We start from the raw sequence: 106,144 nt of genomic DNA, 5'->3' as shown, positions 1-106,144 counted from the left end.
GGCCCAGAGCCACACTGTAGCAAGGTTGTTTAAGCACAAAGGGCAGTGGGCAGGCAGCTGAGGGACCCTTCGCTCTGTGGAGACATTCATAGGATGTATGGAACGTTGAGGAAGCTGGGTTTGGGAGAAGCCATTCTAGATACAGAGAGAAGCCCTGGCAGTTCTCAAGATGGAAAGATGCCCTGCTTCTTTAAGGAGCAGAGAAAACACCGTCCAGGGCGTATCTGTCCAGCACCCAGAGGTTTGTGGGATTTTTCCTTATAGACAATAAATTAGGAAAGCACATGTGCAAAATAAAAAACTGTAGCTAGACATGGTAGCACATGCATGTAATGCAAGCAGTGGGGGTGGGGTATTTGGGGGGTGTGGGCTAAGACCAGGTCTGTCTGAGCTACATAAGATTGTCTGGTGGGAGAGGGAGGGGCACTGGAGAGACAGCTCAGCAGAAAGTTTGCCGCTCTTCTGGAGGGACCCAGATTTGGTTCCCAGCACCCATACTGTTGCTGCCTGTATGTCCAGCTCCAGGGAATCTGATGCCCTCTTCTGACATCTGGTCATCTGCAGACACATGACATATATTCAGACACACACACACACACACACACACACACACACACACACACACACACAAATGAAGAGACTGGAGACTGGCTTATTGTTTAGGGGCATTTGTGGGTTCTTGCAGAGAACCTGGGCTCTGTTCCCAGCACCCACATGCTTTAGAACTGGTGTTGACTCAAGTTCCAGGGGATCTGGTACCCTCTTCTGGCCTCTGTGAGCACCACACATGCACATGGTGCACAAACAGGCAGGCAGACACACATAGACATAAAATAAAAATAGTCTTTTTTTGCTGGAGGCTGGTCTTGTGCAGTGTGTGTTCAGATGCTGATTTCTGTGCCCTGAGATCTGGTTACAGTCCGGATGTGGGCACTGTCATTTCTATGAAGAATTCCCTTTACCAATGCAGTGTAAACATTGCTTCCCAGTGATCTCTGGATTGGTTAATAAAGAAGCTGAGAGCCAATGACTGGGCAGAGGACAAGGAGGCTGGACTTCTGTTTTCAGTCTGGGGTAGACAGAGAAGAAGAGAGAGAAAGGCCGTGGCTCTGAGGACTGACCTGATGGGGCAGAAGCAGCCCAGGCAGGACCAATGTGACAAGTAATCAAGGCGCGTGGCTGGGAAGTAGCCAGATTAGCATAGAGGGTTAGAATAGATCAATATCTGCCCAGCTCTGGTACTTTAAAAGATTGTTGAAAAAATCTAAGAGGTCTCTGTCTCATTATTTGGGAGCTAGAGTGGGTGACTAGAAAAGGCCCCCCCAAATTATAAAATGATATAAAATATCATTATACTTTTTAAAGATAAAAAAAAATTTATATTTTTGTATCCCTGACTGGCCTTGAACTCACAGAGATCCATCTGCCCCCTCCGAGTGCTGCGATTAAGGGTTTGTGCCACCACGCCTGGCCTATGCTGGATGTTTTTGCAAACTATATTCAGTCCTCATTGAAGGGGGTGTCATTAGATAGATCTGGGCTCTTCAAGTCTATTTAGAAAAACAGGACCTGAGGAAAAGGTACAGGCAAGACATGGACTTCAAGGAAAAGGACAGAGTAGACATGCTCTGTCATATTCAGGAGAGTGGGCATCAAGGGAGAGCGTGCAGAAGACAGAGATGGGTAGCACTTAGCGGCTCTGTAGTTTATCCTTCAATGTGAGGACCCTGGACACGAGGACAAAGTGGCTAGCCCGAGGACACAAGGCAAAGCAACAATAGTCAGAATACAGGTGTGTGGACCCTCTTTTCCTTCACCTAGCCACAGGTCAACCTGACTGCCCAGCCCGTGTCGTTTGGGGCAGTGGAGGTGAGTCAGGCCCTAGAGAGTGAAGGGTTATGGTTAGGTAGGTAGGTAGGTATAGGTAGGCTGGGTAGGTATAGACTTTGTCCTGTAGGAAACTCATTTCTGACGTAGGAATTATGGTCCGATTAGGTCTCAAGATCAGTAATGCACAAGCCCTCAGGCAACCAACCCATCAATGGCCAGGCAGGAGGTTGCTGCTGGTATCCTGGCAGGTAGTGATAAAGACTAACCTAGGCTAAGCTGTGAGTTAAAGCCAATGGGACGCTGCGATGAAGCAGAAAGGACCGGAGAGTGCCCACGCTGGCTGGTGTTTGTTGACTGTAAACACAAGCACCAGTTAGAGAAGAACCGGTTGGCAGAGCCAGGCCACCGAGAGGACACAGGCATGGAATGCTGAAACTAAAGTGAAACGTCCACAAAGCTAATGGGCCTTGCTGTTTTGGACTGTTTAAACGTCATGGGCATTGTTCTCCTGTGACCCTTGTTCACTAGGGGCAGGTCACAGAGATGACTGCGGTGTCAAGAGGAGCTGCTTGCTGTTACATTGAGTATCTGGTTGGGAAAGGAGAGCGAGACACGTCCGGGTCAGCATCTCCCTCTACCTGGGCTCCGCATCTCACTTTACGGCAGCATTTCACTTTACTCTTTACATGTTGGCCTGAGTTTCTTCCAGATCGTTCTTATTAACAATAAACCTCTCCCAAATCTATAAAAACTAATTCCCATAAGACAGGCTGGTGGCCTGGGCAGAGGCTGTTTCCCCTCCTGAGAGTGACAGAAAGACACACATACACCATAGCCTGAGAATTCTGCCTCATGTGCTGGGGACTGGCAGGTGTACAACCATGAGGAATACTGAAAAATAAGAAGCAAATGACAGGGGCTAGAAAGATGCCTCAGCAGTTAAGTGTGCTTGCTATTCTACAGGACCAGGGTTTGGTTCCCCACATCCACATACCACTGAAAACTGCCTGAAACTCCAGTTTCAGGAGATCTAACACTCTGTATGCTCTGTATATGTATGCATATGCATAGCATACACTCATATCTACACACATAAATAAAAATAAATATTTTTTAAAGATTTATTTATTAATATGTATACAGTGTTGTCTGTGTGTACACCTGCAGGCCAGAAGAGGGCATCAGGTTACATCATAGATGGCTGTGAGCCACCATGTGGTTGCTGGGAATTGAACTCAGGACCTTCGGAAGAGCAGGCAGTGCTCTTAACCACTGAGCCATCTCTCCAGCCCCCAAAATAAATATTTTTAAAGGTGTAAAAGGAGCTGTTTTAGCTAGGGTTTCTATTGCTGTGATGAAACACCATGACTAAATAACTTGGGGAAGAAAGGAAAGCATTTGGCTTACTTTTCCACACCACTGTTCGTCATCGAAAGGAGTCAGGGCAGGAGCTGATGCAGAGGCCATGGAGGAGCGCTGCTTACTGGCTTGCTTTCCTATAGAACTCAGAATCACCTGTCTGGGGGATAGCCCCACCCACAGTGGGCGGGGCCCTCACACATCAACCACTTATTAGCAAGCTGTATTGGGACCTGCTCTGTAGACCAGACTGGACTTGAACTCAGAGATCTGCCTGCCTTTTTCTCCAGAGTGCTAGAGTTAAAGTCGTGCGGCACCAAGAAGCCTGCTACGGTTCAATCTTACGAAGGCATTTCCTCACTGGAGGCTCCCTCCCCTCCAGCGACTCTAGCTTGTGTCAAGTTGACATAAAACTAGCCAGCACAGAAGCCAATGAGATTTAATCAATGGAGAAAACCACAGGCCCAAATGTGTGCCCTTCTAAATAGCTCGAGTCAGGGCACCTCATAGTGTAACCCTCAAGTCTTTTCCAAAATTAATACCGTGAGAATGTTGTGTGTGGAAGCCTAGGGATGCAGCCAACAGCTGGCAGAGGCATCATAGCTGCAAATACATGCTATTTTTAAAGAAAAGGTTAAAAGTGAACGAATTAAGTAGTCAATCTAAGAGGCTACTTTTAAAAATCCACAGAAAACAAATCAATAAATGTCTATTGCTTTAAGAGAAAAGAGCCTGATAGAACAAATTGTTAAAAGCCTATTACTACTAGGCTATTATTTATTTATTTATTATTATTGTTATTGTTATTATTGTTATTATTACTATTATTATTATTAAAGAGATAAATGGCTCGTGTTTGTAATCCCAGTACTCAGGGGGCTTAGGCAGGAGGATTGCGTCAAGTTCCAAGCTAGGGCTGAGCTACAGAATAAGAGCCTGTCTCAAAAATAAAAATAGTATGGCGGCATACACCTTAATTCCAGAACTTGGGAAGTGGAGGCAGAAGGATCTCTGAGTTCCAGGGCAGCCAGGGCTACATAGTTAGAACCTGTCTCAAAATAAATGTGTGTGTGTGTGTGTGTGTGTGTGTGTGTGTGTGTGTGTGTGTGTGTATAAAGCAGAAAACCTACAGCATCTAGGACATTAACAACATGACTTATCGATAAAATTTAAAGTCTAAATCAATGGTTCTCAAACTGTGGGTCACAACCCCCTTGGAGCGCGAACTACCTTTTCACAGGAGTTGCATATCAGACACCCTGCATATCCGATATTTACATTATGACTCATCACAGTAGCAAAATTAGTTATGAGGTAGCAACAAAAATAACTTTATGGCCGGGGTCACCACAGCATGAGGAACTGTATTAAAGGGTCTCATCGTTAGGCTGTGAACCACTGGTCTAAATGATGTTGGTGAGACGGCTGTGCAAGGCACCAGCCACCAAGCCTGACCACCTGGGCTTATCCCTGGAAACCAATGGTGGAAGAAGAGAACTAACTCCCGACTGTTGTTTTCTGATCCACACCTGCACAAACACGCACACACACACAGTAACATGAAAAAGTCTAAATGAATGCTTGTGTGCAAGTGTGTATAGGCCAGAAGACAACCTCAGTGTCACCCCTCAGGCACTGTCCACTGTTTTATTTGAGACAGTCTGGAGCTCACCAAGTAGGGTAGTCTGGCTGGCCACTGAGCCCCGGGGATCTGCCTGTCCCTGCCTCTCCAGTGCTGCTCAAACACACCATTTCTCCTGGCACCTTACATAGCTTCTGAGAACAAATAGAACGCCATGTCCTCGGTGTTTTAGAAACTGAGCATTTCCTTAGCCCCCAGATGAATGCTTTACCGTAAAATTATGTTTAGTGAAACTCATCCCAGGGGTAGAAAGTCTAGAGTCCAGAAACTACAGGGAAGCAAAGAGAAACCTTTCCTTCCTAAGACATTAAGGCCATTTGGAAGCCAAGTGCCCACAACACAGTGTCTCCAGAGTAAAGCCCACGATTGTCCCAGGACACCCTGTGGTAGTGAAGCCCTGACACCAAGGCAGAAAAGGGGAAGGCACAGCAGAAAGCCCCAGCCCTCTCACCCAGCAGTGACAGCCTCACAAGGTGCCTTGAACTCTTCAGCTGGAATTTTTACACTCCCCTCCCCCATCAATCTCACCTGTGTTCTTTACCTGGTACAGTGCAGGGGGCATGCATGTGGCTCGGTGCATGACATGCACAGGGCTCTGGCTTGTTTTGGCACTGCTTAAAAAGAAGAGACATTCAGGGGGGCAGGAGAGATGGCTCAGTGTTTAAGAGCACTGCCTGTTCTTCCAAAGGACCTGGGTTCAATCCCAGCACCCACATGGCAGCTCACAACTGTCTGTATCTCCAAAATCTGACACCCTCACACCAATGCACAGATTAAAATTTAAAAAAATATTAAAAAAAAAAAGACATTTGAGTTTCAACAGCACAATTAAAAGCCAGAAGAAAGCAAACCAGATGTGTAGAATCTAAATGCAGAAGGGTCTGCAGCTTCCTAGGAGGCAGGAACAGAACAATGGACAAAGATTTGTCTTGTTGGAACAAGAACCCATTAGTATAAAGACGTTAGTCCTGTGTGCTGTGACAGCCCTGCCTTGTGTTGTCACTCCTGTGTTGATGAAGGCTCTGAGATAAACAACTTATAAGGAGGTAAGGTTTGGGGATAAGTTCCAAAGTTTCCCCCTTGGCCTGTTGGCTTGAGTGTACTGAGAAAAGAGCTTCATAGTGGCAGACTTGCTGACCACAGAGTGGCCTGGAAACAAAGGATATGTTGGGGTCCAAAAACCTCACTTCCTCCCACAAGGCTCCACGCTGGTAAATTAGCAATGAGCAAGACTGGCAGTCTAGCATGCCTTTAATCCCAGCACTCGGGAGGCAGAGGCAGGTGGATCCCCGTGAGTTCGAGGCCAGCCTGGTCTACAGTGCAAGTCTAAGATAGCTGAGGCTACACAGAGAAGCCTTGTCTCAAAAAACCAAAAAAAAAAAAGAAAAAGAAAGAAAGAAAGAAAAGTGGTGGTCTCATTAGCAATGACCCTTAAGGGGGATATTTAAAACCCTAAGTACAGGACTCATGCTCAAAGCAGATCCAACCAGACCTATGCCATGTTGAAACTGAGAGCAGGACGAAAGGGCCTTCAGAGAAGCCCAGGGAAGTGTGGGTTACCACATTGAACCAGAACCAAAGACATGGTAAATTTAGGTTTTATTCAACTTTATTAAAAAGTAAACTACAGAGACAAGAAACTGTACAACAAGCGAATGAAGGCACTGGTTTGGTGGGAAGGAAACGGGTTCATACACAGAAATGGTGACCAGAGAGGTGCACATTACAAGGAGCACAGGCCCTCCACAGCCAGGGCCTTATACCCTTCCACCATAGGCTCTGAGAATGTTCTGGAAAAGTTTGCAAACACAAAGTCGCTCTTTGTCTAAAAGGGGAAGAAATAATCCAGAAACAAAACTCATGCCCAAACAGCAATAGTTCTGGTAAAGTCTGTCACGTGAACACCTCCCCCCACCCCGAGTCTCCTGAGCACCAGCTCTGGGGTACTCTGAGAGGCTGGTGAGCCTCAGGCAGAGGTCTGGCCAAGAAGAACGCTCTAGAGGCCAGCAGAAGAATAAACACAGCCACGGCACACCATAGCCTCGGCCCAGGGGCTCATGGGTAAAGGTCTGCATTAAGCTACCATCCTACCCCCACAGGGAGCCCCTGGCGGAAGTGGGCTGTGTCTATAGAGTGGTGACTGAGCCTTGGCTAGACACAGGGGTCCTGTGCTGGTCTCAGAACTGCTGCAGAATCATCTTGCGTTTCAGGTCGCGGCTGAATTTGTTGATCCTGAAGAGTTCGCTGTCGTAGAAGGCGGAGAGGTTGTGGATATTGATCTGCCTGGCCTGGAGGAGGAAGGGAGGGCATCAGAGCCATTAGCAGGGTTAGGGTTAGCCCTCGTCTCTGGAAGGACTGAGCTCCAAACCGGAGCTTCACCGGCCTCACAGGTACGCGGACTAGGCTGCTGGGATCCATGCCCCTGTGCTTATCTCTAGGTGAGTTAGCTATTACCCGATGCACACCAAAGATGGGCACAAGCTCCCCCGAGCAACAAGCCCCGCCCCGCCCCGCCCTGTTCTTGAATACCTTGTCCACCAGGTCCTTCTCAGGTATTTCAATGGTGTCATGCTGGGCCCCAAAGCGGTTTCGTTGATATGTCACCTGCTCAGCCACCAACTGCTTCAGTATGAAGAGCAGTAGCTCATTGTTATCTCGCCGGAAGGAGAGATACCGGGCAAAAGTCTGGGGGGAGAGGTCAGAGGTCAGAAGCCAGCTCATTTGCCAGTCATGTCAGGCCACCTTCATGGCTTGAGCCACCAGGGCAGGGGCCCCTTCCATATCTAGGCCCAGGCCAGAGTCTTCTAGTACCTCAAACAGGCCTCAGCCACACCCACCTTGCGCATGCTACGCATGACGCTGAACTTCTGGGTATCAATGAAGCTCTCCAGCATCACGCGGATGGCCATGTTGACATCATCTTCCATGACATAGTCCCGCAGGTGCATGCGCGCATGGGCCTCGGCCATGCGGATCATGGACTCGATGTGGCGCACTGTGATGGGGATGCTGCCCGTTGCCTGCAGAGAATAATGTGGGGCCTTCCTCAGGAGGAGAGGGACAGGAGGGACCAGAAGCAAACGGGCAGCTAGAGCCAAGGTGCCTAGTGGAGCAGCAAGTACAGCTGAACTCAGCTCCAGTGCCAGGTGCAAAAACAGGCTGGTGTGGCCGCCACTAGCACACTGCCTATTCTGACCTTATCTAGGTGTATCCCCCTGGTCTGTGACACCTGCATCTAGCTTACACGGATTACATGACCCAGAACAATGAGAGAGAAGCCAAGCTGAACACACTGAAGATGGGAGGTAGTGTTTACATGGAAAAGGCAAAAACAAAACCCTCGAACAAAAACTCCAGCTGGTTTCTTGGTTAGCTCTGGTGATAGCCAGTGGCCTTGGTACCAATACTGGGAACCCAAACCAGCTCAGACTCATGTTGATTTGGCCAAGGTTTATGTTAATACAGAGCTTCAGCAATCAGACTATGACCCTCTTGCACACAGCTAAAGTTCACTTGTAACCCAATGGTTAAGATACGGGAGGCCTCTTTCTTTTCCCAGTGCTGGGGATAGAACCGGTGTGCTGTCCACACAAAGCAGGCACTCGCCACCACAGAGCAGCGCCAAGCCCCAGGGGTTCCTCCTTAATACTGCCTGTTCTCACCCGACCCTGTGCCTGTGACCTCCTAGCTCACCATGGACTCCTTCCTCAGGTCGCTGTACATCCTGGCCACTTTGTCCTGGTCCATCTGGTTGAGCTTTGGGTGGACCCTCTCCTTGGCATAGATGACATACTTCTTCAGGACCTCCTGAGGCAGCGGCTCCACGCCGTATGTGTTGGGCAGGGCTGGCTCCGTGGTGCCACCGTTGGTCAGCCTTTCGTCCTTCTTGTTGCTGGGGTGGTGTCTGACGTGGCTGCCAACCACAAAACGGGCCAGCATCTCATCCTAAGACATTGAGACAGGGGGGGCGGGGTGCTATCAGGGTGGGGACAGGAAGACAGGAAAAGCTACACAGCATGGAATGAAATGACTGTCACAATTGACTGAGGCTAGGCCGTCTCATGGGCACGGAAGGCATCGATAGGCTTAGCGGGGGCAGGAAACACTTGTGCCCGGAGGAAAATCCCAGTCACCCAGGAGCTGAGACAGGACTTGAAAACTAAAGCAAAGCAAAAACAAAAAAGTAATGGAAACGTAACAAGCTAAGGGAAAAAAATAGGGTAATGGAACCAAGGAGAATCCAGTGGCCAAGAAGCCTCTCAGCACAGGGTTAAACTAAGAGGCATCTGGTGTGGGGGAGGGGCCTTCAGGGGAAGGAGCACATTTAAAGCTCTTTGAGGGACAGCAGGCACGTGGGTTCATTAATACGAAGGCAGCAGCTGCGGAGCTGGCTAGGGCAGTGTGGGGCAGCTACCCCCTGCTCAGCAGGTGCAGGGAGGATGTGGAACGCGTGCAGGGCACAAAGCAGAGCTTCTGCGGGGTCACCGTGGAGAACAGGTGGCCATGCAAATTACTCTTCTAACTGGCAGGCAAATAAGTGACCAGCCTAGACAACAGCAGCCCCTGGGGTCAGAGGGCAGAGCTAGAGGAAGGGATATAGGACAAGGTACAGTCTGTGACCAGATTAGGTAGGCAGCCAGGGAGGGGCCGGGGAAGCCAAAAGAGGTCAGGATGACACTTGGATATGAGGCCACGTCCACACAGTGCCAACTCCATGTCCACCCAGCACACTGCACAGCCCAAGCTTCAGGAAATGGCCCAGAACCTACAGGTGTCACAAGGGATACGGGGATGTACCTGAACTGGATCAACAGTGTCCCTCACCACACACAGGACGTCAAAGCGGGATATGATGGGCTCTGTGAGGTCTACATTCTCTGAGAAGGTCAGTGAAGGGTCGTAGCGGCCCCCTGAGAGATGAGGAGGCAAGGTCTCAGGTCACTCATCCACTGCCCCAAGCTCTAGAAGCTTCTCCAGAACCAGGGTGCCTCCCAGGGCAGAGGTGGGGAAAAGAGTAAGGGATTGGAGACACTGTGCCTGATTCCGTTAGAACCAGAGCTGCTCCAAAGCCAAGCCACATTCTGACCAGAGGAAGGTGAGTGGGCTCCTGGGTGCTAGTGTCCTATTGGCTGGGCCTGGGTGTAGCCTCAGACCCATTTGACAAAGGATCAAAGCACCTAAAGGTATAAGGAAGAGATGGTACCCCGAGTTCCCAAGCCCTCCTGCCCCCCTCTGGTAGAATATGAGGGATGGGGCTGTGTCTGCTGCTACCTCCCGCCTGTACTGTGCATCCTACAGCAGGCATACCTATGGGGTTGGCAGCGGCAATGACGGTGCAGCGGGCCTGCAGTGAGGTGACAATGCCGGCCTTGGAGATGGAGATGCTTTGCTGTTCCATGGCTTCATGGATGCTGGTCCTGTCCTGGTCGTTCATCTGTACAACACAGGGCATCACAGGAGGCCTCACCACTCTCTTATAAAGCTCCCCCACCATCAAGAGCTTAGCCCCAGAGCCTATTGGCCCAGAGCCCCACCTTGTCAAATTCATCAATGAGACACACGCCACGGTCGGCCAGAACCAGGGCTCCAGCCTCTAAGGTCCACTCTCTGCTGACAGGATGCCGCTGAACGTACGCGGTGAGACCCACAGCAGACGCGCCCTGGCCAGTGGTAAAGATGGCACGGCTAGACACTTTCTCGATATATTTGAGGAACTGCGACTTCGCTGTGCCAGGGTCCCCACACAGGAGCACATTGATGTCACCTCGAACCTTGTGTTTCCCACCTGCAGGAGCCAGAAATGGAGAGAGATTGAAGACATGTGTGCAGGCAGGAAGGAGGGTCAGAGGTCTGGACGGATCCCTCCATTTCAAACCTGCTCCTCAGCAAAGTAGGGGGCACCCAAGCCCCAGGACCCTAGTAAGCTGAGTCCAGAGGAATATGCTATGGAGCTTTGGGACACAAACCAAACACGAAACCCTGAGTGTGTCCTGTGCACCTGAGAGGGTGGTGAGGTCATAGCCCCTAGGCCAAGCAGGAGAGACCTCCCATCAGAGTGGGCCAGGGTGAGCAGAGTCCACGCTCACTACAGCCTGTAACTTAACTACAGGTCCATACAGCAAGTAAGTCTTATGTTTAAAACAAAGACTCTATAATCCCCTGAGGGAGAGCTGGCAAGAGGGGCTCACCTGGGTTCTTGGGCTCCCCTCCGAACAGGGCCAGAGCCAGGCCTCTCTTGATGTCTTCATGCCCGTAGATGGAGGGTGCGATGCTGGCAAAGATCTGAGGAATAGAGAGAACCATGAGACTGGAACCTAGCAGGCAGGTGAGCCATTTAAGTCCCTGCCCTGGTTTCTCTCAATGACAACCACCACAGCACGAAAAGCCAAACAGACCCTTTCCTCCCCAAGCTACTTTTGGTCATGGTCTTGGTATAGAAATATATATATATATATATCCACAAATAAAATTTGTCTGAGAGGCCCAAAGCAGCAAACCTGGCCATGACTGCCGGCTACAACACCAGGGCAGAGGGCAGTCCTGAGAGTGCATCCCCAGAAGCACGCACTGGAGACTGAGTTTCTAGTGCATCTGTATTAGAACCTTCAAGAGGTAATCAGGACAGCAGGGCTCAGTGCGTGCACAGTGGGCTCTAGTCAAAAGGAGCCGTGCCTCTGCCCTTCCGGTGCATGGAATCTTCTGTCATGTCATGAAGCCCCTTGCCTCAGGTGACCCTTCACCCTGGACTTCCAGACTCCAGACAGAGCTGGGGCTCCTGTCCAAGATACCAGCTTACGATCTCCCTGGAGGATGTAGAGCCTGCTGCCACTAAGGCCCACACGCTGAGAACCAGCCTAAAGATTCCCGGTGTAGCCCCGCCCGGCCACCTACCTTCTCTCCGATCTGCTGATCCTTCGACAGGCTGGTGATCATCTTCACGTCCTCATCGGTTAGCTCGCCCACAGCTACTTTGTTGTCCTTCTTGGCCACATGGTTGGCCAAGATGACAGTGGCAAAGACTGGAAAGCCGTTGGCGGTGTTGAGGGAGCCGTCATAGTTGTTGTGGTAAATGCCGGTGAGCTCCTGGGAGGTAGCGGTCACATGTCAGAGGGTGCAACCTGGGGTCCTGAGCCAAGGCGAGGCCCACATCCATACTGCTTTCTCCTGTCTCCACCCCAAGCTCCCTACGCTACAGACAAGATGAACAAACCAGCAAGCGCAAAAAAACACGAGCTTTGTCCCGCTGTGCTTTACATGCTGTGGGGGCCGTGGGGAGGGGAGGGAGAGCATATGCACTGAAGACCTGATCTAAATGCAAAGCGTTAATGAGGTCATTAAATTAAGGGTGTGCCCTTGGGAGGGGACATGCGACCCTGACACACCTCCCTGCTCCCAGCTCTCTGCTTTCTGGGCTCTGTGAGGAGAGCAGCCACACTCCCTGCCCAACTCACAGTCTTGCCATAATGCACTGTGCAGCTGCAGCCACAGCCACAGGCCCAAAGACCATGGACTAAACCTCTGACCCGGACCCAAGATAAACCTCTCCTTCTCTACCGTCCCAGCAAAAGCGGTTCACACCCGACACTCAACCAGCAGGAAGGAAAAAGCTCTCCTCCTGACAGGAGAGCTGGTGCCGGCTGAGCTCCCCCCGTGGGCATGGATCCCACGCCCACTGGCCACAGAAGATCTCACCAGGTCCTGGCATTCACTCACTATCTCGTCTCCTGGCTTGCAGCTGTCCACCAGGTCAGCAAGGAGAATGGCGTCCTTGGAGCGGGGCAGCCGGCCGGCCGCCACCTTGCCGGGACTCTCCTGGATGCGGATGCGCTGGTAGTTCTGATAGATAGTCTGCGCAGGACAAAGAGGATCGCGGTTCCTACCCGGCCGACTGTTCTCCTCAAAGCACAGCTTTCCTGCATGCTCTGACCTCACTGCAGTCCCCAAAGGGTAAGAGACCCACAGAGACCAGAGGGCGGGCCAACCGGGGCCCAGCAAGTCTCTTCACCTGCCACTATCCCTGGGCAGTGCCTTCCTCCTCCTGGGCCCCAGCCTCTATTCTACGCCCCTAGAGCCTGGATTCACCCATGTCCACGCCCTAGCCAATCGTAAGCAGTGTGATCCTTGGCAGAAGAGGATGTGGAACTTTAAGAATGACCTTATGAGGATCAAGCTGGGCCGTATGTATGAGGCAGCAACAGCAGCACCCACAAACAGCAAAGCAGGACCATGGGGTGGAGCTGGGCCATGTGCCGTAGCATCCTACTAAGTTTATTTACTGTTCAGAAAAGAGACACCATGTTACAGTCTGGGCTGCCATTGGCACCTATGGCCTATTCATAGAAGGTACTGTCTCTTCAGTCCACGTGTGAGCGACCATGGAGCCTTGTGGGAGGCCTTAGGTCACAGAGGTATGCCCCTGAAAGGATATTGGCCAGTCTCTTGTTCTCTTTTGTGTCTGATGTGATGTTAACAGCTTGCTCTACCACCCCCATCACTGCAACACACAGCCCCTAAACCATGGGGTCAACTGACCTCAAACTCGACTCTAAAACCAAACTCTGTCACCCTGTAACCAAACCAGGAGGTTTAGTTACAGGAACCCAGAGCTGACTGATCCACAAGACGCAACGGCTTTTAGCACAGTGTCAGATCATGATGCTATGTAGAGGCGACCTTCATTCACATTGTATTATGGTGTGTCTCTGTATATTTGACTGTTAATCACTCAACCAACCAGCAATGAACTAAATGTTAACAGATTCTGGCACTGCCAATGCTATTGAGGAATCTCCTGTCTCAGCGTTGTGTAAAAATTGCTCCCAAATTATCTCTAATTGGTTAATAAAGAAGCTGAAGAGTCTACGACTGGGCAAAGAAGACAGTAGGCGGGACTTCCGTTCCCTGTCTGGGAGCCCCAGGTAGATAGAGATTTGGGGGGAATGGATGGGAGAAGGTAGCCTGGCCATTAGGACAAAGATGGAGGCAGGAGTGGTCAGGAAACATGGCACACGGCTGAGAAGTAGGCCAGGCTAGCATAGTCAGGTTAGAATAGATGAAAATATGCCCAGACTTTAAAGCTTATCAATAAACTTAATAAGTTTTTGTTTCATTATTTGAGAGCTGGAGAGGGTGTAGAAAAAAATGTAATTCAACAGTGTTATTACCTTTAAGCCCAGAATTCTGGAGGCAAAGTTAGGTCGACGTCATAAATTTGGGGCCATGCAGGGCTACATAGTAAGGCCTTGTCTCAAAAACATACAATCACATCTATATGTTTCCCTGATCTTCAGGACACTGCTGCGTGGGTGACCACACAGCAAAACCTTCAGACACCCGTTTTTCCACGAGGAGAGAACTATAGAACCTGTCTCCCAGAATGTATTCAAGACTAAGATCCAAGTCACTCCGGGTAGCCAGCAAGGCCTGCATACACTTGACCCCACTTGCTAATCCCCCCGTAGTACAGCTCAGTGTCTGGGGGCAGAGTCCAAGCTTGTGACACAACTGTAGGGTTGGGGGGCTGTGAAGGATGGAGGGAGGCACAGCTAAGTGCAGCCTTGGAGCTGGGTCACCCAGGTAAAGCAGACCTGGGCGTGAACACTGTCACAGGCAACTTCCTGGCCAAGCAGCTCCAAACTAGACAGCTCAGAACTATCCACAGCTAAGAGTGCTAAGATTTCCTGGAGCCAGGCTGTAATAGACTTTGAACTTTTTCAAACCCACTTTATTTGGAGTTCTTGAATGCTTATACCTCCCTCCCAACCCAAACAAAAACATGTTTACATCCACTACACCGGGCAGTAAGGGGGAGCCAGCTGCAGGTGAAGACAAGAACAAAGATGCGCAATGCTGTACCCAGGACCTCAGAGTCCAGAGGTACAGGAGTCTCCCCAAGCAGGATCCAAGGTGGTTATAGCCCTGGAGACACCCACAAAAGGCACCAGGAGCTATTCAGGCCCTGTCAACAAGTCAACGAGTGGTCCAGATGACCACCTGATGGGCAAGTAGATGCCCTATTGTCTATTGGGCCCTGTTTATCCCTATCTTTAGAGACCACAAAGGTGCACTCAGCAAACAGGATCACCTAGTTTCAAATATACTAAACTCCTGAAGCCATGGGGCCAATCTGGTTCATTCGGCCACATCTAACCGCCTAAAGCCCTTGTGGCCCTGGACATGGATTAGGCTTTGCATACTAAGGACAGCGTAGACAGGTCTGGGTTACTCACCTCCTCCATGTTGATCTCAAAGGGCCCAGTTGACTGGCACTCAGGGCAGGAGCCAGGCTTCACTTCCTGGTTCTGAGATTGGCAGAAAGGCCCCAGTATAAAGTTGCACTTGCTGCAGTTATACTTGACCATGCTGAGCTGGGGCAGGACTCCGGTGCAGCTGGTCACCACGCCGCTGGTACGGATCAGCTGGTTCAGGTGCAGCTGCCTGGGTGTGGGAGGTAGCAAGCACATCAGAGGCCACAGGGTCCCTCCCGCCCCACTCTCTGCATGAGGCCCGCTCTCTCTCCCCTCATGCTCACCTCAGTGAACGCAGCTCCTCCACCAGAGGCAGGTGGGAGATCCGCACATGAATGTGGTTGGTGATGCGGTCGTATTTAGGGTACATGGCTAGCACCACCTCCAGGGCAGCTTCATCAAAGATCTGCAGCAGCTCAGCCGGTGCCTCAGGCAAGAAGTATGCCAACACATGTTCCCGGGCTGCCAGGTCTTCATAATTCACCACCAAGCTCTCACGGTTCTCTAAGGAGGATGGTGGGTGGGGCCAATGACATAGCCAGGTGCCACAGAGGTGGCTAACATCTTAGAACCCTGCTAGCCAAAGGTTCTCTACCCAAACCATACCTGAGTGGGCCAGAACCTCCAGCTTGCACCCGAGGCCCACTATCTGTGGCTGTGCAACAGAAGTCCAAGTGGTAATATTACCAGCATGCAACCAGCATGTCATTAGGAGGAACAGAGCCGGGGCTGGAGAGGTGGCTCAGAGGTTAAGAGCACTGACCGCTCTTCCAGAGGTCCTGAGTTCAATTCCTAGCAACCATATGGTGGCTCACAACCATCTGTAATGAGATCTGGTGCCCTCTTCTGGCATGCAGGTGCACATGCAGGCAAAACACTGTACACATAATAATAAATATAAAAAAAAAAAAGAGGAACAGAGCCCTCAGGCTACAAAGTGGAGTGCCATAGTGCCATAGGGAAAAAAGCCTACAAAAGAACTGCAGGCAGTGTTGGAAGGACTACCACAGCCCCAAGCTTTAAAGTCAATGTTGTCACATAGAAAGGCGACCACTTTTGGGTCAAAATTGTAACACACAGGTTGGGGAGAGACTCAGTGGCAGAGTACTTACTTCGAATGTATGTGCTAGGCCCTGGGGCTCAACCTAATTCTACAAAAACAAACAAACAAAAACAAAAACAAAACAAAAAACAAACAAAACACTACAGGGTAGTAATACATTTTTAAGCACATCCCCAAACAGTCCAACTCTGCTGTAGATGTAGGAGACCTTGGGTTCCTCTGAGAGGATGCCTCAGGTTCGGTCCGTGTCCCCAAATGCTCCCGTTCGTTATGTGTTTAGTGTGGCACAGCAAAGCCAGCAGGAGCAGCCTCCACGGCCCAGCGCTAAGACTGAACCAGGACCTGAGCCAAGACAAGTGCTGAACCTCTGTGCTCCACCCCGGCCTACCAGGAGCGTACCTTTGCACATATCACTGATGCGTTCCTTGAAGACGTTGTGGCCATGGCTGTCCACGTGGGTGCGCAGGAAGTTCTTGAAGCGGTGGTGGATCTCCAGCCTGGGCCCCGCCATGCTCACCCACTCCCGCACGGAGTGGCCCTTGAGGTCCTCCAGGTTCTCAATGCTCTCGATCATCTCCTCGTCTTCTTCGCCATCCTCTGTGGCACGCTCTACCTGGCGGCGCTTACGGGCAGGCCGCTCCTCATCTTCCTCGTCGCTGTCTTGGATAGCAAGGCACCCCCCCCCCGCTGTGAGGAAGCCTCTCCCGGTAGCCTCCGCACTACGCCTGCCTGCCAGCCATGCCTTCCCCAGCTCCCCAGGCTCTGGAGGTCCAAGTGGCCCCTTTGGGACGCCCACCACACATACCATACAGCAGCCCCCGGCGCATGCGGCCCAGGCCTCGGCCGGCCTCCCGGTCCCGCTGCCTCATGGCTCGCTCGGCTGCCTCCCTCTGACTGGCCGTCAGCTCCTCCACATCCTCATCATCCAGGGCCAGTCCCTCTGCCTCGTAGACGTCGAGCTCGGGAATGGGACGGTAGTCTCTGCAAGAGGCCAACAATCGACAAGGAGTCCCGAACTGCCCACCTAGAAATAAGATCTGCTCCTCAGGTTTACAAGGCCCTAGCTGGACAGCTGTAAACAGAAAGCTGAGAGTTTAAAGGACATTTTAGGAACTCAAGGAGACACAAACCCCCAGGATGGAAAGGGGGTCCATCTGTGTGCATGAGGTGCACAGCCATGTGAGTCTGGTCAGGAGAGCAAGTACCACACCACAGCGCCACCTGCTGGTGGTATATGATGGACAAGGCCATTGCTAAGCAGTCTCTTTGCAAAGGCACTATCCAACCTGGGAATGAGGTCATTTTACAATCATCAATTGGCACCACTTTCATCAGAAAACTAGAAAGCATGCAACTGTCACAGCCAGGGAGAAACTGGGGACTCAAGACACAGGACAGAAACTAGGAAAACATAATATGCAACAGAATATGCTCTTTGGACAACAAATGTGGGGAAATCTCTAGAGTTCTTACTACCTCAGTGGAAATGGAAGGTACTGCCTGGTTAGGCAAGCCTGCTCTCAACAGCTTGAACACATATGGGGCTAGCAATAGCTCAGTGGTTAAGAGCACATACTGTCCTCCTCCCCACCCCCCAGACAGGGTCTCCCTGTGTAGCCATGGAAGTCTTGGAATCACTCTGTAGACCAGGCCCTCCTACTGCCTCTCTCGAGCACGCTGGGATTAAAGGTGCGTGCCACTGTGCCTAGCTCAGAAACAGCTCTTGCAGAGGACAGAGGTGGATTCCCAGCATCCAAACTGGCACCCGTACTTTCATACGCACATCTTTGTCAGGTGTAGTAGTATACACCTCACTCCCAGGACCCAGGAGGCAGGTAGTCAGGCAGATCTGAGAGTCTGAGGCCAGTCAAGGCTACAGAGTGAGAACTAAACCTTAAAAATCAACACCAGTATGAGAACAGGGTAGGAGAAGACACATGGGTGAGAAGGATTAAGTTAAAATTAAAATGACTACTAAGGATATTCAGAAGAAAATCTACAATTACTTTTAAGAGTCAGAAAAAAATAGAATAAAATTCTAATAAAGGAGTTAGGGATAAAATCCCAGGTGACCACTGGATACACCTGCCCACACAGTAGGTCATCACTCAACCTAAAACAGACAGGAGCCGGGCACAGTGGCACACACCTATAATCTCAGCTCTCAAGGAGGCAGAAGCAAGCAGATCTCTGCAAGTTCAAAGCCAGCGTGGTCTACAAAGTGAGTTCAGGATAGCCAGAGCTACATAGAGAAACCCTGTCTTGAAAAACCAAACCAAACACGCAGCGAAACAAGCAAACAACACACAAAAAACAGACAGAGTCTCTGACAGGTGCCACAGCATGGATGAGTCTTGATATCACACCAACGGATTTGAGCTGTACCACATGAGCCACAGAGGTCAGACTCCAGAGAATGACAGCCAAATAATGGATGGGGAATCAGTGCTTATGCGAAAAAGAAATTCAGCTTTGAGACAATAAAAAGGTTCTGGGGATGGTCACTACACAATAATGCATATGAACACCACGGAGCCGCACACCATGGATGGTGAAGACATTTTGTTGTGTATTTACAACTGAGGGGGCTGGGCTGGAGAGAGGGCTCAGGAGGACCTGAGTTCCCAGCACTCATGTCAGGCAGCTCATAAACCAACCTGTAACTCCAGCTTCAGGCAGGGGATCTGGCAGCTTCTGGCCTCTGCAGCCAGCTATATACTCACGGGCAGAAATGCAGACACTCAACTATACACAATTATATTTAAAGGGAGAGGTTAGGGAACGGGGCTCTAAAGAGAGCTGCTAACTTCCAATAAGAAAACAAGGAATTAGGGGGCTGGAGAGATGGCTCAGTGGCTAAGAGCACTGGCTGCTCTTCCAGAGAGCCCGGGTTCAATTCCCAGCACCCACATGGCAGCTCACAACTACTTGTAACTGCAGTTCCAGGGGATATGACACCCTCACACAGACATACATGCACATAATGTGTATACATTATATTTACATACATACATATATGTGTACACCAATATACATCAAGTAAAAAAGAAGCACTTAAAAAAAAAGGAAAACAAAAATGGAATTAGAGGAATCCAAGACCTTGACACCAGAAAGGCATGCAGGGGCTACACCTTCCCCAAGAATGAGCCCCTGGAAAGCTCACAGCCAACGGCTCAACTGCTTGTTAGGTACTTGAAAGGAAACACTACCAGAGAGCCAGGCTTCCCTATGGTGCTGAGTCCCAGACAGAAGAATCCCAGCATCTCAGGGCCGCCTCCTCTTTGAGAGGGCGATGTGATTTTACAGGCGATCAGCAGCACCAAGAGGCAAATGCAGTCCAACAGGCTGAAGCTCTTTCCTCAGTGCGACCCAGGAGCTGGCACCTCCCAGGGAAAGTTCTCCTTTCTTCAGGGTGACTGATAAGGCTACTAATTTCTCTGGTCAAAACAAGTTCACAACACCAAAGGCAAATCAGGTAAATGCCCGGAATTTAGTGGTTTCTGAGAAAAATACATCCTGACCCTTAAAGGACTCCAGTCACCGGAAACACTGGGTGAGATTTTAATTAGTCTAGAGCAAAAAAAACAAAACAAAACAAAAAAATAAGCAATCTAGATCTCAGCAAATTAAAAAGTTCTGTGCCTGAAAAGACACGTCTGGACAGACAGGACGGCTCAATGGCTAAAGGTCTGACACCAAACCCAATCTGAATTCAACTCCAGACCCAATAGTGAAAGGAAAAAAAAGCCAACTCCGGCAACTTGTCCTTTGGCCTCCACACGCATGCCATAACAGGAGCAGCCATACACAAACACACAATGAACGATGTAATAAAATTAAAAAAAAAAAAAAAAGAGAAAGGCTGGAGAGATGGCTCAGTGTTTAAGAGTACTGGCTGCTCTTGCAGAGGACCTGGGTTCAGTTCTCAGCACCCAACGGCAGCTCACAACCATGTTAACTAGCTGGGCGGTGGTGGCACATGCCTTTAATCCCAGCACTCGGGAGGTAGATGCAGGTTCGAGGTCAGCCTAATCTACAAAGGGAGTCCAGGACAGTCAAGGCTATGCAGAGAAACTCTGTCTCAAAATACAAAACAAAAACACAACTATATTAACTCCAGTTTCAGGGAGTATGACGCCCTCTTCTGGTCTCTGCAGGAATAAGCATGCACGTGGTAAAACAAAACAAAACAATGAATACATTAAAAAACTGAACTTTGAAAACAATGTGCCGAGTGAAATGGTGGCACAAAAAGACAAAACACCGCACAATTCCAGTTCTGGTAAAAGATCAGGGCTGGGAGGGCTGAGGAGATACAGAGTAGATAGTTGGAAGCCGGTGGTGGGGTGGGGAGCTATGACCAACAGACAGGAGGGACTGCAGTGGGGTGACAGAAATGCTCAGAAAGCTTGCACTGAACGTCCCTGTGCTGTACTCTTTAAGGATAAGGCTTATAATACATAAATTATCCTTATCCCACACAAACCCTAAGTCGGAAAGTCCTCAGGCATCCCCAAGGCTCTTTCACTTTAAACAAGAGGCATAAAAGCCAGGCGGTGGTGGTGGTGCACACCCTTAATCCCAGCACTCAGGAGGAGGATCCCAGCAGGAGGATCTCTGGGAGTTTGAATCCAGCCTGATCTACAGAGTCAAGACAGAGAAGGAGCCAGGCAGTGGTGGCGCACGCCTGCAATCCCAGCACTGAAGAGGCGGAGGAAGGCTGATCTCTGTGAGTTCGAGGCCAGCCTGGTCTGCAAAGCAAGTCTAAGACAGCCATGGCTACAGAGAAAAACCCTGTCTGTTTCTCTGAGAGAAACACACACACACACACACACACACACACACACACACACACACACACACAGACAGAGAAGGAAGCAGCACAGGAGGGGCCCCAGGTGAGCAGCTCTCAGAAAAGCCCTTGACCCTGAGTCTAGGATGATCTGTACCAACTCCTCCCACACCTGGACTCACACTACATACCTAGCCCAGCAGTGTTTAAAGCGAAGAACAACTGAGTAGTGCACAAAGTCCTTGACAGCCCCTGCGATGGCTCACACCCCACAAATATCCCTTATGAACACAAGGAGGGTGCCACGAGGCTCCTAGGTGCTCGCGTAACTGGTACCAGACCCCAGCTGTAAGGCTGAAGTAGGGATCTTCCTACCAGCAAAGCCTGCCCCCCGCTCAGCCTCAGTTACCTTCTGTGTATCTGCTTTCAAATCCAGCACATTTCTGACCCCAAGCCTGATGCAGGCGGGGTGCAAGTTTGCTGACTGAACCCATCTTTCTGAGTTGGCACCTCCCCTCGCCCAGGGTTCTTCAGATCCGACTCTGGGGTCCCCCCTCTTCTGAGCAGGGATCTTCATAGTGGCTGGTGAACACCCGCCCTGCCCCCAACCAAGCCACAATTAAAGTCACCAGGTTCATACACTCATGGGTCCCCAAGGCTAGGCCACCAGACACAAGGGTCCTGCTAAGCACCTAACCACGGCCCAGACTGAAAATACCTCTCCATGCCATCACCGATGAGTTCCTCTCCATCCTCTTCTTCCTCGACGGGGCCCTCGGTGCCCAGCAGCCCCTCAGACTCATCCTCAAATGGGGGCAGGTCTCTGCCAGGGCTGGAGGTCAGGGCATCAACACGTCTGGAGCTGCGGCCTGGGCTGGAGGTGAGGGGGTCGCTGACTCGTCGCCGCTGCCGGGCAGGGCTAGACGCTGCAGAGAAAGACTCAGAAGATTCCTGCAAGAGAGGCTGCCATCAGACACCGGAGGGACACACAGGCTGACAGACTCTTTACCATGGGGCCTTTCGATCTACCAGGCATTGTTCGCAAAAACATGGAAGCCTTTCAGCCCTCTCCTCACATACCAGGTCACTCAGATCACCCCATGTCTCTCTTACGAAAAAACCACAAGGGGCTATGCAGTTTCCTTTAAGCCGTTTGTCATTTATTTACACATCCCACAGACCCCAGCCCTGACAATATGCTGGGTGCTGGAACAAGACGTGAGTATCAAGACTCATCAAGAAGCCAGGCGTGGTGGTGCACACCTTTAATCCCAGCAGGGGGATCGCGAACAGCCAAGGCTACACAGAGAAACCCTGTCTCGGAAAAAAAAAGACCGATCAAGGAACACTATTCTAGAACTGAATGGTGTAACAAACAGCTTTAACCTTTAATAAGAGTGATGAGAACGCTCAAACTAACAGTAAAGAAACCGGGCTTTGATGGCACAGGCATGTAATCCGGAATACACTGAGGTTGAGGCCTGAGGATCGCCAAGTTCAAGGTTAACTCACACAACAGAGTGAGTTCAAAACTAGCCTGGGTTACTTAGTGAACCTCTTTCTCTTTCTTTCCAATACACTGGCCGTCCTGGAACTCACTCTGTAGACCAGGCTGGCCTCGAACTCATAGATCCGCCTGCCTCTACGTCCCTAGTGCTGGAATTAAAGGCGTGTGCCACACCGCCCAGCTGTAAAACTTTCTCAGGAGGGTCTGGTGCATGCAGCTACGTGGTAGCGCGCTCTCCCTACGTGCACGAGGTTCTGGGTTCCATTTCCTGCCCCTCACTACAAAAAGTGCGTGTTGACCTGGGGCCTAGGATCACAGAGACGACCTGTCCCGGACTGGAGCAGGTAGCCCGGCGCTCAGGCCTGCCAGTGGAGGGAAAGACCCGGCAAAGCAGACCAAGATCGCTGAACACCGCCCGCCCGGGATCAGCCCGCGCCTCACCGCCATCTCTGCGACAGTTCCACCGCACCAGCAGCCACCGGTTTTCGCGCGAAAACTGGATCACGTGACCCGCTCCTTTCCCGGGAAGCGCCCGGAGAAAGCAGACGTCACGACGTACGCGTCAATCTCGGGCGGGGAGGAAGACTAGAGCGTTTGGCCACGCCCACACGATTCGAGGCCCCGCCCCGCTTCCAGGAAACCGGCCCACAGCATCCAAAAGGCTGCACCCACACCGCCTGTAACCAAGGCTGTAACCTTTTTGAGCCGGTGTCTCTGAGGATCAATCGGGCCTTCTGTGTGACCTTGGTGTCGGTATGGCCACTTGATGCAACTGAGTCTGTTTTCTGACTTCGTCCTGACTTGGTATCAACCTCTCCCAAAGCTCTGAGGTTCAATCCTTCAAGCACCCAGGCTTCTGTGCACTTTTATCAAAGTGGGAGTCGAACTTGGCTGGGGTGGCAAAGGGGGGCTTTACAGGAGGGAAGGACGGACGTGGCGCGTGAAGCAATAGCGTGCGGGCTGGAGGGTTCAGGAACTACTTTTATTTAATGCCCAGCAAGGGGTGGGAGACCTCAGATCACAGATCTGCCTTCTGTCTAGGAGTTGGAGCTCTATCCTGCCGTGAGGTCACCAGAGGGGTTTGTGAGAGCCGGGTGCGGGTGAACCAACCAGTTGCTGCCACCTGGCCAAGTGGCAGAGACAGGCCGGATGCTTCCAGTGAGACAGCTGCTGTGGATTTCTGCTGTATGCTCAGTCTGAATAGGAGGGTGGAGAAGAAATACGGAAGGAAGCTCAGAAGGTGGCGCCTGCAGGCCTTATAGCACAAGAGGTACCACTAGGTGCTAAAGGATCTGCCTTAGGGAGATGGGTTGATAGCGTGGCCTCTGAGACAGGAGGCCACAGCCCTTTTCCTGCTGGAGGTCTCCTTCAAAGCTGGAAGCCGCTGTGCCACCCAGATCTATGCCAGTGACAGCTGCGTTCTCCATCGTGGAAGATACTACATCTAAATGCCAGGGGCTCAAAAATAAATAAATAAAAGACGCATTTTTGTCACCATAATAGGATATGTTCTTTGAAAAGGGAACGGAGTCTACCCTAGGCCCCCAGACCCCTACAAGGTCCAGTGATGTGACAAGTTCCCAGCTCTTCCTCCCATTACAGCGTCTCATCGTTGGCCTGCTAGCAGGATGCCATGGGTAAGACAATCCAGAGCCAAATTCTGCAAAGAGTCCCAAGTGGCCTGGGCCCTGACAGACCCTGTGACAGCGGAGGTAGGTGTCACCACAGGCCTGGAAGGACCCTGCAGGTGGGCTATCCCCTTCCTGTAATGGGGTGGGAAGAGGTATTGGTTTGTAATTTTAAAGATCAGAACACTGAGTGGAACAGGCCAACGGAGGGTCCCGACCCCCCAACACACTTTATGTTCTCAAGACCGACACAGCTACCCCCACCCTGCACTGGTGCAAGCCAGGAACACCACCTGGCAGACCCTCACTCGTGTGACTCACTGGACGCTGCGCTGTCCTATGTGCAGAGGACACTGCAATGAAGGGGCCACGGCCTCAGCTGCCAGAGGGAAAGAGGCATTTGACGACCTCGGTTGGAAAAAAATCTCTCAGACACCTACACACCAAAATTCCAGAGTGTGAGATGCAGAGTAACATACTGTTTTTGTTTTTCTGAGACATTGTCTTGTTATGTAGGCCTGGTTGGCCTCAAACTTGAGGCAGTTTTCCTGTCTCAGCCTCTAGAATGCTAGGATTACAAGCACGTAATTCCATGAATTCCATCACACCTACCACACCCTGTTTGCCTAGTCACTCGGCCCTAGTGTGATTGATAGTGGGGATGGGACGGGGTGGGGGTGGGCGCCCAGAGTAGTCTTAGCAGTTAGGAACACATACTGCCTTTGTAGAAGTCCTCAGTTCAATTCCTGTGGCTTTTCTGACCTATGGAGGTCCTAGGACCTGTTTTTGCCATTGCTTCGAAACAGGATACTGTATCCTCTTGGCAGGAAGTTGGGATTTCTCAGCCCACTGTGGCCGTGACAACTGCTGACCTCGTCGGTAGACAGGCAGGCAGGCAAGCGTAGCCAGCTTCTTTGGTTAAGACCAAAATTGACCAGTGGGCCTAACCAGGAAGTCTCAGGGAAGCTAAGTCTCACATCAGTCACAAGGAGGTTTAGCCTCATTCCAGGCCCATTGTGCTGTCCTGGGTTATCCTGGCATCCTATAATAAGCAGGTGCCTACACCTTGTCGGCCAGGAAAAGTCACCCCTCAGGGTGTCTCTGGGACACACTATGGGGTGCATCCTGCCCCCCCCCCCAGATGCCTGAGAAGGGACACACATGTCAATACTGTCACTTGAGGAAGAGACCAGGAAGCTCTTTGTGAAGGGAGGATGTGCGAAGCCAGGTCTGAGTATGCACGCCGAGGCCCAGGGGCGGCCACAAACGTGGATATACAAGGCCTAATGTATACAAGGTAGGCAGGTGGTGGCCAGAGATGAGGCCAGGCCTCAGAGCCTGGGGGCGGGGGAGGAGACGCGTTTCTCTAGGAGGCATCTGCCTAAGCACAAGACCTGGTCTGACCACTCCCTAGCCCAATGACCTTGGACACATTCCCTAACCCCTTCAGGAAACGTCAGGTTCCTTCTGCAAAACGCGACTAATAGCACCCAGCGTGCAGCGTGATTGGGGCCGGGGCTGGAGCCCTGTAAATTCCAAGTCTCTTTGAAGTGGGCAAGCACACGGCGTCGGAGGAAGGGCCACCCTCCCTTCCCTCCTCCTTGGTTCAGGTGACCAGAGGTCACTATTATGGGACACCAGTCCCAGAAGCTTCACGCTGGGAGACAGGTGGCAACCCGGTCGGAGGACCGGAGCTGATCCCAGAAAGACGCGAAGCAAAGGCGGAGCCAGCTTGATGCCGCTGTCCCAAAACGCTCTAGGAATGGGTGAGCTGTGCAGAAATTCTTTTCCAGGTAGAAGTTTCTGCCCCACTACGCTTTGCTGCAACTGCAGTCCCTTTAAGAGCTCCTCGGGATGCCCCGCCCCCTGAGGAATTTTATTGGCCTGCTCCACTCCTGTGGGTGAGAACCCGTGACGATAGGTTGCTGGAGGCCGGGGGCGGGGCCGAGTGCCACAAACAGGGGTCAGGACTGTTTTCGCAGTTTTGCTTAGCCGAAAAACACCAGCGGTAAGCGCCTGCGAGCCGCCACTGCCGCGGAGGGTCGGCACAGTCCTCGGGTCCTGTGGGTCCTGCGCGCTGGCGGGGACTAGTAGAGCTACCTGCCACCGACCCGTGTAGAACCTCAGCCTCGTCTCTTGCGCGACGCTCCCCTGTTCTCGCCGCCTACCGGGAGTCGGAGTCCCGCGGCCTGCGCAGCTGGGCTCTCAGGTAAGCGCTGCCCAGTCCTGGTCTCCTGCCCCGCCAAGCTAGCAAGGCGGCCCTGCCGCGCTCCTTCCCCGGGCTCCGGCCTACCGTCCCCTCCTATCCCCATGCCGCTTCAAGTGCAGCCGCAGAACAGCCTTTGAGAAGTTTCTGGGGGGACCCTAGCAGTCAGGACCGGACCCTGTATGGATCTGGACACTGTCAGCGCCGCCGGATGCAGCCCGAGCTCAGCGGCAGCCGGAAAGGACAGCCCAGGCTCTGCCTCTGCCTCCCTGGCCTTACGGAAGGAAGGGGGCAACTCCTTTCAGCTCCGTAGGCAAGAGGGGCCTGTGGGGTATGGGACATTGTGCTGGGAAATTTGTGCCCGTCATCGATCTTACACTGTTCTAGGGGGTTGGGTTACGAGGCCTACGACAGACCGACAGACCGACAGACCGACAGAAAGCATATACATGCACCTACTGCCGATGGAGTCCTAGTGCTATACACAGCTGGGTGGGAGGATCAGAAGTTAAGACCTGCCTTGGCTACATGCTGAGTTGGAGGCTAGCCTGGGTCCTATGAGACCCTGTCTTAAGAACATCTAGGTGGGCTAGAGATGCTAAAGTCCACCTGGAAGGGATGAGATCAAGCTGGGGGAAGGTACGCAAAGCACAAAGGCCTCTCAAGTAGGTGAGATATAAGTTGGTCGCTAGAGAAGGGTCAAGGGTTGTCAGGAAGCAGAGGGCAGGTCACCCGGACCATCCCTTCTTCCTGGTGTCCAGGGTGGCCTTTTAGGACAATCTCTTCTCTTTCACCAAGGCTGACAGATTCAGAGAGGCAGTGAGCTTAGCCCCTGTCCTCGGGAGATTTCCCATGCTTCCCTGCAGCTAGATTTAGAGGCTCGGCAGCCTAGGAGGTAAGGGAGATAGAGAAATAAGTGTTTGGGGCTGCTGTTCTCCTACATAGAGATCCCCATATAAGAGCTCAGAAGGCTTAGGTAATTCCATCGCACAGGTGAGAAAGACAGCTCTCTCAACCTCTCCCAAGGGAGAGAAAGCCCTTGGGGGTGGCTGGGGGGGGCACCTGGGGGCGTGTCAGAGTAGGTTCCACCTAAGGTCTAGCAGACTATGCACAGGAGGTGGGAGGAAGGCGAGGCCTGAGCCAGCCGTGGGCAGGAGCTCTGAGGTCAGAGCTGCCCTTTCAGGTTCCTAGGTGGAAGAAACCTTGACTCAGTTCCCTGGTCACCCAGAGGCCTGGGTTCCCCCATGCTTCTCTGCTACTCCTTCAAGCTGTCGCAGCCCCTGCCCCCCCACCCTTTTTTTTTTTTCTCAGTCAGCCCTCTCTCCTTCCTCTTTTTTCTGGTGGGCCAGCTCCTTTCACTTCTCTATCACTACATGTGACCAAGGCCAGGTCTGAGGAAGGAGAAGCCCTGGGCCCGAGCATAGGAGGCTGAGTCTGTGGGTCCGCGGCGCCGTGCCTGCTCTTCCTTTGATGGGGACCCTGGTGGTGCTTGTCCCATGTTCCTAAGAGGGACACACAGGGTGCTGAGCCTGTGCACTGATGTGGTTGGTATCAGTTACTTCAGGAGAGCAGTCATCATGGCAAATGTGGTGTGGCGGCCTGCCTCCCAGCCCCAGGTGCTGCTGGAGAAGGAATATTCTGGGTCCAGAGTTCGGCCTGGCAGCTGATAGGGCTCCACCTGCTCAACAGTGTTCACTTGAGCTATTGCTAGGTGTAGGACTAGCCATGGTGTCGGGCTCTGGACGGGACAGCTGCACCATGGGCAGCAGGTGGCCACATGTCTGAGCGTTGTGACCCTCAGTGCTACAATGGTTCCCAATCCTATAGTGGAGTGTCACAGGTGACAGCTGACATCTCTGGTCCTCTTGCCCTGCATAGCCAATGGACCTTCTAAGGACACCTGGGTCCATAGGCAGGCCCCTCCCTATTTCCCACCCTCCACCTGTAGGAAACTCATCCATTGCCTGGCTTCTGTAGATGTTTTCACAGCTCACTTTTGTTGGCTGTCATAGCAACCTGTGATTGATTGTCCCTGTGACATTCAGAAGGGAAGTGACTCATCAGAGGTCACACAGCAAGCAGGAGGCAGGGCCAGGAATGCCATCTTTGTCTGGCTTGCCAGTTCCATAACCGACAGGAGATGGGAACCAGGCCTGGGGACACAAGCTTGTTGTCACCTTAGCTATTAGGAGGCTAAGGCAGGAGAATGACAGGTTCAAGGCTGGGCAACGTAGAGGGGCACTGTCTCAGAAGGAGGGTTAGGAATGTAGTTCAGTGGTCCAGTGCTTGCCTTGTAGAGGGCCAGTCTCCAGCAATGCAAAATAAAGAAGCAAACATCTGACGTGTTTGGGAAGTTGAGAGGTCAAACTCTGACACCCTGGTAGTGAGGAGGACTTGGGAGGCAGGTGTCTTATGATCAGAAAAGATGGGGTGTCATCTGTGACTGAATCCAGGGGTTACTGGGAGCTCAGAGTTTCTCTCTCCATCCACCATGTGGCTCTGCCCTGTGTGAGCTCTCTCTCCAGAGCCCCAGCCCCAGAATCACACTTGGCCTGCTGACCTAAGCAGGGTCGGTCCTCACTGGTCAGGGTGCCGGGACTTTCTGGTTGGCCAGGCTCGGATATGCTCACATTTCCTGACATTTGTACTCATGGAGCTAACCACACCTAAACCCCTGAACAGAGCAGGGATGCTGAGCTCCTTGGGGAAGTGGGGCCCTCTTGCTGCCTGACCTCTGTTCCACCCTCTCGGACCTGTTGCAGGACCTCCTCCCTGTCTCACCTTCCCCTGGGGCTGTGCGTTCTCTGCGGTAGCCTAAGGGACCCTACCCATATGAAACGGGGCCCTCTTACCTCTTTGGGAAGGCCCCTTTCAGTACTCTGAGAATGCAGTCACACTGCGTGTAGGCGTGCTACCCCATCTGACCCGGCCCTACCAACCCCACTGATCTTGACAGCCGCCCAGGCCTATTCCTCTTGGTTGTTGGCCAAGTCTGTTTCTACCTCAGGGCCTTTGTATTTGTTGTTCTCCCTGAGGAATGATCTTTATCCAGAGTTTTCCAAGGCTGACTCCTCAGTCACGTGTCATCTTGACTGAACACTGACCTTCATATGGTTCCCTAGAATCCAGCCTTAAACTGTGCGGTGAGGCCATGATAGCTAGATAGGACACCGTTCTGTCTTGCCTGTCATACTGTGCACGCAGCCGTGGGCATGCATGGAGGGGACATCTTTTCATGCCACTTTGTGAGTTCAACACGTGCCTTTGTCTGTCTGATGCTCTGACATGACCGCTCTTGTTCCCACCGTCACGTCCACATTCCAGCTAACAGGAAGGAGGAAGGGAAGGGGACGACCTGAAGCTGGCGAACCCCACTCTGCCGGTGTCCACGTGGCCACTTCCTCCCGCAAGGGAAGCTGGGGAAAGCAGACTGACATCCAGGCTTCTGCTGGTAAGAAGCGTGGACACTGGGGGGCCTCCCTGTCTGTGCTGTGTTTCTGTCATTGTGCCGCGCTCCACTGTCTTCTCAAGCGCCTGCGTGTAGCAGAAGTTTGCCCTTTTAAGTTCAGAGGGTTTGTGTCTGCTCTCCTTCAGTCCCTGGGAGGAAGACCTCAGGAGGCTAGGCCTTGCCTGCCCTGTCCCTGCCATACCTGAGCCACCTGGGTGGGTATGTTAACTACATGGCTGGTCAGATCTGCTGGGCAAGCAGATGAGCGCAGCACGAGGGAAGGACGGTTGCTCCGGTCCCCTTGGCCATTGTCAGGACTGGGAAGAAGCCAGCATCCGTGGGACTGTCCACTAGGGACCAGGCACACGCTTCCCTCCTTGCTCTTCCCCATCAGCAAGCTGGAGGTCTAACAAATCAGAGCCGGAGGCTGGGGACAGGGTCCTGGCTGCCTGCCTAGGGGTTTACTGTCCCTTTCAACAGAGGTAGCACTAGAGGGCAGAGGCCCTGAGAATGTTCCTGAGTCCCCCCAAAGCCCTGCCTCTTCCTGCTGCTGTTAGTGAACCCACCGGGCTCCTTTTGTACTACGGCTGACTCTGAATGGGGGATAGGTGTTGTAGGTGGGGGGTAGGTGGGTGGGGGGTGCAGCAAGCCTCCTGGCCACTCCTGCCACAGACAAGTCATCAGGCCGTGACCTTTTCCTGTGAAGAGCCTTCTGAAGCTTTCCTGCTAGTATACTCGATTGTGCGCCCACACATGGGTGGAGCACCCGGGGCGTTGTGTGCCACCCGAGTCTGCAAAGTCAATCCCAGCCGTGTTTCTATATTGGTCCCTTGTGCCACTATTGAGTCTAGATCCACCCACATCGCATTTTGGAGGCCCATTCATTTTGCCAGCAGTTCAGGCTCATTCTTTTTACTGCCATCTTGTGGTCAAGTGCGGACACTGCATCACCTGTGCACAGCCCCTGCCTGGATGCTGGCTGTGTTGGATAGAGCCATTCCCTTCAGATCACTGACCTTAATACTGCCAGCCACGAATGAGTCCTGGGGCTCAGCTTGTCCTGATGGAGGCCCTATTGCCATCCATCCCCATGCAATTCTCTCATCAAGAATCCTTGTCTAGGGTCCTGTGGCCACCATTAGTCCCCTCCCTCCAAGGCATTCCAGGGACCCAGATCTTCAGTCCCCTGGTGCTCCAGGCTGAGTGCCAGACTTTCTGCCCAGATGGCCAGAAAGACACTGGTCTTTGGGCTCCTCTGGCCTCCAGCTTCTCCTGGCAGCCTGTCCTTCTCAGATGACCCTGTTGCCCTCTTTGTACCACTGTTCTAGGCCCTGTACCTAGAGACCGCTGTGTGCTTCCAGGTCTCCCCTCCCCCTGCAGCTGCCTTTCTGGTGCAGCTGAGAGGGCTGCTCTGAGGACCTTAGCAGCTGGGTGGCCTCACTAATCAGATGGTGGGTGGGTTTTGCTAGGTGGGGTCGGGAGCCACAGCACTCAGCCTTACAATACAGTCTTGCTGGGGCATTCTACATCCGTGTGGCCTCACCAAGAGAATGCGGGTCTCAGTGCCATTCCAGAGGGGACACTGAAGCATCCGGAGGCCCAGGGGCAGGGGCAGGGGCAGGGCAGGACAGAGGCTGTGTTCTGAGCTCCTTTGTTTCTGGAGGCTAGAGGAACAATCTGGAAGGTGCCTGCATCCTTTCTCTCTGGCGCTCGATGCTCAGTAACTGGAGGTGGCTTGGGTGACCGTCAGGGGGCAGAGGCTTAAGGCAGAGCCTGAGAGGAGAGGCCAGGCCCTGTATGGAGCTAAGAGCCGCCTCAGTCTTCTCCCAGCATCCTACCTGTGGCCTGCGCTCTGCACCACTGCTTTGGTTTTCCCTGGGAGCCTTAGGGCGAAGGAGGAGGGCCAGGGCCCTGTGCCCTAACCATGAGGGCTTCTCTTCAGGGCCACTGCCAGTGGAATGGCCAGCCTGCAGCAGGCCAATGGAAGCACAGCGTGGCCGCCGCCCGCAGCATCCAATATCAGTCAGCCCCACCAATGCCTGCTGCTGCTGTATGAGGACATCGGCTCCTCCAGGTAGGGTTCCTGGCCCCACTGAGCAGGCTCTGTGAGTAGGGGTTGTGGGTAGGCTCGCAGGGTGTTATGGGCTGGGGAACTGTGCACCCACCTCAGCAGTGAGCCAGCCTCTGTGTCCCCTGCCAGGGTCCGGTACTGGGACCTCCTGCTGCTCATTCCCAATGTGCTCTTCTTCATCTTCCTGCTCTGGAAGCTTCCCTTAGCTCGAGCCAAGATCCGTGTCACCTCCAGCCCCATTTTTATCACCTTCTACATCTTGGTGAGTTTCCTCCAATTAGTGACAGAAAGCCCATCTCTGATGTAAGCACTATGGAAAATAAAGGAAAATGAATGAGTGGCTTCCATGATGAAAATGGCTCTGGTTATGGCTGGGTCCAGGGGCTCTTCCTCTTGCTCTCTGCTGCACTCGGTTCTCCCCATAGAGATGATGCCAGGGACAGCTGGGGACTCACCTGGCTTTTTGAGTGACATTAGGGAGTCGCTCTTTCCTGGCTGCTAAGGGAGACCTAGCCTGGCCTTGAATCGATCCAACTAGGATCCCACATTCATGCCTGAGCCAGTAACAGGCTAGCAAGGAAAAGGAAGGCTGAGGCAGGTCATGGACCATGCTGACTGAGGGAAGCAGGTGGCTCCTATGGAAAATGGGGAACTGGTTAGAGGGATGGGACAGATACTGGGTGAGAAAAAATGTCCACAGCAGCCCCTTTGAGTCGTCCATTCTTCCACTTATGTAATGTCCTTGCAGCAGGCCTACCTGACGGGAGGGCCTTGTAGTCTCAGCCTTTGGTGGGCTCTATGCATGCTGCTTTGGGGATAGCGAGCAAGGCTGTACATGGGGCAGAGGCTCTGGGGGTGACCCCCATTCCAGGATGTGGGACTCCTTTTTCCATATGGAGAGGAACCTAATTGACTGGAGTACCCCATGTTGAGACTCTCGATGTCACTCCAAGAGCTGAGTGGCTCCCTGGTCTCTTGTGTTGTCAGACTCTGAGCTTCCCACTAATGATGGATGGCGAGCACCTAGGGAGACATGACCTGGGGAGTACTGGGTGCTGTGGGTGCAGCCTCAAGGCACTAGTATGCTAGTGAGGCTAGCATCCTCTAACATGCTTGGGTATAGGGCACGGACGTTTGCCTTAAGTCGTAACGCACGGAAGCAGCATGGCTAGGAAAGCCCCCGCTGTCCGGTTCTTCATGCCTGAGCCCTGTGTTGGAATGTGCCGTCTTGTGTTCCACTTTAACCCACCCTGTCCCCTTCTTGTCTAGTTAAAGCCTCCCATTCCTGAGTGGATCCCGCAGAAGCGAGGCCTTGTTGGTCACTCTGTCCTTCTCTTGCCCTGCAGGTGTTTGTGGTAGCCCTGGTAGGCATTGCCCGGGCTGTGGTTTCTATGACGGTCAGCGCCTCCGATGCTGCAAGAGTTGCTGACAAGGTGCAGGGGGGGAAGGCCAGGCTGGTGGAGGTTACGATGTTCCCTCTGTATCCTGGTCCTGTTGAGAGACTCAGGGATGTCTGGCTGGGTGGAGCCCACCCTTAGTTGACCCTGTGTCTCTCTGTGCCCAGATTCTGTGGGAGATCACCCGCTTTTTCCTGCTGGCCATTGAGCTGAGTGTGGTCATCCTGGGCCTTGCCTTTGGTATGTGTGCTTCAGGGCCTTCCTCAAACCTGGGCCTGCTCTCCCTACCATTTCTGCAGTTACCCAGAGAGTTACCAGAGGAGGGGCTGACTCACCCCTGTACCTTACAGGCCACCTAGAGAGCAAGTCCAGCATCAAGCGAGTGCTGGCTATCACCACAGTACTGTCTCTGGCCTACTCAGTCACCCAGGTATGTTGTGGTGGTGGTGGGGTCAAGGGTCATGTTTCTAAACTATGAGTGTTCCCAGGGAGTCACGCACTAGGCAGGGCCAACTTCCACTGGATAGCCTTGGGAAGGCTGGGAAATGTGTGAGATCTAGTGCCTGGACAGGCACCCCGAGAGTATATGCTATGGGCCTTTTCTTAGGCTGGATAGAGCTGTTTATGAAGGCCTTGTCCACACGGGACTCGGCCAGGTTCTGTACTGCCCCTGAAGTTAGGTGGGTGGGTGTGGCTGGAGCACAGGCAGGGCTAGGTGGGTGGGTGTGGCTGGAGCACAGGCAGGGCTAGGGTCTGGCATGCTGGGGAGCCCTGGGCTCTGCAAGAGAAAGCCACGAGAGGACTGACCCACCCTCCTCACCCCCAGGGGACTCTGGAGATCCTGTACCCCGACTCCCATCTCTCGGCTGAGGATTTCAACATCTATGGCCACGGTGGCCGCCACTTCTGGCTAGTCAGCTCTTGCCTCTTCTTCCTGGTGAGGTCTAGCGTGCTCCCTGGGGGCAGGTGAAGTAGCCTGGCCCGGCCCGGCCTCCCTGTCACCCCTGTCTCTGCAGGTCTACTCACTGGTGGTAATTCTCCCCAAGACCCCACTAAAGGAGCGCATATCCCTGCCCTGTGAGTACCTGCTGGGGCTGGGGGGGGCGGGTCGTGAGGGCACTGGCATGCTCCCAACCCGCAGCTGGGGAGCTCTGGGCAGGGGCAAAACCCCAGACTTTATACCTGGGCCCAAAGGGTAGGGTGGTTGAGAAGCTCATGACCCTTGCCCCCCAGCGCGGAGGAGTTTCTACGTGTATGCAGGCATCCTGGCCACACTCAACTTGCTGCAGGGGTTGGGGAGTGCTCTGCTGTGCGCTGACATCACTGAGGGGCTCTGGTAAGAAGGTGCCTGCCATGGCAGGAGGGGTCCCCATTCCTTTGGGCATGACATGGGGCCAGGGCAGGACCACAGGCCCTGGCCACGCTGACTGGCTCCCTTCCACAGCTGTGTGGACGCCACCACCTTCCTGTACTTCAGCCTCTTTGCACCGCTCATCTATGTGGCCTTCCTCCGGGGCTTCTTTGGGTGAGTGATGAGCACACTTCTGCCCTCAAGTGTGGCTGCACCTGAAGCTACTGTGTGTGCATGGCCATGGAGGTGTGCGTACAGAGGGCGCCGAGCGGCAGCTGTATGCTCCCTCTGGGTACGTGTAGCAAGTACAGACAGGTGCGTTTCTCAGGAGACAGGGGCTGCAGTTCAGCAATGCTCTTCCATTGCCTAGTTTGTCAGCAAGCGCCTACTGTGAGCTAGACCCTGCTGTACAGACAGACACCAGCGGAGCAGAGCAGGCATGAGTGCACTCAGCCTGAGGGGGCACAGGGGCATGTGGGGAGCCTCAGAGGCCAGGATGCTAAGATGGAGACTGGCTCCCACCCGGGCCTGATCAGGAGTGGGTGGTCCTATGCTGTAGGCTTGGGAGTCACACTTGCCCAGGGTTGGGGAAGGCTATAATTTAGTTGGTTGTCCGCCATGAGGGGCTGACACACTCATGGGTGGGGAGGCATAGAAACTCCTGCCCCAGCTCTCAGGTGTGGATGGGACCAGCTTCAAAGCAAATCTTGGTGGGCTCAAGGGTTTCTGAGGGGCTCTGGTAAGAAGGTGCCCACCATGGGAGTGGGTTGGGTCTGGGGTGGAGTGGAGTGGCCACCACCATGGCAGGAGAGGTCCCCATTCCTTTGGGCATGACACGGGGTCAGGGCAGGACCACAGGCCCTGGCCACGCTGACTTGCTCCCTACCACAGCTGTGTGGTTCCTTCACCAACCTCAGGTGAGCTAGGCTTCGGTCTGGCGCCTGTTGCTCCTGGGCTGCAATGGCTCCTCTGTACTCTCTCACCAGCTCAGAGCCCAAGATCCTTTTCTCCTACAAATGCCAAGTGGACGAGGCTGAAGAGCCAGACATGCACCTGCCACAACCCTACGCGGTGGCCCGGCGTGAGGGCATAGAGTCTGCAGGCCCTGCGGGGGCCTCAGCGGCCAGCTATTCCAGCACACAGTTTGACTCTGCTGGAGTGGCCTACTTAGATGACATTGCCTCCATGCCCTGCCACACGGGCAGCATCAACAGCACAGACAGCGAGCGCTGGAAAGCCATCAACGCCTGAGTGGGCACCTAGGCATAGGGAGGCCTGTGAGGACAGGTGGGCTCCCAGGTGGAGCAGAGTGCAGTTGAGGACCTCATGCGGATAGCCCCTGGACAGGTGTACCTGTGCCCCAGGCTACCGGCCTCCTCCTCTTCTCCATGCCCAATTCTCCTTTGCCCCCTGTGCTCCAGCTTGGGACCCCCGCCTTCCCAGCACTACACTCCTGCTGGGGTCCTGCCTGCCCATCCCCTTGTCCCTCCCTCACGGCTCTCAGCCTCTTGAGCCCCAGGGCTGCAGTGTGTATATTTTCTTGATCTATTTTTTAATAAAAGCAAAAAGAATAGTAGGTGTGTATTGGTGCCTTTCAGCAGCAGAGCCATATAAGTGGCAGGGAGACCCCCACCAAGGGATGTCCCCCAGAACCGGATGCCAGGGCAGGGTGAGGGGCAGGTCACTGCCGTGTGTTGGAAAGAAGGGAGTTCTGGGGAGCTACGGTTTCCCTGCCATGTTCAGTGCATATGGTGGAGCCTGTGGCCCCTCCCACCCTCAGCCCCTTAACCTCCCATCTAGGGCCACCCCTCTCCAGTTATGTCCAGTAAAATAGGGGTAAAGGACCCATCTGTCCCCGTGTGCTACCAATCACCTGCCGTGGAAACCATTCTAAGTCTCGGGAACAGTGCGGGACCTTGGAGAGACACTGGTTGAGAGCACAACAGTAACTGACAGAACAGGTGGGAGAAAGTGCTAAGAGTGGGCTGGACGGTGGCTCAGCGGAGAAGAGTACTGGCTGCTCCTGCAGAGACCTGAGTTTGATTCTCAGTACCTGTATGGTGACTCAAAGCCATCTATGACCCAATCCCAGGGCATCTGACATCTTCAGGCACATATGCGCGGTACAAATACAAACACCCGTGCACATAAAAATAAAGGGCTGGAACTGTATGTAGGGTGTTCTACAAGGCATGGCCTGGAAAAGGAGCTCAGTGTGGTTGGTGACCTCCAAGCAGGAGGTTTGTCAAGGTGATAGACAAGCCAAGTGGTCAGAGCCAAGAGGTGATGACAGCTCCCCCGAGGGTCTTACCTGGCCTAGTGGCTGGCTCTCAGGCCAGGCAAATGGCAAGAGCATAGCCACAAACATCTTGTTGTAACATGGTGAGGCCTTCATGGAAGCCCCCTTGGGACCCAGGCCCAGAAGGACATTGACAGGCCTGGACATTGCACTTGACCTGGTATGGTCAGTGAGCTTCAGTCCTTGTGGTGAAGGGACAGACCACAAAGCTGCTAGGATCTCTGGAAGCTTCTCGCAAGTGGCACACACAGGAGCCTGGTCTGCGGTTACAGATAGCTTGCTCTCACAGAAGTGACAGCAGCTGTGGGAACCACCAAGAAGGATTTGGCAGGCAACTCCAAAGCTGGGTTCATGCCTTTGCTGTGCATTCATACATGCATGTGCGTGTGTGTGTGTGTGTGTGTGTGTGTGTGTGTGTGTGTGTGTAGTGAATGGGGAGGAGTAGGTTGTGACATCACAGTAGTAAACTTTGTTTGCCAGAGCTGTCACTGAGCAAGCTGTTAGAGTGTGGGGATGGGAGCCACCACAGAGCTTGAGGCAGATGCCAACTTAAAAAAAAAAAAGATTTATTTTTATTTATGTGAATGTGTGTATGTCTGCGTGGGTGCATGCGATGTGTGTGAGTTGGGGGGCGGAGTGTCCATAGAGACCAGAAGAAGACATTGGATCGTTTGGAGCTGGAGTTGCAGAGTGTTACGGGCGAGCCAAACTACTACTGCACAGAGCTCAGGTGTGGTTGGTGGCTAGCTTTATGTCAACCGGACATAAGCTGAAGTCATCTGAGAGGAAGGAACCCCGAATGAGAAAATGCCTCCATACGATCAGGCTGTAGGCAGGCCTGCAGGGCAGTTGTTCTCAACATTCCTAATGCTGCGACCCTTTCATCCAGTTCTTCATACTGTGGTGATCCCCAACCATAAAGTTATTTTCATTACTGCTTCATAACTGTAGTTTTGCTGTTACGCATTATAATGCAAATATCTGTATTTTCTCATGGTCTCAGGGGACCCCTGTGAAAGGGTCATTTGACCCCCCCAAAGGGGTCACGACCCACAGGTTGAGAACCACTGATGGAGGGCATTTTTCTTAATTAGTGATTGCTGTGAGAGGAGACGCTCCTGACCTAGTGCTCCTGGGTTCTATTAAAAACAAGGCTGAGCAAGCCGCGAAGAACAAGCCAGCGAGCGAGCACTCCGTGGTGGCCTCTAGGTCAGCTCCTGCCTCCAGGCTCTTGACTTATTTCAGGTGCTGCCCTGACTGCCTTGGATAATAAACTGATAGGGACGCATAAGAAAAATAAACCGTTTCCTTCCCAAGCTGCTTTTGGTTGTGGTGTTTATCACAGCAGTAGAGAGTCTGACTAAGACATGAGCCCTCTCTCAGTGGTCTGCTCTAAACCACTGAGCCGGCTTGCCAGCTCTTTGTTTTTGTTTTTTAAATAAATACAGACACTATACGCACACGGAAAAGCAAAACAAAGCAAGGTGCAAACTCACAGGCTGAGATGTGTGGCGGACCTTCCCACTCTGATTTTATCTCTACACAGAGGGCAGGAGCCTGGGGACTTGCCTAAGGTGCTCACCGGGAGGCTGCCATTATGTCACCTTTGTACCTTTCTGGAGCTGTTCCTTTCTGGAGCTGTTCGTTCCCCATCACGGTGGGTCTTGGTGGTCTTTCCAGGCAGGTGGGAGAAGGGCTTCTCTGCAGGGGCCCGCATGTATGGGTGTTCACTCATGACCAGCAAGCAACCTGGTTAGATTTAATGTTGTCGCAATGAACAATTCAACTCGAAATCCTTATAAGTTGGCCTATGGGGACAGTTTCTGGAATTCATGGTTAAACTAGTTTTAACCAGTCTTCTACAGGAACTAAGAGTTACCCTCCCAGATATGGTCTTTATTTTTATTTTTATTTTTCTATACTGTAGAAGCCCTGGTTTCTTTTGTTGGGGGGGGGGCACCTGGATTCGTAACTGCTCCTAATTAAAGCCTATCGAAGCTTATGCTTTCTAGCCTCCCTTGAGTGATGTGAGACCCAGCAGCCAAATTCTGGTCAGTAGGATGGAGAGGGCAAGCAACATTCTGCCCAAAAAGAGAGGTGCTGGGTTCTTTCAAGCTCATAGAGAAGTTCTTGTAATGGCTGTAGTAACAGTAGCCATCTTGAACCATAGGTTAACTTGGCATCCAGAAGCCTCTCATGCAACAAGATAGAGGGGCTGATATCCCTGACACTGCGATGTGTCTGCCATGGCCTTGGAATTCAGCTTTCCAGTGGCTTTTGGAATGAGCAAGATAAATGGCTATCTTGTTTAACCACATTGGACTCTCCCCTCACACTTGAACCTAATCTTAGCCAACACACCAGGCTGCCAGTCACATGCTGGGTATGCCTTGTCTTTCTGAAGAGCCTGCCTTGGGCAGAGACTGTCGGCCAAGCAGCCAGCCTGGCTGCGGCTTATGCCAGCACCTACTGCTTTGAACTCTCCATGGATGAAATCTCCAGGCCAACTGAAGCTGCTCGCTGCCAAAGCACTCAGGCTCCTGAAGGCTTTGGCCACTGTTTGAAGCCCTGTGTGTAAGAGCTTTTTTTTACCACCACAAGCCCGAGGGGACTTCAGCAGTCATTTTCACCCAAAAAGCAGCAGAAGGCCTGTGATTGGTGCAAAGATGATTTCTCATTTGCGTGAGGGACTGTTATGATTGGGGACAAAGTGATCCCTCATTTGCATGTTGTGAATGAAGTTCTTTATGTACAGGAAGGGCTGGGCTGTGGATGGTGCAGATGCCCTACACACACACACACACACACACACACACACACACACACACACACACACACACACACACCTTTGAAAGCTGCAGGGTTCACCCTGCCAGTCTGCTGACCGTCCTGTGCTGCCCCCTGGTGTCATTACAAGAAACTTCAGCATTAGCTCTAACGATAGCAGAGGAGAAAAGGGATTGGCTGCAGAAGGGGTGGTGGCCGGTGACAGAGAGTGGGCAGCTGACACTGAAGGATAAGAGAAAACTGTGAGAAACCACAAGTCCAGGGCACTGGAAGAGTCTCCAGGCTTCGCAATTTTTTTTTTTTTTGAGACAGGGTTTCTTTGTGTGACAACCCTTGGCTGTCCTGGAACTCTCTTTGTAGACCAGGGTGGCCTTGAACTCACAGAGATCCGCTTGCCTCCGCCTTCCGAGTGCTGGGATTAAAGGTGTGCCCCACCACTACGCCTGGCTCAGCCAGTGCTCTTAACCACCGAATCATTTCTTCAGTCATTCATTTATTGGCAGGGCCTCATGGAGCCCAGGCTGGTCTGGAATTTGTTATATAGTGGAAGATGCCCTTGAACTTCTGATCTTCCTACCGCTACCTCTCCAAGTGCTGGCATTATAGACACGTAGCTGCCACAGCCAGTTTGTTCAATGCTGGGGATGCAAACCAGGACTCCATGCACACCAGACAGGCACTGTACCAACTGAACTGCATCCCCACGCCCAGGATGCGCACATAAGCCGACGGCAGGTGATTGGTTCTCAGTCCCCATCTGCTACTTCCTCCAGTGTTCTCAGTGTCTGAGGCTAATCATTCTGAGGAGTGGGGTGGGGTGGGATGGGGTGGGGTGGCTGCGGAGGGTAGCTTCTCTGTTCAGGCACTCTCCATGGGCCATTTCTTTTCTTTCTTTTTTTTTTTTTTTAAAGATTTATTTATTACATATGCAGTGTTCTGCTTGCATGTACATCAGAAGAGAGCACCAGATCTCATTATAGATGGTTGTGAGCCACCATGTGGTTGCTGGGAATTGAACTCGGGACCTCTGGAAGAGCAGACAGTGCTCTTAACCACTGAGCCATCTCTCCAGCCCCCCATGGGCCATTTCTAAGCAGCCTTCTAGGAGTCCCAGGTGATGAGGGGAGCTGCTGTGTAATTGGCCCCAGGCTAGAGCCTGAGCTGGCTGATAGAGCTTGCCTGCTGTTTGGTTTCTCATATCACTTGGCATGGAGGCCTCAGCTGCATACTGCAGCCTGCAGTCAGATCTCCTTGGAGGCCTCTCAACACAGAATCAGTTCTGTGGGATCTGACGGCATTTTGGAGATGGCAGCTTGAATAGAGCTGGGAGGAATGAAGTCCACCCCCAAGGAGACGGGTCTCCAACTACAGGGATGTGAGCCTCTCACTCCGTAGGTCCCACAGACTCCAGGCCAGTCCTGCAGCCCCTGTACATGTGTAAGCTTTAAATGCCACCGTGTAGCACTAGGGTGACACCTCACAGGTTGCTCAGACACTGCAGGCAGCTTCTGCCAAGCGCCATGTGCACAAGGTTGCTTGGTGACCCAGAGGACAACCACCTCTCCCCCCTGCCCACCCAGTCTTCAGTGACCTGGCCCTCAGCCTGTCCAGCCAAGGAGCATTCTCAGAAGGATGTCATGAGTATAAAGAAAGACGTTTCTGGGGTCTGGAAAGATGGCTCAGGGGTTAAGAGCACTGTCTGTTCCTTCAGAGGTCCTGAGTTCAACTTCCGGCAACCACATGGTGACATATAAGCATCTGTAATGTGATCTAATGCCCTCTTCTGGCGTGCAGGTGTACATGCAACTACAGCATCATATTCAATAAATAAATCAAATCTTAAAGAAAAGAAAAGAAAAGAAAGAAAGAAAGAAAGAAAGTTAGTTAGTTTCTGGTGTGTGGCAGACTTGAGGCTACGGAGCCGAATGCTCAGGAACAGGCCCATGGACCCCAGAGGTGACAAGTTCCAAGAACTTAGACGTACAGCTTCAGCACCAGCGGGCACAGGGTTGTGGCTCCCAGCGCTGAGGCTGGAGGTTCACTGCTCTGCTATGAAAGTGCAGCATTCACCCTCGTCTCTAAGCAGCATCTCACGGCGACAACCAGTGATACCTGCTGGAGCTACAGCTCCTGGGTGAGCCTCAGGGATTGGGACCCTGGGGGGGGTGGGGGCCATAGCTGCTACTGTGACAGCACTCAGGCACAGGGCATCCTAGCGGCCTTGGTTCTAAAGGCCTTTGGTTCTTAAGGCAGGGCAGTGCCTGGTGTCTCTGCTTCCACCAGCACTTGCTCCCGTGTTCTCATTGTGCGGACAATCATGGCTAATAGAAAATGCATAGACAGAGGAGGCTGTGGCAAGGGCTCCCTGCACCAATCAGGGTATAGTCCTGCGTGCTGGCCACTAGGGGAAGTGCTCCCTCTGGTCTGAGTGGAAGGGGCCATAGGTTCTTCTCAGTCCACCTGAGCCAGTGGTGCCCAGAGAGCCTGGTTCAAACTGTCTGAAGGGCTAACTTCGTGCTTATCAGTCAGTGGCTACGGTCACGGAATGGCTCCTTCAGGCCTCTGCATACGACTCAAAGCCCCAGGCAGCCCAAGAAGTGAGTGCAGCTGACTGACATTTACTGTGCTCAAGACAGAAGCCAAAGAGGGCTGGGCGGGCCTGTCTGATGTTGTTAGCCATTCCCAGAAAACACTCAATACACAGAGCCAGCAAAAGTTTAGGGAAGGCACAACCCAGCCAATCATCCCAGTAGCCATTAATAGCGTTTGTTCCTTACTCCTAAATCTTCACCCCAGCTCCTCTGCACCGCAGAGCTGGCTTCTATTATGGAAGACTGACCATAAAGCCTTGCCCTGACTTCCCCGAGGAATTCTGCGTGTGGGAGGTAGTGGTAACTTTGTGCATGCTCGGCAGACTCTCTACCAACGGAGCTACATTCCCAGCTCCGAGAAAGCCTTTATAGCGTCTGCTTATTACTTTCACCTCTCGCTGCTGATGTTCAGTTAGCAAGGTGAAGTCACTGCATGCTTGGGGAGACGTATGCAATTGATTCTGGGAAGCTGACAGTGCCACCAACTTAACTAGCTGCACGTCTCCCTAGGGAATGGGCCGGTGCATCCCTCAGCCCAGCCAATCGATGTCTCCAGCCAAGGTGCTTCTGGAATTCTTCAGAAGTAAAGAATTTTCTGAATAATTTTCCTTCTTGGAGGAGGAAGTCATCTAGGGCCAGAGCAGACGCAGGCCAGAGCTGGGCACAGGCAGGGCACAGGCAGGGCACAGGAGCCATTCAGTTTCCGAACACCTGGATGCACCTGTGCCTGAGCAGGGACCAGCTGGGATGTTCAAGGACAAAAACCAGGGCAGCTGCTTTTTAGCTCAAGCTGGTTTGAGTTGAGCTCTTAGCACTTGAACCTGGAAGAGCCCAGCTGACTTGAAAAGAGGGCGAAGCAAGCCGAGGGCTGCCCGGCTTTACCTGATGAGAAGTGGGTACTGGGCCAGGTTCGAAGGTGAGCAAGGGGTGGGAATGGGGGTGGGTGGGGGTGGGACAGAAGGGAGAACCCAGGTCAGTGCTGATTTAAATGAGGCAAGACCCCAGGGGCCTTGGCTCCCATAAGGCACTGAACAGTATCTCAGCGTTGGCTAATTATTTCCATCTATGCAAATGGCAGTGATCCTCGTAAGACTTGACAAAGAGATTTCAGAAAACAGCAGACGCCAAATTAGATGCTATTAGCAGGGCAAGAAATGATCATACGAGACGTCTCAACGATCACACGCTTCGGAGGATGCGGCCGAAGTCATCTTAACGGCTCTGTGCAAATCAGCCTTCCAGGAAGACGCAGCTACAGCAGCAGAAACTAGAACGGGTTTTAGGCTTCCACATTGTTCTCTACACTAAAGGAGAATGCGTGTGTGTGTGCGCGCGCGCGCGCGTGTGTGTGTGTTGTGTGTGTGTGCGCGCACGCGCCCCACTTGATCAGAACCTGTTTTTGTGATTCTGAGTGCTGGCTGCTTTTGCAGCCGTAGCAAAGCAAAGTGGGGACATTTTTTTTTCTTTCTTATCTTAGTGCAGATTCTTCAGGAGCAAGAAGAAAGGCTCAGGAGTTTCAAGGCTAAATGCTGAAATGTCATTATTTGTCACCAAGAGGAAGAAATTTTTTTTTAAAGTAAGAGCAAGAAGCTCCAAAGCAAGAGGATTGTGAACATGGATTGCAGCCCACCCCCCTCACCTTGCCCCACCCCACCCCACCCCACCCTACCCCACCCCCATCCCCTACCCCTCACCCCTACCCCCATCCCCCACTTCCCAACTGGCCTCACCCCCACACATCCCAACCCCCCTCACCCCACACCACCTCACCCACCCCATACCCCCACCCCTACCCCACCCTACCCTACCCCCATCCCCCACCCCTACCCCTACCCCCCACTCCCCAACTGGCCCCACCCTCACACCCCCCAACCCCCCTCACCCTACCCCACCCTCCCACTCCCCCACCCCCCTATTCTCCCACCTCCACCCCCTCCACACCCCCACTCCACACCCCACCCCACCTCACCCACCCCACCCCCCCACCCCCTCCCCACCCTACCCTACCCCCATCCCCCACCCTTACCCCCACCCCCCACTCTCCAACTGGCCCTACCCTCACACCCCCAACCCCCCTCACCCCACCCCACCCTCCCACTCTACCCCTGCCTCCCACCCCCTGTCCCTCACAACCCCCCTACCCCACCTCAGTCCCCCACTCCCCACTCCCCCACCCCCCTATTCTCCCACCCCCAACCCCCCACCCTCCCACTCCACCCCCCCACTCCACCCCCCACCCCACCTCACCTACCCCCACCCGGTGAGCGACACTGCTGCCCCAGGGCCCTCCCTCCCTATGCTCTCCTTTCACACAGAGTGGACTTAAACTAAAGGAAGGGACAAAGTCCTTTGCCAGGGCTGAAATTGGTAGAGAATCCTTCAAAACCCTAAAGTCCTTTTCTTTTCCCAGATGGGGGAATCCTCAAGACCTCTATTTTCCTCATCCTAGACTTGAATAAAAGAGTCTCTAACAGAGCAGGAGGCGATCTGTCTGCAGGTTCCCTCCCCCAGGAAAGAACCTGCCACCTCTGTCTGTCAGGTGAGTTGACACCTGCTCCAGTCCTGGTGTCATGACTTCTACAACTTTAACACAGCCACAGGTACAGGGGCTGGAATGTGGAAGAGCTTAGACTCTCCCCATTTGGCCAAGCTGTAAATAAATCTGTTTCCTTCACCAATTTGTGTTTCTTAATTTCTTTTAAAATACAGGAGAGCTCTTACCCTTTTCTTTCTTCCTCTTCCTCTATCTCTGTCTTTGTCTCTTTCTTTCTCTTTCTGGGGTGCACCCTCTTCCTTCTTTCCCCATGCTCAGATAATAAGCTTTTCCATATAAAAAAATAAAAAATAAAATACAGAACTGGGTGGCAGATTTCTGAGCCAAACTGCTCAAAGACAGTTTTATTCTAGAGCAGAGGACCCCCTCTGGGGGTCAAATGACCCTTTCACTGGGGCCACATATCAGATATCCTGCATATCAGGTATTACATTACGATTCATAACAGTAGCAATGAAATAATTTTATGGCTGGAGTTTACCACAATGTAGCATTAGGAAGGTTGGGAACCAGGGTTCTAGAGACACAAAAGCCATCCGACTCCTGCTCTTTTATCAGCTGGATTCCTCTGCATACACGCAGCACAAATCCAATTCAAAATGGCTTGGAGTAAACAAGAGGCCTGTAGGCGTCCAAAAACCTCTAGCTGTGCCTGTTCACACACACAGGCGGATCCAGATGTTTCCAGGCTGACTGACTTGTCTACTTAGTCCCTGTCTGAGCTCTGTCATGCCTGGGAAGGCTTCTCCCTCAGAGATGCTAAGGGAGAAGAAGTGAGGTGGAGCTCGTGCCATTTGCATCTTCAGTGAGCAAACACATACTCAGGCTATGCTTGGGAGGTGACCGTCCTGTCTGGGCAGTGTGAGGGATGCTCAAGGAGGCATGGCTGGAGGTAGACCAGCTGGACCACCCTGACTTCAAGAAGAGAGCCTGAGGTCCAGGCTGGCACACGGGGTCCCATGATACCATCTATGACCTAAGCCTGTCTGCACTGTGCCCTGCTTCTCTTTCACAAGATGGTGGCTTCAACTATCTAGTCCTGCAGAGTGTCCCCTTGCTACCACTTTCACCTGTGTGAATGAGAAGGCGTCTCATACCTTACTGTTGCCTGGCTGGAAGAGTCAGCTCTCTACAATGGCAGCTGGACACCTCTGGGACTGCTATTCTCCATAAGTGAATAAGAAAGAAGAGAGATGGATGCCTGGTAGGCAGCTGGCAGCGGGCTGTCAGGGCTGAAAACGGTAACAGCCGGGCCCAGAGGCTGGAGTGGCTCACTCTGCCCCTGGCTGGAGTTCTATGCTTAAGCTTCTCCATCGTCTCTGGGTACTGACGCGGTTACTTTACAAATAAAACATCACAGGTACATTGAAAGGCCCCTGTGTCCGTCTCTTCTTTCCCAATCTGACCCCGCAGCAACCAAAACTTGGCTGTGTGTGTGTGTGTGTGTGTGTGTGTGTGTGTGTGTGTGTAAACAACATGTGACCTCTGTCATGCCTGCTTTGAAGTGAAGCAAACCAGTTTGTCCTGACTCACGTTCTTCACCTTGCTGGTTCATCCCACTTTGATTTAGGGACTGGCGCGAATACTTAAGATGCCCGTGTGCCACTGTTACATAAATGGCATCGTTTATTTGTCTAGTCTCCTGTCAACTTGAGTTGTTTGGTAACTGTGAAAACAAAGGATGATGGGACACACGTTCTGCAGCTGATTCTCCTGAGTGCTGTTCCAAGGGACAAAGCCGCTGTGGTCATAGCTTACACATCTGCAGTGCCACCATGCTGCCATTTCCTTCTCAGCGGCTTTAACAATCCCTGAATATTTTTGAAGCAGGGCCATGCCACAGACCAGGAGTTCTCAAACTGGAGTCCTGAGATCCTTCAAAGGGGTCCTTGAGGTCAAAACTATTTTTAAATAATGTAAGACAACTCCTGCCTTCTCATTCTCTCACGGATGTCCAGGAGAACTTCCTAGGCACAGTATGTGTTAACATCATAGCTCTGGTAGCTAAAAAGACAAGCGTGTGTGTGTGTGTGTGTGTGTGTGTGTGTGTGTGTGTGTGTGTGTTCTTTAAAAGTCTCTCAGGCTTTGAAAAAAAAGTATTTTAGGGGATCAAGATGAATCAGCAGGTAAAGGTGATTGCTAGCTACCAAGCTGGACAATCTAATTTGGATCCCTGGGACCCACATGGTAGAAGGAGTGAACTAATTCCTACAGGTTGTCCTCTGGCCTCTTCATGGACACCATGGTATATGTGCCCCCCTCCCCCACCACTGTAAATAAATAAATGTAATTTTAAAATTATTTTTAAAAAGTCTTTTGCCAGGTGGTGATGGTGCACATCTGTAATCCCAGCACTCAGGAGACAGATGGGGTGTAGTCTTTGGCAGCTGGAGTTAGTTAATTCTGAGAACTCTGAGAGAGTATAAATATCAGAGCTCAGAGAGAGGAAGGGGGCTTAGAAGGACTTTGAGGCAGAGAAAGAAGAAGGCTGCTGGACTGCTGGAAATCCTGACGACTAAGATTGGTATTTTCCCAAAGAGCCTGACCGACCCCTTATCAACTGGAAGTAAGTGAAGAGGTCTACACCCCCTCCCTCTTCCCACTAACCTTCTTTCTCTCCTACCTAGTGTTGAGAGGTTGGTGCAAGGGAGGTAGAGGCATTAAGGAAACCAAATAAAACAGAGTTAAAATGCAGAGCCTACAGGTCTTCAAAATGTGTGAGGTAGAAGCAAGCACTGGCTTTGTCAACAGCCTTGAGTGGATGCTCAGAGCAGGTTGGCCCAAGGAACTACCTTATCAGGACACACTTTTTGTTCTCCTAGCACTGAGCCAAGTGAGCTAAGCAGCCTGTTTCTAAAATCTGAAGAGACGAGGCTGGAGAGATGACTCAGAGGTTAAGAGCGCTGACTGTGCCTCAAGAGGTCCTGAGTTCAATTCCCAGCAACCACATGGTGGCTCACAACCATCTATAATGTGCTTTGATGCCTTCTTCTGGCATGTGGGCAGAGCAATGTATACATAATAATAAATAAATAAATCTTTTAAAAAATCTGAAGAGAGGTGAGTGCACAAATTGCACAGACTTCACACGCAAATGACAGTTTGTGTCTGCACCAATCACAGCAAGCCTCACAGGCAAATAAAAATCTGCATTTGCCCAAATCACAGCTAAGCCTTACATACAAACGATGGTTTAAGTTTGTTCTACTCACGGCCTTATTCCTTTAGCTCCAATCACAGCCAGGGAGGTTTGTGGCTAGACCACCAGGGGGCGTACTCCTCCTCCTCTGGCCCTAGGAAGAAGTGGTTTCAGAGTCATCTAGAGTTCACCAAGACTTGTAGTAACAGAAGTCTTTCTTATACTGAAACAGCCCTGGCTTGGAGCTACACATTCAAGAGCTGCAGCAATCAGCTGCAACTGTTGTGTCATTTCCTCCAGGCATCAGGGTCACCTGGCTGACTATCTGATAATCCTTTTGCTCAGAGAAACTCGGATGAATCTAATAGCTGCTAATTAGGGAATCAAATCCCGCCCCTGAGCCTCCCCCACGCCCCCCCCCGCCCCCCCCCCCCCGCCTTTGTCTATTTGCAGGAACATGGACATCAGAAGAGCTTACAGTAAGAACCTAGAGAATTTATAATTAACAATAATAGTGATAATTCCAGTGCCCAACACCTGCCCAGCACTTCAGGGCCAGTGGAGGCTCCTCCTCTGTCTCAGGCCTCTCACAACTATTCTGCCCACTCAGTGGCTGGTGGCTTGCCACGGTGTCATTGGTTCAGCCCCTTTGGCCTGATCCTGTTATGATTCTGTCTGTCGTAGGCCAAAGGGAATCTGAGTTTGAGTATAGAACACCCAGGCAGGCCGGGAGGCCAGAGCATACAGGGAGGAGGTGGGTTTTCCCCTCCAACGGCTCCAACAACAACACCCGTGGCAGTCAGTGACACCGAAGGGTGACACTCTAGTCAAACTCCAGGCCCTGCCCGGCCAAAGGGCCTAGTGATGTTCCTAACAGCTGAAGCATCAAGTCAGGCTTGATGGTGCAGAGCTGGCCCGTCTCCAGCACTTCCTTAATCTGGAACACTCTTCAGTGTTTCCTGACCTGCCGCCTTTACCTTTTGCCCTCTAGTTTGCTGTTGTTGCTTGGTTGGTTGGTTGGTTGGTTGGTTGTTGGAACAGGGTCTTACTATGCAGCACAGGCTGGCCTGGAATTCCCTCTGTAGACCAGGTTGGCCCAGAACTCTAGTTTTTGAATCAGGCTCCTCTGCTTGAGTCTGGGCAATGCTTCCTCGTGGTGAGATGTTTGTCCAGGGTCTCAGGCCAGTTCAGCCCTGAGCAGCTGGACCTGGAGATGCCACCACTCCCAGCTTTCCACACTGACTGCCCAGGTCAGCCAGGAATTCCAATGAGATCTGCAGCGCCTCCCGTATTTTGCTCGGGGTGGAAAAGCTTCCAGGCTGGGGAAAGACTTCTGTCTGCCCCCACCCGCGAGGCAGAAGCAGAATATGGAGCTAAGTAATTTTAGCGGCAGGGAGAGAACGCACACACAGCCTGTCGTGAGAAACCACAGGGAAGCTTTGAAGGCACCCTCCAGGAACCTACAGAAACAATCTCTAGCCCACAAAGAAAGCGCAGACACACAGACACACACAGACAGACAGCTACACACACACAGACACACAAACACACACACACCTCAAAGGATTTTAAAATGTGGCACCAAAAAAGGAAAAAAGAAAAAAAAAAACCACAACACCCTTTGACCTATAAATTCCATCTCTGGGCACATGGCCGAGGAGAGAATTAAGGACGTGTGCCAAGGCTTAGCTTAAAGGAATGTCCCTGCAGAGCAGCTTGTAATAACAAAACGCTGGCAACAGTCTAGGCTCCAGTAAGGGAGTGGTTACATCTGCTTTGGCTAGAAAGCACAACGGCATGCTATTCAGCTCTCAAAGGAATGGCAGGGCTGTTTACCCGTGAAGATAAGCATCATTTATTATTGAGCAAAAAAGAAAAGCAGCTTGCAAAGTGAGGAATGTGTAAAGACTGGCGTATCAAGATATTATCTGTAAAAGCAGAATGCTGGAAGTCCCCTTAATGTCCAACGAGAGGGGATTCACTGTGAAGCGACACACAGGCTTTCAGGAGAGTCACCAGATGGGTTCAAGACGAGGAAGTCTCCAGATGCACCGTGTGGAGAAATATAACAAGCAGAAGCAAGCTTAGAGTGCACAGCTGCACACACGCGTGCATGTGTGGGTGTCTCTGTGTCCATGTCCGTGTCTGTGCATGTGTGTGTGTGAGTGTGCGTGTGTGTGTGTGTCTGTGTCCATGCGTGTGTGTCTGTAAGTGCATGTGTGTGAGTGTGTGTGCGAGTATGTGTGTGTGTGTCTGTGTCTGTGCTTGTGTGTCTGTGAGTGCATGTGTGTGTACATGCACAAGTGTGCAAATGTACACAAATACATCTTACAAGGTTTCGCTCAGTGTGCTTATCCTTAGGGGTGGGAGCCAGGTGTGGGAAGGGGAGCCTTTCCAATGCAGACCCACTATTCCAAGTTCTGTGCTTTGTGTGTCCTCTGTTGCAAAGCCTACATTAAACACAAAAGAGGAGACAGCGCAGGTGTGCACAGGAGAGCACCAACCAGAGGCGTCCATCCGCAGGAACACCTGCTCTTTCTCCGCACAGGTACCTCACAGAACCCGCATTTGTGCACCAGTTCTCAAGGCCTCTTCTGTCCTGTAGGTGCCCAGGGCTTAGAAGGGCTGGGATGGTGTGAGGGTGGCTGGGAGCTGGGCCCCCTCGGGCCTCTGCCTCTTTTGTTCTCTCTGGCTGCAATGCTAATTTCCTGATAGGCAAACTGGGCTACTTAGGATCGCTCCTGTGACAGTCCAGCACCAGGAGCAGAGTGATTAGGTGTCACATTGCTTCCTATTGAACTGAGAGACCAACCCCTCCCCCCTCCCCACCGCCCCAGTGTGTCTCTAGGAGACACATGACCTCTTGACCTCCTCCCTGCTGGAGGAGGCTGATGGGAGAAGATGGGACACAAAGGCAGGGGCTTGTCAATGCGTGGGACCTGAGTGGAGGTTGCTCAGGGCAGAGCTCCCAGCCGGACCCTGCCTGCCTGTGGCCCTGTGTGCAGCAGCCCCCGCTTCCAGCCTGCCGCTCCTAGTCTGCAGTTGTTCACTCACGGGTTTATTTAATGAATACCTACTGTGTGCCAGACACTGTGCTAGGCACTGGGCTCTGGTGGTGTGTGGAGTAGACTGAGACCCTGTCCTCTGGGCTTGTGTTCTATTAGAAAGCACAGATAAGGGGGCTGGGTGAGGTGGGGTGGGATGGGGTGGGGGTGGGGGGAGCCTGGATAGGAAGATGGGAGGGGAATGTAAAGAGGCTATTGTTAGCTAGAGTAGGCAGTGGGGGCCTATCCCAGGAGATGAGGGAGAGAAGATGCAGGCATAGGCACTTCCCAGGGAGAAGGAACAATAGTGTGAGCCACCCCCCCCACCCCCCCATCCCCCCCCCCACCCCCCCGGCATGCCCATACCGCCCAGTCTAGGCAAAACCAAACATAATGACTAAACCGTGGAGTTGGGAAGAGTTAGGGGATACTGGCCTCATTTGTGTGTGCTGGGACAGCCCTCTACAGAGGAGGACAGGTTACCTGCACTGACTCAGAGAGGAAAAGGAACTGCCAGTGTCACCCAACGGGAGTCACCGCAGTGACTAGCCCCAGACCCCAGGACATGGGTCTTCATGGCTTTCCCTGGAGGGTAGGGAGGCTGGATTCTGAGGATGGTGTGGGCGAGGGAGGTGGGTTGTCCCTGAGTGTGAGGAGGGCTTTGAGTCCAGCTGTAGCTCACTTTCCCTGAAAGGGAGCGGGCCTCCTCTTCTGGGAGGTATTCTAGCCAAGGATGGACAGCCAGGCGCGAGGGCTTCTGAGTGCAGAGCCTGGGGCTCTGTGCTGCATTGGGAGCTCACAGCCCTCAACAGCCAGAGGCCATCAGACATAGCAGAGCTTACATAACACCAGCTCCTGGGCAGGGTGCAGTCAGCATTTCCAAGGTGACAATGCCTTAGCTCTCAGGGTGCAACTGTAGAGACAGATACCCAGTGTCTGTGAGACCTGTCACTGTGTGCTGGGTCTGTCTTCGGGGGTCGTGGCAGCGCAGCAAGGCTCTGCTTCCATGGCGCTTCAGCCACACCTGAGGGTGTGACTAATGAATGGTGCCTGCATATTCTTGGTTCACTCATTATTTGTAGTGACAGCGATTGTCCAGCTCAGGGTCATTTGGGCTTTTCTCTGTTGCAGATCTTCTGCTCCGGGTGTCCGCTGGTTCTTCCTTTGAGGCTGTTGTCTGTGCTGACCTCTCATTTGGCTTGTGAAGGGCCGCGGTTTCCCATCTGTCATGTGACTTTTTTTCCTCCTTTGCTTTAAGTGTATTTTAAATTGGAAGCCAGTTCCTAGTCTCTCCTCCCCCAAGCCCAGCTTTACCATGGCCACTCTCCAGCTCTGACACCAAGAGGAAAGCCACCCCTGCATACAGAGACCCTCAGCGTCACTCCGCTCTAGGTACCGGACAGACGTTGAGGAAGAGGGAAGGTATGTGGAGCGTCTCCCATGGTTGGGGGCTTGGGGTGCCTGCATTCTGCTTGTCCCACCACTGTGGCTGATGCACAGATGGTGACCCCAGGCCTTGTCCTTAAGAGCCAAATGGAGGTTCCATGGTCCACAGTTTCTGTCTGGGTGGACAGCACCACACGCCTTAGCGCTGTGTCCTGCAGGAACCATGATCCACAGAAGGCCATGTGGTCTCCGGCTGCTGGCAGGTCTGATCTGGCAGGACGCGATGCTGCGTGAGGACAGCAGGGGGTGCTGTGGTACCAGGCTCTAAGGAGCCGTTCCTTATGGAAGCTGGGAATAGCGGAGGGCAGGGAGAAGCGAGGGGAGAGTAGGAAGACTGATGGCCCTTGCTGCTGCCCCACCCTCCAGGCCACCTCCTCCTCGGACCTGGCCACGCTCAGCTGCTCATCCCAAACACCCAGAGATCAGCTGCGTTCCTGTCATCTCACTATGTCTTGCCCAAGCTCCCTGCCTAGACTTCAGTCTACTCCACCCTGTCCCTCCTCCTATGGCCCTCCTGGGACCCCGGTCCATGTCCCACCCTCTCATCCCAGCTCTGGCCTAGTCTGAATACTACTGCTATGGCCCTCACTGTTCTCTTAGCCTGGGTTCCCCTCTCCTGCTGCACCCTGTAGCCTGGACTGATGGGCTGGGAGCCACGGCTGCATGGTCCCAACCCTTTAGGCTGCCTGTCACCTTGAGGTAGACCCTGGCACCACCCCACTGCCCTTTCCCCACGGCAGTTGGCTGCATTGCCCATGACGGTGGACACGAGGACATTGTTAGGAGCCTGGCCTTCCCTGGAAAGATGACTCAGAGCTTCCGGGTGGCCAGCGACTCACCCAGAATCACACAGCTGAATGCAGGTTCTCCAGCTCTCCCTCCTTTTTTTTTTTTTTAAATATCTTATAAGTCACCTGGGGTACCTGGCTGGGATATCCTGAGCCCCACTGAACCTTAGTTTCACCTTGTGGGACTGCCCTGCTCATGGACTCTAGCTGTTAAGGCCTTTGAATTTATTTGTATCCCACGGGGTTTTGTTTCTAGGGCTGTAGGCAGGTCTATGAGAAGACAGTGTTGGAACCAGGGGCAGGAGACTGGCTAGCTCCCTGGGTCCCTTGTCAGCGGAGAGAGAGGCTCTTGGCCATCGTGAGCCTCCCAGAGGTGGCCCAGGGAGGTACCAGCCTGGTGTGCTGAGGCTGGGTGCAGAAGAGGGATAAAGCCTGGCATGGTGTCTAACCACCGCTGCCAGACAGTGCAGGCGACACTGGGAGGCGACATGTTTGCATGAAGTTTTATCTCACTGGACTTTGGTTTCTTCAACAGTCTCATCTTGTAGCCTCATGCTGGCCTCGAATTTCCCATCCTGCCTCAACCTCCTGTGTGCTGGATCACATCTCCCAGCTCGTGAGAGCTGTCAACAGATTTTTCTTAGCTTCTCAGGTAGAAGAAAAAGGTGTGGTGTGTGTGTGTGTGTGTGTGTGTGTGTGTGTGTGTGTGTGTGTGTATGAGAGAGAGAGAGAGAGAGAGAGAGAGAGAGAGAGAGAGAGAGAGAGAGAGAGAGAGAGAGATTCTTTAGGACAGAATACAGAATAAGTCTCTGGTCCTTAGTTTCCCAACCCAGCAACTGAACACACTGATGGTCATCAAAGCCCTGCCCAGCAGAGGGAGCTGTGACACTTTTTCTGGCCCTGGTACCTAGTGCCCAGGGCCATTTCTTCCTAAGGAGTGGCTATTCATAGGAACAGGCTGTCTTTCCTTTTCCTGGCCATATCCACCAATCCAAACGAAGGCGCTCAACCCCCCTAAGCATAGGCTGGTTCTCAGCCTTGTTCTACAACCCCCTGTTGGAAGTCCACTCCCCAAGGTGGTCCATCGGCCCCATCTCACCTACCGGGTCTCAGCTTTCAGCTTCAATTTCACCTCCTGAGAGATGCTTAACTTTCTGCCCTATGGGCTTTGGGTATGCAGGCATGGTGGGCCGGCTGGCCCATCTGTGCAACACTGCCTTCCCATTAACTGCAACAACCCCCAGCATCCTCATTCACATGGTAGACTCTTTGTGAACGGACGGACAGACCGATGGGCCGATGGATGGAGTAGAGGCTGCTCTTCCTCAGCGCCTTCCCTGGAGACCCAATTAGTGGACCATTGAAGCAGCCGGCTAGCGCACCCCCAGACAGCAGTGCCCCATCTGGAAGCTTTGTTTAAAGACAGTGAAATCAGCTGCTCAGCTGGGATGCTGTCATCGATAAGGTCCTCTGTGGGCTACTGGCTGATTGTGCCTTGTGTCCCTGACTCTGCAAAGAGCAGATTGAACTTAGGCCTTCCACAGAGGCCCGGAGTGGGCAGAGGTCTTGCCAAGGTCTCATAGTAAGTTATGGGACTAGGGCACAGAGGGGGGAAGGCAGGCGCTGGCCTGGGAGGAAGGCATTGGGTGGGGTCCAGGTAGGAGGAGCCACAGGGAACTGTTATCTTAAGGGAATGACAGGATGGTTCTTTTCCTGTGCTAGCCTAGCCCAGTGGGCAAAGTTCACACCCCCCAGCAGCTGTCACAAGTCTCTTGGGACCAGCAGCCTCCTGGTGCAAGCCCCACCCTGTCTGCTTTGTCGAACACATTCCCCTGATCACTGTCCAAGCATCTCTGGTTACAGCTGTTCTTCAGCTGGGTTTTGCCTTGTTGCCATCTTCAGCACACGCCCCTCGCCCTCCCTCCACATTCTGGCTGGTCCTGTGCCCTGGTGCTATAGGTCCAGCCTGGGCTAGGCTGGGGCTGTTGGGTCTCAGCATCGCAAGGGGCCTGCACAGGGCTGGGCAGTATTTGTTCTAAAGAAAAAAAAGTCTCTCCCAGTCTCAGAACCGCCTCCTTTTTTTCTGAATGACTCTGAGTGGTGTGTTTGTTCATTACCCTCTTGATAAAGGGATAATCAGGTCACTTCTGACAAACAGTGCTGTAACAACCAGATCTTCATGGCTGTCATCGCTTCCTCCTCATACCCCTAAAAGCAAAAATAAATGAGTGGAGGATGAATGGATGAGGGAATGAATGAATGAGGGAATGAATGAATGAGGGAATGAATGAATGAATGAATGAATGAGGAGACTCGACACTCTTTGAAAGCCTGTGGATCTCCCTGCCCCTGAGACTTCTGTAAAGATATTCTGTCACCGCTGCCCTAGACACACTGACCGCCGTCCTGTGGCAACTCCCTGTGCAGAGCCACCGGTCCCTCAATATCTAACTTCCCTGTTTCTGCTTTCAGTCACCTCCCTTCCTCCCAGCGCCCAAAGAGCTCCTGCTCCGTCTAAACTCAGATCCTGTCCCTCCTGCTCCCTCCCCTCGAGTGGCCCCCTGGCGGCGAGTACACACATCCGGGTGCCACCCAGGATCCTTTGGCCTCAGGACCTTTGCTCGTACTGTTCTGTGCCTAGATATTCTTCCTGCATATCCCTATATGGTTCCTCCACTTTGTTGGGGGTCTCTACCCTGAAGTCTGTCCCCGGACTGCTATCTCTCCACGCCCATCTCCTCACCTTGAGTCTTTATGCTCTACCTATACACGGGTCCTGGACAAGTTGGACTCATTTCTCGCTGGCAGCCTACCACACTTGGGTATCACTTGCAGCGAGGTAGCTTCTGTGTCCCAGGTCCCAGGACAGGGCCTGCAGCAGCCCTTGTCGATGGATAGGGCCATGCCTGGAGGGAAGGAAGGCTCCTGCCCTGCTAGCTCCATTCTGCCCATGCGCGAACCTTGGAGGCTTTGGCTGGAGGACAGTGCCCCATTGCAGGCCACCCTTGGTGACAGCCGAGTGTCACTGCTGTCTCTGGGTGCTCAAGAAGTCCTGTCATAACATTTGTTTAGCAGACAGTGTGTGCTAAGCCACACTGCAAACACAGAGCTGAAGAGGGGGGGAGGCTTCCTTCACGCCGGTCCCCTTCCCAGCCACTGGCGTCAGTGCCCTGCCAGGCCCTGCCTGTCCCTATTGGAGCCTGACCATCATAGCTTGCCTCTCAACCAGGCCCTCTCCTGCCCCAGCTGTGAACTCTGAATGTTTGAGCCTCAGCGATGTCCCCCTGTCATGCAGGGCCCTTGAGTCTTGACCAAACCAAGCCTACCATGCAGCTCTACACTCCTGGAGGATAAAGTTAAGAGTGGGTGGGATTTTGCCCCAGGGTTCTGCTGCAGGGCCAGGCGAGGGGGCCAAAAACAGTTGTCTACCTTCCCATCCAGGTCTCCCTTGCCTGCCTGCTTTCCTGTCCACCCACTTATCAGCCTAGCGTTCCCAGTTCTAGACCCTGTCCCAGGCCTGAACACAGCTGAGTGCTACGGATGTCCCTAAGTACAAGTAACCATGTTTCACAGGCATGGCACCTAAAGGCCTGGCGTGGGGTGTTGGGGGTTCCTGGCTCATGGACTGTGCTCCTCCGCTACTGTTCTGGGGTTTCCCTCCTTAGCACCCCTCCTCACTGTAATCTGGCCCCACCTACTACCACTGCCCACACACCCGAGAGACCGGGAGACCAGACCGTCTCTCTGTGGAAGCACCTTTCCCCGTGTCTTCCTTCCTCAGCCACTGCAGTGTGGTGTGACTCCTCCACCCCACACTCCCGCAGCGCAGCCAGTCTGAAACACACAATTTAGCACTTAATTACACACTCTGCTCACTAATTATTTTGTGTCTTCTCTCTTTAGCTCGCCTGAGTTCCTCAGGCTCCGTTTCCTTTGGCTCTGGTCTTGCTCCCTTTGCAAGGGACCTGGCTCACCAGGCCAGGGGCTGCTGAGGTCTTTTTGCCTAGAGCACAGGTGTCTACACCCACAGGCCACAGGGTGGCTAGGATAAAGATGGCCCCTCTACTCATGTGTAACCAAAGCTTAGCCTGCTTTAAGGGACAGTGGGCGGGGGGCGGGGGGCTAGGGTGGGGATTGCTGCTCTCATGCCATCCCACTGTGACAGGATTCTCTGGAGTTCTTTAAACTCTGATCACATCCTCATTCCACCATGACCCCCCTCATTGCTTCAAAGCTCAGAGCCAGTACCCTGACTTTTAGAGTCAACCTCAAAACAGAATCCAGTCACCCATGCTCCCAGCCTTATTCGCTGTGCTTGTCACCTCTCACACAGGCCACAGCATCCCCTTCCTCAGGGACCTCCACCCTCCATGTTACACCTGGTTGCCTCCCTCCTAACTCCTCAGGACAAACAGCAGTTTATCACCTCTTACAAGGCCCACAGAGTTGGCCCCTGCAGCCCCTCTGCATTAGGCGGGGAGTCTCTGGCTCCCAAGCCAAGCTGGCTGGCAATAAGCTGCCAAGTTAGTTGCCCTCAAGTCCCTCTGTGTAAATGACTGTTCCTTAGAGAAGGAAATCCACACAGCCATGAGGAAAAAGGGGAGAGAGATAACTCCCCCACCCCCAACTCCTGCTCAGGTTAAGCATCTTGGAGCTGTCTGGGCAGCTGGAAAGAGGTACCTTGCTGTTCAAATCTGAGAGCATCCGGAAGTCTTCCTTTCTTCAGGGGAGGTCAGCCTCTGCTTTCTTTGGCCTTGATGGATGAAGTGAGACCCACTGTGCAGTAGACGGTGATCCGAGTTCCTCAAAATCCATTGATTTAAATAAGAAGGTTGTCTAAAAAAACACCCTTGCGGATACATCTGCACTGACTTTTGACCTCGGCTTGAGTATTGGTTTAACCTGGCTAACTTGACCCAGAGTTATCCACCACGGAAGTCTTAATTACACGGCACCTGTGGGAGTTGCTGAGCTGCCCAGAATCAGACAAGTAGGACCATCTTTTCCAGCTGCAGAGAGCTGCCCGGATGAGACATGCCCCTCCCTGCAGGGTATCCACCCCTCCCAAGCTCTGATGGGCCAGCTGGGGCTGGAGGGTCAGGGTTCACTATCCCAGCCCAGGTCTGCCTCCTGCCCCTTTCCGTCACCTGCACCCACCCCCATGGACCCCTGCTCACTCCTCTTCCAGCCTGCCATAGAGCCCACCCACTTCTTTTCCTGCCACTTTACACTTGGCCACAATCTGCTGGTTTGGGGGTCTATGCAACATGAGTCTCTTGGTGTTGGTCTGGAGCCCTGGTCCTGCTTCTTCCTCTTGGAGGTTTAGGTACCAAAGCTGGATCCCAAAGGATGAAACTTAGCTGGTTGGTGGCTTTGCAGGATCCCAGTCCAGCAGTGAATGCCCAGGGCAGGGCAGTGTGTGTGTGTGTGTGTGTGTGTGTGTGTGTGTGTGTGTGTGTGTGTACACACGTGCATGTATTCAATGCAGCTCTTTCAGGGACACAGCCCTTTCAGTGACACAGCTCCTCTTTACTGGGGGGAGGGGAAGGGGATAAAGACTATACCTTGGGGAAATGGGTAGGGGGTTTGGGTGAGTGAACATCATTGGGTGGGACCGAGGTGCTGGGAATGCTTCATTTGCATGGAGAGGAATTCCAGGTGTTAGGCTATGTGACTACCTCAAGAATCTCGAGGGTCGGCAAGACTGCATGAGCTGGGGCATGCAGGCACAGAACAGGGAGGGAGCGACCTTACTTTTGCCAGACTCAAGACTGAGATTTTCAGGGTTTGGACATGTCTCCACCTGGCTCTAGCTCCAGGCTGGTTCCCTGGGTCACACAGTCTAGGTGCCCCACATCGTGGGATTGAGCTCTACAGGGGCAGGGCTGTGTTCTTGCTTGACCTATGACCATGAGGGGAGGGTAAGAAGCTGGTTCCCTGGGTCACACAGTCTAGGTGCCCCACATCCTGGGATTGAACTCTACAGGGGCAGGGCTGTGTTCTTGCTTGACCTATGACGTGAGGGGAGGGTAAGACGCTGGCAGGTATTGGTTTTAATGATTAAAAAAGTAAGATGCTAGGCAGCAGATCTGATATGGAGACGTTTATTATATGAGCATGGCAGGTGGGCAGACAAGGAGGTAGTGCAGAGAGAGAGAGAGAGAGAGAGAGAGAGACAGAGAGAGAGACAGAGAGAGAGACAGAGAGAGATAGATACACACAGACACAGAGAGAGAGAAAGAGAGAGAGAGAGAGAGAGAGAGAGAGAAAGAAGAAGAAGAAGAAGAAGAGGAGGAGGAGGAGGAGGAGGAGGAGGAGGAGGAGAGAACCGAGGAAGAGAATGGAGGAGGGAGAGCAAGAGAGAGAGGTAGGTGGGCAGGAACACGCCCAGTGTCAGGTAGGCAATGACACCACAGGTTGCTAGGCAGACTGGGACAGGATCCTAACAGTTGGCTCCATCTCTGAGAAGTTCCATGGACACTAACCCTACAGTGGAGACACTGAAGCATAACTGGGGTCACAGGACTAAAGTCCTCAGGTCTGGGCTCAGGGAAGAAGCAGGACTACTGGCCAAGCTGGTGAAGGCTGGGGGTGTATAGAGGAGTGAGGTGCGGGCTAAGGCAGAGGGAGACAGAGGAGCCACCCCACCCCACACCCACCCTCATACCGTGGATGACATAAGCTGGCTCTGTGGTCAGAGCCTCATGCAATACGGCTTGCTCCAGAGGATGCTGCAGGCCAGGAGCTGGGTCTCTTCTATGGGATACTGTGCCAAGTGAAGTGTCAGGTGGGGAGACCGAGGCCAGCAGACCACATTGTGGGCTGGATCAACACTGCAGTGGTGGCACGGGGCCAGAAGGAAGGTCCTTGTGTGAACCAGGGCATAGACACAGGGCCATGAGGACCCTGCAGAAAGAGGCATTTCTTAAAATAGGTCAGAGCATGCTCTGGCTCACAGGATCCATTGCAACGGCTTCTTGTCCCTGTCAAGGGCTGGTCTCGGATTTGGATCTGGGCCAACCTTCCTGATTTCCGTAACTTGGACAGAATGTTGCTTAGAGGTGAGTGTCAGACTTTGGCCTTCTTTGTAGCATCCCCATGGGAACCAAGGCTCCGGGTCCAGGCCAAGCAGGAAGGCCGCATGGAGCCAGCCACCCAGCCTGCATCCCAGCCCCCAGTGATGCACGTGATGAAGAAGCTCCAGGTGACTGGAACTCTCGGTGGCTGTAATCACTGCCAGCCCCTCTGCCCCTCCCGGCAGCCTCAGACCTGTGGAGGTGAGCTACCCTGCTGGGCTCTGTGTGAAGTACTGTCCTTCTGAGCTGAGCACCGGAAGGAATGGCAACTATTTAATACTGGCAAGTCAGGAGTGGCTCCCAGCAGCAGTAACTATAGCAGAGCCCCCTCCTGCTGGTCCCCACTTGATCTGGGCCACTGACATTATTAACCGGGGAGCCAGATTCAGCAGGGAGCTGGTGGACTGGGAACTCAGGACCAGAGTACCGCTTACCTATCTCTGCCAGAGACTCAGAGAAGCCTGCAGGGTGGGAAAAGGGGCTCAAGCGCCCGGCTGCATCCAGCCAGTGGCTCTACCTCCTGCAATCTGTCTCCTTTATTCATTGAACAGGAAGGAGGAGGCTCGGAACATGCTGATGACTCAAGCACAGAGACACAGTGGCAAGCTGAGCTCCTGGCTCCGCACCCCTCCTGCGTTAACTCATGTGATGCCATGTCAGTGTGTGCACGGCCCTCTGGAGCCAACTTTTTGAGGTGGGTCTGTACCACATGACAGATGTTGTCTCCCAGGAGAGCCTCTCTGAGGCCTAGCTTTTGCTCTCCAGGGGCGAGATGCTCTCCTCAGAGACCACTATTTCCTCACATCACAGGGCTCACTAAGGCACATCTGTCTCCTATCACTTGGACATAACTTGCTTTCTGCCTCACCCATGTATACTATTGGGACCTCAGAGCCTTGCTCTGACTGCATCAGGCCTTTCAGACTCTGTGGTCGAGGCCATCCAGACTGGCCGCTGCCTTGTCTCTTGACCAAGCTTGCCTTTAGCTCAGTCACAAGTCAAACACCAACTTGATTGACAGCTGGCAGATACAACTTCAACAGAAGTGAATGTCTACAGTGTTCCAGAGTCCAGAGCGAAGCCCCAGCATCCCCGCTCACCGATGCTGAGACGCCCTGTTTTTCCACTCACGTTCTTTTGTGTTCCAGGGAATAAGCCAGGCTCCTACATTGCAGGTGCCATGACACAGTCAGCTGAGGCTTTGAGGTTCCCATTGGTGTTGGGGCGGGGGAGGGGGAGAGGGAGGGGGAGAGAGTAAGCTGGGGTAGCTCAGCAGGAATGGCGGTGTCCAGGTCTCCGCTATCTACCAGGCGCTGTTCTTCAGTCTTTCCTTACTATCACGTTTTTGGCTTTGAAAGAAGACTGCCAATTTCTTTAGGAAAGTCCCTGAGTTTGGTGACTGTGTGGTGCTTTCTCACTCCTGCACTGGAGTTGTGGGCTTTGAGAAACCACAGGGGTGAAGTAGACTTCTCTTGTATCCTCTCAGGCATTCATGACACATCAAAACTACTCTCCCATTATATAGCAATATCCATTTCTTCTTTGCGGGGGGCAGGGGGAGTTCGAGACAGGGTTTCTCTGTGTAGCCTTGGCTGTCCTAGACTCACTTTGTAGACCACGCTGGCTTCAAACTCACAGTGATCCACCTGCCTCTGCCTCCCTAGTGCTGGGATTAAAGGCCTGTGCCACCACGCCCAGTTTGCAATATCCATTTCTTAGCTTTTTAAGTGCACCTTGGTTATGTGACATGTTACCACTAGGGGGAGCTAGGGGAGAGTTTTCCGGAACTTGAGCGTGTGTGTGTGTGTGTGTGTGTGTTTGTGATTCTTCAGTAATAAGCCTTACAACTATTTTCAAAATAGTTTAAAAGCCCAAGATGCTTAACATTTTTACTGCACTTTCATCTTTGCTGTAATACAAATTCATATATAATGGGTTGACCTTCCAGAGACCTGCAGTGTGGGCAGCCCTGGGGAAGGAGTGTGCGCACCCTTCAGCTTTTACTTGGCTGTCAGCATGTATTTTGTTTGTCATACATAGGGCATGAAGTGTAGCTGTCCCCCGGGGGGAGGGGAAACCTCCAGGTCCGTCAGCATCCATGTGCACGAAGCGCAGGGGAACAGACATGGCCAATGCCGCATCCCCCGCCGAGCCTTTCGCTAAGCTTTTGTTTCCCTTATCTTCAACCATGTTTCCTGCACAGGACATTCCTTAAGCCACTTGCTCATTTTGTTAGGGTTAGTTTAATTAAATCCAGAAATGACAATCCACAAATCTGCTTACGGGCCACGTGAAGGAGGATGAGCCAGGGAGAGAGAGAGAGGCCAGCTCCGTTCTGTCATGTTTCCCTGTGAGGGGATGGGGCTGCCTGATGAGGGAATTGTACCTTTGTATGGCCTCATAGGCCAATTCGTTTTTCTTTGGGGGAGACACACAATAGAAATTCTAATATTTTGTTCTCATAGCCTGTGGTAGCTGTAAAGTTCCTAGCGCGCTCTTGGAGTATAATTGCTGTGGCCGGGCCTGCGCGGAGGGTTGAGACTCCTGAGCTACAGTGTGCTATCACACCTGCCCAGGCGGAAGGTGTCGCGCATATGTGGGGTGCTGGCTTGCCCTGGAAGCCTGACCTGACGGCTCAGCTGTTTCAGGCCACAACTGGTCCATGGCTCCCATCCTCCCCCTTGCTCCTACCCAACACCACAGTGTAGGTCAAAGGTCAGGAGCCGCCACCAGTGGTCTCAGAGGGCAAGAGTGGATCTCGACTGCTATGTTGACAGATATGGGCACGCTCGCTGAAGGAGAGGACCAAGAGTTGGGATTTATTCAGGGAATGGAAGGCACTTCACTCTGCCTAGCACCTGACAAATTGCACATCTTTTTTTTTTTACCCCCCTCAGTCCCCAAGGCCATCCCTGGTTCAGCCTGCTGTCTTCTGCACTCAGGCTCCGCAGACCAGCCTGTCCCAGAATGCAAGCCTTCTCAGGCACTGAGTTCCCTGCTGGCTATCCTGCCCCACCCCCACCCCCTGTCCGCGTCCCCGTGCAGCAGCCCGTGTGGCTCCCTGTGAGGGTTAATTTACAGTTCAAAGCAACTGGATTTAGAATCAGCAAGGGAACCCACTTCTGGGCTGGCACTGTGCAAGGCGTTCCCAGAGTTCAGCAGAGGAGGAGAAAAACCCAGCCTGGATGTGGACGGCGTCATTTCCTGCACACTGGGGTCCTGGCCTGAGCACCAGCGTTCACCTTTCCTTGCTTCCCCGACTGTAGATGGATGCACTGCAAGCTGCCACTTCGTGTTCCGGACACTGGGACTTCCAGTCATAATGGGCTGCACCCTCAGCCTGTGAGCCACAACCAACCCTCCTTTCCTCAACGTGCTTCTTGTCAGATCACGGCCATGAGGAGGGTCTCCAGATCACGGTTCTTCTCCCTCAGCCCTGGACCATTGGCTCTTGGCAGATCACATACCACTCCTGGTCAGGGTCTCTTGGGATACAATGTGCCCCATCTCCTCTGTAAAAGTCCCAGGGTCACTCACTGGAGGTGGTGGTATGTGCCTTTAACCCCAGCACTTGGGAGACAGGTAGGCAGATCTCTGTATGAGGCCAGCTCAAGTGTGTGTGTGTGTGTGTGTGTGTGTGTGTGTGTGTGTGTGTGTGTGTGTCTGTGTGTACTCCCAGAACCTTGGAATGTGTTTCCTTCCCTACAGTGCCCCCCGAACATTCATGGGGTATTTGCTTGAAGGGGTCAGTGGACCACAGGGGCAGAGGGCATTTTCAGTGTCCCTTGCAAGATAAACTGGCACACAAAGCCTGGCTCTGACTGAAGATGTCCTCTATTCTCCCAGATGTAGTGGGAGGAAGAAATGGGTTGGGCAGCATGCTTCTAAAGAGGATGTAGTTCTCCTTGGGTGTCCTATTGTCCCTGCGCTGGGGGGTCCTTTTGAGCTCTGGTATAGCCTGGAGAGGCCCCTCCCTTCCTCGGCAGAGTGGCAGGCATCTGGGGTGCACCTGTGCCTGTATTGTGTGAATCCAAGCCTCCTGTCTTCCTGCTGTGTCTGCCTGGGTGGTGGGGGTGGGGGTGGTGGGGTGGGGTGTTTGTATACGGGAGCCTGGGATTGTTTGGGTGCGCTCTGATGGTGAGAGTATGCTATAGGGGCCCAGCGCTTGCATCTCCCATTGTCTGCTTCTGCCTGCCGGTGGCTATGGGTCTGTGTGCCCAGCTGTCTGCAGGGCTCGAAGGAGGGTGGGGGTGGGGGGATCAAGCCCACCAGCCCCTGCCCTCCCCCTGCTCTGCCTGCCAGACTGAGCTCTCATCATCTAGCAACTGGGGACTCCAGTCAATGGTAGCCTCTCAAAAAAAAAAATAATAAAATAAATAAAAGAAAACTGTTTTCTTGAGGGGAGAGCTTGGAGGGGGAGGGGAATGGGGGGAGGTGGAGGAGGGGCATTGAGAAAATTGCTACTGTGAGCCCATGTCAGCCCAACAGACACCTCATCTGTCTGCTGCTCTGTCTTCTGTGTAAACTCTTCCTCATCTGAGCTTCCCAGGTAGCCAGAGGGTCGCTGAGGTCCCACGTCCTAAGACACGCTTACCCTCTCACAGAAGCTGCTCCTACTGTCTGAGGAGCCTCCGTGGGCTTCCACGAGCCTCATTTGGCTGAGGTGAAGACAAGACGACAGTGTGACAGTTGTGGGTGTGACTCTGGTTGGCCTCAGAGTCTAAGGCCTTAGAACCTCCAGTCCGGGCCTGCCGTGGAGCCGGTCAGAGGACGGAAGGCCTGTGGGGCTAGGTGGAGGTGTTTGCTTTCTTTCTCCCTTCCCTGGAAGCCAGTACCACAGAGAGGAGGGTCAGTGCTTCCAGGAATGGGAAGGAGGCAGCTCAAGTGCCTCTGCGTGGTTCTCCATGACCTATTACTTTCTTCTGAGGTTCGAGTCCCCTCTCCGATGCTCTCCTGCTTTGTGGTATTCCAGCTGGTGCACAAGACCACCACCCTCCTGCCCTGCGCTCCCGATGACTACTTTGGTTGGTGGCACTTAACTCCTCTCAGGGTGATCCTACCGCTCACTGACTTTTTAGTTCTCTATCTCACCCACCAGAACAGCAGCCCCGGAATCTAAGAATAGCCAGACTCATTTAGCACTTGCTGCGTGCGTGCGTGCCAAGCCCCGTGCCGAGTCCTCGGAGTGTTTCAGCGAGCTCCATGCTGTGCCATGCTGGAGCGAGCTCATGGCGAGGAGGAACGAGCGCCTCCATTTTACACCGGAGGCAGAAGGGCTGAGCGCCAGGCAGTGGTCGCAGAGGATGCCTGGCACCTTGGATGTAAGAAGGGCCCTGAACATTTTCTAGAAAGAACAGAGGGGCGCAGAGTCTCTGTCCTGGCTCCTTTCTGCCCACAGCCTTCCTGAGGTGTTAGTTTTGGAGTCCACCTGTGGAACACGCCCGGCCCCTGCTGGCCCGGTTGGCAAATGAGGTTTGACTATCAGGATATGCCTGGACTCAGGGGCGGCTTTTCCTCCTGCTCTCTGTGGGTAGGCTCATCCACACTTGTGAACCCATAGAAAACAAGCTCCCATTCCCCATCTTGTGTCAGCTTCCGTGCTGACGTCTGTCAGGACAAAGACATGTGAGCCAGCACCAAGCTCAAGGCTACCACAGGCCAGTGTGAAGCTGAGGGGAGTCAGCGGGCAGATGCCCAGTGTCTTGATCTTTTATTCCCACAGATGTGATAGAGAATGAGACAGACTCAAGACTGTGTTCCAGTCAGCTGCCGTCTAACGGTGAAGCCCCCATGGCCAGGGCTCTCAGGAGTCTGTCTAAAGTAGTCCACACCTACAGTGATTGATCTCACGGTTGTTTTTGAATGTGAACTTCAGCTGTGTCAGAATGGGATCAATGTCATTGTCCCTGCTGGACCTCTCCCCAAGGGGACAAGTTCCTAATACCCAAACCATACATCTCCTAAGGGGAAGCTGTATCATCTGGTCCTGGGTTGCACAGTGGTGGGATGGATTGCCAGATGTGGGACAAGTGGTGCAGAGGACCCCTGGGCTGCATGCCGCCTTCCTGGGGCTGGAGGCTATAAGGAGGAGGAACATTTGGTCCAAATTAACAGGGTAAGTCGGGCGTGGTGGCACATGCCTTTAATCCCAGCACTCGGGAGGCAGAGGCAGGCGGATCATTGTGAGTTTGAGGCCAGCCTAGTCTACAAAGCGAGTCCAAGACAGTCAAGGCTACACAAAGAAACTCTGTCTTGAAAAAACAAAACAGGGGCTGGAGAGATGGCTCAGTGGTTAAGAGCACTGCCTGCTCTTCCAAAGGACCCGGGTTCAATTCCCAGCACCCACATGGCAGCTCATAACTGCCTGTAACTCCAAGATCTGACACCCTCACACCAACACACATAAATTAAAATTAAATTAAAAAATATTTAAAAAAAGAACAAAACAAAACAACCTCTCCCCCCAAAAAAACAGGGTAATGCCTCTAACCTGGTCTAGAGTCCTCCACAGACCTTGCCATCAACTTGGGGTATCCTTTCCTAGTTCAACAGCAAGCATCTGTCTAATGCAGATAGGCACGGGGTGCCCAGGTGTTGGGTGATGTGGGGTGAGGACGGGAAGTCCTGCCCTGGTGTATGGTGTGGGGACACAGGGAGGCTCCTTCAGGCTCCTCCTCTTTACTGTCTCCCTAGCTCTTCCCTTCCCCAGCTGTTTCCCCTGGAGGCACTTTTAAAAAAAATCAATCGTTTCGTGGGCACCTAAATCTTTGTAGTAGGTGTTGGCTTCTAGGATATCCTCCTGGAGACAAGGCCAGAGATGGGAGTGAGTGAGAGACAGCGTCCTGAGCAGAGTGGAACCAGGAGCAGCCAGAGAAGTCAGGGAGGAGCTGCCGGCTGAGCCAACGCTGTGAGGCCCTGGCCAGAGCGCAGTGGGGCCCTGTAGCTTGGCAAGGTCAGGCAAGGAGAAGAGTGAGGTGAGTCCGGAGCACACCCACGTACCCACGGCCTGGGCTAGCAGCCTGCAAACACCGCCTCTCCATCTTTAGGATGCAGGAACGCTGAGTACCTGCTGGGTGTCTGTGGGAGCTGATTAGAACAAATACGCCTGGAGCCAGTTTCCAGGGGAAAAGAGATTGCTGAGGGGGGCTGCCTGCAGGAGGTTATTTAGGGAGGGGACTTGGGATTGGGAGGTGAGCGACTCCCCTGGATATTCCTGCAGAACTGTACCTAATTCCAAGTCTGTCAGCGCCCACCTCCCCCCAACCCCTGACCCCTCTCCCCGCTGTCAGTTGTTGAACAGAGCGAGCTGTTTCTGATAACCCCATTCTCTCTGACAGGGGTATGAACTAGCAGGGTGGCTGGCGTTGGTTGAAGCACCTTCCTAAGAGCCCAGAGGCAGCCATCAACCCTCTCATCTGCGTCAGAAGGGTCAGCTGCTCTCGGCCCAGAAGAAGAGTCAGGGTTGTGCACAGTGTCCCCTATTACACAGCATCCTTGAGGTCATGTACCCTGTTGATTCAAAGCTGAGATTCTAACTAAGTTTTCTCTCTAACACTCATCTCTTTTCTATCAGTGTTTGCTGCAGACAGGGGATGGGGTGGGGGTGGGGCAGGGGAGGGTGCTGGCAAGGGAACAGGAGATGCCCTCAGCACAATATTCTTGGGAACAACTTAAGACACCATCCTCATTGCTTCCGTACCCTTACGCTACGGCAGCAGTGTCTCCTGGGCACCCACACTTAGCCCAGGCTGGGAACAGCCACTCAGGGTTCCTTCTGCCCCCAGACTTCCCTCCGGCTGCTCTGTGCGCTCTGGTTTCAGGCTCAAATGTTCCCTTCTCTTCTATCCCTGACTGCACCCTGTCCTTTGGGATCTGTCCTGTCAACACTATGCTGCCTGTGGAGCCTCTGAGAGCATATCCTGGGTAACATGCGAGGTGAGGGTGGGCACTTGTCTGCTCTGCACACACTCTGTCAGCCCAGCACCTTCCCCGGGGCCTGGGGCAAGGGAAGCATTGGGAGAATGTAAGTGAGGTCATTGAATGCACAACGAGTAAAAAAAAAAAAAAAAAAAAAAAAAATATATATATATATATATATATATATATATATATATATATATATATATATATATATATATATATATATATCCCTAACCTTGGGCAGGCCTGCCAAAGAGAGCCAGAGCCAAGGCTATTCGAGAGTGGTGACATCTTCCTTTCAGCCTCACCATGGAGGTGGAACAGAGCTGACTCAATTTCCCCAAAGAAGTAAGCAAAGCAGTGAGCTGTCGGCCATGTCCTAGGGACAGCTTAGAGTGTTTGGGAAGCAGGCGTAGGGGGAGCAGTCAAGGCTGGTTTCTTCTGATGTCCACTTTCTTTTTCTGGTGGATGCCACCTCCCCAGGTGTGTTCCCCACATCTTCCCTCTGTGTGTGTCTATGTCACCTCTTCTTCACAAGGACATAGGATCACCCCAAAGCTTCATTTTCACTTAATTAGTTCCTTAAAGGCTATCTCTAAGTGCCGACCCTTCCTGAAATTATGAGGGGGAGGAGTTTATCACATGGATTTTGGGGTACACAACTCATCTGTAAAATGAAGGGCAGGTTGTCTCCAAAAGGCCTGACACTTCCCCCTCATTGTTTTTGAGAATCCTGCCAATTACAACTCAAAGGCACGCTTTTAAAGATCTGGTGTGTGTTTTGAATGTTACTCTAACAAGCCAGTCCTTTAAACACACTTCACACAAATAACGCACCGTGACTGTGCCAATCACAAGATAATCCCGATTTTATTCACAAAGCGTTCCGTTTAGCGCCTTGAGGACTCTCGGGTCTGGCCGAGGGACATGACTTTTAAGTTCTGGGATGAGCAGCTTCAGCTTTCATCTTATCACGCATCGCCATGTTCAGGATGCCATAGTCTAAGCTGCTGGCTCCTCAGGCTGGGCGCTGCGGGCGCGCCGCTGTGGAACCCCCTGCCTCCTCCTCACAGCCCTCAAAGCCTTGCATGGTGGGCGGGGAGCCAGGCCCCGCTTGGGTAGCATCACCATGGCAACCTCTCCCCGATAGCTTCTCGCGGAGACCCGGGCATCTGTGGCCATGGCGACTGGTCCCCTCCACTGGCACATCTGCATAGCAACCAGAGAGGGTACGGATTGCAGCTGGGCCCCGCTTCAGGAAGGCAGGTACTTCTCAGCTCTCTGTAGGCCATTACGGAGAGGAGAGGAGGCCCCCTCCATAGGGAGACGGACAAAGAACTCTGACAAAAGACTTGAAACCATGAGTGGCTAATAAACCCGGAACATTCCTAGCACAGCCATAAGGTGCTTAAAAACAACCACTGTGTGATTGGCAGATGAGGAAAAGCACAAGCTAAGCTGAGGGAGGGGTGAGGTCTGCTGGGGGCAGGGGGTGCTGGGACATGCATAGGGAAGGGGCGTGGCCCTCGCTTCAGGTGTGAGGGCAGGTTTTAGTACATTTTTTTGCTAGGTCAATTTGGCAATATGTATTAAAAAAAAAAGCCTTTACATGCTTGTGTCTTTTGAACCATTAATTCCAGATCTAGTAATTTATTCCAAGGTAGTAATTAAGCGAGTAAAGATTTAGCTATGCGTATGTTCCCTGTAGGGACAATTATAATAGTAAAAGTTTAAAACAACCACAAGGTGGGGGGCTTAAATCATCTTTCTTTGTGTTCGTACAAGGGAAGGCTATGTAGTATTGGATGCTGCAGAAGACCCTTGAGTGGTATTTTCAATGATGTAAGTGCAACTGGTTCTGACAGGTGGTCCAGATACAGCAGTTCAGAGGGAGGGGAGCCTCCCTACACCTCCACAGCATTCTGTGCATCCAAAGGAGTGAGGCAGACTCAGAGCACTGTCCTCTATTCCCGGAGGGAACTTGGAGTTTCTGTGGAGGCAGTGCAGGCCACACAGGGTGCTGGGATCCAGGTTGGGTTTTGGCACACCACCCACCTTGTGAGAACCCTGTGAGTTGGGGAAAGCCTTTTTTTTTTTTTTTTAAAGAGAGCCTGTGGTTAGGTAGAGTCACTGCTACACCGGTCATCCTACCCTAAGCCAGATTTGGTGATGGAAAGAGGGACCACAAGTGTGGTCAGAGAGCATCTGGAACAGCAAAAGCATCAGGTTCAGCCCCACCCCTGCTCAATACCACACCCACAAAACACCTTTCTCTCTTCTGTGGCAAACCAATGGGGAGGAGAAAGAGGGGCAAAGCCCCTGGGACTAAGAAGCTGCCTAAGTTTAGCGAACTCTCCACTTGTTAGTCCTTATTCTTTCCTCATTTTATGCACACAGCCAATCAGGGCTCACCTGGGTCAATGACAATAAGGATGCACAGCATCCTTGCAGTCAGAGTTTCTGGACTGCCTGTCAGAGGTTGGTACCTCCAGCTCCCCCAGAGGTCACTCCTGCCTCTTAGGCAGGAGAGGGAATGTGGGCCAGCCCCTTTCTGAGGCTGGCTGCTTCTGCTTCTACTCTTGTTGACCACAGGCTTTTTTCCTAAACTCAGAGCTGTAACAGAGCCTGTGGCCCTCTTGGTCAGCGTGTCACCGAGGGCCAGGTCTTCTGTTTCTTCGCTGGGTCGTTAACAGTTATCACAGTTAACCCTGCTGTCTGTCTACTTCATGTGGAGGCGGGGCAAGACAAGAATCAGGGGGCAAGGGTGCAGCGACCCAGCTGTGCTCAGAGAATGGGCTGTTATGGACTGAAATCATCTTAAGGCCACACAAAGTCCCAATCTGGGAACACTATTTGCTTTTTTGTTTGTTTGTTTGGTTTTTCAAGACAGGGTTTCTCTGTGTAGCCTTGGCTGTCCTGGACTCGCATTGTAGATCAGGCTGGCCTCGAACTCACAAGGATCTACCTGCCTCTGCCTCCCGAGTGCTGGGATTAAAGGCGGGCGCCACCACACCCAGCTTCATCATGAAAATTCTAATAGGAAGCCTTGCAGCCACGCCATCCGCCCAAAATGAAGCTCTGTCCTTACTAAGCATCAACTCTCCATTGTCTCCCGGCCCTGGAGCCCATCCTGCTACTTCCTATGAACCCGAGCCTCTAGGGAGCACACACTAGGGAGTCACATGGTACTTATCCTCTTGTGACTGGCTTTAAAAAGTACTTATTTGATGTGTGTGTGTGTGTGTGTGTGTGTGTGTGTGTGTGTGTGTGTGTGTAGACCAGAGGTTGCTATTAAGTGTCTTCTTCCATCACTTTTCCCCTTATTTTTGACACAAGGCCTCCTGCTGAACCTAGAGCCATCTAGACTAGCTGGTCAGCCAGCCCCAGGGATCCCCCTGTGTCTGCATCCCCAGTGCTCTGATTATAGGCACTCAACACTGTGCATATTACACACACACACACACACACACACACACACACACACACACACACACTATAATGTGAGTGCTAGGGAATTGAACTCAAGTTATCCCTGTCACTCCCACTTGTACTGAAATAAACCATCTCAGCAAGCACTTTACTGACTAAGTGGGAAATGATGGAGGAAGTCAATGTTAGCCTCTGGACTCTACATTATGTGTAAGCACACATACACATGTTGCATACACAGAAGTGTGAATACATACTTGTAAACAACGTAGTTGATAGATACATTGGTTTTATTTTCTCCACTTTGCTTTTTAATCCTCCTTCCTAAATACTCCACAGTGAGCATGTGCTACCTTTGAAAGAGGATGAGAAAAAAAAACAACAAATGCCATTTGAAAAGTATCAGTATCTTGAAACACAGGCCGATGTGGCCAATGAGAAAGAATTCACTCACTCTATGACATAAATGCTTAGGTTCCAAAGGGGCTCACAGCTCTGTGAATAAAACAAGCACTCGATAAATATTTGCTGAATCAATTAATAAATGAATTTGCTCTGGGGTTTCTTTGTGTGACAGGCTCCCTGGTGCATTGGGAATGAAATCAATTTACAAAACTGCAATTTGCACCCTGTGCTGAGCTACTGAGCGAAGCAGAGGCCAGACAGGCAGCTAGGCCCGGTGCCTGCTCTCTTCCTGCACCGCCCCTGGCCCTTTGCCCTTTGCCTTGTGCCCAAACTTAGGTGTGTTTCACTGAAAGAGGACAAACTGCCTGCTGTCCCAGCACTTTAGTGTTCGTGTGACACTTTTAAAAAGTGTAGGGCTGCCAAGAGTAACACCATCAAGGTTAACAATCAGGTGGATATGACCAGGTACGGTGGTGCACATAGGTCAGCCTAGGACTCTGGAGATGAAAGCAAGGGAAATCAGGAGCTCCAGGTCATCCTCAGCTATATAGGGAGGCCAGGTTGGACTACATAACACCAAGTCTCAAGCCCAGGCATGGTGGCGCATGCCTTTAATCCCAGCACTTGGGAGGTAGAGTCAAGTGTATTGCTGTGAGTTCGAGGCAGCCTGCTCTACAAAGTGAGTCTAGGACAGAAAAGGCTACACAGAGAAATCCTGTCTTCGAGGCGAGAGGGAAAGGACCAAGTTTCAAGGGAAAAAAAATTCAAGTGACTATGAAAAATGTTGAAGTTTGCATAAATACTATACTTTAGCATCAATGTAATAAAATACCTGAGATGATCAGCTGTAAAATAGGAAATAGGGCTGGTAAGATGGCTTAGTGCATAAAGGCACTTACTGCCACGCTTGGTGGCCTGAATTTGACTCCTTGGAAGCTACAGGATGGAAGGAAAAAAAATGGAGTTGTCCACTGATTCCCACACATTTCCACGCATGCGCTTTAGTACACGGACATACACACATAAAAGAAAAGCTAATTAAAAAATGACTTTCAGGAAGAAAGGCTTGTTTTGGCTCACAGTTCTGGGAGCCTCAGTCCACAGCTGGTTGACCTTGTCACCTTTGGATCTGATGGGGCAGAACATGGTGGTGGAATCATGTGGAGGAAGCTGCACATGTCATCATTTCCAGGAAGTGAAGGGAGAAGTGGGGGGAGGAGGGGCGACTGAAGCTATGGCTCAGAGGTTAAGAGCCTTTGCTGCTCTTACGGAGGGGATGGATTTAGTGCTCAGCACCCACATGGTGGCTCTCAACCATCAGTAACCACCTAGTTCCAGGGAGTCTGATGCCCTCTTCTCAACTCCTCAGGCACCAGGCTTGCATGTGGTGTGCAAACACAGGTAGGCAAAGCACCCCTGCACAGCAAGAAAAGCAAGAGAGAAGGAGGAAGGACAAGGATCCTAAGATCCCCTTCAAACGCATCCTCCCATCTCTTAAAGGCAACACCACTTCTCAGTGGGGCCACAGATTGGTGAACAACCTCTTGGCTCATAGCCTTCAGCAGACAACTTCTTCAAACTAAGAAAGAATCCAAAGAAACAAGTGGTCCAAGGCCAGCCTGGACTACATAAAAATCCTGTCTCAAGAACCAAACAAACCCAAGGGAGAAAAAGAATAAAAGCAAACAGCCACTCAGTCTGTCGCCTCTCTGCTTGGCATCATGGGTAGCAGTCCATTGGTGAGGCCACACCTGGGCGTAGGTGCAGTTTGCTTGGGTTCTTTGCTGTAGGACTTACTCAGATCAATAAGTAAACTCCGCTTTCCTGTGGTGGACGCACAGCTTGTCTTGGCTTTGGGCCTCTCATGGCCATTTTCATTCCTGCCCTCGATGCAGGGGCCCATGATGCTCTGAGCTCTGGTGCATATGAGGAACAGAGCTGAAGTGGACTTGCGCCACAGCTTTCTTCAGTGATGAGAGACAGAGCCCCCAAACAGTCATTGCAGCTTTTCCACATTGTTGCTGACACCTACTCCTGTCCCATATTTTGGTTTTGTCCCCCTTGTCACGGGTGTGTAAAGATGCTTCCCTGTAGCTTGTCCTTGAATGTCCACAGTTACTGAAGGGACCTCACAATGTCTCCCGCACTTGCTGGCTGACATCTGGAGCGTTCCTGCTCAACTCTTGCAACTTCTAGTCTTTTTTTCTAGTGGAGTTCTGTGCGTTCTCTAGACATGAGCCTTTGATCTGCCATATACGTTACTGTGTAGTTATTAATGTTAGCATCTGTTATATACAATCCTATGCTATTAACAACAGCGCCTGTTGTATATGTTACTGATATCTTTTCCCCCCATGCCATGCTCTACTTATTGCTTTTGATGTATAGTTTTCTTTCTTTTTATTTTAAGTTATGTATTATGATGCGTCTGTGTCTGGGTTTCGGCGTGTGTCCACGGAGGCCGTTGGATCTCCCAGAACTTGAGCTACAGGTAATATAAGCAGTACCTGACGTGGATGCTGGGAACTGAGCCTGGGTCCCCTGGAAGAGCAGCACACGCTCTGAACCACTGAGCCCTTTCTCCAGGACTAGTTTAACTTTTCTTAAAAGGAAATTATTTTAAAATTCCACATATATGCATTGCCTACCGGAAGTGTGAGCTCCGTATATAATTAAAGGTTCTTTCTTTTCATATGTCTCTGGTGTGTGGTGGGTGTAGTGACACGGACGTCGCCAGTTTGGCTAGGCTGCCTGGCTTATGTGTGAGCCGGCTTGCTGACCTCTGGCTTACTCATGGTTGTCACCTTTACTTGGCCTTTAATGAGAGGTTCCTGGCCTGCATGTTATGGCAAGAAAAAGAAATGAAAGATGTAAAGAATGGAGCGCCATTCAAGCTGGGATTATCTGTGGGTTGATTTTTAATGGCTGATCAAGTCAGGAGAACGATGAGACAGATCATTCAAATGAGTCCCAAGTCAGCAGACAAAATGCCTTTGAACATCTGAACAGCAAAGCAAATAAATACAAGACAAAAAATGTTCGAAAGTCTAATTATGCTGTCTTAAATAAATGTCAAAGACGTAGGAATAAAAGAGAAAATTCTAAACAGACCTGGGCATGGTGGCACACACCTTTGATCCTAGCACTTTGGATGCAGAAGCAAGTGGATCTCTATGAGTTCAAGGCTAATCTGGTCTACATGGCAAGTTCCAGGTCAGCCAGGATTTCATCGTATCCAGGACCAGGCCGATTCAAAGCCTTCTCAGAAATCACAAAAGGGACCCAGTTCTGGATCCTTACTCGGGGCCAGACTTCCCAAGATCAGGTCTGGGACTGGGGCCAGAGCCTAGAAGGAGTTGAAGTTTTGGTTCCAGGAACTTAGATTTTCCCTCCGAAGATTGGTGTTGTTGTCCCAAAGCCACTGTGTGCTGGTCTCTGACACACATGAGCTGTCCTCTGCTCTCCTTGTGCAACATGGCTTGACTAGTTTCTTGCTGACTTCATCCCATTGTAGATAGTTTTCTGGTGACTTTGCCCCATTTCTTCTCTAAAAACTGTATATAAAGATTCTATATTTCTTAATAAACTTGCTTGGCATAAGTCATCAATTTGTGTAAGACCTCCTGGCTCTGACTTTCCTATTTTCTCATCCCTAGTCTTCCCCCTTAGCACTTTGTCACTAAAGAAAGACCTGCTGGTCCAGGTCAGCATACTAAGACCCTCTCAAAAAAACAAACAAACAAACAAACAAACAAACAAACAAACAAAAACCCCAAACCAATCCGGTCTTATTCTATACACAAAAATTTCAGTCCCAGGGGGAATCAAGATCTAAATGTGAAAGACAAAACAATACACCCTAATGTAAAGGAGCATGTGATAGCAAGGCTGGGGAAAGTTTAAAATAAGATGCAAAAACCCTAATGGGTCTGGAGCTGTGGTTCATTTGTTGAGTGCTTGTCCAGTGTGATGAAACACCCCTGGGTTCAGGCTGTGGTGCTGCATATTAAGGTCGTGATGTCCACACCTGTAACCTTAGCACTAGGGATGCAGAAGCAGGAAGATTGAAGCTTCAAGGTCGTTTTCAGCTATGAAGTAAATTGAGATCGGCCTGGAATACATAGGATCATGCCTGGGACTTGAGGGAGGAGACCAATGCTTAAGACAAGCACCACAAATTGCAAAAATATGTTTGGGAAGGTATGGGGACGACGTGTCACAGCTGCTAAGTACTTGCAGTGCATGCCCGAGGACTGACCTTCAGATCACTAGCATCCATGAAAATGCCAGGTATGGTGAGACACACCTATAGTCCCAGTGCTGAGGAGGTGGCTGGGCGTGGCTATGCTAGCTGGCTAGTACAGATGACTCCACGAGCTGGCAGTGTGGGGAGAGTCCCTGCCTACAAAGAAACGGTGGAGAGTCATCGAGGAAGACACCTCAGATTCACCTCTGGCCTCCACCTACGTGCTCATCCACTCCTTCCTGCCATGCATACATACACACATACCCCCCCCACACACCAGAAAACACTCCCTAGAGGTGTATTAAACTGAACATTTTGCGTCAGGGGAGGGACTCTGCTTTCTACCCCACCCTGTTAGTGCAGCGGCTTCCAGATGCAGAGACAACCCTTATTTTTTGGAAGAAGTCTGAATCAGCACGATCAGATCATATTCACTTGGATTAAATTTATTGGATTCAATTGGGTAATATTTAATTCGGAATTTTTCCATTATTTTTTTTTCAAGTGATATTTCCTTTCTCCTAATGTCTTTATTGGATTTCGGTATCAAGGATAGTCTGGCCTCATAAAGCAATTTGTGAAGCGTCCCTTCTCTTTCTCTTCTCTAAGTCAAATTTCTAATTTGCTGGTGAAGCCACCCGAATCTTGAGTTTCCTTTGTGAAAAGATGTTAAATTATGATTTTAGTTTCTGTAATAGTTTCTTTGAAAGTTATGAAACCTTTACTAGTCTATATTTCTTCTTGTGCCAGATACGGTAAGTTGTCCTTTCTTTTCATAGAAATTTTCAGATTTGTAGGCACAGAGATGTATTCGTAGTGTCCCAAGTTTTTACTGGGGTCAGGGTCTGTAACGGGGCTCTCTCTGGTGTTCTGAGACAAAGCCATGAGTAGCCCAGGCTAGCCTTGCTCTCCTGATCGTCTCACCTCTACCTCCTAAGTGCTAAGCTTCAGGAGTTTCCTGGGCCTTGTAAGTTTTATTTCCTCAGTTTTTCTGAGCCTCCCTTCCTTTATCCAGGAGAGAGTGCTTAAATATGCGGGCAAATCACTGTTCAATGGGCACGCTACACACCTGTAATCTTAGTTGAGGCAGGAGGATCACAAGTTTGACACTAAGCTAGGACTGTATAATGAGACCCAATCCAAACAGTGTCTCATATTTCTTTATTGATATTCTCTGTCTGATACGCTGTTCTCGCCACATCTTTCTGCACTTCCTTAGGAACACGTCCTTCAGTTCTGTGAGTGTAGAGATGGTTGCTTTAATGTCTTTTTCTGTTAATTCCAGCTTTTGCTTGCTCTCACAGTGTGCATTACTTGATTTAAAAAGCCATGTGGACTGTGCTTCTTTACAAACATTATACTTTTTATACTGAAAAATTTTAAATTTTAGATAATATATTCTCGGAACTCTGGGCTCTGGTCCCCACATTCCCAAGGGGCTTATTGCTGCCATTTGATGGTTTTTGTTTTGTTGTTGTTGTTGTTGGGTTTTTTTTTTTTTTTTAGTTTTTGTGACTTTCTGGAGATGGGTAATTTCTTTTTTTTTTAAAAAAGATTTATTTATTATGTATACAGTATGCATCAGATCACATTATAGATGGTTGTGAGCCACCATGTGGTTGCCAGGAATTGAACTCAGGACCTCTGGAAGAGCAATCAGTGCTCTTAACCGCTGAGCCATCTCTCCGGGCCCTGAGAAGGGTAATTTCTACTTCCTGGCTGCCCTTATCTTGAGCTTGGCCCCAACAGTGAAAATCTAGGGACAGGATGGGAAATTCTGAAGTCTGCTTCCTTGAGAAGAAAAGCTTGCCCCATGACCTGGGCTGTCAGGGGGCCCTGTGCCTGGGATGCAGCCATCGAGTCTGGAGTGTGCATCAACGGCTGGGATAGAGGTAGAAAGAGCCACTGTGTACCACACTCCTACACATCTTCTAAGCTTTCATGGGCAGACGTCCCTTTGTTTGATGTTTTCTCTTAGGACCATTACCAGTGGCTTTTTTATTTTTAAAGTAAGTATTTATGCCGTAACAACTTAATCGCCTCAGACACCACACAGCCTGTCAAGCCTTGTGATCAGGCTGGACGTGGCTGTTTTCCTTTCTTGTTTGTATTGATTTTCACACAATAACCACAGCAATCTCCACCACCCCGGCTTTGCAAAGGCACGACGGCATCTAAGTGAGCATTGCCATTTAAAGCTTGAGTATAAACTCTTTCAAGCTAATTGTGTCATTTCCTTTCAAAATATAAAATGCCTGCCTGACCCCTAAGTACTTGCTTTCATGGACTGAGAACTGCGGGCTGGCTCTTTTGTTGGGCACATACATGAATTTTGTTGTTGTTGTTGTTGTTTTTTAAAGATTTATTTATTTTTTATTATGTATACAGTTCTCTGACTGCATGTACGCCTGCAGGCCAGAAGAGGGCATCAGTTCACATTATAGATGTGGTTTCTGGGAATTGAACTCAGGACCTCTGGAGGAGCAGTAAAAGTGCCTTTAACCTCTGAGCCATTTTTTCCAGCCTGAATTCTGTTGTTTTTGAGACAAGGTCTAGCTCTGTAGCTCAGGCTATCCTGGAATGCACTATGTAGCCCAGACTGGACTAGAACTCATGGCAATCCTCCTGTCTCAGCTTCTGAGTGTTGGAATTACAGGTGTGTATGACCAAGTCTGGGCCCTTTTTGGTGGCTTCTGATGGAACTGTGAACACCACCAGGGAGACGCAGCCCACGCCGGCCTCTTTACTGTTTGCTTCATTCCCAGCACCCTGGGAACCACATTTTAGTGAGCGTCCACTCTCTGGTGGGCTCCTTGGTACCTTTAAGCATATTTGAACAACCTTGTCCTTGGGCTTTTCTGTTCTAGCTCAGCAAAAGAGCTGGTTTGATCTTGTCTGGTGCTGAGTGCAGGAGACGTCTTTTCAATGTGTAGAAATACATTCCTCCTATGGTGGGCTGTGGGAGGCCGTCTCCCTCAGCGCCACCTCCAGAGAAAGCGAATCGATAGCACCAGGCGCGAGATGTCTTGCGGTGGCAATGGCAGCGTCAGGCCCCGATGAGTCACTGCTCAGCTGGAGGTGATATAATGGGCTCTGTCACCTGTGCAGACTTTCAATGGCCTTTGTTTCACCCAGTACATGCCCTGTGTGTTAGTTAGCTTTCTATGGCTGTGACAAAACTCCTGGAAAAGTCAACTTAAAAGGAGGTGAGGTGGAGCTGGGTGTGGTGGTTCAGGCCTTTAATCCCAGCACTTGAGGAGGCAGAGGCAGAGGCAGGCGGGTCTCTGTGAGTTCGAAGCCAGCCTGGTCTACAAAGTAAGTCCAGGACAGCCAGGGCTACATGGAGGAACCCTGTCTTGAGGGAGGGGGAGGAGGAAAGGTTTATTTGGTTCACGGTTTTAGAGGTTTCGATCCAAGTTCACTAACATCACGCTGGGAGCATGTGATGGCACAGCACTGGTCATCTCATGGTGGCCAAGAAGCTAAGAGAGGCAGGAAATGACTGGGCTCCCAGTATGGCCTTCAAGGACACACCCAGTCACCTGATTCCTCCCATGGATCTCCTACTAACTCCTCATAGAAGCTGGAGACTAAGCCTTTAACATGCTGGCCTGGGGGCGGGGGTGGGCATTTATGAGTCAAACCATAACACCTCGTCTCAGTGGCATCTTGGAGGATGCAGAGGGTTCCCCCCCCCCAGGTGAAGTAGGTGCAGTTACTCAGGCCAGCTGTAGCCCTGATGTCTCAGGGGACTTGGGGACATCTCCTGAGAGCCCCAGCCATTTATATTTCAATGCCCAAACCTTCTGATTCAGTTGTTCTGGCCGACACTGGTCCTGGGTCTTTGAGAAACTCCTTGGGGTCCCCCTGGCAGCTGGTGGAAAGGTTCTAGCTCTGCCCCCTCCATCATCCATGTCATCCCTCTCCTCCTCCATCCCCGTGGAGACCTGAGAGCCCCACCCAAACCACCTTGTGAGATGTGCTCACACATCAGGTCTTTATTGCCAGTAACTCAGGCACCGACAGCTTAATGACAACAGACAGGTGATTAATGGGGAGACAAGCCCAGAAACAAGTCATGGTGAAATGTCTTTGTCATTTCTGTTAGCAGGTCAGATACGGTTTTAGCACAGTGTGTGGCCTGTCCTTTCCCAAGATGCTTTTTTTTATTTTTATTTATTTATTTATTTTTTTGAGACAGGGTTTTTCTGTGTAGCCCTGGCTGTCCTGGACTCACTTTGTAGTAGATCAGGCTGGCCTCGAACTCACAGAGATCTGCCTGTCTCTGCCTCCTAAGTCCCAAGATGCTCTTAATCACACACCTTTCCTATGGGGCCCTCTGACCCGTGACTGCGACACTCTTGCCTCTGAGAGGTCTGGTTCAACTTCCTGGTACTGTTTGAGTCAGAGATGCTCCGGCCACCATGAACGTTGACAAGGAAGGCGTGCCCCACGCGGGAGCTCGTGGAAACCTTCCTTTTCCCCCAGGTTGCTTCTGCCGGGTGTTTGCCACAAAGAGGAGGAAAACTGGCCAGTGCCCTCTCCTCCCTTGAATCCAAGTGCACCTGGGTCTTTCGCCGCGTGGGCTTTGGCAACTGAAATGCTGTGATGTACGACAGCAGCCAGGCAGCTGCTGCCTTTCTGTGGGGACACTCCTACTGGGGGCGTCTCTGAGCCACTAGAGAAGTCCAGCTGGGCTGTGGACAAGAGCATTTGATGCATCCAGCCCAGCCATTGCCCGGCCTCAGCCGGCTATGGCTTCACACCCCGTCTGTCTGTCTGCTACCGCGCAGGAGGCTGGCTTCAAATGGGACTGACTCAGTGGGAGTGGTCCACAAAGACTCCATGTGCAAAGCTAACGGGGCCTGTCCAGTACAGTGAGTTTTTTTGTAATGTTGTTCAGTAGCAGCAGTATCTAAAGGACATCGCTGTCAGACTCCAAAAAAGCCAAGTCTGGTGTGAGCAGGCCTGGTGTGAACAGCAGTGCAGACTTAGCCATGCAGGGAGCACAGTCCAGTAACATGCAGTGTCGGCGGTGGAGGGACGGCCTGGACTGTCCTCGCTCTGCCCTGACAGCTGTACTCACAGGCATCATGTGCCTGGGCTTGTGTCCTCATCTCTAAACTGGAGAGTCAAGCAGAGTTGTTGTGGGAGGGAGTCATAGCTGGGACTCGCTGCCACAGATTAACACCTTAGATGGACTTTTTTTCTCTCTGCTCCATAGGCCATGAGTTTGAGGTCAGGACAGCACAGCCCAGGCTTCCTAACTTCTTGCCGTGTGTTGTGTGATCTCCTCTTTGGGCATACTTGAAGAGGGGGGTGCTCTCTATGGAGATATTAATTTTGTTGGATCAGAGCCCTACTCAAGTTCATGGCTTCATTTAACTGAAATTTATTCCTGATAGGTTTTTTTTTTTATCTCCAAATACACTGTAGGGTGAGGGTACGGTGTCAATGTGAAATTTGGAGGGGACACAATTAGTCTAGGGTGGAGGGTTAAGGAGTTGGCCCGTGTGGCATGCAAGAGCCTGAGGGCCATGCTAGCTACTACAGTTGCCACCTCTAGGCTCTCGTGCTTTCTCCTGTGTGCCATTTGTCCATGGCCTGAGGTGGTTTTGCTTATCAGCACTATCTGCTGTGAGCTTGGGAGGGGAACTGGGGCTTGCATGCCAGGGTTTCCCTGGGCCTGTGCTCAGCTTTCCACTTGGGAATCTGCAGGTTTGAAAACCCTATGAACTCAACCCAGCCTTCTGCTGCCTCCCCATTGGCTGTTCTGACCAGCACCGGATGAAGGGCAGGGACCGGGAGAGAGAGCTGAACAATCTTGGCTGAAGCTACTTTGCTCTGTGCCTTGGTTTGACCATCAGCAACCTGACTTGAATGTCTCAAGCTCCCAGAAGATGGAAGCTGTCAGGGTGAGTGCCTGGTGAGTGCCTGGGCTGCAGGTGGGGCCAGTGGATGCAGGCAGACCCTCATTTGCCTTATGGGGTAGGTATCAATCTGTGGGCTTCCTCCCACCCTGCAGCTACTCCGAGCATCCTCAACATGCTTTCTGCTGTTCTGATGCCCTGTTGCCTTGGAGACCACTCACAGGCTTCCTGGGGCTGAGAATAAAGGAGACAGTTCTGGGGTGCTGGGAGGACAGAGTGACATCTTGGAGCAGCCCACAGGCCGGTACCACATGCCAGTCCTCTGCTCTCCACTGCACTGTGGGAATACCGAGGCGGAGAGCAGTTCTGTCTGGCTCTGGGCCAGGGTGGACTCTTCTAGCTGTTAGGGAAAACCGGAGCCTGTCTTCTGTCTTCTTACACACTCAGTGGGCGTGAGGCCAGCCGTGGCTCAGCTGAAGGGCCAGCAGGGGGCTATGGCGCTGAGGACTGATGGGGCCGGCGGCTGTCACGCCTCTCTTGCAGTTTCTATCCTTTTCAGAATCATGAATGCTTCTTATCTTGCACCTGCAATGCCCATGTGCTTTCTAGAGCATGCCACATACACTGGCCCATTTATATCTCCAAGAATTGTTGGCGATGGGGCCCTTCACCCTTCTCATTTTATTGGTGAGGAAACCGAGGTGCAGAGCCGTTAAGAACCTTGTCTAAATTCCCTCAGCTAAGCAGACAGGCTTATGCAAATCCAGCAGGATAATCTGTAATTCTCCCCCTGGGTCCAGGGCATGCCTTTCTCTGACCTTATCACCCCAGGGGCCGTAGTCTTTGGTGGGACATAGCCAAGAGCAAGGAGTGGCAGAACAGGGCCTTGGACGGGGTGGAGGATGGATGGCCTTTGACTTTTGCTACTTTCTGCTATGGTGGACTTTGGCGCTATCTGTACCTAGCTCTGTGTCTCCAAGCTCTGCTCAGCCTGGGTAGAGCTCAGACAAATCATCTGAGTTTCCTTATCTGAAAAAGAGGGTGGAGATGGGGGTGGAGTTCACTCCTTTAATCCTAGCATTTGGGAAGGAGAGGCAGCTGCATCTGTAAGTTTCAGGTTAGCGAAGTTTATTACATAGCAAGTTCTAGACCAACCAGGGCTACCTAGTTAAGACCCTGTCTCAAAACTATAAAACCAAGCAACCAACAAGCAAGCAAACCATGGGGTAAGACAGCTGCTTGTCCAAGACCATAAGCTGGAATGTGAGGTTCAGTTGGAATTTAGATACTCTGCCATTAATATCTCTCACCAGACTTGGGTATTATCCTCAGTTCCTTGTGGCTTTCCTGGCCCGGCCCTCGGAGCTCCCGTATCATCCTCCACTTACCTTGATGGTGGCCAACTCCACCACAGCCGTCTCAGTGAAGAGTTGTCTCTCCCCGTTTCTGAGCTCCCCTCAGAAGGGCCTCATCACTCCTCAGCCATAGCACTGGGCTTGTGGCTTAAGTGGCTGAGGCGTTGGGGACAAGAAGCTCTCCAAGGTCCATGCAGTACTCTTCTCTGAAGACTGTGGAGTGAGCCAGGAGCAGCGCTCAGAAGCCAGAGCGGTACTGAGGCTGCCCTTGCCGGGAGACAGGGTTTCTCAGGGTGCTTCAGAGACAAACATGGGCTGGAGATGCTGCCAGAGGGGCCAAGGGTGTCAGAGCCCTCAGCCTGCCACCTCGTGGCTGGCCGGCACTGTGGCAGAGGCCTTGGCAGGACCGTAAGTTGGGGTGGGTAGGTCAGGATGGTAGCTGACCCGCTTGGCCTGGGAGACTGACAAGGGATTTGTGAATCTTTCTGGGTTCTCTTTCACCGCCTTTGAAAGACCGCCTTCTCCTACCGACATCACTGGGAGGGTCTTTGTAGTCGTCCAGACAGTTACGTGTCACCTGCCACCCTCAGTCCAGCTGAGCTCATACAGCAGCCATTTCCCACCTGGACTACATCCACAGCCTTGGTTGCAGATGTCCACACGCAGCCATCTCTCTACCTACCCTTCTCCAGTCACAGGGGCAGGGGAGGGCTTCCTACATTTTAACTTAAAACTTTTGAACAGGGTCTTCATGTCCCAGGATGCCTCAGATTCACTGTGTAGCTGAGGATGGCCTTGAACTTCCGCTCCTCCTGCCTCTGCCTCTACTGAGTGCTGTAAATATAGGTACACACCACGCTCTGTTTAAGGAGAGCTAAGGGCTTGAATCCAGGGCTCTGCATGTGCTGAGGAAGCGCTCTGCTCACTCAGTCCCATCTCCAGACACCGTCTCTCACTATAGCTCAGAGGCAGTTTTGGAAAACAGCCCCGAGGCCGAAGCTAGCCTCAGAGGGGCATGCTGCCTCTTCTGCCCAAGCCTTCTCTTGCCAGCCTCAGCTCCTGCTTTCAGGTCCCCACAGAGGCTCACTTTACCCTGAACATGCCATGGTCTCTGGGCATGGTGCCGTGCTCTGTGACTTCCTGAATATTCTCTTCCTCCTTCAGTGGCCAACTGGCCCCCTTTCCTGAGCTCTGCCATAGCCTTCTGTCATCTGATCCTTGGGCCTGTCAGTCCCCTGGATAGATTGTTTTTTTGTGCCAGGAGAAAACAAAAACAAAAACAAAAACAAAACAAAACAAAAAAACCCAGTGAGGCTCCTCAGGCTGAGAACAGGAGGAGCGGGACACACTAATTCCAACCAGAAGGTGGTATCATCTCAATATACAGAGGAGGACCACACACCTGCTCCTTGTGACCTCATCACTTCAGTGCGTACTTGCAGCCTGCCCTCTTGGGTCCCGTGGGGATGGTCTCACACATTCTTTCTAGACTCCAGATTTCTGGCTGCAGAATGGCTGGCGCGTGGCTAGAGAAGCCAGCCACTGAAGCCAGGTCACAGATTTGCTTACACTACAGACTGCAAAACATTTTCTTTTCTCTATGACTGGCCTGGACGGGCCTCTGAGAGTGGGGAGGGGGGCGGGGTCAGGAGAGGGGATATTTGTCAAGCAGAGGAAACGAGGCATGCTGGAGCAAACGCAGAGCTGCTGGTTCCTGGTGGTCCTGCTCTACTAGGAAATGGAGCATGGTGAGATTGGAACTCACTAAGGTGAGATTGGAACCCACACGTGGAGACAGCCGGAGCTGGGGTTACCCTGCATCCTGGCTGCAGCCAGGCCTGACATCAATGGCGCTTCAGTTGTGGATACAACCCTTCCTCCTCCCTCAGGGTGCAGATGGGTCTGAGAGGGAGTCTGCTGTTTGTAACAGAAAAGACGGACAGGCAACCCCTGCCTGTAGTGGGCAGGGCCAGGCTGTGTGTGGTCAGGGTCATGCCACTGCAGGGTGGTCACCTGCCTGTGCTTGCAGACCTCTGCCCCTCTGTCTCCTCTTTTGAACCTCTTCTCTCTCTAGCTGCTGCCTTTCCTGACTGAGATGGCCACAGTTTCCATCTGTGGCTACATCTGGCACTAGGTCCATCTCCTGTTTTCCCACTTCCATCAACGGCTTCAGTGGCCAGGTCATATGTCCTGGCTTCCTTGCAGGTAAAGTGGTCACTTGATCTGCTTCTGACCAATAACAGGCTTTCCTGGGACAGGCAGAAAGCTCACTTTCTGGATAAATCCATGAAGTCTCATATGAAGTCCCCCCCCCCCTTTACCTTTCCGCCTTCCTGAGGGTGGAGTCCAGGACCCCATGTATGCCGAGCTGGACAAGCAATGTATCTGAGCTGCACCCAGCCTGCTTTCCGGTGGCATGGGCATGCCATGCCTGCAGTCACAGTGGCTGCAGAATGGCTCATACCAGGAGGAAATGCCACATGCTTCCTGGTTGAGTGTCAGGGAGAAGACCTTTGCACTGTAGTACCAGACACCTCGGTTGATAAAGAAATGAAGCTGGAACTGGCCGGGAAGCTCCCTTCCTGCTGGCTAGACCTCTTAGACTTCCTAGCCAGAAGGTGCTATGTAGGCTAGTGGGGGAGAATTGTCACCAGCCGTCTTGCTCCGAACTCTGCACACCAGTACAGACCAGCCAGGCAAGATGCAATAGTGGTAGGTGTGTTACCGGAGCAACCATTTGCTTTCTGATTGGAATTAAGGCCTGTTCCACAGGCTGGAACTCAGGTCTGGTACTGTAAGTAAAGTCAAAAGTCCATGACTAGGGAGGTCATAGGTCCTAGTGTGGACCTATGCAGCTGTTTTGCTAAATCAATGTGGTGTGCCCTGTCAAACTGCCTTCTACATACGTATGCTTGTGCCCTTAGACTAGTGCACTGTCAGCTTTGGACAGAGAAGAGTCTTTTTCCAAGAGGCACCAGCACCTGAAAAGATTCCCAACTGGTGAGTGCTGAGAGGAAGTGACAGCTGCATGCTCAGCAGTGGATGTGACATCATAACACCTCCTGCAAGGTTTAGGGAACATTGTGGAAGAAGGGGCAGAAACAGCGTGAGAACCTGAGGACGTTAGGGAAGTGCCGTGGTGGCACACTGACCTTCCAGCCTGACGTGGCCTTTGCACCATTGAGCCGCAGTAGCTATGGTTACGGAAACAGACCTGGACCTGTCAATAGCCTGTCGTGGAGTGAGGAGGGGCCTGTGAAGTTCAACATCTTCTGAGGAATTTATGTGCAGCTAATGGTTGATGGAGAGGGAGAGACATTTTCTTTAGTGATGTAGCAGCTGCTAAAATGCCCTTGCTTCTGTAAATGCAACTTCCAGGTGTTCCTGTAAGTGACCAAGGCAAAACTCAACAGGGCACACACATGCACACACACACACACACACACACACATAGACACACTCACACACACCATCACGCACACAGACATACTCATTCGAACGCATAGTCACTCACTCATATACAGACACACACATACACACACAGTCACTCACACAGACACACCCACATACACATAGTCACTCACTTATATACACAGACACACACACACACACACACACGAACACTTATACACACAGACACACACACTCACACACACACACAGTCACTCACACAGACACACCCACATACACATAGTCACTCACTCATATACACAGACACACACACAAACACTTATATACACAGACACACACACTCACACACACACTCACACACACACACATACACACACACAGGAAGACGGAGGGCTTATTGGGAAGAAGGGGACCAGTGGGAGGAAGAAGGGGACAAGAAGATCTTATTGGGTGGAGGTGTATATATTTGAGGCACATTAGGTCTGGACATGTTAGAATGGGACATATTATTCTGTATAATTAATATATGCTAATAAAATATTTTGGGAAAGGACTAAGATTGATCATCAGAAATGAACATTCAGGACAGAAGAGAAGGAGGCTGGGCAGACACGATGTCTAGGAGCGAGAACAGCCAGGCACATCAGGCCCAGCCCAGAACTTGTATCTGTGAAGTGGCTCTGGCAGCCATCAGGACCCTGTGCCACCTGCTCAAAGCCTCCAGACGGGGTGGGCTCCACCTTCTAGGGGAAGAGCACCCAGAGGGGCAGAGGCCTGACTTCCTGAGCCAGGTCTGCAGAACTTGACACCCCTGTCCCCAGAGGCTACTAAAAGGGACAAGGGTTTTGTGTGGCATGTGTCGCCCCTCCCTGCCACCATGGGAGAGACTTTCTTGTTATACTAGTCCATCCACTTGGAAAAGTGTTGAACGGGAGTGAAAGACCTCCGAATTTGTAGTGTCTTCATTAGCCTTGCAAAACTTTTTCTATTTTGTTAGTTTCAAAGAACCGGGTCTGGCATTTATTTATTATTTCTACTGCTTTTAAGTTCTTTAATTTATTTATTTGCTTTTATCTCTGTGATTGCCTCTCTTCTTCTTTCCATGGCTTGTTCTTTTCTTAATGATCTGAGGTTGGAAGTCTCATCTGTCCCTTTTGTATGAGTGTAAAAGAGCCAGAGATGGAATTTCTGGAGTTATGGGGAAGAGGTCCTTAGGGCAGCACAGGCTTGGTGTGTGTGTGTGTGTGTGTGTGTGTGTGTGTGTGTGTGTGTGTGTGTTTCTACCCTGCTTGTTGGCTGGGAACTCTATTCTGTTTTATTTCCTCCTTGACCTATGTGGTATTTGGAAGAGTCATTTTAAAACATCCTATTTTTCTTTCTGCTTTTTTTGGGGGGCATGTGTGTGCATGTGTGTATGCATGTGTGTGGTACATGTATGTACACATGTGTGCACATTCCTGAGGTCAAAGTCAGGTGTTGTCCTTGACTGTTCTTCAGCTTATTCTTTCTATCTATCTATCTATCTATCTATCTATCTATCTATCTATCTATCTATCTATGTCTCTTTCTCTCTGTCTGACTATCTCTCTCTGTCTCTGTCTCTGTCTCTCTCTGTCTCTGTATCTGTCTCTCTCTCTGTGTACATGCACATGTGCTAAAGCATACAGATGTAGGACAGAAGGCAACTCATCCGCGTCAGATCTCTCATTTCACCATGTGTATCCCAGGGATTGAACTCAGGTCAGAAGGCTTGGCAGCAGGTGCCTTTACTTGCTGAGCCATCTTGCAGCCTCTAGCTTGTGATTTGAGGCAAGGTCTCTCACTTGAACCCAGAGCTTATTGATTTAGCTAGTGTAGCTAACCAGCCTGCTTTGGAGATCCCTTCTCTGCCTCCTGAGTTGAGGGATTACAGGCCACACCCACACAGCATTTCTGTGGGTACTGAGGAGCTAGGCTTTTTAGCCATTGAGCTTCCCCCCCCCCCCAGCCCGACTTCCTGTTTTTACAAACTGCTTGCACCCAGCTTTATCATATTGTGGTTAAGATTGTGGTCTATCAAAGAGCTATTCCAGCCATTTGCTTTTGACATTTTCTCTGAAGCTGACCGCAGGAGGGACTGGTAAAGATGCCTGGCGGAGCTTGTCCAAATGGGATGCTCTTGCCTGGTGGGCACAATGGCAGATGTTACCTGGTGATCCTGTCTGTACATACAGCACTTGTTTTTGTTTGCTTATTATTTCACAAATAAGTATCAAAGAATTAAAATTACCGTAATAAAGTCAAACCTCCTCATTTCCTAAAGTTCTGACATTTGAAGAATGTGTTTGTTGCCGTGTCGTGTAGGGGTTTGTTCCTACTATGTAGTCCAGGCTGGCCTGGGTCACCTGGGAGCACCAATTCTCTTGTCATCTCTGACTACTGGGACTGCAGGAGTGTGACTCCACACCCATGCAGGACCATTTGGGTCAATAATGGGATTTGTTTTTTTGAGGCAGGGTTTCTCTGTGTAGCCCTGGCTGTCCTGGACTCACTTTGTAGACCAGGCTGGCCTCGAACTCACAGCGATCTGCCTGCCTCTGCCTCCCAAGTGCTGAGATTAAAGGTGTGCACCACCATGCCCCAAATAATAATGGGATCTTTAATGCAATCTTTCAGAAATGAGTTAAGGCCTGGACTTGGCTGCCTGCTGTGGGTTCAGAACTCGGCTCCACCCCGGGTCATCTGTGGGGTTCTGTTGGCATCGGTGTTATCTATGCAGTGGGGCTGGGAATCTCAGCTTGTGAGGAGAGGAGCACACTTGTGGGGGCGGGGGAAGCAGCTCACACTCTCTAAGTGGTCGTGGGTGTTGACATCATCTGTGGACACCATCACACATCAAATGTGTGGGCCGTGCCTGATGCTGACATAGCTCCTGTTTTTCCCTGCATAGACAAGCATACACATTCTCCCACTGTCCCTTTCTCCGTGTCCCATGGATGCAGGCTCCTTCCCTTCTTTGCTTTGTAACAGCCACTGGGGCTTTGGACAAAGAGGTGAAGGTTTGGAGTGGGGAGCTGCACAGTGACTGCCCTGCCCCGTCTCTCCATCTCTGAGGTTTTTCCCCCTTTCCTGGGAGCTGCGCAGTCTGGAGGTGCCCACTTCACCCTGGCTCTCCAGTAACCTCGTCTATCTGAGCAGAGGGGCTGTTCCCTGAGGTGGCGAGGGTGAGGAGCTCCACAAAGAAAGTTCTAGAGAAAAAGCAGATGGAGGAGGCAAGCAAGAGAGTGGAGTGGGAGGAGGGGCCGGACAAATGGTTGGGTGAGTGGAGTTATGCGCAGGATGCCTCGAGGCCACAGGAATGGCCTGGGCAAAGGCCGGGGCAGGATCACTGACCGTGAACAACAGGAACACAATGCGAGCGGCAGCCTCAGTGAGGGCCTCGGTCTCAAAGGCTGTTCTGAGCGTACAAGAGGTGCTGATTGAGGGAGGCTTTTAAACCCTTATTCTGTGGAGCAGGAACCCAGAGCGCCTCAGAGATGTATGTGGATTGTTTTCTTGTCTCTGGATGGCGCTGCCAACACAAAAGGTATGCCTCTGTGCCCATGCTCCGGGGCCCCCTCTATTGCCAGCCCCCCTCCATTCCTCTCTCTTGTCTGTGGGATTCCAACGCCTGGACAAGCTGATAGGGGCCCCGGTTCTGCACCTGTCAGACTGCGGCCGCCTGCTCCCGCTTATCCCTCTTATCCACGTCGCTAGTGCCAGGGCTGCTTCTTTGAGAAAAAGTAATTTATTTTCTAATTACGAAAGACGATGGGCCCGAACAAAAGAAAGGCAGCCCCTAGCTCAGTCAGCAGGGCCGAGCAGGAGCGACGGAGGTGTAGGAAGCAGGGAAGTCAAGGGTTCTTAGAGCCTTCGTCTGGAAGACAGAAGATGAGGTCTAAGTCCTGCCTCTGTCTGGGGGCTGTGCTGGAATGTGTGCTCTGGGGATGGGGCCAGGTCCATGGCACTGCCCGCAGACACTGGTCATAGGAAACACCTCACCTCTCTCTCTTTAATATTTAAATTTTTATTTTGTTTTATTTTCTGTGTACAAGTGTCTTACCTGCATGTATGTATGTTCATCACATGTGCGTTGGGTAACCATGGAGTCCAGAAGAGGGTACCAGATCTCCTGGAACTGGAGTGACAGGTGGTTGTAAGTGGCCATGTAGATGCTAAGAACTGAGCCTCGATCTTCTGTAGGAGGAGTAAGTGTTCTTAACCACTGAGCCATCTTCTCTTCAGCCCCTACCCTGTTTTTTTTTGTAGAGTTCTCTCGATCTCCCTTGTTTCGTTTTCTCTCTAAATACACACTGCCAAAGGCAGGAGCCATCTGTCAGCCTCGGGGATTGCTTGGGGAGGAGCCAGTTCAAACTGGCTTTAGAAGCATCATGGGAAGGGAGCAGGCACTGTAGGCTCCAGGGCTCAGACAGGACTCTGGGTATCAGCGTGGCTCTGTTCTGTAGCTCTACTTCCCCTGGGCTCCACTCATTTGCTCTGTGCCACGTAGGCGATGAGCCACAGTGGCTGTGATTTGGTGGGAATGAGTGAGTCCAACTGCATAGCAAGCAAAAGGATACAGAGCAGCAGATAGACAGCAAAATGGCACCTAACAGGGTGCTCAGAAGACCCAGTTGGGAAGCTAAGGTAGTCAGCTGCAGTTCCTGACTGAGAGATACTTGGTGGAGGGTCCTCTCCATGGCTGAACCTGTAGCTGCTGGGTTCCACCACAGGCACTTTTACACTATGGGATACACAATAGTTGTATTGTGTTGGCCATCTAGCCATTCTCAAAGACAGTGTTTTTAATACCCTTAGCTGCTTGTTAACTTCTGTCTTTGTTACAGAGACAGGGGCCAGCCTGACCCAGGATGACAGGCAGTCTTGGAGGACATGTGACATAAGCTTGTTTTGGCCTGAAGTTGGGGAGAGACCAATTCTGCTTCCAGAGTCACTTCTTAGTGATCTCAACAGCATCCAATAATTTTTTTATAACCAATATCGTACTCTATCCACCCATCACTCCATCATCCATCTACCCATCCACCTACCCACCCACCCACCCATCCATCCATCTTTCCATCCATCCATCCATCCATCTATCCACCCACCCATCCATCCATCCACAGGAGTCACAAAGATAACAGATGCAGACTACAATGCACAGACTCTGGGTGAAGGATGCACTGTTCCTCACAGGGAGGGAGGGGTGTCAACAGAAATTTCCCAGTTTACCAGGATCACTGCAGCAGGAGAAACTGCCTTGCTGAGGACACCACCTTTCCCTGGTGAGCCCAACCCTGTGACAATAGTTGTGAGACAGAGGCTAGGTCACCACAGCCTGCTTTGGGGCACTCTAGCCGCAAGAGTACTCTGTGATGGCCAAGGCTGTCACTTCTTTCTTTGTCCTTCCACATGCTCCTCCTGACACCCACAGGGTGATTCAGAGCCCCATTTCATGCACACCCTACAGAATTCTTTGTAGGGACCCAGGCCTGCTACGGATGCTGCTGAGCTTTTGCCAATGTTTTCTGCTTAGTGACCTCAAAGGAAAGAAAGACCTGGCTCAGAGGTGCCCAGATCTCAGGGGAGATCAGCCTCACTTCTGATTAGCTCTGTTTGGCTTAGGGAACCACTCCGTGAACCAGTCACTGAGGAGAGGGAGATTCTGGAATCTTACTGGCTCTAGTTAACCGAGAGCTAGGGACTCTCAGCTTGTGTGCATGTGTGTGTGAGAGAGTATGTGTATGTGTGTGAGTCTCTGTGTGTGTGTGTGTGTAAGAGAGAGAGAGAGAGAGAGAGAGAGAGAGAGAGAGAGAGAGAGAGAGAGAGAGAGAACCATGCATTTTCACAGGGTGTGAGCATGGCCGATAGTCAGGAGGGCAGTCTCGTCCATCCCACTGGAGGCAGATTCTGTTCCACCTGCCAGAGGCCACAGCTTTTCCAATTAGTCACCCGGGTGACACACTCCAAATCAAAGTGGACACTCCAAATGAGCCAATCAATAGCTCCATTTTCCCTTGCTGCCTGGGTGGGGTAAGAGTGCTAGCTCATGAAATCAGCTTCTCTCTCTCTCTCTCTCTCTCTCTCTCTCTCTCTCTCTCTCTCCTCCCTCCCTCCCTCCCTCTCCTCTTTCCCTTCCACCCCCCATGTGTTCTAGTCCACAGGGAAGTCCCTGGTCAGGTCTGGCATTCCCTGCTCCCTGCCTGACCTGTTCTCTATAGCCATGCTATGGAGAGACTGCCCCCTCCCCCCATTCCCCCTTGCTGTCCCGTGTTGGAAGCTGTTCTCTGAGATCCCCCCTGGCCCCCTCCCCCCTGCCCCAGTATCCTTGGCTCTCTGAGCTGTATACAAGCCTCCTGGCCCTGCCTTTGCCAGGCTGACCCCAGGGGCTGATTATGACTCTGACCTGCTAAGCAGAGCGGGGCCTCTGAGAGTGGCCTGGTCCCCTTCTGTGGGCCTGCATATCGTCACTTGGGCTTGACCTGTGTTTGTGGGCTGCAGTGTATTTCCAGACAGGTCCTCATCAGGCACGAGGGGCTCTCGGAGTCAAGTTCCTCTACTCTGCCAGGCCTGACTTACTCCTGTGTCCTTGACTAGCAGGGTGGGAGGTTCCAGCCACCTGGCGACCTAGGACTACAGCCAGGGAAGCCGGCAGCCCACTCGCCTGCTGGACAGCTTGCCTGGGAATCGCCTGCCTGACCCTGAGTGCCTGCCCCACCCGTCCTGCTTGGTCCCTGGTTCCTGCTTAATTAACACCCCTGGAGCAGCCAGCTGTTTCTTCCCTCAATCTCTTCCCCATATTTTTCATGTCTAATCCACCAAGGAGATCTCCTGAAGGCTTTGAAGTCTCTGGGCGCGCGAATGAAGATGTCACCCTGGCATACACGTTGTGTTTCCTAATGAGTACGATTTGACACGGAGCTGAGGAGAGGGAAGCACTCCCAGCAGCCCCTTCGGTGTGGGTGGTACTGTGGCCAGGACCCAATGCCAGGTGACCATGTCCAGGGACTCCCGAGGAGGCAGAGGTCCCCTCACCTGCCTGCAGGTCAGGGGAGGGCCACGGGAAAGAAAGCCCCTGTGCAAGGGCCAATGGGACAAAGGTCAGCAGGGAGCCAGGGGTGGAGGGGTGGGCAGTTTCTGAGGAGCAGCCAGGGTCCCCGTCATTCCTGCTTTAGTGTGCCCGGGACAACATGAAGCAAAAGCGGTTCAACTACACTCCCCCAGATTGTGGGGCAACCCTATTCACTGCCCCCTGGTCAAGGTCAAAGGCCCCTTTGGCCTTCCATTTCTTCATCTGGAAGCAGGAAGTAGTTTGGTGAGACATGTCAGGTACATGGCAACCCAAGTGTTGGGGCTCACAAGAACGTACCCATAGGTAGACCCAGCTAGGGGGTCGGGCCTCATAGGGTCCTGGAACATTTGGCTCTCTTCCTGGCATGGCTGGCTTTGCTGTGTCAGCTTGGCTGTCGTGGTGCAGTGACCCTTTTGGGTATCACTGAGGAAAAGTAGATGGAGCTCTGTTCGCTCTGGACACCTCTGGCACCCCCATGCCACCAACCCTGCTATCTTCGTCTTAACCACTCCTTTCAGCTTAATTTCACCTTCCGTGAGTACTCACTGTCAGCCCAGGCCCTTTTCTTAAGGAACTCGGTTGCCATGGCAACAACCCAAAAGGTAGAGAGTCACCTGGCACCCAGAAGTTAGAATGAAGGCCAGAAGGGCTGGAGAAGTTTCCATGGCCATCGGGTAGCTTGACAGGGATTGAAGTGAACATCAGGTCCAAGCTATCCCAGCTGGACTCTGGAGTCCAAGGACCCTGAGGCTTTGTCTCTGACAAGTAGTGGCCTCCTATGGGACAGCATGGCAGAGTCACCATTGCCTGCTGGGTCCTTCTGGTTTGAGGTGAAACAACTGGCTGATCAACACCATGTGGGGTCCTTAAAGGCCAACAGACACAAAAGGCTCATTTCTCCCCACTAGCCACCAATGGGCCTTATAAGATCCTGGATGGCCACTGCTTGGGACCTAAGGGTCAGGGAGGGCAGTCTTTTGGGTGGGGCTGACGGACTTCCTGCAAGATGCTAGAGGCAGCCTGGAAGTAGAGGCAGGACTAACTCCAAGACAGGCCTTTCTCTGTGGGGTTCCAGTCAGCCCTGAACTCTCAGGAACCCACAGTACACCAAACATTCTATCCACCAGACTTTCCCCAGGCACTTGCTTTCAGTTGTACAGACCCTCTCAGGGGACATTTCTGTCATATGTCAAAGAGGCTGAGCTCAGAGAGGTTGGGGACAGGGCCGGGGTCGCACAGCATTGTGTGCCCTCTGCCTCGTTTCTTGACCTTCAAACAAGTAATTTGGACTTGATTCCAAAATGGAAGTTCAAGAGCTTCCATTTTGGGGGTGCGAGTTTATCAGAGACAGCTTGCATGGGAACACTCCCCCCCCCCCAGAGCCCCTGCTGGTGTCTTACATCGTTGGCATCGGTTCCGGCAGGGTGCTGGGAGCTGGGCCTTGATTACTGTCACCTGTGGCTGCAGGGTCTGGGCTCAGCGACGGCTCAGTGCAGCCTGTTCGCTTGAGCTCTTCTGTGTGCTGGGACAGCTCTGGGTGATTGACAGGGAGCGATGGGGATATTCTCTCTCTGATAATTGAAAATCAGCAGAGTCACAAGCAGCAGCGACAACGGGCTGGCCCTGGCCCCTGGCCCCTGGCCCCTGTGTTAACGAGCTCGCTTCACTCCCATTTACTTCTGGTAGACTCTTGCCCCTTGGACCCTAAGGCAAACTAGAAGGGTTAGGGGGTTCAGAAATGGGGGTACGCTTATGCCTGTTCTGCCCAGTGCCACCCTCTTCAGAAACCCTGGCTGGCTGCTGTTTGTCTTGCCATCCCCGGTACAGGTCGTGGCCCACCTCGGTGGGCCGAGCCTCTCAGAAATGTTCACCTCTCCATCCTCTGGAAAACCATCCTCCCGTAGGTCAGTCGTCAGCCCGCTGTGCTGGCGTGTGCCCCAGTCAGGCTTTCCGAAGCCTGCTCCACTGGCTTTCCTTCCGGAAGCCGCTCGCCTCTCGCCCCACCCCCACCCCGCCCCGCCCCGCCCCCTGCAGCTCCCCCTGACACTCCCACTCTTGTCTGACCTCATCAGTGACCTTTCCTCCGCCTGCCACCCACAAGCCCTCCTGACTCAGGCTGTGCCATCCGCCCCGTCACATGCTGCCTGCTCCCTGCCTCCAGTTCGCAAACACTGACTCACTGTGATTTCCAGAACACCCCCCTCTGTGCCTTCTGCCTCGCAGGCGCATTTGGCTCTCCAGGGAGCTGCACTTGCCGCCTCTGAGGCCTCTGCTCAAAGCTCAGGAGCACCAAGAGTCAGAAATGGCCTCGATGACGTGGTCAGCACAGCATCTGCTGACCACCCTCCACCCAGGTGGGTCCCTCAGTGCTCTGCAGAGGCATGCTCCTCTGAGTTAACCCTCCTTGGACTGGCTCTGGGCCCAACGGGCATACAAAGAGACCAGGGCAGGGAGAGGGCTAGTCCTTTCTCTGGTTTAAAGCCTGGGGGACAGGGTCAGAGTCAGGCCTTCCACCTGCTTATAGCCTCTTGTAATCTAAAGATGGGATGCCTCCGGTGGCAAGTGGGCAAAAGTCCAAAAACACAAACAAGCAAAAGGATAGATTAAGAGAAGGAACTGGCATGACTTAAAATAGCAGGACAAACCAATCATGAAACCGCTTGCCCTCCATGCCGTGAGACATAATACAGCTAGCGTCATTTACACTGAGAGCGGGGACTCTGAAGCCAGAGTCACTGGTCCTGGGAGAATTCACCCAGTGTCTGGGGAGCAGCATCAATCTCTCTCTACGTTCTCACCAGCATGACGAGTCTTACCTACTGGGAATCAGCATGATGAGTCTTACCTACTGGGAATACGGTGTGGTCGAGCTGGCTTCTGCCTGGCTCACTGTGAGATCTTAGGTTCAATCCCTGGCACTACCTTGCCTCAGCCTCCCAACACCACCACAACAATCAAAGAACAGCAAATAAATAGGTTGTACCATTTGCGAAGAACCGCAGGTGGGACCACATGCCTTCAATGACGCCTTCCAGCACACGCATGCAAATTAACAGGAAAAGGTTTGGGAGGCACATGTGCATCTATGTTTTTGAGCTGATATTTGCCACAATTTGGAGAGATGAAGATGATGTCGGTGAGGGAGCGGAGCCTAGGGCCAGGCTTTGATACTGGTGGACTAGGGTTGGAGGGTGGGGGACTGGGGGAGGGGGGATGAGGGGTGGGGTGGGGGTAGGGGGTGGGGACGTCACCATACCTCTATTTTCTCGTGGAATAGGAGAATGTAATCATAACCTTTAGTTGTATCAACTGCAGGGTAGCAGGGTGGGTGGGCTGGGAAGACACAAAGTCGCCATGAAGAATTTTCTAGTTTAAGGAGCTGGGGGAAGATTCCTCAGTGTTTATGCACTTGCCTCTCAAGCATGAGAAGTGAAGTTTGGCTCTTTAAAACCCAATGCTGGCCAGACAAGGCAGCTGCCCGTAACTCCGGCCTGGGAAGATGGCAGTAGGCAATACACAGAGCGAACTGGCTTGAGAGACTAGCCGTATCTATGAGCTCGGAGTTTGATTGAGAGCCCCTGCCTCAGTGATTAAGGTGGAAGAGCCGTCACCATGACTCCTGACATCAGCCTTAGGCCTCCACATGTGTGCATGCATCCAAACATGTGTGTGTGTGTGTGTGTGTGTGTGTGTGTGTGTGTGTGTGTGTGTTCGTGTGCCCCAACACATGCAAACATACAAACATACGCACCACGTAACGGGTGGAGGTGTAAGATGGAAAGTATTTCTCTAATTTGCAAGAGCATCTCAGTAAGAAAGAGCTGTGAGAAAAGAACGTAGTATTTGGGAAGTTGAAGAAAATTTGCTGTCTTCCTTATAACGGGGAGCAGAACTGTGCATCCTCTGCACACATCACGGTCACTCCAGAGCTGTCCGGCTTTGGGGTAAGGTCCCTGCCCCCTTTTCCTGTGAGCTCATGGAGGCTGGAGGAGGGGAGCATTGCTGCTCGGCTGTGTTGCTGTGGATAGCGCACGCTGAACCCCAGGCCATGCCCTGTCCACTCCACGCCCCAGTGGGCAGAAGGCAGCACTAGAGGCCTGGATGCTGGGCAGCAGATCCCTGCCCGTCTCTGCCAGTGACTTCCTTTGATCATTTTTATTCTCGATAACAAGCAGAGCCGAGCTTTACCCAACACTTACCAGCCGCATCTCATTAATCTTGCAATAACCCCATGAGCCAGGTCACGCTAGATTGATTGCAGAAATAGATCCAATCAATGCCTCATTCCCCTGGACGCCCTCGCCTCTTCGTCATGCGTTGTGCGGTCTTCCGTGAAGGGGTGGCCCCACCGCCCGTCCCCCGCCCCCCGTGCCCCCATAGCTCAGGCCTGGCCTGTCACCTGCTTTGGCCAGGAGAATGTGACTAAACCTAACCTTGATCTGCAGGGGCCCAAGTCTGTTCCCATCGCCTCATGGGTCTGCCAGACTCCTGTGAGAACAACTCAACTGGTTTGGAGGAGTGGAAGAGACACTGGCCAAGCCACTGCCAGTCACTTGAAAGAGCGGCTGACTGCAGAAGCCGGAGACACACGGATAGCTTTGCACTGACCATGCGCTGTGCCGTGCTATTTTCTTCTTTCCATCAGTTGGACCTCTAGCACAGGGACTGAGGGTCCACATGCTGTCTGGCCATTATCTCCTCATGCATCCCTGGGCTCTGGGGAGACCCATGTGAGAAGATACTCTGAGGACCCCCATGGCCTCTGCACCCCATATTTCTACTTTGCTTGCTTTGGCTCTGCAGGTCAGGCTGATTCCATGGAATCCGGTTGGCGAGAATCGGGACTTTACTGAGTAATTATAGGATTAGACATCCCCCCTCGAAATTAAATGCTACCTCTTACCTTCCAGAGAAGACTCCCACCCCCCACCTGCTACCGTGTAATTATCTGGTGAATTACTCTACGGAGGTCTCACGGTAATTATGCCAAGAGTCAAAAGCCAGCAATTGTTTCAGTCATTACAACGAGGAATTAGCTTTCATTGTGTGAGCCTGCAGTGCCACAGCTGGCGCCAGAAGCCACGTCCTCCGAGCAGGACCACGCCTCAGTGCAGGCTCAGTGCTGGACAGGGGAGCCTGGGTCACAGCCCCTGGCTAGACTACCCCTCCCCACCAGCCCCTTAGTCCCCAGGAGAGATATTGTCCTCGTGGCACTGGCTACTTAGAATAAGGGCACCGGGGATTTTCTGCCTCACTTGGTCCCATCAGGGCTGAGGGTTTTGGAGGGTCAGAGTTATAACTGATCTTCCACTGTACTCCAACGCTAACATGAGCACCTGACCCTGCGAGGATGCCGGCAAGCATCTGTTTAGAAGGGACTTGGTGAGCGGCCTGGGAGACAGCTCAGTTGGTGTTTTAATTAGGTTTCTCTTGCTGTGATATAACACCACGGCCGGAAGCAACTTGAGGAGAAGAGAGTTTATTTGACTGACAGATCATAGTCTGTCATTGGGGGAAGCCAGGGCGGGAACTCAAGGCCGACACCTGACACAGGAACGCAGGAACGGAAGCAGACGCTGTGGAGTGATGCTGCTTACTGGCTTGTTCCCAGGGCTTGCTCAGCCTGCTTTCTTATAGCACCTGGGACCACCTGCCCTAGGATGGATGGCTCTGGCCACAGTGGGCTGGACCCTCCCATACCAATAAAGAAAATGCTCCGCAGATGTGCTCATAGGCCAGAGTGTTGGAGACTTGTCTCATTGAGGTTCCTAGATGACCCTAGCTTTTATCCATTGACCAAAAACAAACAAAAAACAAAACACCCCCCCAAAACCCCATAAAACAAAAACTGACCAGCACTGATAAAGAGTTTGCACTTTAATCGTAAGGACCTGAGCTGAATTCTGGGAAGCAATGTTTAAAAAAAAAAAAGCTAGGAGTGGTGTGTGTTCTTGCCATGCCAGCTCTGAGGAGGACGAGGTAGCCAGACCCCTGGAACTCACTGCTCATTTAATCGGTGAATCTCATGCCAATGAGAGGCTCGTTCTCAAAACATGAGGTGGATGGCTCCTGAGTAACAACACCCAAGGTTGACCTCCGGCATCCACAGGCATGTACATCACACACACACACACACACACACACACACACACACACACACACACTCACACACACACAGACAGACACCACACACACACACACATACACACTCGTGTGAGCACACAGAAGTACCAACTCACACTAACAATCATTTCTTCTGAGCATGCTCAGAATGACACGCGGTCACCTATAGAGGAGGAGGGCGTTAGGAAAAAGGGCTTGGGGTCACATCACCCTCAAGCTCTGTGTTTGCTTCCCGCATCGGTGTCCCCAACTGCGCCATCGAGTGTGTCAGGATGCAGGGAGCTAGCAGACATCAGGGCTTTGTGTGGAATCAGGTACTGTGTGAAGCAGGAGTGCTGTGCGCGAGCAGGGACCTGACCGCTGCAACTCAGGCTGGCCAGAGTTCCTTAGCCAGGACAGTAGTGGCTGCAGGGTGACCCAGAGGGATGTGGGTTAGGTATGTTCGTGATGGGTACGTGCCTGGGGCTGGTGGCTCACTTTCCAAAGAACTGAGTGGGGCGAGGTCTCCCTGCTCAATTCCCAGCAAAGGCATGGTTGAGATCCCAGATATATAGGCCCCAATCCCCTGAGAACACGGGACTGGCTTGGCTCACTATGGAGAGAGTTCTAGAGTAAGCTCCAGGCCGGGGAAACTAGTAAAGGTTGCAAGTCATGGGCTAGAGCTGGGAGGAGCAGAAAAGAGTCAGACTGTAGAAGGACAGCCATGAATATACTTTCCTTCTGTAATCTAGCTCCTAGTTCAAGCACCAACTCTGCGGCTTGGTGTTGGTGTTGTGGCTTTTGCCTTTCTGCATGCTGGAGTAGAGGCCGCCTGTGTGTGCCTCTGGAGGTTGTTGAGAGAATCCAGCATGCATGTGTGCATGTGTAGTCAGTCTGAATGCAGCAAAACACTCAGACCAGGTTTACACACACACACATCCAGGAGTCCCTCTGTCCCCTCCAGGCTGAGTCTGGTGTACTAGCCTTTCAAATCCCCTGTCACACAGGTTCGCACTGAGTCTGGCCTGGGAGGAGGGCCTACTCCAGAGCCTGCTGGGAGTGGACTTCTGGCTTGGTGGTTCTTCTTCACCTTGTGGACATAGGTCCCCTCTCCCAAGGATACAAAGATAACAACACGGTGTGGTACCGTGTTCTCTTGTTACCCAGTTGTCCTGCATGCATGGCTTTGTTTCAGCCTCCTCTTTGCCTGGCCTCTCTCTCCCCTCCCCCACCTGTCAATCTTGGACCTCCCTTCTCCTCCAGAGTGGGGACGTTCTGAGCTGCCTGTGGTCTGCGAATGGCAATCTGAAGAACCCTGCTGAGCCACGCTCCCTTTCAATCCACTCTCCACTCGTAGCTGCAGCATTGTAGTCTGGCCGAGACACACACTGAATGAAGCAGCCGCTCAATTCGAGCCTGCTACAAAGGGAGTATTTTGATGTTTTCATTTCTTTCTAGTTCAATAATTCGAGAAAACACATGGATTCGGTGCTGGTTCCAACAGGCTCTCTAAGTACTTTAAAAAAACTTTGTGTTGGTTAAAAAGTATATAGGAGAAGGGAATCGATCTACAGAGAGAGGCTGAGGTGTGTGTGTGTGGGGGGGGTGCAGCTTTGCCTGGGTGCTCTGTGACCCCTCCCCGCTCTGACCTGAATTCTGCATTCCGCCTAGGGAGCTATCATCTTTTGAGTCTTGCCCGGGCAACAAAGAAGAAGCAAATGTGGAGATCCCGCTCAAGCTCTGTGGCTGCTCTCCATGGTCCTGAACGGGCACAATGGTTAACCCCACCCCCACCCCCAGCCCCACCCTCGGCTCCCACCCTTCTCTTCTCTTGGGCTCAGCAAAAGGCTGAGGTTCCCTATACAGACCTTGTCTGAGCTGGGTATTAGGGACATACCTTGCAAACAGAGACATAATCTCAAATGTCCCACACACCCTACCACCAGGACACAGCACAAGAGGGGCCGTGTCGAGGAGCAACTAGGCTTTTGGAGAGAGCACAGAGAAGTAGGCTAGCCCACGGATAGCCCTCTGAGAGAGGGGGTGTCCTAACTGACAGCCAGCCGTGTGAGGACTTGGCCGTGTATGAAGAGAAACTAGAGGGTTTCAAGAATGAAGGGCTCTGTGTGCAAAGGCAAACCACAAGTAAGGGTTGAGCCCAGCAGCCAAACAACACAGGCCCTGAGATCATCTGTAGCCCTCACTGGCTGTGTGATCCTAGGCAAATGACCCCCTCTCTGTGATTCCATTTACGAACTATTCTGTAGCTAAGAATATCAGATGCTCTCGGAGGTCTGTGCCGAGGAGCAAATGCTTTCAATAAAGGTCCGGTGCACCGAACAGAGGCTGGAATGCAGCACGTGTCACCACAGGGCTCTCCGACAGGTCTAGGGGAAAAGGAGATGGCTGGAGCAGTCTCCAGGGAAGAGGGCTGACTTGCTGGATGGGATTCAGCCCGCTGAGAGTGGCTGTGCAGAGAACGAGTGGGGCCAGAGTTGAGATGGGGGTGCTGTATGTGTGTTTTGAGGGGTGGTTAGGGGTGAGTGCTCAGGCAGGAGCAGACGTTGGAGGTGGAGGAAGGGCCCTTCCCATGCCGCTAGCTTGGAGCGGTAGACAAGGGACCATCCATCATACCCTTTTGTGCTTGGTCCTCCCCCCCAATACACTCCCAAGCCGGAAGCCCTTGTGAACCCTGCACACATCCCTTCTGCCCTCTCTGTGAAATGTGCAGGCATATATAGCTACACATGCTGGCGGAGTGTTTGTTTTATAAAGATGGGATTGAGTGAATGTTGCACACTTATCTCCAAATTGCTTTTCACGTTCCACAATACCTTGTGGAAATCTCCTCAAGCTATGGGAAGAGGGTTAATTAAACTCTGCAGGCTGCAGATACTCCACTCGGGCCTGTGTGCCGTCACCTGCCTTTCCCGTTTTTGCCCAGCAGGCCCCTTTTAGTGTCGCCTCAGCATCCCCCCCACCCCGCCTAGAACACAACCCCTGGAATTTCAGCCCTTTTCACCCAGCCCGACTCTCACGAGTCAACTCCCAGCCTATTCACAGGTGTCCGCGGGATTTCAGGGGAGCTGGGGATTGAGCCATGGGTGGGGCTTGGCCTTACAGTAAGGGGCTCTAGGAAGGCTTGTGGCGGCGCCCGGTGTTAGGCACCTTTGAGCTGGCTGGGGATCTGGGCTCTGAGTGGATGAGGGTATGAGCTGACCTGACCGCAGAGCCTTTTCCTGGCCTTTGTATGCTGGATACATATGTGTGTATGTACATATGTGTACATGCATGTGGAGGTCAGAGGACAAGCCCCGATGTAGTTCCTCAGGCACTGCTAACCTTTTCAATCCCACCCACCCCGCCCCCCAGCCCCCAAGACAGGATTTCTCATTGAGCAGGAACTAGACTATTGCCAGTGAACCCCAAGAATCAACCTGTCTGGGCTTCGATCTCTGCTGAGATCGATTGTAGGTCCCTGACTGTGTCAGGCTTTTTGTTTTCCTTGTGGGTTCTGGCTGTTGTTTCAGGGCATCCGGGTACATCGGGTTCTCACACTCACAAAGCAAGCTCTTTGCCTAGCCCAGACTCATCCTTCTTGGTCACAGGTCCCGCCCTTGGGCTTTTCTTTTTCCACTACAGAGCCCAGGCCTCGGACCTTAGCCTTTCAGGATCAGAGTTGCCCCGCCCCCATTGCTGGGCCATCCAGTCCCCTTCCTCCCCCTCCCGAAGCCTCTGGAGCCCGGAGGCCCCACAGCTGGGGCCTTCTGGAAGTTGCTAGGGAGAAACAAAGGCACTAGGCAGAGCAGGGGTTTCCGGTTTGCCCTGGGGCCGAGTCACGCCCTGTGCAGTTTCCCTCGCCACGGCCATTCAGAGGGAGGCTTCCGGATGGACCCCGTTCTCCCGCAACCCACTCCGCCCTGCCCTCGCTCTCACTCTGAGCTGCCACTCTAGAGACAGAGACGGCAGTTCTGAAATACACAGTGTGCCTTTGCTGGGTCCTGGGGTTCCCAGAGGCCACTCATCAGGCACTCCTAGAATTGCTTGTTTTAGGGTACCCTCTGTACCCGCAGACCAGGGAGTCCGGTCCCCGCCAGTCACAGACGATGGTGCCCAATGAGTCCAGTAACAGGAGGAAGATGGGGCGGGCCATGCTTCATTCTGTAGATTCTGTTTTACTTTTAGGATGATCTGGCTTCTATGTGTGTGACAGTGAGTTTATGCCTAGCAAATAGTTTCCTTGTCAGAGAGCCTACTTAGTGTAGACGAGGGGGCAAAGTATTCACACAGGTTGCCACGGAGCCAGAGCAGGAGTCGGGTCTAGGGATGAGAGGGTCTGGGGGCTACTGGCTGCAAGCCTGCCGCCAGGCCACAGCTGTGAGGTAGATCCACTCAACTGCCCCAGACTGCCTTTTTTTTTTTTTTTTAAATAAAAGCTGTTGAATTGTGGAACATTTCCATACAAGCCTGAGTTATCTGGATCCTTTAGACAAATCTGAGAGCTCAGCAAAGTTACACGAGGCCAGCTCACTCTTCCCATCACAGCAGCAACACTGGCTCTATCTCTTGTCACAGCCTCCTCCAGTCATTTTAGTGAAATACTGGCAGGTAGGGCTGGGGAGAGGGGTGTCTTCCTGGGGTGGAGGCTTCAGACAGGGAGAGCCTCTGAAGCTCAGAGACTATCCTTACACACACACACACACACACACACACACACACGCCATCCCCCCTCCCCCAAGAGAGGAGTGCAGCTCAGACACCACACAGACGCATTTGACCAGATGCCTGCATTTCAGTGGCGACACCACAGTGGTTGGTTGAGGTTCCGTCCTGTCCCTTCTGTCCTTTCTCTGGGCCTCACAATGATATATTGCTCCCCATCCCCCCCCATCCAGAGCTGGGGCCTGACGGTGGAAGCTTTCTGCTGCTCCACCCTCCATGGGCGGCAGGGGGCGCTCCTGGCCCATGAGAACCACTCCAGCCACAGGACAATAGCTGGGGTACAGTGAGACTGCCCTGGGCTCCAAGCTGGGGTACACAGCAGCTCAGAATTGGCCGCTGGTTCCTGCCCCGGCGCTACCTTGGTGCTACTTTGGTCTTTTTTCTTGATCCTACTCCATTAGTGGCTCTGGCCATATGGGTCTCCCCTCCCCCTCTGCCTTGGCCGCCTGTTTGCTGCTTCTCTGTGCTCTCTGCCACTGGATCATCATTTTGCCTGGCTCTTTCTGTACAAAAGGAGTCAGTCCAGGGCCCAGGGTCAGGATACAGGCTTGAGTGGCGTGGCCAGTGTGATCCTAACCGGGACCAGCGAGTTTGAGGTGTGCTGGGACCTCTGTCCCTGTGCAAGAGGCCTTGAAATTGTAAGATTTTGGGGGTGGGGGTGGGGTGGGTGGAGGATCCAACCCAGAGTCCCTCACATCCCAGGCAAGTGCTCACTATTGAACTGCATACCCAACCCCAAGTCATATTACTTGTTTTTCTATTTATTCATTTAACATGTATGTGCCTGTATACAGGCATACGTAGAGGTCAGAGGGCAACTTGTGGGAATTGGTTCTCTCCTTCCACTATGTGGGTTCTGGGGACTGAACTCCGGTCATCAAACTTGGTGGCAAGCACCTTTATTCCCTAAGCCATGTAGATAGCCCCCGAATTACATTTAAATGTTATTTATTTGTTTATTTTTCATTATGGCATGAGCATGTGTGGTATGTACGTATTATGTGTGTATATATTATGTGTGTATGTATGGATGTCTATCACAGTGCATATACAGAAAGTGGAGGTCTGAAGGATGACCACCTTGAATCTGTTGGCTAGAGTCAGATCAGATACCAGATTACTGCAAGGGCTCCCCCAAGGCTGCCCAGCAAGGAAGTGGGCTCTCTGGCATATGAACTGAGGTCACATAACGAACCTTCCCATTGGTTTTCAGTGGAAACCACACACCCAGAGGCCAGCTCCACAGCTCTAACCCTCCCAACAGTTACAGTTTCCCCGGTACCTGGGCCTGGCAGCTGAGACAGCACATAAGGCTGCTCAGTGAGC

At 52.1% G+C, this 106,144-nt stretch overlaps 2 protein-coding genes and 3 long non-coding RNA genes across 7 annotated transcripts; 3 read left to right on the top strand and 2 right to left on the bottom strand.

The window, feature by feature from the left end:
* Positions 1-6,422: 6,422 nt before the first annotated feature.
* MCM2 (minichromosome maintenance complex component 2) lies at positions 6,423-23,012 on the bottom strand. Its single transcript, XM_084766828.1, has 16 exons — positions 22,882-23,012; positions 21,652-21,884; positions 16,947-17,122; positions 16,541-16,801; positions 15,363-15,582; positions 15,061-15,268; positions 12,545-12,679; positions 11,723-11,914; positions 11,020-11,113; positions 10,366-10,616; positions 10,139-10,265; positions 9,629-9,741; positions 8,525-8,776; positions 7,669-7,851; positions 7,361-7,516; positions 6,423-7,119 (listed from the first exon to the last, which is right to left on the bottom strand). The coding sequence occupies exons 1-16, from the start codon at positions 22,885-22,887 to the stop codon at positions 7,009-7,011; spliced, it is 2,718 nt and encodes a 905-aa protein (XP_084622954.1). The 5' UTR covers positions 22,888-23,012; the 3' UTR covers positions 6,423-7,008.
* A 2,552-nt stretch (positions 23,013-25,564) lies between these two features.
* TPRA1 (transmembrane protein adipocyte associated 1) lies at positions 25,565-36,114 on the top strand. 3 transcript variants are annotated; one of them, XM_084766829.1, is made up of 12 exons: positions 25,565-26,277; positions 29,599-29,725; positions 31,665-31,796; positions 31,923-32,055; positions 33,140-33,226; positions 33,358-33,430; positions 33,541-33,620; positions 34,017-34,127; positions 34,207-34,267; positions 34,424-34,526; positions 34,635-34,715; positions 35,528-36,114. In XM_084766829.1, the coding sequence occupies exons 3-12, from the start codon at positions 31,681-31,683 to the stop codon at positions 35,790-35,792; spliced, it is 1,110 nt and encodes a 369-aa protein (XP_084622955.1). In that variant the 5' UTR covers positions 25,565-26,277; positions 29,599-29,725; positions 31,665-31,680; the 3' UTR covers positions 35,793-36,114. The 3 variants fall into 3 exon arrangements, with proteins under 3 accessions (XP_084622955.1, XP_084622956.1, XP_084622957.1); XM_084766830.1 differs by lacking the exon at positions 25,565-26,277 and adding an exon at positions 26,298-26,605; XM_084766831.1 differs by lacking the exons at positions 25,565-26,277; positions 29,599-29,725; positions 31,923-32,055 and having other exon boundaries at positions 31,676-31,796.
* Positions 36,115-53,175: 17,061 nt separating this feature from the next.
* LOC311587904 lies at positions 53,176-63,717 on the top strand. Its single transcript, XR_014775998.1, has 4 exons — positions 53,176-53,264; positions 60,281-60,466; positions 60,817-60,959; positions 63,532-63,717. It is a non-coding gene; the product is annotated as an uncharacterized lncRNA (long non-coding RNA).
* A 25,822-nt stretch (positions 63,718-89,539) lies between these two features.
* On the top strand, positions 89,540-99,732 carry LOC311587901. The gene is made up of 3 exons (XR_014775994.1): positions 89,540-90,466; positions 96,218-96,348; positions 98,440-99,732. It is a non-coding gene; the product is annotated as an uncharacterized lncRNA (long non-coding RNA).
* On the bottom strand, positions 90,476-95,978 carry LOC311587902. The gene is made up of 3 exons (XR_014775995.1): positions 95,866-95,978; positions 95,395-95,565; positions 90,476-91,116 (listed from the first exon to the last, which is right to left on the bottom strand). It is a non-coding gene; the product is annotated as an uncharacterized lncRNA (long non-coding RNA).
* Positions 99,733-106,144: the final 6,412 nt, after the last annotated feature.

Source organism: Acomys minous, assembly GCF_964271855.1.
Source record: "Acomys minous genome assembly, chromosome: 17".
Taxonomy (NCBI): Eukaryota; Metazoa; Chordata; class Mammalia; order Rodentia; family Muridae; genus Acomys; species Acomys minous.
This window is presented reverse-complemented; position numbering and strand designations above follow the sequence as displayed.

Bases quoted from the DNA above. Each gene is read 5' to 3' on its own strand.
- MCM2 (XM_084766828.1), bottom strand. The intron at 17,123-21,651 runs GTATTTTCAGTC...GGCCTCTTGCAG, and splicing joins ATCGGTGATGGCATGGAGAG to AGACTACCGTCCCATTCCCG. The intron at 7,517-7,668 runs GTGGGTGTGGCT...CTCTCCCCCCAG, and splicing joins TCATGCGTAGCATGCGCAAG to ACTTTTGCCCGGTATCTCTC.
- TPRA1 (XM_084766829.1), top strand. From the start codon at position 31,681: ATGGCCAGCCTGCAGCAGGCCAATGGAAGCACAGCGTGGCCGCCGCCC. The intron at 34,128-34,206 runs GTGAGGTCTAGC...CTGTCTCTGCAG, and splicing joins GCTCTTGCCTCTTCTTCCTG to GTCTACTCACTGGTGGTAAT. The intron at 34,268-34,423 runs GTGAGTACCTGC...CTTGCCCCCCAG, and splicing joins GGAGCGCATATCCCTGCCCT to CGCGGAGGAGTTTCTACGTG.